Genomic DNA, 144,179 nt, shown 5'->3' with positions numbered 1-144,179 from the left:
AGATGAATAAGAATATACAATCAACAAATATAATTAAAAAACAGAATGCATGGCTAAAGTACAACTTTGTCAATTTTGATGTTAATACCTATCTAGTAATGACTACCACTCTTACTGCTACTACTACCACTGCTGCTATGCTACCATTTTTTGAGAGCCTACTATGTGCCAGGAACTATACTAAAGACTTCACATAGATGGTTCTACTTAATAATCAGATCAACTCAATATGATGGATATTAATTTTTTCCATTTTATAGATGATAAAACCAGTTCAGTTTAGACTCATTTTTGGCAAGGGGTGGAGATGCAGCTGGCCCCAAATGCATCTGACTCCAAAGTTTGAGCTCTTAGAGAGAAAAAAAGTTCAAACTCTGATATTTTCTATAGCATTCAAGTATAGACACATGGTGTTTCTAGGTGTGTGGAACATGATCCAATTTTATAAAGCTGTTTCTACTTTTCTGACCCAAATGTCAGTTAATAGTCATGGTCTAGAGCAAAGGGAAAGCAGGTCATGTGAATTAGTCAAGCAAGTCAGGTATGAGATGAGGCAATATGGAGCGGTGGCACCTGTAGTAAAATCAAAAGCACATGCCTATCCACAGGCATTACAATTCATCTGAAGATACTCTTATGGGTTGAATTGTATCTCCCCGCAAAATGTATTTTTTTTTTTTTTTTTTTTTTGTGGTACACGGACCTCTCACTGTTGTGTCCTCTTCCGTTGCGGAGCACAGGCTCTGGACGCGTAGGCTCAGCGGCCATGGCTCACGGGCCCAGCTGCTCCACGGCATGTGGGATCTTCCCGGACCGGGGCACGAACCCGTGTCCCCTGCATCGGCAGGTGGACTCTCAACCACTGCGCCACCAGGGAAGCCCAGCAAAATGTATTTTGAAGCTCTAACTCCTAGTACCTCAAACTGTGACTTTAGAAGAGACACAGGGATACAAGGAGGAGGCCACATGAAGACGGAGGATTGGAGTGATGCATCTACACACCAAGAAGCATCAAATATTGCTTGCAAACCACCCGAAGCTAGGAAGAGGAAAGAAAAGATTCTCTACAAGTTGCAGAGGGAGTATGGCCTGAATGACACCTTGATTTTGGACTTGTAGCCTCCAGAAATATGGGAAAATAAACTTCTGTCATTTCATGCCATCCAGTCGGTGGTGCTTTGTTAAAGCAGCCCTAAGAAACTAATGCAGATGTGCTGAAAGGACCATCCATTGTCTAGATGAGCATATCAAATATAGTTGATTTGAACCAACTTAAACCCTTGACACAATAATCTACAGGACAAATGTAGCCATTGGTTGTGAATAAATGAAAACAAACTGGGACATAGCTCTGAATTTCTCTGATTTTATCTAACAACTTATAGAGCATTTAGTATGTGCTACGTACTGTACTAAGTGCTTTGCAAATGTTAACTCATTCATTCCTCATAATAATCCTATACATCAGGAATTATTACTACCATCTCCATTTTATACAGGGGGAAATTTAGACACATGGAAGTTAAGTGATACCCATGGTCACGCAGCTCATATGTGGCAGAGCTGGGATCAAACCCAGGCAGTCTGGTTAGTGCTGGAGTCCATACTCCTGACCACTGTGCCATGTCAGGCTCCCTGGAGATGGATATCCTTCACCATCAATGCTCTAAGCCCACCCTTAGTTTTAGTGACTGGTACATGAATGTTACACTTCCCCTATATCCATCAAGTCTGTTACATCAGAGTATGGCTCTGATTGCCAGGCTCCCTTCAGGGATGCTCAATGCCTTTTGATTTGTTATTTGACATGGCGGGGGAGCAGCATCAGTTCAATGGGTACCTTTCTGTAATAGCCCTGACCTACTCAAAGATCTAAAGAAGGAATTCTGATGGCTGCCAACAACATCTATTCCAACTGTGTATTAAAAATCTGGGGAATTAACTCTTGGATATATTCAAGATCCTATTGAATCTACTGTCAGGCAGAATTCAGTCAAAATTCCCCCAAATATTTCCTTTTCCCAGGGCACAGTTACCTTGATACATGTGTGCAGGACCCTTCCTTGAAAGGCTACATGGAAAATATGCAATAAACATCAATAGTGAACAGCAGGCTTTCTCTTCCAGGGGTTCCATCTTTCTTTCATCTTTGGGACTCTGGGTTCATAACTGACTCAGGTCTGAGATCTAGCAAGGGGCTATGGGTCCCTAAGGTGATGGCTCAAGTTGGACTTCTAGTCACCAGACCTGGAGTGTTTTTAATTGTGTATTAAATAAATCAAGAAAGACTAAAGGATGGTTCCTTATTAATTTTAAGGCTTGCAAGCCTTGTTTAATTAAGAACATCCAGAGGGATCTGTGGATATCTTTGATGATGTCATCAGCCTTGATGCCTCTATAAGTTGACATCTTGTCTCTCTGCTGCCATGAGATGGTGCCCAGTGACGTTAAGGGGAGTCTCTAGTATACGCCTTTCCTTAAGTCTTGCCATCCTAGAGAGAAGAGCCAAGAGAGTTCTTTTCACGATTTTGTGCTCAAGGCCTTCCTGAATGAGAGAATCTTGTGGCCCTTCTAGAAGGGCATAGGTGGGGAGTACATGGACAGAAAGTACATGACAGAAACAAACCAGCATTTCAGCCTGCCTGTTTTTAAATTTATTCCCCTACATTTGAACATGCATCAGAATCTCCTGGAGGGCTTGTTGGAGCACAGTTTGTTGTGTCCTGTCCCTCGAGTTTCTGATTCTGCGGATCTGGGCTGGGGCCCGAGAGTCTGCCTTTCTAACAATTTCCCAAATGATACTGATACTGCTGGTCTGGGAACTGAGAACCATTGTTCTCCATTAAGTCATAGGATTTCTGGCCTTTTCTTCTCTTTCTGGGGAAAGTGTTAGATCTATGTTTGCGTTAACCAAACTTGAGAGCTTTTAGAGCCACAGCCAGGTGTCTGAGTGCACACACTGAGGACAAACATTCTACAAGCACCTTCACAATGTAGAATTCAGACCCCTCTGTGCTTTTGGATCGAGTACTTTCGAAATCCACCCCCACAAATAAACCACAGATTTTGCTGATATATGTTAGCAAGCCATGCAACCCTTTTTTGTCTCGGATTCCATATTTTCCCCACCCTGTCCATGCTGAAATCAGATGGGGGGGTGGGGGCAGAGAGGAGGTAGCTAGGGTCAGGCTCCTCTCTGCTTCCTCAGGCAGTAGAGGAAGTAGGGGGTATTTCATGGGAGTCTTTCAGAGGGTGTTTGTGATGTCAGTGTTTTGCAGGCACTCTGAATTCTCTCTGGATATCACCATTCCTATTGTCGGGAGTCAGGCCACTACCTAAGCTTCACATAACAGGCTTTGTGTGGCTGTGAATTCAACTGTCATTATTGTCCAGCAACTTTGTGAACATTACTCTGGGCTTTGTATTTTGGTGGTCTTAGCCCTTATCTATATGAGGCAAGAGATCCTTTCAGCACAGTCAGGACAGTCTCTAAAGTTCATTTAGGGCCTTGAGGCCAAAGAATTTATATCTTTCAATTTGCCATTCCCTTACCTTAAAGATATTCAATGCTAACTCCACTCCAGTGCCAGAATTTCTCATGCCTTTTAAGTTGTTATGTGGAGTTGAAACATATACCACAGATGTTTGTTTTCAGTGGGCATATGATGCCGCATACCCAGAGGCAGCAACTTAGTGCCTCAGTGTATTTCGCTTAATTTCTAATTCCATATATTACACATTTTCCTGACAGTGAGAGCTATCTCCCACTCCATGCTCCAGTTTTTGTATCAGGGTTCTTTGGTTGCTGATGAAAGATCCTAAGAAAAAAGAATGCATGGTCTTACTAAATGGATATCACATAGCCCCTAGGATTGGAGGAAAAGCTCAAACTCAAGCTTTGGAAAGTATTAGAAGCTGCATAGGTCTAGTTAACTTAACAAGAAGCCTTTTTAGGGGTGCATGGTCAAAATGAATGACGTGCAACTATTTTTGGTCTTTGAGGAATTGTGCTCACTAGTCACATTTTAGGAGGAAGGAGACCAACATCTCCTTAACCGCGTGCCCATCCATTTGCCAGGAGATGTCGTGTAACCTTGATTAACAGACTCACCAATATTGTATTTAGTTAGGGAGGAGCCGTTTCTCAAAATAAAATTAGGAAGTTATTCCCAGAAGAAAGAGAAAAAGATGCTGGACAAGTAAAAGCATGCAATGTCCACCCAATCACTGGTTACATTAAATACCTCTCTGGTATATGTGAACAGGTTTTGTAAGTTGTAACAATTGTACATATATTTGGGGTCTTTATTTTACCAAAATATTTGGCTTTGGGAGAGCCTAGTTTCTGGGTTGTCTTTGTTCTCATTTTGGCTACTCTGAGCACAAAATTCTAGGTACCTTCTTTATAAATCACAACATCTTTTAAGGACAGCGAAATGAAGGACGCAAGTGGGTTTTGATATCCAAGAGAGTAATAGTGTAAATCTCCCTTTCAACTTAAACCATATGGGTTTACAAAGCAGTCGAAAATAAGTCTGAAAGGCATTAATAGCCTTGACTAAATAGAAACAGACATCCCGCTAAGCACACAAACAGCCAGAAACCCAATGGGAAGTTAGAGCTGCACCATAAATACAATCAAAAAGACTCAATCGCAGGCAGGATGCAGCACATCAAAGGTAAAACCCTTACCTATTATTAATTGCTACAGTTATTTCTATCTCATAACGTTTCACATAGCAACTGTAGCCAAGAACATCTGCATTTTAAGCTGAAGGTGCCTCCTATGCTAAAGGGAAGCAGGATAAAAGCCCATCTCCTAGGAGCTAAGGAAAAGGGTTGTGCCACATCCAGGCTTTCATGCAAACCACCACACGCGTTATCTGTTGGTGGAAGAGTAACCTCTTCTGTATTACACAGTGGTACGCAATTCTACACAGAGTTTGGAGAAGAAGGGAGGGTAACGTAAGAGTCCTAAGTTTCTTTAGTTACCTAGTCTATGTCTTGTATTGCAACAAATGCCTTTCAAAAATAATACATTCTCTCCATAAGTGCCATTCAACCAAAGTATAAACAATCACAAAAATCTTTCATCTAGAAATAGGTGGACAAAAACAGTCACAAAAGGCCAAGCATTCTTTGATAAGCAGGATTTTATGTACCATCAAATCTCCTGATTCCTCTCATGTCAGTTCAATCCAGGGTCTGCTTCCCAGGATTGCCTTGTGTCTATTCACATGAATCTACAGAATCCTTGCACCTGCTTTCCCCGCCCTCAGCCCGATGACTAGGCTTGTGGTCTCCATATTCACTGGTGAAGGCCTTGTTCTTGACTTTTTTAAGTGAATATTGGGTTAGTTGTATGAGAGTTCCTAGTGGTTGAGCTAATTTTCCCTGACAAACGGTTAGTTGGTGCTCAGTTTTGGTATCCGGGTTATACCCAGCTTCATGTAACAACTATTAATAAAATCCAGGCTTTTGGGGTGTATTATGGGCTGAACATCTATTAAATGTTTTATGTGCATCACCTCACGTTCCCTACTCCAGTTACATCTGGCAGTACTGACAGTGGACACCTGTTTTTTTTTTTTTTTTTTAATTGAGGTATAGTTGATTTACAATGTCATGTTAGTTTCAAGTGTAAAGCACAGTGACTCAGTTATACATACATACATATATATATTCTTTTTCAGATTCTTTTCCCTTATAACTTATTACAAAATATTGAGTGTAGTTCCCTGTGCTATACAGTAGATCCTTATTGGTTATCTGTTTTATATATAGTAGTGTGTATCTGTTAATCCTGACCTCTTAAATTATCCCTCCCTCACCTTTCCCCTTTGGTAACCATAAATTTGTTTTCTATATCTGTAGTGGACACCTGTTGTTTTGATGATTCCCTGTATGAGTCCCACCTTCCCAAGATGCACACAAACATTTGCCTACCCCAGACTCCTTTGCAGCTAGGGTGGAGATGTATCATCACCTCTACCTGATGGAGTTTCCCCCACAAGACTTCATTCAGAATTGAGGGACCTGAGGTCAGAGGTTCTGCATGGCAGAGAGGGACGTTCATTTTCCTGGCACGGTGAAAGCAGAAATGGGTGACAGTGGTGAATCCAGGAGAGTTCCTGTCCACGTGGGTCCAGGCAGCAGCTGCTGTGGGAGCTTCCTCATTCATCTGATTCTTCCTCATGGTTTAGGGTGTTGCCCATTGTTCTGAAACTTTACGATTGAGCCTGTGACTACATTGCTGATTTTATGAGTTGCCTAATATCTTTAAAATTTTCAATTTCACCTTAAAACAGCCAAAGTGGATTCTGTTATTTGCAGCTAAGAAACCCTACCAATACGATACTGTTAATATTATCCTCCTTTTAAGTGTAGAATAAATGGACCTTAAATAATTTGTCTAATAGCACACAGAGATCGATGTGTTGGAGCTAGAATGAAAATCAGTGGCTTTTTAATACTTCATACCTTTAACTATCTCCCCAAAATAGGCAGCATTCTGGATGGTTAACAATCCCATATTCCTCAGGACATATTTGTGCCTGATCTGTTTTTAATGACAAGCTTTTAGACCATGAGAACATGGCATGCCATCAGAGGAGGAAAGAAGTCATAAAAGAGAAAGCTCTTTGTGGTCTCAAGAGTTACACTGCAGAAGCCAGAGAAAGAAGGGGAGAGCTGTAGTAGCCTGAGGAGGGCTAGAAAGAGCAGAATAAATGTGTAGAGCAAAGTTTTACATGTTAAACTCTTTTTCACAGAAACTTCCATTTGAGGCAAATGCATTCTGGTCATGTCTTTTGGTCTTCTGCAAAGCAGTCTGAAAATTAGAGCATACCTGAGTAGGTGACATCAAAACTCCTCAAGCTACTGTCTCTTCACCAAAGACAGGCAGGTCTATGTCTTATGGTATTCACTTCAGGTAAATTAAACTTTTAAAATTATGGGTTGTCTAATTTGTTTCCAATTTTCTAACAATACTGTCTCTCCTCTCTGCCATTGGCATTTGTGTCCCCTCTTGGAACACACAGCCCTATGTTTTGGTATCACAAGGGACTCAGCTTGCATTATTAGCGAAGCCTTCGAATCCCTTCTTGCTTATCTTCCCTGCATATTGTGTGGAGATACATAATTCTCTAGCAATGTTTTGTTCAGCGTCCTTTGGCTTTGAATTTAGCTTGTTCTCAAGGATCAGTAGAATGAGTTTCGAGCTGTCCACATCCTGTGAATAGGCAAACATCCTTGGTTTCTAAGAAAGCTGTTTTTGTTTGTGCTCTGGGTGAGTCGCTTTGTGTTGAGAACCTTCTATTGCCCTTCCTTGTGCTTTTATTAATTAGCTACTTAAATGGGTCTTTTAAAAACTGAAGTTCCCATTATTACATTTAAACCGTGCTTTCATTATTATTATGCATGAATGTTCCATCCTTCTTAAACTTCAATTACTTTCTTCCAATGGAGATTAAGCATGGCATAGAGTGCCTGAAAAGAATATGGTCCATGTTGATGGAGATGGGTTTTTTTTCTTTCTTAAAGCCTCTCCAAAGACCACAGGTTCAGAAATTTAAACACAAAGGTCCCAAACTGATGACTCCCAGGCTATTGTAACCGTCAGGATATACTTAGAATGAGAGAACTCTCACCAAATCTTTCAAAAGACGGAAGTTTATAACAGGAAGTAATAAGAAAGATACTGTAAAGAACAAAAGGGGAGAGAAGAAATGGTGAGACAGCCCAGATAATAACAGCAGGAAGCTGCCCTTCTCTCGGGCTGGAAGGATAGAAGGAAGAAGTGGTCTAACCAGAGCCAGGTGCCAGGGCTTATCTCCAGAGGCCAGGCAACCACTGCTGGAGGGCACAGTCCAAAGCAGCGAAACAGGAGAGAGACTCTGGGTTTTTCCCTCCTTCCAATCCAATTTCCTTCCAGAACCTTCCATTGCCGGAGTTCCAGCTGGCAAGGGAAACTGGGATGCACACATTTCAGTCCTTTGTGACACGTAGCAGAGCTGGGACAGTCCCCTGACTACCACAGCCACCTAAGGAAATGTTTGGGACTACAGCAGGATTATGGCTGAAACTGTTTCCACCTGCTCTTCTGCCTATAAGGTTTTTAATGGGGCTTTCGGGAGTCGAGTGTTCTTTGGAGGGCTGTCCTCCTGCCAAAAGCTGCCCTGATAATACACGAGAAATGCTCTCTGATGTCATCAGATTATGGTTATTTTTAAAATATTAGTTTATTTGCTTTGCCTGATGGTGAGCTATTGCTTTTTCTTTCTTCTATATATAGAACCCAAGATAAGATCGCTGCTAACAAAGTCTTTCAACAATCCTTATTAGCACACTTTTATTCCATAAACTGGCAAGTTTACTTGCAAGTTTCCAGCATGCTTTCAACGGCATTCCCATTATTCTAACCATGGAATGTCTAGCAATAGCATCACATTAAAATTTCAAAGAACTTTTCTCTGTTCCCTGACAAAATAAAATCTTTGCTTGTTTACAGATGACAATCCCTATTGTGAGTCATAAAATGGGGCGCATAGAAGGAATTTTCTGGTTGATTGTGTGAAGGTAGCAAAAGCTAAATGACGTTTCATGGAAGTGCTCAGTGATGGTCAGTAACCAAGGTGGGCCAAAGGCAAAGGGGGAGGAAGTGGTGAGGACCTAGTGGGAAGGGGCAGCAGGTGACAGGTGGTGAAGAGGGTGGAAAAGGGCACTGAAGTCATCCCACAAATATTTAACAAACCACCGTGTGCCAGGCACTGTTCCAGATGCTGGCAATAGAGGCAAAAGCAAGAGAGACACACTCTGTGCTTCCACAGAGCTTATATTCTAGTGGGAAAGGAAAACAAAACTAGTTTAAAATCCATAAGCATTTCAGTCAGTGGGCTTATAAGGAAGAGGCAATATTTGCTGAAGGGGTAACCCAGAGGGGGGTTGCTAGGAAATTCCTTTCTGAGGTGGTGACTTTGGTAATGACACCTGAATGAGGACTTCAGGAAAAAGCATTCCAGACAGGACATGTTTCCAGAAGCCACAACAGACTTGGCCTTTTTGAGGACTCGAAAGCAGCCTTATGGCTAGAACACAGTGAAGGAGGGAGAGAGAGAGAGATGAAATGGGTTGGCTGCTGTAGCAGCTGCATTTTATTAAACCCACAAATTAGGGTGGAACCATTATTCCAGGATGACTGTGAAACAAATAACACTGGGATTGTAAAGAAGGGATTCTGTTCTGCATGGCATGGTGTTAGGTGCTTAAAGGATATAAAGATGAATAAAGCACAGTTTCTGCCTCTCAGATGCCCAGCTAGAGAGAAAGAGGCCAGCATCAGAAATGTACATGTATAAAGTGCAACAGTTGTGCAGAAGAAAAACATTCCAATCAGGTAACAAACCATTAAAGAAGACATTATTTTCATGAAGAAATTTAAGATGGATTGCGAGGCTTCCAATGTGAAACAGAAGAGTTCAACTTCAGGCCGATGTGACAAGGGATCATTTCATGTACAAGAGTATCAGCAAAACCAGAATTTAGGTCATGGGGTTTTGGAGCCAGAAGGGACATTAGTTATCACTGAGTTCAAACCCTTCATTTTTTCTAAAGAGGAAATAAGAGAGGTTAAATGACGAGCTCAAGGTCACTAAACTGACACCTGCCCAGGAATCTTTCTAGAATATATCTTGCTTCTTTTTTCTATATAATAATAGCGTGGTCATAGGCATCAGCTTTAACCAATGCTCCACACATTCTGAAACACAACTTAAAAGTATGGTTCAACTGATTTCATTTGTTTATTCATTCGACAAATATTGATTGAAAATATGCCTATCATATGTCATGGAACATCTATCATATGCTATTGAACATTTTGTGCTAATCACTGCACTCCTGCACAGTGAATCAAAAAACCAAGTTAAAAACAAATAGCTGTGGGACTTCCCTGGTGGTGCAGTGGTTAAGAATCAGCTTGCCAATGCAGAGAACACGGGTTTGAGTCCTGGTCCAGGAAGATCTCCCATGCTGCAGAGCAACTAAGCCCGTGTGCCACAACTACTGAGCCTGCATGCCACAACTACTGAAGCTCGTGAGCCTAGAGCCCATGCTCTGCAACAAGAGAAGCCACCGCGATGAGAAGCCCATGCACCTCAATGAAGAGTAGCCCCCGCATGCTGCAACTAGAGAAAGCCCGCGCGCAGGAACTGAAGACCCAACACAGCCAAAAATAAATAAATAAATAATAAATTTATTTAAAAAAAAGAGAAACAGTTGTTATTCCCCTTTAGCTGAAGGTAATGGAAAGTTAGAAGTCATTATAAGTAGAACCATAATTTTCCCAACGCATGACAGTAATTCTGGGCTTCCTGTCTATAAATAGGTTGGTCCACTCTAAGTGTACCCCACTGCACTTCTTTAAATCAAAATTACTAAGTAACCGTCCACAGACAGCTGAAGTTGGAATTGCAAGATCAAGATGAGCAAACTTCATATTAGGGCATCTAAAGATATGTCTGTGGGATGACGAATAACCTCTATGGAGTGTAAATGCTCAGCTGCTCAGAATTCTTAGCAGGTCTCTGAATTCTGTCTAAAAATATTGGCAGTAACATCTGCCCCTATTGTCGACGCATACTGAGAAGCCTTTAATATTCACCCAGAACAGGTAGGCTCTTGGCTTTCAGGGGGTTGAATAAAGAGCCTCTCCCCAGCAATCTGTGTAGACTGCAGTTAAAATTCCTTAGAGATACTGAAAACTGCTGGAAATTTAAATTCTAGTATCAGGAAGATTGATATTTGTTAAAGAGCCAAGAGATAGGTTCTAACACATTCTGTGCTATGAACAAGTCCATGACTTTGAATGTCCTCCTCTCCACCCAGTGTGCTCTTCCCTATGCTCTAGGGGCCACGTATGGACCATAGATGGATGGTCTTCTGATCCCTCCTGTATTTTCTAACCCCAGTGCCTTTGCTCATGCTGTTTCCTCTGTCTGGAATCTCATTCCCTTATTTCTGTGCCTAAAACAAAACTAACTGAAGAAAACCCTGCTCTTCTTTTAAGGCCTAGCTCGAAATTTACTTCCAACTTCCAACAGGAGGAAAGGATCCCATCTTCCCCAGTAGTCTATAATTTTATTATGTACAAGGTCTTACTATGTGCTGCTTTATACTCATTTTTCCAACTTAATTCTCACAACTACTTTCCCCCATTTGTAAAGGAGGGAAATGAGAGCCATGGCAGTCAAGTCACTAGCAGGTAGCAGAGCTAAGATTCAAGCCTTGAACATTTGGCTTAACTACTTTATTTTCTAGGTATCTGGCCTCTACCAGCCAAACATATGGGAACTAGTTTTGTAGATCTCTACTTACACTATGGAATGTGAATCTCTGAATGGAAGACCAATATCAAGAGGACCAAGGACTTGAAAAAGATCAGCTCATCCGTAAACCTAACTTGATGTTCTGCCATGTTGGTGGTAAGCCTGAGATCTGTTAGAATAAAATAGTGATACATTGGGCAGGTTTGAATCTGGAAAGCACTATTTGTTATGGACCCAGAAATTTTGATACTTCTGTTCCTTCGTTTTTCTATCTCTTATCCATTTAAGACACATGTATGAGGTATCATTTTGCAACAGGTCTGTGAATGATTCTCTCCCATTTTTCTAGAATTATTCATTTATTCAGTTATATCTAGTGAGCATCTATTGTTTTTAAGGTACTATACAGGATTCATAGAGGTATAAGGTAAAAACCACGTCTGCAAAACCACACATAAGTGAGATGAGACACGTATGCATATAACTAAAATGGAATTTTGTATAACTATTCCATTTTAAGGGAAATACTATTGACATTTCATTAGACATTTGGTAAGTCAGTCTTCAGTGGTTACTTCTGCACCAATGGTTAAAAAGCGCTAGCTAAAAACTACACCTTTGTGTTTTTGAAAAAGGGATTTAGAGGTAAAGAATTGTCATTTCATGACAATTCACACTTTTAAGCAATCATCAGTTTGCAACATATTTTCACTCCCATGGCTAAGAGAAAACAAGTTGAAACTGGAGGGAAGGGAAGAGTACAGACAAAGCATAGAAGGGAAGCTAACATATATGAAACCAAAAGCAAACATAAAACACCAGGATAGTTCTGAATAACATCTCAAAAACTCATTTTCACTTTTGTTGCAAATGACATATTTTAAGTCAGAATAGTTATAGTCAGTATACCATCCAAAACATTGCCCCAAAGAGTCACGCTATAAGTACATAATGTTTGCTCCTACCATATCCATGCAGAATTTCAACTTACCTAGCATTGCGGTCATCAGTGTCTCACCCATCTGGGAGATTTTTCTGTTCCTATAGCTCTCACTCTCCTTCCTCTAGGCAAATTAGCAGAGTACCATCAAAATGCATTCTTAATTCATAAGCAGTAATACTTGGAGTTGGCAAGTCGCATAACTGTGTACGATGCTGGCATCCATTCCTTACCCAACACACCAGCAATGCTCTAGAGCCAGATCCCCTGTTAAGTCCTTCACCACACTGTTTATGTCTCCTGTGAGGCCTCTAGAAGAAACCATATTTTACTCACTAGTAAACTCCTTGCACCTCACACAAAGCTTCCAGAATGGGTGGTCGGTGCACTGGTGCTGAATCCAACTGAATTAAAAATTGTAGTTCCTTTTGTTTATGATGTGGACGGAAAACTGCTGATAACGTTACACAAGTTTAGGGGAACATTCTTGGATTTTAAGGAACCTAGGTAATGAGACAAACTGTATGTGGAAAGGTTGGGAGAGTTTTGCCCTGAGTTTCCAAATCCATGGGAAATCTTTAATCAAGCTATTCTGCTTTGCATTTGTGCTGTGGATTCTACCCAACACAAACATTTACCACATCAAGTTGACACTTGGATAAAAAGACAAGCAAGAGTGACTATATATATATATACACACACATACAGCGGAAACTGGAGCATTTGACCTTTGAACACACTCCTTCCATTGTCTTATGATTTAAACGCTGCTCCAAGCTAACCTGTTTTGTCAAGCACCTGATAACTGCGGGAAGATATGGCAGTTGCAGAGTGGAGAAGGGGTGATGCCGTGCTGTTCCTTTTTGTACTCGCTTCATCAGCGGGAGGAGCAAGCTTTCCCCTGCGGCTCCCTTCAGCTTGGTCATCATTTTTCAGCAGTGGAAGCTCCATCACCTGACAGCATGCTCTCCCATGGAAGAAAGAGGACCTGCCACTTTAAATTTCATCAGGCAACTGGCATTTTATTATTTACGTATTTCATGTCATTATGTTGGATAATATAACAAATGATGCAATCAGATCCACGGGAAATTTAAAGTGGTGTACACCTGTTCTCACCTGGGAGAGGAGCAGTAGCTCATACACAACTTCCCCAGCTGAAAGCCAGCAGCACACAAAGCCTTTGCACAGAACCCTGCTCCCAGACTGACAAACAGACCAAGTTGGAGGACACGAAGTAAATTCCTTTAACCGTCTTGGATGAGCTTCAGACTTGGCTTTTTTAGAAAATGGCCTTTCCTCTTATTGAAAAAAAATTTTGGTAACAAAGTTGGTCTCCTAAACTGCTGTTTGAGACAGGAATCTGAAAATCAAGTATGAATCACAACTGTTTTTCTGAGCTCCTGGTTGAATGTGGCTGCTGGTCCTAGAGACGGACCCATTGATCAGTAATGCTGTTACTTCTGTTTGGAAATCGTACTCAGAGGAAATGAGATGGTGTTTTCTGCTGTGAGTGAACCAGGAAAATATATTTCTCAAAAGAAATTAATCGTGGGTCATGACAAAGGACCATGCTCCCCCCACACTGCTCCCGCCACCTCTTTTTAACATACTTGAGAAATTTGAAATTATTCGAGGAAATAAAAGTGACTTAAATATATAGCCAGTCAGGTATATAGCCATTCTTTGTGAGTTGTATTGAGATGGTGTCAGGATGGGGTACAGGAACACTGGGGTACAGGAACACTGACACCCAAATTCACAGCAGCTTCTTGAAGGAGGGTAACATTCAGGCAAAAGTTTTGTTTTCCTCATAGGACTTTTGTCCCAAATCCTAATGGAGTCTCCTATCTAGACAAGTTTACCTAGGAGGGTTGCCAGACAAAATATAGGACACCCAGTTACATTTGAATTTTAGATACACAGATCATCTTTTACAGTAAGCGTGTCCCAAATATTGCATGCTAGAGATATACAGTATAATCCACAACCCCCAAAAGGTCCACAGAGTGAGAAAAGACATATAGACATACAATATAATGAAATATTAACTGTACTATAATAACATACTAAATATTATACATATTAAATATTTTATACAAAAATAATGCATACAATATACTATACAGTAAGTCTCAAATATTGCATAGAATATATTTATACTAAAAATTATTTGTTGTTTATCCAACATTCAAATTTAACTGGACACTGGGTGTTTTTGTTGGTTTTGTTTGGTTTTTGCTAAATCTGGCAACCCTACTAAGAAGAAAAGGACTCCCGGTACCTGGTCTACCTGTCAGTCTAAGGCAAGTGCCCTGCCTGGCCCCATTCACCTGGACCCACACCCATACCATATCCCCATCACATACATCATTACCAGCCCACTTGCCAGCAAAGGACCCCATAAGTAAGGAAGTGGAAGAAAGCTCTTTCCTAAAAGTCTACAGCAGATGTGTCAAATCCTCAGTCCAGCTTCCCCAGAAAGGTGACCCAGGACCCTCCATCATGTCAACCATGTATGGAAAGAAAGACTAGGAAGGGCCAGCCTGATTCCAGGTCTCTGAGCTCTAGGACATTCAGTCTTTACTCCCAAATTGTCACCACTATGCACTGTGGTCCAACAGATGACCTTAGACATGGCTCATCAACATCAGCACCTGACATCAGCATCCCCGGGGTGGAGAATTGGCAAATGATTTCCACCGAACCACAGTGTAGCCTATTTCTGGACCTCTGCTAATTCTCACATAATAATGGTGCACAAGTTAAACTGATGTGTTCACAAGAAGTTTATAGTACACACGATATTTTTATTTGTTATTTTCCACAATAAATAGATGTGGAACACCAGAGCCACAGAAGAAATAAGATCAAGTTCTCACTTTCCTATTTTTCAATCAGACTCTTGTGATAGATCATGTCTTCTGAACAGTTATCCAGCTGAGTATCAGAGACGCTTCTGCCTCTCAGAGTGCAGGGTTCTTCATGACCATACCTATAAAAGGCTTCTGTCTGTTTGATAATGCTCACTTCAAAGGACATTAATTAACGTCCATAGCTGTGACATTCAAATGTGTATATATCAGAATCATCTAGAGGGTTTCTCAAAACACAGGTTTGAATTGCTGATGCAGTGGGTCTAGCCCTGAGGGGAAGCTTGAGGATTTGCATTTGTAATATGAGCCCAAGTGATGCTGAGGCTGATGATCCAGGGACGACACTTTGAGAACCACTGGGCCATAGATTAATCTTCCTTATTGTCCTCTCATGGATGAAAGGTACCAGTATCCTATTAAAGTGGCCATCAGATACCTTCAATCAATTTTAGAAGACACACACACGTGTCTGTATGTGTGTGTGTGTGTATACACATGTATGTTGTAATATTTATATATCAATTACTTTGAAGGACAATAAATCCATACCTAATGAGTGCTACATTAAACATAGAACACTGTGGTTCTCACATATCTGCTATTAAGAGAAATTTTTTTCTATTCCTGAGAATACATTTCCCTTCCCACCCCAAAACCACTAAGTATATAATATTAATCCTTAAAGATAACACCTTTGTCAATAAATTAACTTGTAGTTATAAACTGCTAATTGAAAAACTGTTCTCCTTAGTTTAATAAGTAATACATATTTTAACAGAAAATTTTAAAATAAAGAAAACACCTTCAAAATAAAGCATAGAAGTTACCCAGAATTCTACTGTCTGGAGAACCTCTGTGAATGTTATATTATAGATCTTTCTTGTCTTTTGTTTTCCCTTTTTTGCTGTTATATGAAATTGGAATCACATTGTATATACTGCTTTGTAATTCCTTTTTGCTAATATAAATAGTACCAAGAGAAATTTCCAGGTTAAAATGCCATCCTGGATGGTCACCACAATAAAACTTCATCTAATTTTCAATGAAAATAATGGTAAAGACCAGAAAACAACAAAAATTCACAGCAATTCTAAAAACTTGGATTTATGAGCAATTTAATGCAAGAATATGAAAGGACTCAATGCTAACTATAAGACAAAAAGACTGAGGAAAAACAAAGCTATTTAAGTTTCATGTCATGAAATGCCTAACCGTCACCCCTGTGAAACAGAACCACTTGGGGGAAAAAAAGATACTGTATGTTCTCCCACTGTCTGTCTCCTCAGAATACAAGATCTTCCCCAAGCAGAAAATTAGAAGCTGTTTGTTGCACTAGAGATGTTGCCTCTGAAGGATGCTCAGTCTTTTTCTTCAATACCACATATTTTACACCACTACAGAGACAGCTATACCCAGAACGAAAACAGATAAAACAAACGGGGTGCTGATGGTAATGCCTCTAATCCTAGGAAAGGATGTAGCCCCCAAAACAAACTCTCTAAGTCAGGAACACAGAGATAAGCAGAATGCCTGGAAACGTGTATCAATGAGTATACATGTATATCTCAGGATTTCTGCCTGTTGACAGCATCATAAAGCCAGAGAGTAGCAATAGTAGATGCATCTCAATAAGGCAGAGCTGAAACAGATGGGTGCCTTCTAGAAGGTAGGTATTTTTTTTTTTGGTTTTTTTTTTTTTTTTTTACGTGGGCCTCTCACTGTTGTGGCCTCTCCCGTTGCGGAGCACAGACTCCGGACACGCAGGCTCAGCGGCCATGGCTCACGGGCCCAGCCGCTCTGTGGCATGTGGGATCCTCCCGGACCGGGGCACGAACCCGTGTCCCCTGCATCGGCAGGCGGACTCCCAACCACTGCGCCACCAGGGAAGCCCTAGAAGGTAGGTATTGAACTTGGAGTAAACTCATCAACTTACCCTCTAGTTGTCATAAGTAAAAAATGTCACCATTATGCAAGTGGACAGAACCAAGGGAAGCCACACATCTTGTTTGTTGACATATGCCAAGGTTATAACAAAAGTGAAAAGAAATGACTGTTAAGCCTATGAAGAAATAACGCTAATATGGAAAGTTCAGAGGAGGAGTCTAATTATGAAAATTATCAACAGCTAGTTGTAAGAAACTATTAGTTGGAAGAAATTTTCATGAAGAAAATTTCATGAAACTCTTTGGCATCTTCAATTGATACAAGGAAAAATTACTTCAATGAGGAGGAGCCGAAATGTGTATGGTGAGAATAACCGAGGAAGAAAGCCAACAAGTTGTCATGAAAAGGCAACGTTAAGAGCTAAAAATAGATGTGGACGGACTGAAGATAAATTAAGACAATAATAGTGAGACAGGCTGGGACCTGGGACCTGGGACCCTTTGCAGCAGGGCTTGCACCTGGACAAACGTCTCCTCAAGTAACAAAATACAAAGAAACTATAAGGGACTAAAATTAACTGCGTGCATATCCAGCTGGGGCAAATTATGGACAACAAGATACAAAAAGACCAAAACCCAACTGCAACTTCTGAAGAGCAGGGAGCAAAAACAGGGTGTTGGGAGCAAAAGCAGGATACTGCACATGCCCTCTGCACTCAGCACCACCAAAGGGGTGGGCAAACCACCTAAGCCACGCCTCCTGCCCGACCCCCCTGGGCACACCCCTCCCCTCACCCCATATGAGGAACCAGCTCTCTCCTCCTCAGGGAGCGAGCAAGATGGGAACCTGTTCTTTGTTCTTTTTTTTTTTTTTAACATCTTTATTGGAGTATAATTGCTTTACAATGGTGTGTTAGTTTCTGCTGTATAACAAAGTGAATCAGCTAATCAGCTATATGTATACATATATCCCCATATCCCCTCCCTCTTGCGTCTCCCTCCCACCCTCCCTATCCCACCCCTCTAGGTGGTCACACAGCAACAAGCTGATCTCCCTGTGCTATGTGGCTGCTTCCCACTAGCTATCTATTTGACATTTGGTAGTGTACATATGTCCACGCCACTCTTTCACTTTGTTCCATCTTACCCTTCCCCCTCCTCATGTCCTCAAGTCCATTCTCTACATCTGTGTCTTTATTTCTGTCCTGCCCCTAGGTTCTTCATAACCACTCTTTTTTTTTTTTTTAGATTCCGTATATATGTGTTAGCGCACGGTATTTGTTTTTCTCTTTCTGACTTACTTCACTCTGTATTACAGACTCTAGGTCCATCCACCTCCTTATGAATAACTCAGTTTCATTTCTTTTTATGGCTGAGTAATATTCCATTGTATATATATGCCACATCGTCTTTATCCATTCATCTGTTGACGGACACTTAGGTTGCTTCCATGTCCTGGCTATTGTAAATAGAGCTGCAATGAACATTGTGGTACATGACTCTTTTTGAATTATGGTTTTCTCAGGGTATATGCCCAGTAGTGGGATTGCTGGGTCATATGGTTCTAGTTTTAGTTTTTTAAGGAACCTCCATACTGTTCTCCATAGTGGCTGTATCAATTTACATTCCCACCAACAGTGCAAGAGGGTTCCCTTTTCTCCACACCCTCCTGCTTCAGCAGGGGTTCCAATAAAGCCTTGCCTGAATTTCTTGTCTGGTCTCTGATCAATTTCTATTGATTAAGGAGGCCAAGAACCCTGGTTGGTAACAAGAGCATGATTTAAAATGCTATTGGAGGTCAAAAGGAGCAGAATTTATGTCAAGTACAAACTTGGGATCCTTTACCAGAGTTCAAAGGAAAAAATCACAGATGTGAAAGTTACAAAAGAGATATAACTATACAGAATAGAAAGCTGAAAGAAATACTGTAGAGTAATTAGAATTCATGAAGAAAAGCTAAAGAAATATAATGGAAGAAAATGCCAAAGATATTAGTGGAAAAGAAAATTACAAACTAAATAAAACTCAGAAATCATAGGCTAATAATTTGCGGGGGGGGGGGGGAAAATCACTGAAACCATACCCACAAATGACTTATTCTGTGTGGTAATTTTTTTAAAAAATGTCTTCGAGTTCTCTTATAATCCTCCCTTCAAGAGGTGGATCTTACTTCCCTTTCCCTTCAGTGTGGACCAGATTTAGTGGCATGCTTCTAAAAAATAAATAAAATAAGGTGGAAATGACAGTGTGTGACTTAAGAGACTAGGATATAAAAGGCACCACAGTTTCTTGTTTTCTCTCTCTCTCCCAACCTGCCCCCCCATCACTTATTTTGGGGGAAGTCAGATGCCCTGCATGGAGGTTCCCATGGTAAGGAACTGAGGCATCCTGATGACACCCAGAAAGGAACTATGGCTTCCAGTCAACAACCAGCAGCCATGAGTGAGCTATCTTAGAAGCAAATCCTCCTGCCTCAGGCAAGCCTTCAGCTGCCTACAACCCTAGATGACAGCTAGGCTGCAACCTCACCAGTGACACTGAGTCAAAATTACCCAGCTAAGCGTCTACTGGATTCTGGCCCACAGAACTGATAACAAATGTTTGTTGTTTTAAACTTCTAAATTTGGGGGTAATTTTTTACACAGAAATAGATAGCTAACACACCCTGATGCCATTTTTGAATTATGAATTTATTACATGCTAACACAAAAATCATCATATATCATTTTATATATATATATATATATATAATAAATGAAAAACAGTTATGTGCTGATAATAAACAGGTACTCTACCTAAAAATTACTTGAGAACAAAAATAAAAACAGCCTTAGACTTCTCTTCTACAACACTATATGGAAGATATTAGTAAAGGAATATCTACTGAATTTGGAGAAAACATTCTGACTTGATGATTTTATCCAGAGCCAAGACAGTCTTAGAGATCCAAGAGTTCTTAAAATATACCAACCACATGTCCTTCTTGGAAAAAAATAATGATATTTTCCAAATCACTTAGTGAAGAAACAAAAAGCTCAAGGAAAGAGGGAAACGGATACAAGATATAGTCAGCACTGCCAATGACTGTATCAATAAATATAAAGCATTATGATATTATTAAAAACTAGCTATTAAATAATTATAATTGTCAAGAATTGTTTTCAAAATTGAAGATATATAGTAACTGAAAAAAAAGTAAATATAGTAATGGGCATCTAAAACCCCAGATTATATTAAGAAAAATTGAGAAGTGAGGTCTAGAGCAGGAGGTGTACTGAACTCTTTTACTTATGAAGGGGTGGGGAGAAACTCAAAATTTGCTGTTTCACTAAGATTTTTGAAGATTAGAGAAAAATAGATTAAATATTTATTTTGAAACTATTAAATATAACCAATGATATAATTAAAATCAGAACCTATCTTTACATACCTGGAAAATGATGAAATATGAAAACATAGCTTATATAACAAAAGTAAGAAAAGAGTGGAAAAATGAGAAAGCATAAAATAGATTGTACAAAATAAAGTGATAGATTTAAAAGTCAATAAGTAGTAACAAAGATTATAAATAAATTAAATCTCCACATGAAAAGCCAAGATTTTTTACTGGGCCAAAAACAAAATCCAGCTATATACCCACAATGATGCACATCAAAACCTGACACAAAGTGTGCCATTAAGCATGAAAGTACAGGTAAAAATATATTTAATGAATGCTAGTCAAAGGAAACAATGTTGAGGGGCCAATATTAGACAAAGTAGAATTCAGTGCTACAGATAAAGGAGTTGCTTGTCTTGAAAGGTCATTTTATATTAAAAAAAAGTTATATTTGACAGAGAAAATATAAAAATCATAAACTTTCCTCTACCAAATAAAATTACAGCTACACATATGAAGTGGACATTCTTATAAATAAAATGGAATTACAGATGTATTAAGTGCAAGTTTTAAACTTTTTCCCTAAAGTTGATAAAAAAAGAAAAAGGGACAAAAAGTAAGGAAAATATAGTATAATTTGGGACACCAAAATCATAAATAATAAAAGAAAGAATTAGAAGTTTTGACTTTTTAAAGTTTAATTTTTATATGACAAAATAACACAATAAAGAAATCATCTACTTGGAGAGAAGCTTGGAACATATTTCACAAAAGGATACTACTCCTACAAATTCAAATTTAAAAAAGAACATATAAAATAATGAAAACAGAAAAAAAGGAAAAATCATATACTGGTAATGATAAGAAGCAGATGTTGAAATTATCAAGCAGATCATAAAAACATTTTTGTTGACGAAAATAAAAAACTAAGAGTTCAGAGATTGAGTGCAGAGTGGAGAAATTTTACTGCCAAAGGTGAAATCCAGTTACAGAGTCTAGGCTCTGGGGAACAGGAGCCACGCTAGAACAATTGGGGAAGGTCTTCTGAAGACAGAACATTGCACATACCTGTTCTCATATTAAGAAAGCAGTATCTCTGAGTGTTGTCGATTAGCTGGTGATGAACTGGACTTGGTTAAATAAGCACCGGCTGGCTGCAAGCATGGGGCCCATCTTTGGATTATGGCATCCACCTGCCTCTGCTCCATATGTGAGGTGTCCAGATGGAAATTTCTACTTCCCAGCAGGTGAGGTGACCAGGTCAGGGCTTGTCAATTTCATACTGTTAATTTTTTTTTTTTTTTCAGTATGCGGGCCTCTCACTGTTGTGGTCTCTCCCGTTGTGGAGCACAGGCTCCGGACGCGCAGGCTCAGCGGCCATGGCTCATGGGCCCAGCCGCTCCACGGCATGTGGGATCTTCCCAGACTGGGGCACGAACCCGTGTCCCCTACATCGGCAGGTGGACTCTCAACCACTGCACCACCAGGGAAGCCCCTGTTAATTGTTTTTTTAAATGAGCAGCTATACTTTTATAATCAGAAAAGATAATAAATATGCAGTTGAGTCTTGAACAACATGGGGGTTAGGGGTGCCGGCTCTCTGAGCAATGGAAAAAACAAGTATAACTTACAGTGGGCCCTTCATATCCTGGGTTCTGCATCTGTGAATTCAACCAACAAGATCTTGTAGTATTGTAGTGTGTATCTACTGAAAAGTATCCGTGTAAACGTAGATCTCTGCAAACTCCTCTTGTTTTATTTGGTCAACTGTATTTCTATTTTGAAAACAAAAGGTAAATTTTGAATCAAATTGAAACATGAAACCATGAAGCAACTCAGAACGACCTTAAAGAAAAAAATGTAATGTGAAGGAAATACCTTTTTTTCATTCTAAAACCATCACTCATATTTCCTAATTTTGAGGGATAGGTTTAGGACTCAGTTAAGGAAAATACTGCAGTGCCTCAGTGGGAGCCCCTTTTTCATTGCAGGTAGACTATTCCAAGGCTGTTGCAGCAAAAGGCAAGAAGAGCATCATATCTTGATACATTTCAGTGTCCTCTGACTTGATGGACAGGTGCAGAAGTGGGGAATAAATTCCTAGGAGCTCCTGACTCAATTGAGATCTAATAACACCAAGTCAGCGTAACTATGTGGGTGTACTGGAGGGTAAGTTGATTAACCCAAAGAGCTTCTTTCTAAGGCAAGTTGTAAGCTCACTAAAAAGCCAAAAACTTAGCACCTGAAACACATGTTCTAAAGGGAATCCAAGTATGGCCCCAAGCCAGTGGAACTGGTTTTCCATGGAAGGTTTCAACACCTTTAATCATACATGGTAAATTGTATTTTTGTACAAAATATGTTCTGCTCCCTCCACCCCAACCTCAGGAAGATTACACTCATATCCTCGTGTTTCTATAGCCAAGAAGCAGGTCAAGAGAGCTTCTCAGCTCCCAAGGAGAACCAGTTCCCCAAGGTATGTACATGTAGTCAATGGGGACGATGGAAAGGAAAGGACCTCCCAGAGATAGAACCAAGAGCCATGGAGAATATTGGACTGGGCATCTACTGCAGGGGCAGAACCAGGACTTGCTCAAGGAATATTTTCTAGTGCCATGGGTCAGGATCCTGGCTAGCATGTCTAGTGGGCTTTCACCATTGTTATGGATGGACCAGTGGCTGCCGTGGACTTCCCACTCACTCCTTTTCCAAAAGGCTCTGCTTATTATGGTTATCCTGTCACTGATTCCTTTTTCGTTCATAATCTCCAGATCAGAAGAAGCCACATGCAGAATGGGGGTAGAGACTAGCACAAGAATTCTGGGGTTTTGAGTCTGATCCTTTGACTGGAGGAGACTTCCATGTTGTCTCCTTTAGGGAGTGACTGAGTGTATTTTGCATGCACAAGAGAAGGAAGAAAATATTTGTGACCAAGATAGAAGACCATGGTAAGATTGTATTATTGTTCAAAATATTTGCTGTCCTTTCCTGTGGTTGAATTACACATTCATGCTCTATTGAAGTCAGTTTCTGTCATGATACATGAGCAGAAGATCCATGCACCACCACTGAACAGAACTTTTAAGAACCACTGCATGGCTTCGGCCATGCTCTCTTTTTCCTGTGCCATGATCCATATCCTTAAGGTCTGCTTCACCACCTTGGAAATGGGAGTCAGGGCACAGACCTGCAGCCAACCCATGATGAGCATATACAATAATTTCAAAGTAAATCTCATTGGAAACCAATATGATTTTCTAGTCATAAAATGACAGATACAGGATACACATTATCTGATTAAAGTGAATGTTATCTGATTAAAGATATTTAGGGTCTCAGCGAACTTCCCTCGCCCTTGCATTAAACAGCTGTTTGTCTTTCTAAATTCCTTTTTATTTAAAAATGAAAATATATGAATTTTCCTCTGAGTATACCTTTGACCACAGTGCACAGTTACAAATACACAGTGTTGTCACCACTATTTTCTAAGTATTTTTGAAATTGTACTTTTTTTTCCTCTTTAGCACAAAAGTTGTTTTTAAATTTTTTGAGTAGGTGGGGCTTTAAATTTTTAACTTCAATGAATTTCTATTTTCTCTGCATTGAAATTCAGAGCCTGTATAAGTTTGGCTTTTTAGAAGTAGTAAAGATCCTCTGATTCATATATTTTATACGTGTTCTATAGTTGCCTAAAGTAATTGTATTTTCTGAAAGGTCTAAAGATTAATGCATATATAACATTAATTCTATTCGATTATAGAAATTATATTGCATGGATCCCATACATCATTATTTACTTTTTACTTGCATTGTCCGTTTAAGGCTGAATGGGTTAAGTCGTTTGGTAAAATAATGTTTTGTATATTATTCCTTGAATTTCCAAAAACTTATCTCTATTTATGTTGATGCACAGTTTTTCAATAATAATACTTCACACTAGTGACACCTAATATTTATTGGGCACTGACAAAGTACTAAGGATCTTACATTTTTGTTTCCTGTTATTTATAATATCTTTTTTATTCCTTTGTTTTCTGCATTTTTCTATATGAATTGGATTCTCTCTCTGTCGCTCCTCTTTTAAGAAAATATTCAATCTGATTTTAATTCAAGTAGAAATTCCCTTTACATTTTTAATTGAGATTTTTCTAATTTAACATGCAATATTCATATTGAAAAACATGAAATCACCAGGGTCAAGAAAATCCAAGAAGAGGAAACATGGGAGAGGGGACTCACAGCAATTAAGCTTTATTATAATGAAATTATCATTTAGAAATAGCAATAATAATAACAAAAAGCACAATTCACGGAGCACTTTTAACATGCTCAGCATTTTACATAATTATATTCCCTAATCATCATAACAACCCTCTAGTACCAATATGATTACCTGCAATTTCAGGTGAGGAAACTGAGGCTCAGAAAATTTAGGTAACTTTTTTCAAATCATACACTAGCAAGTGGTTGAGTCAGGATTTGTACCTAAGTCTGATTCATAGACGTGGGATTTTAATGTACTGAGCATCTATATTGAATACACTGTTACTGGGGGAAAAATTAAGCAGCTTTGTTTTCCAAGTAGTACATGATTGATTTATCTATCTAAGATGCCTCTAGAAGAAAATGTACAGCATTATAATTCATCTTTATATAAAATGCATGTTTCATAAGAATTATAGACTTTTGTGAATTAGAACGAATACGTTTATAGTGCTCTCCATCATTTGCTAAATATAAACCTTAAACATTCTTTCCTGAATTCTTTATCCAGCATTTTACCACCTGGTGGAACCGTCAGCTCCTGAGTGAATATTCCAAGTTTTCACACGTGTAAGAATACGTTAAAATGTTTGTGCAGTATTCTTGTTGCTCATCCTCCGCCCCACCTGCACACACTTATTTTCCAGAAATACATCTGAATAAAAAAGATGGTTATTTTTTTCCTTAATTTATTTGGTAAGCTGTTTTTGTACAAAGGTCCCACTTAAAACACATTGCCCCAAATCAATGTCCTCCAAGCTTCCCCCTAACCACCGAACTGCAGCCTTATATGCATGTGTGTCTCCATCAACTTGACCTTGCTAACAGGATAAACTAAGAGTCATTCTTCTGGGATTTGGGGTCCAAGGATAATAAATGTGAATCTCTGCCTACTCAACATTTCACTAGGAAAGAAGGCAAATCCCTTGTATTTTTTCATGTGGTGTTTGAGAAGAGGAAGGCAAATACAAGTCAGTCTGGCTGTATAAAGTACAATTGGTTCAGCTCCTCTAAGAGAAACACCTCCCCCCCAAAAAATGTAGCTTAAATACTCTTGGAGTTTTTTTTTTATGTATAGTAGTTGGAGCTCTTGTAGCAGCTCTGCTTCATGAAGTTGTCCATGGTGTTCTTCATGTTTGTTCAACCTTCATCCCTAGGTATTGGCTTCATGAGAATGGCTTACGGTCCACATTAATTTCAAGTGGAAAAGAGGGGAAAAAAAGGACATGTTCTTTCCTCTGACTTTCAGGTGAATCTAAACAATGCTTCTGGAAGCCAGAGCAGTCACTGATATGATGATAACACTCTCCCTCTCATTGACCGGAACCAGAAATCAGATAAGAAACCTTGTTGGAAAGAAATCCAGATGAGCAGTATGGGATCAAACATAAAATCATTAGATAACAGCTATTCCACACTGAATGAGAGTGGGGACCACAATAGAACACTGGATTGATCTGGGATCTAGGCGAAATGGAGCCATTGAAGGGAACACCCCCGATACAGAAGATTCAGTATCACTCTGCTACATCTGGGCTTATAATATATGTACTTTTGATTTTTGGTGGTGAAAAAAAAACTTTACAAGTTCATTTTTTGCTATAAACAAATGGATTTGAAGTCATTTCACACTCACTACACCCCAGGTTGCCTACCTTGGTAAATGGCACTACAACCCACCTTGCTTCCAAGGCATGGAAATTATGTTAACCTAGTTCTCTTCATGGTTACCCACATCCAACCAACCACCATGTCTTGTGGATTGAACCTCTGAGATATTTCCTGCACCCTCACTTGCTCTTAACCCACACTGTCAAGCCCTTGTCCTCTTCATAAAGGTGACTGGAGTTGGTGTCCAAATCAAACCAGAGAAACTGACCATTATTGTTACTTATAAAACAGTATGTTTTAGAGCTGCAATCACAACATATGCTTATACTGAAGAAAATTCCCAATAAAAATTAAAATTATTTACTGTATTACATGTGTTTTAACTTTTTGTGTATTTCTTTTAGCATGGTAACTTCAAAAAATCAGAGCAAAAGTCACATGAGATGTCATAGTTATGTGGATACATTGATTTAATATGTGAAATCAGTTTTAGATTATTACCATTTTTTAATCTTGGAGATATTCCAGCTCCACTGATTGAAACTTCATAACTTATTTGAAAGGCTGAATCATATCTGATTGTTTAAAGGAGCTTTTTGGAATAGAATTTGACCAACATCATTCAAGTTTTCCCCTGACCATGGCTGTCAGCACTCAGTGTTTTCATTCTTTTATAGAATCCATTGTTTTAAAACTGGAAATATCAAAGGTCACATTTTTCGTGGCAGCCCTAAGTCTGAAGGAATTATTCTGTGACTTAAATTACTGCCATTTAAAACAAAATTAAAAGATACCGATGCATTTTTTTTTCTATGTGGAGTTAAGAAGGAAGTCATTTCTCAGTACAGATAGAACAGTCTATGTTGTCAACAGGCAATGCTTTCATTAAATATCCAAGAAACAGCTATTTCAATGTAAATGCTCCAGATGGCTTCATCACAGCCTTCCCACCCCTCCACACTCTCCCTTGTTACTTATGCAAGTCTTTTTATATATACACCAATGTGCCCATTTATCCCCCCAAGGGCTGATGCTTTTTAATAAGTGTAAAGGGGTATTTTTCTGATTTGACTTGGGATCCAGGTGGCAACTGGTGAGAACAACACTCACGCCCAAGGCACCATGAGTCTCAGGTGGCAGCCACTGAAATTCACGGGCATCTTCATTTTGTGACTAGTTGAGAAGGGAAGAATTTAGATGATGATAGAGTCCAGAAAATGCAGAGAGGAGATGGTGCTCTGGAAGAGGTGATGACGCATTTAAGACTTATCCTGCTCTGGGGTCTGGGAGTGGGTTGGTCAGGTGAAGTGTCTGAGAGCTACAATCAGATCTTCATGTACTTTCATGAGGGACTTGGTGAAGCTCTGGGAAGAAGCAAGTCTGCTTCAGGTGTAGGTGACAGTGTGGCATGGAGTTCTCCATGGCAATGGCAAGAGCCGTTCTCCCTTCCTTTGCAGTCTGTTATGACACATGAAAGACCAGTAGTTCTGGGAGCATAGAAGACAGACTGTTTCAAGGTGTGAAAAAGTCACACCTTGGCAGAAGTGACATTTGGGAGTGGGTATTTGAGACACAGTTGTCCAGAGCACACTGCCTAGTTTGTCAGCACATACATGGGTATAAATACTTAACTTGACAGCAGCCAATTAGACCAGAAGCTTGCTGTAAATCGCTGGTGTACCAGTACCTGCCAGGTAAAGATCAGCCCTTTGGGGACTCCCGGAGATACTCAGAGGAGATTTTGAAAGAGGAAGAATGTTCCATTCTGGGCAGACAGGGCAAGAACAAGAACTTTGGGTTCCTGAAATTTCATTGGCCTCTACAAACCGAGGAGGTCTTGGTTATATTAGCATTACAAAGGGATCCAGTTTTAGTGAAAAGAAATACAAATTTACCTTCGGAATGTCAGCTGCCACCCTGAGAATGGGGGCGGGGATGCTTTTTTTTTTTTTAACAAGCAGAAGTAACCTTAACCATGTGATTTAGGGAGCAGTGTTTTGAACTAAGCTATTACTAATAGAGTAGCCTTCAAATAACTTTAGTATGTGAGCAAATAGAATGTTTAATAAAGAACTCTGTGTGATGCCAAGAATACATTCTTTCATAATATAGTGGGATTTCATCAATCAATTCTGGCAAGCAGACCGAATATTGTGTAGAATTTCAGAATCAAAATTAAAGCACTACAGGGCTAAGAAAAACCTGTTCTTTCACTAAGACAGTTCCTTTCCTTGTGAACTATGGTCTAGTGCAGAAATTTTTAATAGTTTTATTTTAGGACATTTAGAAATAACAGCAAAAAAAAGAGAAACTTTTTGCTCAAAAATTTCCTGGTGTAATTTCTCAACGACATTCTTTTGTTTCCCAACGTGCGGGACTTATGAACAATTTGCTCGGTTCTGTATGTATTTAGGCATAGATTTGCTTAATCCATCACTAGGTTCTAGGGCCCTGGGACACTCCTTCAATATCTACCCCCCAAGCTTCAACACCTTGTTTTGTTCTAAGGTGAAAAGGAGGGCTTCCATTTATACCAATGACCCAACAGGAGAACATTATGATAGAAAATATATTTGTGGAATTGTCAATAACTGAGAATCTTTGGTGGCAGTGTGGGAATATTTCAGTCAAAATAGTCAAGGAGATTTTGGTTGAAGTTTTATTTCTGGAAACTTATCTATAAATTCTGGTCTGCATTCTATCACAAATTAACTGCATAATGTAATTAATGTCTCTGGGCCTCAGTTTCCTGATAGAGAAATTGATTTAAATAATGTTTTGTAAAGAACAAATTATGGGAAACATAAATCCTATGTGTTGCTGCTTTTCAAAAGGGGCCTATAATCCAAACAGGTTTAAAAATATGTCATATCAACAGCCATTTCTCAAGTCTATGTGGCCATTATCAGAAGTCAGCCAACTTATTTAATCATGGAATACTTTTTCAGGTTACCACCTATTAAAATCCAGATAAAGCACATTAGGAAAGCCTAGATTAAATGATCCATATGCCTGTTTCCAGCTAAGAAAATCCTTTAAAAATAATATTTCTAGACTTCATGAAAATTATTGCTAAATGACAAAATCATAAAACAAAATTATAAGTAAGCTAGACTTTAATAAAAGAAAGACATCTTCATTCTTATGAATCAATAGTAAGGAAATGCACAAAATTGATAACAATCCTATTAAGGTGATAACATTAGGCTTTTATCTTTCAAAATCACTTTTTTTGTCAATATGTTTTTATAATTAAAAAATAATTTTTGCACAGAAATGAAAATGTTCTCTCTTTTGCTAGGAAATAGTATCCTTCTGCTAATGTCATCTGCTAGTGTCGTTCTGTCCTTTTTAGGTCATTCTTTGATTATCAGACTTTTGGCTCTTCTTAGTGGGGTGTAGCTACCATAAATAAATGGACATTTCCAGTCACATTTCAGTGACTGTTGCTTCAAGAAGTAGTCATTAGCCTGTGGGAGCAGGAAACAATCACACACACACTTGTATGTATCCCTTGTGCCTACTCCCTTGGGATGTTTAGCCAAACCATTCAACCACTATGTGGCTTTGTCCACTGAACTAGAAAAGAACACTCCTGACCTTATCATCATGACCCACATTCATAACCGGTCCTGTCTGTCAAGGCCAAATTGATTTGTGCATTCACCTGGATGTGCTGATACAATCTTACTGGTTCCTCTCTGCTACTGAATTTTAGATGGAGAAGTGGAGTTTAGAATGTTCCTTCAAATAAAACTTGTTGAAAAATGGAAAAAGTTTACATTAGTTAAATTTCTGTTTTTAGTGATGCCAAAAAGTTTCTTTGATTGCAGTTTTAGCTGTTACATGTATTGTCCTTTGGAAGTGTCCTGATATCTATGGTTAAAAAAAAATAAAGGAGGACTATTATCCTAATGAACCAGGCAGAGGTTTTCTTCTCTCAAGGAACAATTCCTCATTGATCTAAATAAAATTCATGTTAAGATAGAAATTAGATTTCAAACACTGGAACCATATAAAGCAAAAGCTAAAAAGTCATACTTACGGCCTTAGTGTCCCAGAAGAGAAATTCTCCCTCTCGTTTCCTTTCATCCTGGTGGTGAGGCCAAATCTGATATTAAGAGGAAGTGCTATCTTTCTTAGTTTTTTCTATTAGGATGGTTCAATCAGTATCATTGCCATAGGCAATAACTACCTTTGCCTCCAAAACATTCCTCTTCCCCTGCAGTCTTTGGATATTAAGAGCTTTGCCTTCTGCCAGCAGTATCACTGCTGGGAATCTCTCCACCATTTTTTAACTGAACTTGAGCTTGTTTTAGAAATACATGAACAGATCTGATTCATGATTTCAACCAGTTGACTGCATATGTTTTCATCATACCTGACTCCAAATAGTTGCAGCCAGCTGTCAGATCCTTTTCATATTCCAGGTGGGGCTTGTTGACCAGAGGGTATTGCTTTCTTTATTATTGCAAGATGAGTGGAACCACCTGCAGTTTGAGGGGGTTGTGAGTTGAAAAAAAGAGAAAAGAAAAAAGAGAGAGGAGGAAGAAAGGAAGGAAGGAAGAAAGAAAGAAGGAAAGAAAGGAGGAAAACCCTAAGATTTGTAGAAGACAGTAAAGAAAAGTGGTTGTCCATTTTCTTTTTAGTCAACAGTAATAAGATATAATTTACCTATGTTAAAAATCACCCATTTGAAGTAGATCAACTTCAATAAGTTTTCACAAAGTTATTTACCTAGCAAGCACAGTTGATAGAACACCTCCCTCACCCCTCATGCCCCATTATACTCAATCCCCCCAAACCCACTGCCTCAGGTAACCACTAATCTGTTTTCTGTCACTGTATATTGATTTTTCCTGTTGTAGAATTACATATAAATGGAATCAAACGGTATATACTCTTTTGTGTCTGGCTTCTTTCATTCAGTATGTTTTTGCAATTCATTCACCCTGTAGTATGTATCAGTAATTCATTCCTTCTTATTTCTGAGTAGTATTCCATAGTACGGATGTGCCATGATTTTTTTTGTCCGTTCACCAATTGACAGCCATTTAGGTTGTTTAAAGCTTAGGACAATTATGAATAAAACAGCTGTGAACATTTGTTCACAAGTCTTTATGTGAATAATGCTTTCATTTCTCTTGGGTGAATATCTAGGAGTGAGATAGCTGGACCATTTGGTACCAGCTTTTTTTTTTTTTTTTTTTTGCGGTACGCGGGCCTCTCACTGCTGTGGCCTCTCCCGTTGCGGAGCGCAGGCTCTGAACACACAGGCTCAGCGGCCATGGCTCACGGGCCCAGCTGCTCCATGGCATGTGGGATCTTCCTGGACCGGGGCACGAACCTGTGTCCCCAGTATCGGCAGGCAGACTTTCAACCACTGCACCACCAGGGAAGCCCTAGTACCAGCTTTTAAAAAGCCAGTGAAGGCTCTCTAAATCTTTGTTTCTTCTGTTTTACATTATTCACTGAGCTTTCTCAGCTCCCCCAAAAGTGTCTGCCTTCAAAGAACAGGTATAGAACTGTCTGAATAAAAGGAAAAAGGAAGCAAAGCAGTTTATCCCATCAATGTCTTCTGTTCAGATTGTGTCTGACTGTACTGGCCAAGAGAAAGTCCCAGATCACCTCATCTATTTAACACTGCTGTAAATGATCTTGCTTTCTAAAATTTCTTTTTCCAATATTGGATTGCTTGTTTACAGAAATTGGATTTTTATTTGTTCACCTTATTTCCTGTGGCCTTGCTAAACTCATTTATTATTTCTAGAAGGTTTTTGGTAGATTCCTTGTAATTTTCTACATTCAAATATTATGTTATTTGCAAGCAGGGACAGTTTAATATCTCTTTTTCTAAATTCTATGGCTTTTATTTCTTTTTCTTGCCTTATTGCAAAAAATAAGGGTGATGAGAAAGGACATCCTTGCTTTTTCCTGATAGTAGGGGGAAAGCATTCATCCTTTCAATATTAAGAATGATGTTAGTTTTAGATTTTTTGGTAGAGGCTCCTTATCAAATTGTGGAAGTTACTTTCTATTTAGTAGTTTGCTAAGAGTAGGATTTCTTCAAAATTTTTCTGCATATTGATAAGACCATGTGGGTTCCCTCTTTACTTTGTTAATGTAGTGGATTGCATTGATTGATTCCCACATTTTGAAGCAGTTTTGCAATCTCTGGATAAGCTCTGCTTCTTCATGATACATTATTCTTTCTACATAATGCTGGGCTCAATTTGCTATTTTTTGAGGATTTTTTTTTTGTCTATGTTCTTGGGAGATATTTGTGTGTAGTTTTCTTTTAATGTCTTCGTTTTGTATGAGATAATGCTAGCTTCATAAATTGAGTTGAGAAGTATCTCCCCCTCTACTATTTTGTGGAAGTGATTGTGCAAATTTAGTATTATTTAATGCTTGGTCAAATTTATCAGTGAAATCACCTGGGCCTGCAGATTTCTTTTTATAATTTTTTTAAACTCTGAATTCATTTTCTTTAATAATTATAGGACTATTTCTGTTATCTACTTCATCATGGGTGAGCTTTAGCAGTTTGTCAATTTTGAGGAATTGGTCCATTTCACCTTGGTTGTAGGATTTATGTGCACAGAGTTGTTCATAGTATTTCTTTATTATCCTTTTACCTGCTGTGTCTGTAGTGATATCATCTCCTTTATTCCTGATATGGGTAATTTGTGTCTTTTTTTCTTTGTCATTCTTGCTAGACTTAAAAATATTTTATTGATATTTTTAAAGATTCAGGTTTCGGTTTTATTTATTTCATCTATTGCTTTTCTGTTTTGCTTTCTGCTTCTTATTGTTTTCTTCCTTCTACTCAGTTGGGTTCATTTTTCTCTTCTTTTTTTAGTTTCTAAAGGTGGTAACTCAAGCTATTTCTTTCAGACTTTCTTTCTTTTAAAACATAAGCATTTCATGCTATAAATTTCCTTCTAAGCATTGCTTTAGCTGCTTCTACAAGTTTTGACATGTTATATTTGAATTTTTGTTCACTTCATAATATTTTCTAATATCCTTTGCTACTTCCTCATTGACCCATGGATTATTTAGAAGTATATTGTTTAATTTGTTAGTGTTTGGAGATTTTCCTATTATATTTCTGTTAGCAATTTCTAGTTTAATTCCATTACATCTGAAGATATACTTTGTATAATTTTGATTTTCTCAAATTTAGCTCTCCTTAGTTTCTTGCATTGTCATCTAATCAGCAATTTCTATTTGAGTGAAACAAATGTTCTAAATATGGAAATGTTCACTGGAATAGATTAAAATCAGATCAATATGATGCCTCAGTAACATTGGTAAAGATACTTTTCCAGCATATGTTTGTAATGAAAGTGAACTTGTTTTGTATATTTATCATCAGTTGAAAAATTTGAAAGAAATATTTCATTCATTAGAAGTTTATTGTTTGGGGAGTCATGCGGATAGTGTACTTTGGTTTTTGAATAGAATTTCCATTCCACCCTGCCTGTACCTTATCTGTTCCAGCCAGTAGGAAAGGGAACTTCATATTTGGGTAAGATTTTACAAACAGTTAAGCAACCACGAAACCTTCTCAGAAATAAAGGTTTGAGATGGGTTTCCTAGAGAGAAATATTTCTCTATGTTATGGTAGTATTTTCCTCATTTCAGGATTTTCTATTCATGATTTTTTTTTTCACATGTAATAAGATGTCCTGGAAGATATAATGGTATGCAGGGTTGGGGCTTTGATATGCATATTAGTAGCCTCTAATATGGAGTTTTCAAGAACGAAAAAAAAAATCTTTCTCGAATGTGCCATACTTTCCCTATTAACAGAATCTCATGTCAGGAGCTGGGGTATCCCAATCCATTGCTCTTAAATTTCACTGTGAATGACTCTCCTGAAAGCACCCAGAGCAGCATTCCTCTCTGGACCACGTTATGAAAGCCATGGCTGTAATCAATATGTGGTTTATTTATGTTCCCAGGTAAGTAGCTCTCTGGAATATGTTCAGTTAGCCTGTTACCCACCAAACACGTTACTAGTAGTCCTGGAATTTTCTGCTGTGTTTGAAGACACTTTGCCAATAAAACTATGTTAAGAATAGCTACCATAGTGATGGAGATTAAACAGACCCAAATGCAACTTAGCACCAGTGAGAGGTGGAAATCAGTGGATAACTACCTCAGCCTTCCCGTCACTCAGGGGACAATCCTGAGCTTCATTCTACATGGTTCCTCTGAGTCTCTAATGAGACTCATTCCTAGTTGTTCTCCTTGTAATCCACTGGTTAACACACACTCCACTGGGTTTTCCCCCTTCCGTGTCTCACTTTGACAGCTCCTTCTCCCAAAATACACTGCTGGAAACCAAGTCTAAGTCTTGGCATCTGTTTTCATGGGAATCCAAAATAAAACAGTAGTTATTCAATACATATTTGTTGGATAGATTTTAAAATGTCGTTTCATAAAAAGAAAACATGACAAATAGAACATTAAATAGAGAGAATGCACTAAGACTGCTTCCCTACTTGGCTTTTATGGACATTGAGGATGGGGAGTTCCAGCTCCCTAGTAGGACTCCAGGAATTTCTCCCTGGCTGGGAGAAGTAGGAGTACCTTGTTATTGTTCCTTAAGTGGCCTCCATGATGCCATTTTGGGGTATGGAATGGTCTTGTCACCATTGGGCAGTGATGAAATTCTTGACTGTCCTCTTGACCACCTCTGACACCACCCCCCTGGGGAGGCTGGGGCAATTGTTACAGTCTCTTGAGAGTGGAAATCTTGACTCTCTATTCAGCTTTGCTGGCCTGGGTAGGGGTAGGGCACAGTGTTTTCTGTGTTGTATGTCTGGAGTAAGTCAGTTATTGCCTAAAAGTTTTCTATCTTGTTAGACTGCCCCTTTTCTTTTTCTTTGTCTGGAGAAGGCAGGCTTTTAGGGATTTCTTTGGTTTGTGTCCATTGGCATTTCTGGGTTGCTGGCTTCTTCAACTCCAAGTTTGGGATGTATGAGGCAAAAAAGAAACTTGGGGAACTTGTCACTATGTTGTTCCTTGGATCGTGAGGTCTCTAGCTGGTCTGCCTTCCAGCCATCTTTTGGAGCCTTTCAGTGTTTGTTTTATATATAATGTCCAGGGGTTTTAGTTGTACACAGCAGGAGGAATAAGAAAAATTGTGTCTACTCTATTTTCATAGAAGTGGAAGTCTCAATAACTTTTACAAGTACAGAGAAATCCTGAGACCAAAAGATTTGAGAACTTCTGATTAAATTCAAAGGTTCTTAGGTTTTGGATTTCATGGATATGTAAAACAAAAGCAAATGAAGGATTTTAAAATGTAGTCTCAATAAGATTGCTTTCTATTCATTGCATGACACCAAGATGGTAAAAATCAAAGACAGTAAAAAAAAAGATGGGTCCTCTCATAATTTATCACCATTTTTTTCACCAAAGAGATGTTTTACCACCAAGAAGCAAAACATCTCAGAAGTTGCAGTTCTTTAAAATGTATAATATAGCATTATAAAAAATTTTACCTCCATTTTCTTTTTTTTTTTTCATTTTTCTCAATTCCCTCTGGTCCAATGGAAACTCAATTTTACATAAGTACCCATGGAGACACAAGCATGTGGAAACTCCTGCTCTAGTTTTCCTCTCTGGCAATGGTGATTTTAAACTCACACTATCTGGCCCATAGTAAGGAGAGTATAAAATTTTGTTAAACGAAATTCTATTCAGATTTTTTCTGTTGGTTTGCAGACAAAGGTGTCTTTTCACACTTGATCTGTGAAATCAAGTTGTTTGTTTCATTGTAGGACATTGAACTGCATATATGTAAGTTCTGGGGTAAATGTCTAATATAGTGTTGCAGTAAGGTTCATGAGGAACACTGTAATGGCAGGAGCTTGCTGCTGTTTTTGGATAAATGTTTAAGTTTTTCTTTCTTAAATTTCACCCCATTTTTTTTAACCCATAGGCTGTTGTGACAGGGTTTGTTTTTTTTTTTAGCAATAAATAAATAAATAAATAAATAAATTATTGGGTCCAGTCCAGACAGATTTGGACCTGAGGTTTCTTTCCTGTAGACACACTGACAGCATTACTCAGTTTCTGCAGGTTTCATGAGCCCAAGAGTTAAGAGGGATGAGGTCAGGGGCCTTTGTTCCTCCTGTGTTCTCCAGTGATGAGTAGAACATTTCTCCAAGACCTGGTACCCAACCACCAGATCTATAGAAATATGGGAGCTTTTCTGAAATAGGGGAGGTTCTCTATGTAAGCAGAAATCATTTAAACCCCTGTTGTATTGGTTTCCTTCAACAGAACTCTCTCTAGACAGAATGATTTCCCTAAGCGCCATCAAGCCAAGGGCAGTGCCAACTGAATCTCAGATTCCCAAAGGAAAAGTTTACGGTTGTCAGTGGTGTGCTTTTCTCAGGGTGGAAATAAGACAGGTCTAGCTTTCTGCGGGGCCAGGAAGCACGGACTGCAGGAGAGAGCAAATGTTCTCACAGTCTAATACATCTCACAGAGCAGATGGATACGGCAATTAGCACAAAAACAATTTTGCCAAGAATATTAACACTTCTTGAGTTTATCAAGAAGGGGTGAAATTTCTAGTCAATAATTTTCTAAATTTATAGAACAGTTACTGGTGAGTAACAGGGTGTAGCATCTCTGGTCTTGTGCTCTTGTGTAGCCCAATGAGATAATTAGTAGAAGGAAAGAATTAGGTTCTTCATACACATCAAGTGAAATGTGGAATTGAGAAAAAAAGAATTTTCTAGTTAATAGAGCCTCCAACTCTTCTGAAAAACACTAAAACGATTATTTTGTTTTGACACAAGTTGTCCAGAAAGTTGCTTTAATTCCTGACCTTTGTAAACCTAGGCACAGCTTAATGTCCTAGGGCAGAGGGTGAGAAACATTGTCCACAAAGGGCCAAAGAGTAAATATTTTAGGCTTGGGAGCCATGTGGTCTCTTTCCCAACCACTCTAATTCTACTGTTGAGCACAAAAGCAGCCAGAGATAATACATAAAAGAATGGGCCTTGTTATGTTCCAATAAAACTTTATTTACAATACAGGCAGCAGGACAAACTTGACCCACGTATCATAGTTTGCCAATCACTGATCTAGGGCATTGATTCTGTTGTTTGATTCCCTCTGATATTATATATAAAAATATTTTCTTTATCCAAAACTAGAGCACTTATTAGAAGCCCCAAACTTAAAAATAGGCAGTGTTTCTAGAATGACTAAAAGAGGTCAGTTTGCCATGTGGTTCCTGATTTTCTTTCTACTCATTACATGGAAATATGCAGAAGATATACTTTCCCTTTGAGTAATCTCACTTACCAGCCAAAGTCTTCCTATTTCCTCCCCAACATCTTTACCCTTCTCTTTCTGTGTCCCTCTTCCTTCTCCTAGATCTCCTTTTCTTCCCTTTGGGTTACTTTTTGGCATAATCCTTCTCCTACTCTTGTTCCACATGTCAACTTTACTTTGGTCAAATAGAATTTTGTGGGGCTTCCCTGGTGGCGCAGTGGTTGAGAGTCCGCCTGCCGATGCAGGGGACACGGGTTCGTGCCCCGGCCTGGGAAGATCCCACATGCCGCGGAGCAGCTGGGCCCGTGAGCCATGGCCGCTGAGCCTGCGCGTCTGGAGCCTGTGCTCCGCAACGGGAGAGGCCACAACAGTGAGAGGCCCGCGTACCGCAAAAAAAAAAAAAAGGTATTTTGGGGCCTAGCCTGACAACCTACTCAGGAGTTGAGTGTTGAAGCTATCACCCTTGTGGTAAGTAAGGATAAAACAGTGAATGCCAAGGCAAAAACTACAGCTACTACTGTCTTTATTTGTAGACAATAGTATGGTCTATGTAGAAAATCTGACAGAATCTATTAAAAAGCTATTGAGTTTAGGCTAGGTTGCAGGATAAAAGATCAATATACAAAAAATCAATTGTGTTTCTCTATACCAGGAATAAATAATTGGAAGTCAAAATTTTAAAGAACATCATACGCAATGAAATAAAAAATATAAAATTATTTGGGATAAATCTGACAAATGTGCTAGAACTATACAATGAAAACTATAAACATTGCTGAGAGAAATAAAAGAAGACCTGCATAAATGAACAGCTGTATCCTGTTTGTGGGTCTAAAGAGTCAATGTTGTTAAAATGCCAATTCTTCCCCAAATGATCTATAGAGCTAAAGCAATTCCAATCGAAATCCAGCATATGATTTTTTGTAGAAATTGACAAACTGAACCTAAAATTCACAGGAAAATGAAAAGGCCTGGAATCATCAAATTGACTTTGAAGAAGAATAAAGTTAGAAGATGTAGATTACCTGTAGACTATTGTAGAGCTATAGTAATAGAGACAGTGCGGTCTTGGTGGAAAGTTTGATAGAGCAACAAAACAAAATAGAAAGTCCAGAAGTGACACACACATATATGGCCAACTGATTTTTGACAAAGATGTAAAGGCAATTCAATGGAGAAAGAATAGTCTTTTCAACAAATGGTACTGTTGCAATTGGAAATACATCTTTAAAAAAAAAAAAGAAAAAATAGTTTTGCTGCATAACTTAATACTTTGTATCATATACAAAAATTAACTCAAAATAGATCATGGATTTAAATGTAAATCCTAAAACTACAAAACTTCTAAAAGAAAAGATAGGAGAAAAGTTTTGTGACCTTGTATTAGGCAAATATTACTTACATACAACACTGAAAGGAAGACCTATAAAAGAAAAAATTTGTTAAATTGGGCTTCACCAAATTCAAGAACTTCTTTATGTTGTTTAAAGGACACTGTTAAGAGAATGAAAATATAAGCCATAGACCGACAGGAAATACTTGCAAATCATATATCTGACAAATGACTTGTAACCATAATATATAAAGGTCTCTCAAAACTCAATAATAAGAAAACAAACAACCTGATAAGAATGGGTAAAAGAACAGACACTTCTTAAAGGAAGATATATGAATACCAAATCATATGAAAAGATATTCAATTAGAGGAATGCAATTCATTACAGAAATGCAATTTACAATCATGATGAGATATCACGACACACCTATGAGAATGTTTAAAATTAAAAACACTGACCATATCATGTGATGACAAGAATGTGAAGCAACAGGAACTCTCATGCACTGCTGTTGGGAATGTAAAACAGTAAAGTCCTTTGGAAAATAGTTTCTCAGTTTTTTATAAAGTTAAACTAATACCTATGATATGAGAAGTTACGTTACTCTTAGGAATTTCCCCAAGAGAAATGAAATATGTCTATACAAAGGTATGCATATAAATGCTCATAGCATCTTTATCCATAACAGTCAAAAACCGGCAACAACCCAAATATCCATCAAATACTTAACGGATGAACAAACTGCTACAGCTGAAAAAGGTTATATTTCACAATAATAAATGGAATGAACATGGATGAATCTTAAAATAATCATGCTTAGTGAAAGAAGCCAGAAAAAAGTGAGTCCATTCCAAATTATCTTATTTGTATAAAATTCTAGAATAGGCAAGCTGATCTATAGTGACAGAAAACAAATCAGTGGTTTCATGGGGACAGTGACAGATGAGGATGGGAGGGGTGAGGGGGAAGGAATATTACAAAAGCACACAAGGAAACTACTGGAATGTTGGGTGTGTTATGTTCTCAGTTGTGTGTGTATGCCTGTGTCATATTTGTATTTGACATACATGTCAAAACTATACATATGTATAGTTTATTGTATATCAATTATACCTCAATAAAGCTGTTACAATTTTAGTAGCCCACTCTAATAAATTGTATAGGCTCTCAGGATATGTAGTTCAGTGTGTCAAACGTACCTTTCATTTTGTGTTATTTTCTATCCAAATTTTGGATTAATTTTGTTCTCTTTTTTCTTTTTTATCCTATGTCAGTGTAGTATATATGAGAGTCTTAGCAAATTCTTTTTGTAATAAGATGGGGTATAAAAACACACACAAACAAATACAACAATGCCATATTTCATCAGGATCATGAGATGTTAAAGGCTAATAAATCCTCTGTACAAACATCAATTTAAATAAAATGCACCACCAAGAAACAGACTCACGGACACAGGTGGCTGCAGAGCGGGAGTGGGCTGGGGAAGGGATGGAGTGGGAGGCTGGGTTTAGCAGATATAAGCTTTTATATATAGAAAGGATAAACAACAAGGTCCTACTGTATAGCACAGGGAGCTATATTCAATATCCTATGATAAACCATAAGGGAAAAGAATATATATATATAAAATAATGTGTATATATATGTATATATGTATAACTGAATCACTTTGCTGTAAAGCAGAAATTAACACATTGTAAATCAACTATATTTCAATTAAAAAATATATTAATTAATTAAAAAAACCCACCACCAAGAGGATTGTCCATGGGATACGGGTCTCATTCCATACCAGACCCCAACACTTCTTCTAAATGGTCTGATCTCATTCATTCATTTATTTGCTCACAAGTGCATATTTCTTTGAGTAATAGAAACAAAAAATGTTGAATTTACTTGTTCATATATGGCTGACTGTAACTGTAGTTAAAGCATTGCACAAAAAACTGCCGATGTTAGGTAGAAAGTTCTCCTGGTGCTAGATGCAGAGTTTCACCTCTATGTTATTTTTTTTCTTAGATGTTCAGTAGAATAATTTATTTTCAGAATCATCTTGACACATTCTGACATTTGAGTGGTTTGATTTTATTTGATGTATTACCCTTTTTTAAAAATAGGATACATGCCAAACGCCTCTATGAACTTCAGTGTTTCTAGCAGAGAATTATTAATTAGATTCAGTTCTTCATTTGAAAAATAAGCTTACTGGACTGTATCAATTGGAGTGTGTGTTAATTTAATGTAGTTTGAAATATAGGAATTACCAAATGCAGTTAACTTTGTATGTTATTTCTATTTCTTGGAGCACATGCCCCTATTAAGAGATTTTTTTTTTCTCCCCAGGCTAAGAAGATTTTTCTGTCCTTTTTAATTTTGCCTTCATGGGCACATTGCAAATACTCTACCTCACTCTGTTTTTCAGGTCCATTGTAGTAAAGCCAATTCTTTGTTTCTCTGCCTCTCACCTGTTTCTAGCTATTTATTTGTGTATAAGATGTCAAAGGAAAATGAAAAGTAACATCTCAAAACACCACCTTGAAAAAGAAAATGCCAACAAATTCTTTTCTGCACCTGAAGCTTTTAATTCTTTAATCCACCATGGAATGTTGCTTAATTACATATTTTATTATGCATAACTGAAAATTATATACTTTAGTTTCAACAGTGATATGAAAGCATGTATTGTTTATAAATAAAGAGCGGCTGGTTTTCCTCTCTGTTTTTGTTACAAATATTTGTGGAATTCTCAAAAGTTCTCTAAAACTGGCTTTTTGAAAATTCTCAGAGTGCTCCGAGGAAAACTTCATTTTAATATTTTCTTTAGAAACCAGAAAATTCATTACTTTGCAAAAGCAAGATGATGTCAACGTCATTATGGGCAAAACCCATCAAATAGTTTCGATATTTTCATACGTTTCATCAAAATTTTAACAAGTTTCACAAAGTATTTATTAATGGAAAAATGTTACAATGGTTGAACTGGGTGATGAATCCTTGCGGGTGCATTATAAATACTATTCTCTCTACTTTTTTGGGTGTATTCGGAAATTCCTATAATAAAATGTGTTTTAAAAAATCGGTGTATATGGATTTTACAGCAGAGTTTTGGGGTTAATATTTCATACACTTGATTTCAATTACTTAGTGATGGACTTTTTCTTATTAGTAAAATACATTACACTCTATTTCTGACAATATCGAATTGCATTTAATTTTTTCTATATTTTCTGCATTTGAGAAAGCTTTTATTAAGCAGTAAACAGAGACAGAAATTTGTAGATAGAAGACTTGGGTTTGAAACAAATATAGCCACTTAACAGCTGAACAAATCAGTTTCCCTATTTGACTTTCCCCTCCCTTGTGACTGCCTTAAGTACTCATAATGGAACAGAGATGGTGTGGCAGTGCCTTGTAAAACGAAGCATTCTACCAATGTTGTTGCTATTATCATTTTAAGCATATTTGAGGGAAATGCTAGGGAGGGGCCTCAGAAGGTAGAAAGCCTTGGTATGAGATCTGGTAGAACAAATATTTGGAAATTAAAATTGGAAACAAAGGTGGAGTAGGTGAAAGAGGCTGTTGGACAGGTTTGTGAGCTGAACAAATGCTTATTTTGTATCACATTGCCACAGGCTCAGTGAATTAATGCACACAATTAAATAGTTGAACTTTCTCAGCGTTCTCATTTAACAGGTACTGATGGTTCTTCTGTGAGTGGAAAATCAAAGCAGCCCATGGGACATCCTTTCTTTGGGGGGGGGCGCATAAGGGCATGAAAAGAGACTGTCACTGTCATGAAAACTTATTTGAATACCATAAAATGCAAATATTCAATAACAGTAAAAAAAAAATGCAACTAAGAGTAAAAAAATAATGGGCAACATTTAACTCAGTGCAAAATGTCACTTTAGAGTTTCTCTGTATTTTCTTTGCAAGGCAACAAAAATAATGTACTGCTCTGTTTTTCCTCACCCACCACCTCATCAACTAGTATCAGAGAGAACAGGGCCCTAGTCATGTGCTTTTGATCACAAGAGAGATATTAGCAGTTGAAATAGTTGACAGAAGAAGGTGACTTAATATACAACCTTGATACAGGGCAAGAAACCAAAATGGGATTTTTGTAGAATTATTTTGATAAAATTAAACTTGGAAATACGTATGATCCACATAAGGGGGGTAATGTAAGGAAGGCTTAAAATGTTGTTCATCATTTAAACATGAATTCCAAACTATTTTTACTTAACACGTGGTATTGTTAAACAGGTGATACTATACTGGACATATACTTTCTATCACATTTCTTAAATGAGGGTACTTCATATTTCATCAAAAATGTGCACGTTAACAGATGTAGTTCAGCCTTTGTCGAAAGACATGCAAGTATTTAGTATTTACATTAAATGGATTGTCTCAGAAATGCTGAATCCATGATATGCTCCCTTAAAAAGTAAAAAATATTTATTTGTAAGGTTAACTACAGTATCAGTATCTTCTGATATTTTAGATAGGATTAGTATTTTTGGACCTCTATTAGTTTTCACACTATCATGCAAATTCTGGCTTGCTTTAGCACAATAGTCCAATTTCCATTGGCTATATAATAGCGTAGGTATACACATTTTAATTGCTCTTTTTGAAAATATCACCAGGCAGTGCAGAATATCTTTTATTGATAATATCGTGACAGTCAAGGACCTTAATATCAGCCAATGATAACAATACGGAATAGGGCAGAATTGAATAATGGAATGTATGAGATTGTCGTTTTCATTCAACCTTGAACAACTGGAAAATGTTTTCTACTCAAGCTATATATTTTAGATAAGCACAGTTAGATATAGATATCACTAATGCAGAAAAAAAAAACCACTTCTTTTAAGCTCAGAATTCCTTAGGACTAATTGTTAATCAATACACATTTTATATATAATATGTACAGGCTTTGTAACCTAGTGCCACGCAACTAGGGCACACATATCAGTTACCTTGGTTTTCAAATGTTATGTGTCAACTCTGCATATTATGTGCCAAGGAGATACTATCAACATTATTTTTTGCATAATGTGCAAGTATTATATGGCCACAGAGTGTAATACAAATTAGTGGCAAAGTGCTGAGGGAAGGAATCCACGACAGATTCAGATGCACAAGGTTGAATATTACCCGTAAACTACCTGACTCTGCTAAGGTCTTAACAGCACGAAGCGCTATGTCATGCCCATCTTTTAAAAGTCTCTGAAATACATGGACACAGTGAAGTTTGTTCAAGGAATTTTACCAGTCTCTGGCAACACTGGGGCTGGTATGAGCAATATATGACGTTGGGGGAGCCATGTGGAAGGTTACCCCGACAAACCTCTTGCAAAATGTGCCATCTTCCCTGAAAACAATTTTGCTCACTCCATCATGACCGTCATTGTTTATACACATGTGCTTTTCCTTTTTTTGGTTTAAAAAGTCATATTAGCAAGATCATGTTGCTTGAGTTAAGGGGCCTAAGTGAGAATTTTATTAGTATTGTCATGTTGATTTCTTATACACACTCAGCAACTCATTGAAAATGTTATTTCCAAAGAAGTTAGGAGGTTACTGGGAATGAGAAAATCTTATTTGCAACCCAAATTCTCCTTCTAAATGTTATTAAATCTGTGACACCTTATATTAGGTGTTGTGCTGGTGTAGAAAAAAAAAAAAAAACTACCCTCTGCTCTAGGTTTTCCCTTTAAACTCAGAGAAAAAAAAGAAGATAGGTTGTCTTTCTTTAAGCTTCCTGGCATATTACTCTATTTAATTATTATTTTTAATACACACTATCTACTCTCTATTTTAACTCAAATTTCTTTTGCTTAAATGATTTTCTGAACCCTAGTAATAAGCAAGAATATTTAAAAGTTGTTCTCTCATTTAATGAAAAGAACTGAAAACTTTTCCAATATAATTTTAAGTTTATAGCAAACCAGGTGCCTTTGAAGTAGTTCAGCTGTGCTTCAAAAGTAAATAGTAACTTTGAAAGCTGAATTGGGAGTTTTCAGCCATCCCATTTTATTTTCTTAAATTCAGCATTAAAGCAGTCCAGTTGCCCACCGATGGGCTCATCAGGGCTCAGGGAAAAGATGGGCAGGAACAGAGTGGGCGATTTTAGTAGCAAAGGAAAACAGACACCTGCTAACAAGTAGGAAATCTTAAAAAGAAGCAAAAGATAATGTGAATGTGAAAAAAAAAATAACCAAAAACTGCAACACTGGCCCCAATCCTTTTCATGACCATTAGCACACCTCACTTTATATCTTGGAGTTTACTGAGTTTCATGTTGCAAGAATTTTGAAGTGCGTGTTTCAGTTCCAGGCATGTTATTCTTATTTTCTTCACGGAGGTCTTATAGTTATGACATACACAACCAAATAAGCTCAGAGTTATTAAGTTATATTCCATTTACAACTTAAAAAAATACATGGCTTACTAAGGAGTTTTTAAACAGAAGGTCCATTTTTTCCCCTACTTATGTTACTATTAATGGCCTTTAAAAATATTCATACATCAGCTTAAAAAAAGTGTCGCCATGATGGAAGTATTGTGAAGTAAATGCAGATGAATCCATTCTAAGCACCTATCTGCTAGAGAGTGAATTGATGTCTTTGTTGGCGAGTCTTTTGACCATCCTCCTATCTCTGTTTAATATATTAACCAAAAACAGGTTATTGTCTTCATTGTTAAACTTAAAAAGTGAGCATGTATTTGTGATTTAAATATACAGCGTTTCAAGTGACTTTTCAATTGCTCTTTTTCAGATCTGCAAAATATCAAGAAAGTATTAACATGCATCTAACTTAGAGGGCCGTCTTGGACTCTGTAAGGTACTTCACATAAGCAGACAAACCCTACCATGTCATACCATACAAACAATTTTAATTGTGTAGTTACAGTCAATAACCACTCCTAATCAGAACATTTCTGCATAAAGAAAACTGTGATACACTTATAAAAACAGCCAGCTGTAACAAAATAGCTGGTGTTTTCATAGCCATAAACTCATAAAAAAGAAATAACACCTTTATACAGAAATTTTATACAGATGTAGCTTTAAAATTGATTGTAAACCAAAGGAAGACACATTGCAAACATCAATTATTTTCACATTAATTGCATAATTTTCTAAGGTGATCTATTAGTTTTATTTACCTAAGCTTATTTGCATGATAGTAAAAATTGCATACAACAATAAGAGTGAAGCTTATAGTATGAATTGCTTGGATAACATAGAGCACTTTTTATAGGCAACTGTGTAAAGCACATTTTATCTATTTAAAACTTTTAAGACACTTTGTTTTACTGCCCATCAAAATACATTTATAAATAGAAAAGAATCAGTATGGTAACAAGAGAAGCAATTTTACATTTAACGGAAACTTCCAAAAAATTAATTACAACATGATGCTGCAGGATCTACAAATAAATAATGAGGACTAAACTGTGTTTCACATTTTCTTTTCATTTTTTAAAAAATCATGTAACAATGAGAATGAAAAAAAGATTACAGTGAACTTTTATTTCCAAAATAAAAACAAATTTGAATTACGGCAGTGCCATATAATACAAGGCATTTGTTGGCATATGTCATCTTTAAACTGCATTCCACAGTCTATAGTTCTTTTGTAACATACAATAGAGTAACAAACTCTTTTTTTCTTTTTTTCTTTTAAATGAGGGGCGAGTTTCCAAAGATCAGTGTGAAGTGTTACAGAAATAATTAAAGGAAGGAAATAATAATCACAGAAGTTATAATGCTTGTTTGAGGCTCCAGAATAATAATTAAAAAAAAAAATCACTGGTATCATGCTTACGGGGTACACACCTGGGTGTGTTCCGTGAACACAAATTTTCATTTTTAATACCAAACAATCCGATGCTTCACCTGGGGCTGCCAAGCAGTTTGTAAAAGAGAGCAAAACGCTTAGTGCAGTCTGTATCATCCTTTCTCGACTTTCCTGTTTGTGCAAGTTTCTGAAGATTCATTGGCCAAACAATGGACAACAAGGTTTGCTGAGCGAGTACAGGGTGGACCTTCCGTGTCGTTAGTCAATTTCACTGGTGCTGATGGAGGAAAAGAAGACTTTCATCTCAGTCTTTGACGTCGGCGTTAATGTCTGTGTTCCCTTCCACCGCCAGCTCGTCTTCTAGTTTCACCGAGAAAAGGGTGTTAGCATTTTTGTCTTGGACACTGTCCTCCAAATCCTTAAGCAACTCCTCTTCCTTGTACTCGGCCACGTCCACCTCCAGGCCCGAGTTGTCCTTCAGCTTGCCGTGATGTTTGAGATAGTACCGCTGGTTCTGAAAGAATTTGATGATGGTGTACTTGGGCAGGTCCAGCTGAGCGGACAGAGTCTGGATGGCCTCCTCGTCCGGGTATAGGCCCACGTCCTGAATGAAACTCTGCAGGATGCCCAGCGCCTCCACCGAGATCTTGGTCCGCGGCCGCACCTTCTGCCGGCTCTCGTCCTCCGCCTCGGCGGGCGCGGCCACGGTGGGCTGCCGTGGGGGTAGCCGGGGCCCGGCTGGAGGCTGCTGCACCTGCGCCTGCGCGGGGGGCGGCGCCGGCTGCGGCTGCGCCTGCGGCTGCTGCAGAAAAGAAACAAGCACAGGGTCAGCGGCGTTCTTGGCCACCGCGCATGCAGGATCGGCCACTGCGCTGCGGCCTCTCCCACTGCGCATGCGGCCTCCCAACGAGCGAGCACATGGTCAGGGATCCCACATGCACCTGCCTGGACCGGGACGGGGACAGGGATCCTGGGCGGAAAGGCAAGCCAGCTAAATGGCCCACAGTACTAGGAAGAAAATCAAAATGATCACCAGAAAGGGTGGAATTAAGAGGGCTTGGGGCGGCTCCTGGGCTTCCTCATCAGAGGTTAGGCCAGCTCACGGTGGCTGGAACTCGGCGCTCTGAAAATGTGAGCCATAAACTTCACCAGAAGGATACGCATCAGAGGCGAAGACAGCAAAGTAAATTATGGTATCAATAATTGACAAAGATTTTAAATGAAGATTGGGAAGTAGGGATTTCCAAGGCATTTTCGAAAGGTGAGCTGTGGAGACGTGGGGAAGGAAATGAGTGTTTTGTCCCATTTCATTGGATGGGTAAAACGCTGAGCAAGCATACGCATACAAAGTCTTATTTTCGTTGCAAATACAATGGGTAAGCCTCTGCTCTTCTGCAGCACAGCCCTTATGAATCCAAAGGGTTTTTGAGATTCTCACGTGTGAATGTCCTACTAGACAGTTTCAATCTAACAGACACACAGATTTCTTACAAAATTGCACTGGGCTGACACTGCAAGTTTTTTTCTTACCAACAAATAAAGGTTCCATCCATCCCACAACGGCTAGCAAATTGTTTTGTCTATACTAAACTCAGATGTGATTAGGATTTAAATTTAGTGTATACAGACACTTTTTCATAATTAGTATCTGTGTATGTGCTGTAATTTCCATACACAATCATACATAACAAACGTGTGACACATGCACATAATATATACACTCCATATCCAAGATTCTTATCAGCAAAGCAAATCAACCCGAGGAAGCCCAAAATACTAGAACGTTTGTACTGTGCCCTAGGCATCTCCTTAATCCTCCTAAGAAGCAATTTTATTAAAAACAATTTACAGTTTCAAACAAGTACTATTTTTTTTAACTTAACACATATCTTTTTTGTTTTTGTTTTTGCTAAACAGTAAGTTTTTCAGGCTTTCACGATTATTTTAGTGCTTGATATCCTAAGGGATTCTCTTTTTCAATTTAACTTTTATAGTCAAAGGTTTTTTTCCCTTAGTGGATGCATAACGCTATTATTGTGTACATATGTGTGTGTGTATTCCTCCCCTTCCCGCGGCCCCTCCCCCCAATAGCAATACCAAGAAATAATATGTAGGTGATTCAACGAAGAGAGCATAGAATTTTAGGACTCTGGAAGGCAATGGCATTTTCCCTGAAAGGGGAAAGCTAAAAGCGTCCCCTTAGATTTAACACAAATAATTTGTACAGCTCAAGTTCAATTTCAACACACTTCCTAAGCAATGGAGGCCAACAACGACCTGGACCCAGAGCTTCCCAATCTGAATTCACTGGGGATGAATTTAGTGGATCCACTCAGTGGATGAGTGGAGACAGGTCGCGGGATGTGACAAGCTGAGCCCGAGGCTGACTCTGCCGGCACAGTGATCTTCGGCCAATGCCACGGTTAGCATGGCCTTTGCAAGGTTGAGCATCCTGACCAAGAGAGTAGGTATGGGCACCACCCTCTCCGTGTGTCCCTCTCTTGCTCGCATAGGTTAACTTGTGCCTGGCTCACCTGTGGAGCAGCACCGCGCCACGGTGCAGGCGTTGGCAGGCCTGGCAAGAAAATGCCTCTAGACTCTCCTTTCCCAGGGGTCTTGGGAGAGGGGCTCTAAAGGAAAGACAAATGTGACTCACCCCTAACCTGTGCTCCCTAAGGCTGTGAGGATAGAGCTACAAAGTGAAGGCAGGGCCAGGGAGTCAGAAGCCAGAAGCCAATTTAGTTTCCTCCCCTCCTCTCTTTTGGACAGAATCCAAGGTATACAGTTGTGATCCAATTAACTTCCTGTACAGAAACAGCAATCATGCCTTTCCTCAGGGACAGTATTGGTACTCATTGAAAAAGAGGTGGCGTTCTAAAAATTCTGATTTTTCAAAAGCAACAACAAAATTCTTAAGCTCTCATACAACAAAACCACCCAATTCTAACTAAGACAGACTTCCCAAATAAGTGTAGAAGGGGGTTCCACCGCTTTGGGGGAGGGGAGATGAGAGGAGAGGAACACAATACACATGTTGGAAAACGTGTGTTCATTTCCCTTTTCTCCCCCTGAGTGAGATGGCAGTGTATTGTTATTTCTTGCTCAGAAGCCTATGTTTAGACTGGCGGAAAGAAGAGAAATGCTCGTTTCCCTGCTAAGTTTAAACCTCTATTTACCGAGTGTTATATTGAATTGGCCAAGGTAAACGAACCTGAATCTGCTCTGCGGGCACGTGGATGATGTGGGGCGGCCGGTCGCCATGGTGATGCACCGCGTTGCTCTCCTGTTCATAAATGGCATCACGTTCAGGCTGAGGGAGACTGAGGAACCTTCGGATCATGGAGAGGTTCTCCCACAGGGTCCTGTTTTCTGGAGAAGGATCTTCTTTCCAGCGTAATAGCTCACACAGCCACCCCTTAGAGACAAGGGCATAACAGGTCAGTTCAGGCTGATGGCAGGGGGAGGTGAAAGGGGGTCGGCTGACATTTTCCATCAGGAGCTAAAAAGGAAGGACCCTGTGAAGTTAACTTTTTTCACGAACTAAAAACACTCCAGGACTTTCCCTGGTGGCGCAACGGTTAAGAATCCGCCTGCCAATGCAGGGGACACGGGTTAGAGCCCTGGAAGATTTCACATGCCACAGAGCAACTAAGCCCACGCGCCTAGAGCCCGTGCTCCACAACAAGAGAAGCCACCGCAATGAGAAGCCTGAGCACCGCAACGAAGAGTAGACCCTGCTCACCGCAACGAGAGAAAGCCCACGTGCAGCAACGAAGACCCAACGCAGCTAAAAATAAATAATTAATAAAAACAAAATAAAATAAAAACACCCCAATCTGCTAAAATTTTTTTTTTTAACCTGTTGAGAGAATAGCTGTGGCTATCGCAGAAGCAGGCTCTGTTTCTAATACACGTTCAGATTTGCATCTTAAAGGAGGGTCCTATTTTTCAGACTCCAAGGGCAAGACCCATTTACCATGGAGTCTGCAGAATGTGTCAGAGGAGAAAAGCAAGGCTGAGTGTGCTTCTTGTCTGCTGAGTGGCCATCTGAGGTTCTGAAGGTATTTAAGAAGGGTTAGGACAGGCTTTTAGAATAATTTTGTTTTCTAAAAGGATTCCCTAAGTTTATAATTTTTGTATTAGAAAGGCAACTCTGTGTGAACATGTGTGTGTGTGAGTGTGCAGGAAAGGGAGAGAAAGGACGTGTGCAGTTACGTGAGCAAGAATGTCGTCCAAGGTAAGGCACTGTATTTAGAATGAGCATTAGAAGAATTCTCCAAGACGGAACTTTCCAGAAAGACACCTCGGAGTCCTGCCTGCTGCTATGTACACACATGGTTCATCAAGTGAGCATTTTAATAGAATTCCTGGGCTAAGAGACAAGGAAACGTCCAACGAATGCCAAAACCTGAACCTCTCTGATGCCTCCTAAGGCCCAGTTTCTGATCCTCAGATTCTCAAGAACCGAGTGGTCCAAGAGAGTACGCTGTCTCACATTCTCATGTCTCACATTCTCTAATCATCATCTCAAACCTTCTTTATCTTGGCCGCCATGATGGACACTAAGCAATGGGGTGGACTGCAATGGGGTGGACAGGAAGAGGGAAGAGGTCCCACCCACACCCCCTTCACCAGCCAAGGCAACCAGCCCCAGCTGCCATGCTGCCTGTTGTCGGCCTACAACTATACTCTTTTCTGGACAAATGTCTTGGAGCCATCGCACCTGGAGATGCCCGGATGCTTACTCCACCCCTCACTAGCCCCTTCACCCTGGGGTGGCCCGCGACTGGCTGACCCACCCTCTTGCCCCACAGTGACGACTCACTCTACCCTTTGGCCAGAGATGGCCCACCCCAACCTTCTTATTGCCTTTCCCCATCAATACGGACTTTACCTGAGACCACATTCTTTCCTGACCCCTTCCACTTTCTTGTCCTCCTGAATGCCTGCCGGGTCCCTCACCACCAAACCATGAGCCCCTGATCCCTTATCTTAGCCTCTGTTTTAGGGAACTCGACCTAAGACAAAGGGGTTTCTTGGAAATTCTAAGTAAATTAGTTGGATGGGAATGGAAAGAGTACAGTTTAGTATCTGATTTTTAGAACTGGCCAAAGGGAGTTGCTTTTTTGTTGTTGTTACCTCTGGGTGACATCAGAAAATGGTGTGACTTTCCTTTCCTTCTCAAACTGAACCACTGGAGAAATTCTCTTCTAACTGTAATATACAGTGGGAAGAAGCAAGGCCTATTCTCCCTGAAATGGCCTATTTGAAACATTTTAAAAGGAAAGATGGAGACTGATAACACTAGCTTCCCAAGGCACACCTACCACCCAGTCAAGGGTGACAGCTGCTAAACTTCATGACATCTACTAGCCTTAACCCTAACTAAGAGGCCTTTGATTCTCCATTCAACACGTTGTTTAATTGAACAAATAATTAACCTACAGACGGTCATGTAATCATGCACTCATTTGATGCTACTGAATGCATAATTCCAGGCTAAGAGAACAGACAGTAAACTGAAGATTTACCTGAAAAAATATTAGCTCAATAAAAAATAAAAGTAATTGTGATGACAGTGTCACTGAACGTGCTTCTCTTTTAACCATGGCAGTTCTTTGCTTCTTTCTGGAATCATATGGTGACATGTCACATTTTAGCTCTATTTATGTGAATAGAACATTAACTACAAAACTGTATTTGAGTATTTGAAATATTTGAGACCCACTTGCATATGGTGCCCCAGAGATGTTTATTTAGCTCTTACTGACAAATATTTGCTCTCTCGATTAAGCCATGAAAATATTTTATATTTTCCTACATCTAAGCTATTTCTTTACACTTTACCTCTATGTTTTGATGCAGGGCAGGTTTTAGATCTGTCTTCCTGAAGGCTTGAGTATTAACTATGGTTAAGATTACCCCCCCCAACCCGTCTCCATTCTTCAGCTATGGCAATTGACAGGCCCCCATGCCTAAACACAGCAAATTGCTACAATTTTATTTACCGTTCAAGAGATGTTAGAAGGTTCATCAAGAACAGAACAGTTTTTTTTTCCTTTACTTAGCTAGAATTATACTATTGCAATAAGTGCTTAACATTGAGCATGTCTTTTTTTTTTTTAGCAATAAATGCTTGTAACTAAAAATTGCTAAAAGTTAAATTAAGAACGATTCATGTAAGAAAATCTTCTCAGAGAAAGCTGAAGAACTCCAATAATTTCTCGAATCCTTTTAGAAACTTTTAAAAGTAACACAGAGATCAGTTAGCACTTGCATATATGTGAAAAAAAACAAACAAACATGTGGATCACAGATGTTCTTTGGAAAAGAAAATCATTAGTTCTTTTAAAACGGCTAATAATGATAGTTAATTCCTAAACAATCACACTCATGCTGGTTTCACAAATATTTCAGAAAAAGAGCCCTGACTCATTCAACAAATATTTTGCTCATATTGTCACTTCTTTGTCTCTATACTTATGAGACGGATTCTTATTTTTATTAATTACGCATGACTAACATAACATTTCCAGTAGTTTGCTATTAACCTCTGCCCTTAAATAATACTTCTAATTCCTTATCTAAAAATAATGCGATGAATTATAAATCTGAAGCATGTCTCCGCTAGCCTTTCAAGAGACGTGATGATTTTAAGAGACTGAAATCAGATGCTTCTTAGAAAAATATTTAACGGTGCATGCAGCTGGGAACTGTTAGTTCTACAAGGGTATTCCAAAAAACAAAAATGGGGGGAGGAGCGGTATGCTGTGTGTCGCCCTCAACAAATAACGGAAGACAGATATTCTGACGGGCTAGTTCTTTGTCAGCAGAGAAATCAACTGGCTCATTCCCAATTCACACTGGCAGAAAGAAGATCAATTTATTATAATACCATTTAAACACGTCGGAATATTCTGACGCCCTCAAATCCTATCGATCGAGACTCTATTAATGATGACAGTAATCTGATCTATGTTTTGCAGAAAGTGACGAAAAAAACCAAATGCTCTCCAATTCCCCAGTACCTTTTCCTAGGTCGCTTCTCCATAAGCCATATTATTAGTGCAAATAAAGACAATGATATGTCAGAATACTGGTAATATGTAACAAATAAAAATAACGATTTCCCTATGTACTAGATTGGTTTTTTAAATGATACATGCGTAGATTTACTGGGTGGAGGAGGTGAATAAGGTGCTGCACTTTGTTGCAAAATGTGAACATAATTACCTTTTAAGCCAGGTCTCTGGGACTTAAAATATCATAAGACCCTAGGCGGGGGTAGGGAACTGCTCTGACAATTAAAATTAGATCACAACTGTTCTGAACAGTAGAAAAGACAGGAGACTAACAGCCTTAAAATAATGAGAATGATCTATTCTCAGAAAACTGAAATGGCACAAGGAACAACCTAAACTTTAAATGTAGTAAATTTGCCAAGCAACATTACGCTGAATATAAAGAGGGCAAAATATAAACAGTAGCCACATGTAAATAAATAAGTAAAACTTTCAGGATGTTCCTACTTTTCAAACTGACAAAGTTTGACACCTTCTGCTCTAAACCCTTTGTTTCTATTCAAAATCACGCCTTGAGCTGTTGCTATCAATCACAGCACTTCCCCTAATACTTAAAAAAACTGGCATGGACCCTGAACAAGCTGAAAATGCCATGCAGATGAATTCTGAGATAATATGTTCAAACCTGTTATATACAACACAAATCCTGTAAAGTTATGTATTGTAAACCTACATTTATTGAGAACTAAAAGTCTTGAATCCATCTGCCACAAAGGAAATACTGTTATGTACTTTATAGGAACCAAGAACCATCTGTAAATGTCTTGCCACTGTAAGCAAGAAAATGGTAAAGATGTTAAACCTCAGACTGTATGAAATCAATAACATTCTTCGGACTGGTTTTGGTTAGGGAATCTATGAAAGACATGGAAGATCAGAGGGGGAGAAAAAGGAAAAGAGAGAATGCAGAACGACTGCCAAACCAGTACTGAAAAAAAGCAAAACAAACTCAATGACAACACAATGGCAATTTATCATGCTCCATGAAACACATGACTGTATGCTCATTTTAAAGGAAAAATTAGCAGTTCTAAACTCAATATTCTAATGATGTGCTTTACCGACAGAATCTTGTTGTACCACATTGAAATAAAAATCCTGGCACCTTCATCTCTCAGCTGCTTAATTTCCACCCAAACTCAATCTCTGATTTCCACTCCACTCTTTTTAGAACAGTTAATTCAAGTCAATTTGCTGCTTCTATCATTTTAACAGATAAGGGGTGCACAGTGATTTTTAACTGAGTCAGGAAAGCAACCTCGTTTCACGAATGAATTTATTGTACCTAGGAAGCCTCACACACATAAAAGGAGAACCCTTACAAGGCCTGGTCTGTGACAGAGCTGGGAGCACGAAACACAACTAGTTTTCCAGGGGAAAAGAGACTTCAGTGTTCTCTGAGAGAAAAAACAAAGTCACTTAATACAATATACAGATATGCATATATGATTGTTATGTACATATGCATTTTAAACCCAAGAGTTATAAAAAGAGAAAGAAAAATGACAAATAATTCTCCCTGCAACTAAGAAGGAAAAAACATTAAAAAAAACAAACAAACCGGAATGGGTAATTTGAGTTCTAAAAAGCAAAACATTTCACAGTCTGTATTTATTCTCCCACCCCTTACCCTCATCTTTCATGTGTTATTTGCAGGAGTATTTTGTTCCAATCTCTGGGGCATATAGTATAATAATATATGATATTAAAAGAAATCAATCTAAATAGGGAGGTATTTGATACAAACATTCTAGTGGAAAGCATGAATTACAGTTTAGCAAGTAGTAGGAACAGGATTAAGTACATAAGCCATTAAATAGTACTTCTCACACAAAAAAATTTCAGTATTGTAGACTAAACTACACCAGGCATTTTGAATGAGTACATTTTCAACAACAACTAACTAGAGAGCTAGCAATTTATCATTCAGCAAATAATTTTCTACTTTTAAAAGAATCTGTTACTTATGCTAATGAAGACAGTTTTTAATTTGCCCACAAACATGCTAAGAGAGGGCAATTTTTTTTTTTTTAATTTACAAAGCTATCTGTGCTCGTGGGTAATTTCATATCAATGTTCTATAAGCTGGGGTGGGGGGGGGAAATGGGTTCTAATTGTCAGAACTACTGAATCTTTTACCCCAACATAAAGGTTGTAAGATATCACAAAAGATGCAAAGTGACTAATGATGTTTTAAGCCACCCCTTGAATGTTCCAGACAGGTTCCATTTCCACCCTTTTTGTGCTTTATATACACCCTGCCTCAAATATAGTATTAAAACATATTACTTCTTCCATGCCCCTAATGCAGAGACACACAAGGCCTGATGAGGGTACAATCCCACTTCTGGGTGTTGAGGCCTGCCTCCTTCCTTCACACACCAACTTTAAACCTTTTTTTTCAAGAACAATCCTAACACTTCGAACAGTGAGAAACAAAACAGCGGCAAAGCACTACTGAAAGCATTTTCAATTATTTACTAGGTTAAAAGGGTGAAATGATACTTTAAATACATCAGATTTCATCATCTGGGCCATTTTTTGGTGGCAAAGTGGTATTGATCTTTCCAAATGCTGAAAATTAACTATTTTCCAGAAGGTCATTATTTGATTAAAGGCATTAAAGTTGAGGGCAAAGAAGCGATGCACTTTTTTCTCCCCATTCAAATCATCATATAATTTAATAAAAACCATCCCATCATGTCCTGTAATAAAAACGCTTATCTTAAGATATTGTTCTTTACCTAACATATTAACCTTTAAATGTTATGAAGTTCTTGAGGAGAAAAACCTTTGCTAAAGCAGATTATTCTATAACATAATGAGAGGTCCCCACCATTAACATTAATAAAGATACATGTTCTGTATGGAATTAGCAGGAAATACATGGATCTTCCTTCCCAGTTTACTAATTTCTACTTTGTGTAAAGAGAATTTCAGCAGGCACTACAAGTAACTTTTTCCTGCTAAGTTAACATTGGTTGGATTCAAGAAAACATGGGAAATAAATCTGAACAGAGGCGCAGCAATAAATGCATCTGCCATTCGAAAAGTAGCACATTATACTCACTTTATTCAAAGATGGGTTTTAAAAAGAAACCTACTTAAACGGAATATATGTATATGTGTGTGTATCCCCAAATATATTTTATTTTCAAGGTGTGGTTTCTGATGCTTGTATTTTTGCTGGGGGAAAAGAACCCCAATCATACTAGTTTTTTAAATTATTACTATTTTAAATGTCTAAACTGTTACTGTTTTAAACTCTCTCCAGACTCTATAGTTTATTTAAGGGACTCAATATCTTAGCCAAAAATCCGTGGGTTTCCATACTGCGGTAGTAATAGGACATAAAATGGCTACCCATAAATTTCCCACTTGAGTAAATTTTTGCCACTTTGTCTTTAAGAGGTTAAGAGCATCTAGCAGAGTTTCTGGAGGTTTGGCATTTGCGAAAAGAAATGTTTCTACAATCTAGGGGAAGCTCACATTAAAAGTCAGTGAATTTAGAAGGAATATTCAGAACCACTGGTAAATGATTTTTATTTTTTAATTTTGCTTAAAATTTAACCAAGCCAAAAAAAAAAAAAAAAGACATCATTTGTTTTCTGTGGTTTGATCGTTCACCTCTTTTTTACCTTCTCAAAGCCACTGACTTGAGGGAACACGTAAATATGGTGTTTTGTTTCTTTTCCTATAGATTGTTTGGTGCGTAACAAGATTATCAGATGGCCAGGGTAGATAAAAACATAAAGATCGTTCTCACTTAAGACTGTCAGGAAAGTTTTAAAGAATATTTTCAAGAAGAATCTGAGAAGGAGAAAAAGGAGGACTGAAGGTAAAACTATGAAATTCTATACGACATATTAAACTAGCTGGCAAGAAGATAATCTCTTAATTCGACTGAAACAGAGAATTTCCAAAGAAAGCCTTCATTTTACTTTTAAAAAAGTATATTTGGAAGATATCTAATTTAAAGATTATTTTTTCATAGGCTTCAAAGCTGCTTTCAGGATGGTTTCTTCGAAGTTTAAATGAAACAAATAAAAATCTGGCTTACCTGTCCGATACTTGAATACAGACTTTGAAAAGAATTTGTTTTTCCCTCTCAATCCAGGATGTATTTTTGACATTACATAAGTTTCAGTGATATGGTTTGGCTCTTGTTTAACATTTATACTCTCTGTCTTAAAAATCTTAAGGGAGGGGAGGGGTAAATTAGGAGTTTGAGGTTAACATGCACACACTACTATATACAAAATAGATAACCAACAAGGACCTACTGCATAGCACAGGGAACTATACTTAGTATCTTGTAATAACCTATAATGGAAAAAAATCTGAAAAAAGAATAGATATATTGATATGAAACTGAACACTCTGCTGTACACCTGAAACACAACATTGTAAATTAACTATACTTCAGTTTTAAAAAATCCAAAAAAATAAAATACCGCATCTGTTTAAAAAAAAAAATCTTAAGTTCTTATTCTCTCCTCACTCTTCATAGCAAGTGTCATTAAAAGACAGAAAACACCATATCCCTAAGGTTCATGCTGTAACACTTGCATCAATTTTCACCTCTGTTTCTACCATAAAGAATCGTCTTCTCCTTTCCATTCTGCCCACCACTGACTTGTCAGCGCTGGGGTACATTTTCCTTGAATGATGCTCTTAGGTACCAAACACTCTTTTTAATTATGTCCAATGGACAATTATCTTAATTTCTGAACAAAACAGCCTTTAAGTAATCACTCCTTTTCCTCTCTTAACTTAGGGGAAAGTGTATACCAATGATGACTAGAGCTTTGGGGAAGAATGAGAAAACAAGGGTTATCATAGAGAGTTGTGATCCCTACAAGAAGCAAATAAATACGATGCTTGACTTGGCCTGTGGAACTTCCTGATAGGTAAATACACAGGTTTAATTACGCTTTCTTCAATCCCCTTAGTCCTCTTTGAGATGCCCTTGGAAAGGGAGGCTGGGATGAAAACCACTGCTCTGGTCTTTGCTTTCAAACTACCCAAGGTTATCCCACTGCTCAAAACGACCTTCAAAGCTTCCCAAGACAGAGAAAAAGGTCATCCTCCCTAGAGGTCACTGAAGGTTCCTTCAATCACACCTAGGTCCTAATTCATCGGACCATTTATTAACTGTTGCCCATTTCCCCACATTCTACTCTCATTTCCTATACTGTTCTCTCGAACAGGAAAGCGCTCTCCCCATTTTTTCTGCCCACCCGAATACTAACGGTCCTTCCAGTTACTCTCAACTACCTCAGTATACCAGTTAAGGGTTACATCCTGTTACAGGCATTTACGTATGCAACCTTGAGCAAATTACCTCTCTGAGCCCCAGATCTTCCTCTACAAAGTGAAGATAATAATGGTACTCATCTCACAAGACTGTGGCTGGTACAAATGAAATAGTATATGTTTAGCCCAGTGCCTGGTCCGTGATAACTACAAAAAGGTCTGATGGACTTAACCAAAAGCATTTCCCTTAAATGGCTCACAGTACATTCGGGAAGAGGCGACATTCAAAAATAACTACTAGAGCAAAGCAGTATGCGGTGAAGGTCAGTGAGGGGCAGACATCCAGTGGGAACCAAGAGGAGAGGAAGAAGAGATCCACTGGGGTGGTCAAGGAAGTCTTTGCTGATGTAGAGTCATGTTGGTTTGGCTTTTAAGAATGGGCAATATTTAGAGTGGGAAGAATAATGAAAAAAAAAAGAGATGAATTAGCAATATGCTAGGAAAAATAGGTAGACTACTAGTTGCTTTGGAATCCATTCTTTCGTCATTGCTTTTTACCATACTTTCTTGAGGATGCAACTTAATTACTGTGACTTCGTCTCGTCTTTATAATGTGCTTCTAAGATCTATTTGTTAAGAAAGCCTGGATTTTCATTTTAACACCTATTCTACTACTGACTAGCCCTGTAACCTTGGTCAAGTTCCTTGAGTTCTCTAGACCTCAATTTTCTCCTCTATAAAATGGGGGTAATGTTACCACCACTCACAGTGTTGTAAGAATTAGTGAGAGAATTCACGCAAGGGGCTTGGCGCACAGTAACAGTATGATGAATGTCAGCTGTTATTATTTTTATTATTTTGTCATTATCACAAAGATAATGCAAAGGAATGTGAAATATCTAGGGAGTTAATGAAAATACTTCAGCTACCACATCCCAACCTGAACCCACTATCTTCCTCCCACAAACGAGGCTCCTCCTATATATCCTCGATTAACAGCATCACCACTCACCCAGTCACCTGGGCTGAAAGGCTGTGATTTGAAGTATAAATTGGTATATACTTTCTGAAGCGCAAGGTGGAAATGTTCGAATGTAGAAATGACTAGCAATTACCTTTAAGACACAAATGCCTTTTTTGATCCAATAATTCTACTTCTGAGAATTAATCATAAGGAAATAATAAAGATGTATACAAATATTTAACCATAATGATGTTCACATTAGCATTATCTGTGATAGCAAAAGTTGAATACAACTTAAATATACCTCAATAGGGAATTAAAAGGTGGGTATAGCATATGAATGAATGAAAGGCATATATATGCACACACACATGTGCACGCACGTATGTGTGTATGCAAAGAACATAAATCAGGTTATCGCTAGTTAATTAGGATTATGGTTATTTCTTATGTTCTTTCCTCCTTTATGCTTGCATTAAAATTTTTTTTTCTAGTTTGGCTAGTACTGTTTTTTAATTAAAAAAACACAGCAAACGGCTTCTATTTAAAAATATGATTTTTCTTCTTTGCTTCCTCCATAAGCGAACAATCATGAATTCCTGTCAATTCTACTCCTTCAGAAGGCGTCTTGAATTTGTTCCTTCTTTTCCATTCCTACTGCTCTGGTTCAGGCCCTCAGCATTTCTTCCACGAACTAAGGCTGATGGGTTTCTTTATACCAATCCACCCCCATCTCTGTTACCTGAGTTACATTTATCATAAACAAATGTCAATGCAAAGAGCCCCCTGAACAGCATACTCCACACTTTCCTTCACCCAAGGGGCTTGGAGATGCTTTAAGGCTCACACTTGAATGAGTGAGTGTAAAAATATAGCAAAAGATTTCCAGCAACACTGAAGCAGCAGTAAGCTGGGGGATCAGAGGAAAATACAAAAACAGCACAGTCTGGGACATTTAGTTAGTGGCAAAAAACTGTACACACCTCTACAGTTCCTGAGGGCATTGTGTATTGTAGCAAAGTCCAACAACTTACATTCATAATAACGTTGCATTTCAAAGGAATAAGATTCAAAGCGAGCTGAGCCTAGTAGGTGTAAGAGGCAGAGAAGCACTATTAAAGGCTTCTATCAAAGGCAAATACATTAGACTGTTTAAAGCAGAAGCTTCCTGGGAAACTTACCTTTTCCCAAATCCCTTGACCCCAATAAATATGTGCTCTTATACTGTAATATTATGAAGCAAATTTCTTACCATGTTGTATTCTTAAGTCACTATGAAAAATTTACAATATTTATTCTTCTCTTCAAAGTTATGATGATCACTAAGAAAAACTGAATATCTGTATATGCCATGTGCAAAAAAAAAAACCTATAAAAGTACGAACATATAAAATGAATAATTTTTAGGTTATGATTGACTCGATACACTGGTGTGTCTGCTGACAAAAATAATCTATTGTCAGGTTAATTTAAACAAATATTTCTGCCACTGCATTTTTAATTGATTTATATAAAACTTTTCAATATTGCAGATATCTCCTCAGATGAGCTATACTTTCCACTATGCATATTGACGGGCTGGGAATTAAAAATTTAAATCTTCCCTCTATGATATTCTAGGAGAGATAACAAAAGAATTTTTAAAACCAGGGGAAGGCAATTCGGGATTGTAAAAGTTATGGGACTCATATCTTAGAGGAACAATCAAGCGGGCAGGGTCATTACAAGCTCCCAAGTTGCTTATGATTTTGCTGGTAAAGTAACACCCATTTTGTGGCCCAAAACCACATCATTTTACCCATTATACAAACCGACTCATCAGAAGTCGGCTTAATTGAGGGACTCAAATTTTGGGATTCACAAGTAGGCTTTAAAAAAAGAAAGCGTAAATATCTCTAGAAGCACCGTGGGGGTCCCAGTGATCATGGCCAGGTTAGACATTTACCAATGAAAGGAGACAAGGGAGGCTGGGGCCACTCAGGCCAGCAGCTGCACCTCACAACCACTGGTCCTGTGTTACACTGGGGAGAGCAAGTCCAGAGAGGGGCTCGGGGCAGAAGGACAGGGTGGAGACTGGCCCTATCCTGTCTTTCTGAGCACAGGGTCCCCCGCTGGGACTACCTGAGGAATATGCCCACTTTTGTGAGGGCAAAATTGTGATCAGATGAATTTGCTTCTGAATCATTCCACCCTTCTACAAAAAAACTAGAAAGCGCCATCTACGTGCCATCTACTGTGAGGCTAAGAGATGCGGGGACAGACGTAAGAGGGAATTATTTCTCCCAGCCACTTACTGTCCAGTGAGGTAAGAACAGATTGAACTTCATGTGCAAGCTGATAGCAAAGGTGTAGCTTAACTAGCAAAAAGTTTCTAGCCTAAGGGCAAAGGTACTCTCTCCTCGAATTCCAGCACTATATGTGGGCATCAGAACGCTGGAGCAAGGTTGCCTGTAAGGTTTTTGTTGTTGCTTGCAATGTCATTGCAATGATCTGATCATAAACCCTGCTTACATGCTCTGGAGTGAAGGGCACTTGAAAAATAAGCATCGAAAATGTAATAAACAAATAACAATTCTTTCCCGGGCAAATTCAAGAATTCCTCAGCTAGCATGTTAAAAAAACATATAATTTTTTTCTTCCAACACACAACTTATCTAATCATTGGTCTCATCTCTTTTGCGCCATGGACCCTCCTGGCAGTCTGGTAAAGCCCACTGTTTTCAGAACAATGTTTTTATGTGCCTGAAATAAAATGCATAAAATTACGAAGAAAACCAACTGTACTGAAATACAGTCATCCAAATTGTATCATAATGTATGCGCTCCTTTATTAACGTACCAAATAGCAAGATCTAGGAAGAGATCTAATAACTACCGTAATTTCAGAGGGATGAGCAAAAATAGTATTTTGAGATATCTGCAATAAAAATGTGATATGAAAATATTTGTGATTTTTTTTTGTGTGTGTGGTACGCGGGCCTCTCACTGCCGTGGCCTCTCCCGTTGTGGAGCACAGGCTCCGGATGCGCAGGCTCAGCGGCCACGGCCCACGGGCCCAGCCGCTCCGCGCCACGCGGGATCCTCCTGGACCGGGGCACGAACCCGTGTCCCCTGCATCAGCAGGCGGACTCTCAACCACTGCGCCACCAGGGAAGCCCAATATTTGTGATTTTTATTGGTGACAAATTCATAGGTATTGCTAATACTACTGTGACTTGTTGCCTATGTTGATAATCAAATAAAATGTCAAATTTCAGTAAAGACATTAGTGAAAATAAAGTTTTTTTATTCTATTCAAGTTCATGCATGGACCCCCTGGGGGAAGATGGGACAGAGGTTAAGAACTCCTGAAGAGGGTGCCCCCTCCAATATATATGTGTCTGTATACATACATAGATACATACACGTATATATTTCAAATATTATTCCAGAACTATCTTATATAAGCTCCTAGTAGATTACAAAACTTTGGTATTTATAAGTTCTTGGAACAGATCTGCTTATCATGTTTGTTTGTTTGTTTGTTTTTTGCCACTAAAGGACCATGCCTCTTAGAGATGGGTTGGAGGGAAAGAGTTAATCACGAGTTAATGGTTCCCAGACTGCGTCCTGAGGAGGCCCAGCTTTCCACCAGGGGTGTTTCAGCAGTGCCCTGGTTGTGTGTGTACGTAGGATGGGGTGTTCATGAGAACACTCCGCCCCCAACCAATCCTCAAGTCAATCAGAACGGGGGAAGACTTTTATCCCATTTACGTATTTCAGTTCTGGATGAGCTTTTGTTCATAAAACAGTAGTTTTACAGCTTGAAATTTCTTGATTGACAATTGCACTAGCACATATATATACCTCACTGTTTTTCCCTGGTCCTGTTACAAGCTCAGTAAATGGGTTTACCACCTCTGAATAAAGAAAGCATCCATACCCTGACTTAGTTAACTAACGTCCTACCACCCCAAGAACTATAAAGGTAAGCAAGATCAGTAGAGTATCCTTTGAGAAATGTCTGGATGTGCCAGGATAGGAACACTATCAATTTTCCAAAGACACCTGGGTTTCCCAAATAGAAGAGGATAAAGTAGCAGGGCAGGTACAGGATGGAGGCGGGGAAAGGAATGGAATTAAGGCAGGTGCTTGCTGTTGGGGGGTGGAGGTAGAGGGGGGAAGGCTTACAAATCAAACAATGGTTGGTCTTTCCTCTCATCACCTCTTCAAAGAGCAAACGGTCACAAAGGACACGCCTTTAAGATTTGAAAACAGGGCAGAAGGAAGCTAGTCAAAGGATTAAAGAAAGAAAAGAAAGTGAGTAGGAAAGAGGGTAAAGGAAGTGGGGATAGGTAGAAAATGAGCACATAGCCATCTCATCACTTTATATTATATATAACGCGATGCTAAGTTTATCCAAAAATATAAACACAATTTTCTGCCTAGAAATTAAGCTTGATGGATAAGGCTTTAGTCCTCATGGCTACCCAGGATCCAAGTTATTTAGTCTCTTTAATCAAAATACTAAAATAAAATCATTACCCATTAGGCTATTACCCTTCCCCCAATCTCCAAACACACAAGCAAAAATTAATTGCAAGCCCGGAAGAAAGAAGGCAATTTAGACAGTAACAGCTTGGCATGGACTGAGCTGGATTTCCTAATAGCATTTGTCTGTTTGTGAATGTATATTTTATTTATAGCCTTCACTTTCTTGACTGTACTGAAAGTAATTTATTTTTACCTAATCTGCATTGCATTTAAACCACCAAATACTCCATCAATGAACGAACCAGCCAAGTAACACCCTGACAAGTAGCCTAGTGTTGGTACCAGGAGTAAAATGGGTAAACATTTAAAGGACACACTTGGGGATGGGCACTCCTCAGCAGCTATTAAACGCTTGCTACAGGTACCAAGTTACAAACTGCAAATATGGGCTTCAAGACGTTCCTTCACATCAGCAGCCATTCCCTGCTTCCTCCTCCTGGTTTACTCTCCATTTCACGAACCTCTTCCAAACCTGTGATTTCTCACGGACTGAGTCTATTTTTTCCTCTTTGATGTGCTATCCTGCCCCTGAAGAACTTGCATTAATCCCCCAAAATGAGAAGTTAAAGGTGGACTTTCAGGCATCAGTTAAAAACCCAAAAAAGACATGTTAAAGGGGGAAACTCTTTAGCAATCTGTAAGTCATATGGTGTTGGCAACCACTACCTCACCACATAGTAAACCAAGCCCACACCCAACTGAATGAAGCTCACCTCCTCTCTACAGTGTCCTGACTTTGCTAGGTCCCTGATGAGAGAGGGGGATCTTCCAGTTTTCTAGCAACAAGTCGCAGATGAGATCATTATCAATCTTGAGCTCATCTCACACTGTATAACATGGAGTTCATACCCTGGATTGCAAACAATCAGTTCTCCTCACTATATGCCACTCATAAATAACCCTTTTGGGCTACAGACCTCAAAATAGCACCTTGTCCCCACAAACTAAGCCCTTCCATTATTCAAAACCTAGCCTCCTTTGTGACTCATTCCCAGACTAACACACCTGTCAGCAGGACCTTCAGTCAAAATAGCATCCTTTTTCACACTTCTGCACCTGTTTCAGCAACAAACTCACAGAACCTGGAATTGCCCGGGACATTACAGAGTCCGACCCAATCTATGTCACCTTCCTGAAGGGAAAGTTAGAAGCCTGAAAGGTCAAGCAACTTGCCCAGGGAAATCCACAACATGGTAGACAGGAAACTGGGACCCCCACCCCCCACTCTTTGCCAATCCTCAATGCTTTCTCTGAAAGATGCAGTTTATGTACAAGTTGTTATATAAACCACGTGTGACTTTATGGACAATCCTATTTCTCATGTAGATAATCAGGAACCATGCCCTCCCCTTCCTTTCAGCTTGGAATGAAAATGTGAGCTACACTAGCAGACGATATTGATGACTTCGACAATGCTGATGAAAAATGCAGACAGTGGGTCCAAAAGAAAAGAGCAGAAAGTATTCAAAGAAACTAATTCTCCTTCCTGTACATTTTCCTAAGGATCTGAGGGCAGTGGAGAAGAGCGACTGCAGAGTGGCTGAAAAAGGTGGACTGAGCTGAAAGGCAGGATCAAGTTTATAAATTCCTTTTCAACCGAATCTTCACCGGCACTTGCTAACAGATACATGAAAACTGTCCTTTCGTTAGACGGGGTCCCAGCAGGGTCCATAAAGAAAATTACAATATTTTCCTTGAATAATGAGATTCTTGTAGTCTCATTAAATTTAATGGAAAGACATGTTCTTCCCTCATACTCAAAATATTGAATATTCTCAAACTTCACACATACCCCAGCATCCCTAAACAGCAATTCTTTTTTTTTTTTTTGGTTCTCTTTCATCTTTCCTTTTGTATCTACAGGTGTGCTTAGACACAAAGATAATCCTAACACATGAAAACTAAAGTTTGCAAATGTGGAAAGCTAGGGATGATTTTTCAGGTTATAAATGAAATCTTTCACTTGCAAAAAAAACAAGGCAAGTTTCCTTTAAGTGGCGAGTGTTACCAATGACTGCAAAATGTGATTCAATTTGCATGCTGACTAACCTATCTTAAAGTAGCTATGCAAAATCTTCAGGGTCATTAAAGCAAGGGCAGGAGCAATGAAGTCATAAGCTGTACTTTTTTTAACCTCTACTTTCCTTATTTCTTGGACTCATCCCCATACAACTCTATGTATCAAACCTCTTCTTGGGAATCCTAAATAAAAAGTGACAGCAAGCCATTGTGCGTGGATCTCACTGATTAGTAAGGGGTGCTTTCACTTCTGTGCTAAGAAGGATTCTGAGGTTATATCTGTACGCAACAGTGATGTGACAGGTAATGTGAGGCTTGAATCAAATCTTCCACAATAACTGTATCTTGCAAAATGATTATAAAGGTAGATTAAGACTGTTCGAAGAAACTGACCTAATAATTTGGTATTAACCATGTAAACTGCTTGGCAGCTGAGATGAAAGAGGATTCTAACTAAAAAGAAAATACCTTCTTTTCCGTTAAAGCGATATTAGGCCAGAAGAAAATATGAATAGGCATAAAAACGCTAAATTTCAAAGTTGGAAGATATTATGGAGCAAACACTAAGCAAACAGGGAAAAACTGGGAAGTTTTTTTTTAATGTGAGGAAATAAGGAAGAGGGAAAAATGGTTAAGGAAAGGAAATAAAGGGGAAAAATCTGCTATTCTATGGGGAATGGTACCTCTTATCAGTAATAGGAATCACCATAGAACTTTAGGAAGCTTCCAAATGAGGCTCATAACTTTAGTAGTAAAACAAAAATAAAGATAAAAAGAGAGAGTGTATTTTATTTGGCATTAAAAGACACTTAATTATCTTGATCTATGTTTTAAATGTTCTCTAAAGTGGATGGTTGCAAGCTTTCTTTAGAGGTACGATTCTAAATCACCAATGATCCTGTTCCTTTCTCCTCTCTTAATTTTAGTTTTCCACCAGCTTATTTGCCTTCTTATGGCTCCAATACTTTAATTTTCTTATGGCTGAATTCTTCAGACTGGTGATAACTTTGGCCTTATATGGTTACCCCACACCTGCACTTTCTGCCAGGTCATCTCCACTATTTCTGCAGCAACAGAATTCACTGGTTTTCAACTCTACCTTTCAAATTTATTCTGCAAATTAACACAACTCTCTAGGAAATAAATTTTTTGATTGGGTCCACTTTTGTTTTGGGATTGTCTGGGATATGACCAGCACGCCTAAACTAACAACTTTTCATTAACAAAAATAAGGGAAACCGTCCATTAAAAAACTGCATATGCCCACTGTAGAAATTCGTTCAAAATTTATGTTCAAATAAAAGGCTTAACACTGACAAAATAAAAAAGGCAGAGACTCCAAGGATATTATCCCTCCCATACAAAAAAAAAAAAAAGAGAGAGAGAGAGAAAAGAAAAATTGTACCAAAAAAAGGAAACAGAGAGTACCATCTTTTTCCCATTCGAGTTTTGGCAAAAGTGAAAACATGGAATTTGATGATGGTTTTGATAAAATCACCTGGAAAAAAACTAGGCAACTTCTCCATTTTTCTAGACACTTCATTCCATTGCATTTTATTTTTATTTAAGCACATCTCCAACACACACACATACAGACCCCAACTCTGAAAAAAAAAAAAAAGGGGCCTGAAATTTTAGTTACACCACATGTGGTTTTCATTTGTGAAAAATGAACAAGCTGTTTGTGGTTAAACTGTCTAATCGCCTGTTATCAATCTAGCACTGCATTCAAGATTTACAGGACCCATCAGCTTCTGTGCTACATTAGCTGTAAATTGGGGGCGGGGGGGGGGGGAGGAAGGAAAAGAGGAGGAGGAGAGAGTTTATCCTGAGGAATAATATTTCCAATGCAGCCACACTCGCACTACATCTGGTTGTGCTGGTAGCGGCAGTTAAATTGAAATATTTCACAGCGTGTGTCAGAAACATGCAGAATGGTAATTATGACAGATCTGATTAAGCCCGAGTGCCACAAGCTCCCTGGCCAGCGCCGGTTGTGCAGGTGTGACCTTGTGCGTGCCTGCGTGTGTAAATAAAATTAATTACAAGCGAGAGGGTGAAGGCTTCGGTGACATCACAAAGCGGAGGAACTCCCAAGGGGGAGACCTAATGGAATATTTTCCCTCAGTCTAATAATACAGTTCATATTGACTTGAGGTAATTAGTGGGATCATTAAAGCAGTTTTCCCGGCGTATTTGGCTGCCTGATCAGATTAGTGAAAATGTTCTTCAGAACAAGCCCTGTGTGGTCTGCCAGAGAAGAGGAAATAAAAAGCAACAAAGCATATTTTGGAATGATAAGCAGCGCTGGACTTGTACTCTAGCAAAAAAAAAAAAAAAAATCTCCACTTCTCTCCGGAGCCTACAGATCTAACTTCCTGTCCATCTTCATTCTGCTATTCAACTTGGTATTCCTAGACACACTCTCAACTATTCCTTTCGTTTCCCTCTCTCTGCTAAATCTGACTGCTCCATCATGACCAGCCAGCCCAACTCCCTAACAAATCTCTTTTAAACAAGGCAATTTGAAAATTGGGGGAAAGGCTCTTCCAGGACTACCTTACTGACTATATGGGGCCACTGGGAGAGGCCGAAAAAAAAAAAAAGCCCAAGGGAAGGAACGCCACTTAAAATTCACCTGCTAAACAAAAGAGTCCTCTCTTTTGTAACATATAACAGAGGTTTAAATATTTTTTCCCCTTTGGATCGCAAAATGGGTTTTGGCGTAGGCTGAAGTTGGGGCAAACATTCTTGACTTGAACAGAACACAGAGCCCTCGTCAAGAAAAGGGCCATTTGTTTGAAACTAGTCTATTGAGCATGCTCTACCTTGCCACCGGAATACGCCAAGCGCTGTCACAGATGGCAGGCTCTGACAGTTCCCATCCGTAGCATCAAGACTCGACAGTTCAGCACAAGATCAGTGACATTCTGTCTCATTAGAACCACGCTAATTATCACAGCTAGTTTCAGGGGAAACCATGTGTTGCAATGGTCAATTTGAAGGAGGCTGTGCATCAACAAACTGGTAATAAGGATCAGACACCTTATTACACGACAGCATGCTGCCTATGATCTGATTTACAGAATCAGAGGCACCGAGGCAGCCGAGGAGGCTGGCGGTTTATGAAACAGTGTGTTTCAACCCAATTCCTGAGGCATACGGGTTGAAAAGGGGATTGTTTAAAAAAAAAAAAAAATTACACAAAAGGCCACTGCAATGGTTGAAGCAAGAAATCAGAGGAGAACAGATTCTCTATGACCGGACAACAGAAGTAGGTTAGGTCTTAGAAAAAGGACACCTTCATCAATTTAGCAATTGTATGGCGACGCCATCAGCAGACTGGAGCTTATATATTTTTAAGGTATTTAATGACAAATTATAAAGTGGCTATATTTCTATTCTTAATCTCTAAAATACATATATATTATATATATATAATATACATATACATCTTATATTTATATGATATATAAATTATTTATTTATGTTTATTTGTTTTATGTATTTATATTTATATAAATATATATATTTATAAATATGTTTTTATATAAAACATTTTTAATATGTATATTTTATATATATAAATGGGTGGTCTATGATTTAGTTGTGTCATTTTGTCACACAAAAGAACTGCATGTGCAAAAGCATAACAACTATAGTTACAAAAATGAACAATCTCAAAGGTTACTTTTTAAGGTGCAGGTCTTGCAAGGCTAAAAAATTCTACATCAGATCCCTATTACCAACATAAGTTCTTCCATCCCTCTTTTCGTACCTTTCACTGATGTGAAAGTTCAACAGTGCAGTTTCTTCCAGAGCTATTTTTCTACTGTCATTTTGCATAAATGCATTTTTAGAGCTCATTCATTTCATGGGGCTTTTATTTTCATTTCTCATATGAGGGAAAAAGAAGATAAAGCTAAAATAAAACCTACCTTTACTACCCAAACCATAAAAGACAACTGTTGAGACTTCTGAGAAACACTTTGTCTTTTCACTTGGTAGTTTGTGAAAGGACGAAATCAGTGTTATAATTATGTGTGAAGTTTAACTGAATGACATTCCGTTTTGAAATTCATTCCTACTTAAGAGTTAAAACCAGAAAGAGAAAGACAAATACCGTATGCTAACACATATATATGGAATTTAAGAAAAAAAAAATGTTATGAAGAACCTAGGAGTAAGACGGGAATAAAGACACAGACCTACTAGAGAACAGACTTGAGGATATGGGGAGGGGGAAGGGTAAGCTGGGACAAAGCAAAAGAGAGGCATGGACATACATACACTAACAAAGGCAAGGTAGATAGCTAGTGGGAAGCAGCCGCATAGCACAGGGAGATCAGCTCGGTGCTTTGTGACCGCCTGGAGGGGTGGGATAGGGAGGGTGGGAGGCAGGGAGACGCAAGAGGGAAGAGATATGGGAACATATGTATATGTATAACTGATTCACTTTGTTATAAAGCAGAAACTAACACACCATTGTAAACCAATTATACTCCAATAAAGATGTAAAAATAAAACAAACCCCATGGATTTGGTCTCTTCCCTACTCCCATTCTGTAGATACCAGATCCTGTCCGGAAGAACTGTAACCCTTCAATTGTCAAAGACGATTACAGAAGGGCTTCCAAAGAGAGGGACTTTCATAGGGTATTATGAGTCCACACTTTTCAACTTATACTACATTTTAGGACAAAAGGTGGCCTTAGATTAAAGCAGATTCTACGAATATGTACTTGCTATACTCATGCTTTAGAATGCATTACACTGGTCTGCTTCAAAGTGGACCACTCCTGTGGTCACCTTCCCGGAACTTCCTCACGTGATAATTCTCTTTAGAGAGTTGGCTCAATATTCACGAACTGCTTCTTTTCAAATCTTGACTAATATTTTCCTATGACATTTTTTGAAAGTTGGAGAAACTGGGCTTAATGAGTTATGACTATACTTGTTACAGTGAACTTATTAAACGGGAGAATGAGGAAGATGCATTTATATCACTCTAGTTACCGAATTTTAAATTTTAGAGGAAAACAAATTTTTAAATAATTTGAAGGTGGCAATAAGATAACCAAGAAGTTTCGGTTCGACTTGCTGCAATAGACAATATCAAGTGCCTGGGGGAAAAACACCCCATTACGTGATTTTTTTTTAGCCAAAAATATGATCGGCAAGTACGTGTTCTATTTAATAATTCTGAACCTCCTTGATCAAACCCTAGATTAATTAAAACATATGCTTGTTTTTATAACATAGAAATGTGGAAAGGGCTCAGATTCACAAATTTAGTGCTTAAAACATCGTATAACACAATCATGTACCTTTAAACCGCTAGATTATGTCAATGTTTATGTATTTAAAGCCATTAATTTCAAAAGTCCTGTTGAGCAACCCCTAGAGACATAAAGATAGGTCTACACTGCAGAAAACTAAATCCAACATGGATTCCCAATATTTAGACAGAAGGGATTTTTAGAGATAGCTCCCACAGAACACCTTAAATAGGAGATGGACGGGTCTCCACGTCTTTATCAAGAAGGCAGCACCGGGCCCTCCCCAAATGTAGGTAAACCTGAATACAGGCAGTCCTGAGATGCTATACGCTGGGCTGTCTTACTTCTCTTCTCCCTTCAAGCATTCCTTTGGCCTCTTCCTTCTTCCCGGAAGCTGATCCAGGGAAACCTAACCTGTATCTCCACAGGATCTGCTCCCACCCAGTAAAACATAAATAAATAAATGGATAAAGTAAAATAAAATAAGGCACTAGATGGAAAATGTACGAAGAGGCAGTTCTCGCCTTAGATGCTGGCTGAAGGCAACTCTATTAGCCCAAGAGAAGGGGCTCTGAGGACACGATGTAAAGATCTTCCCACAGGCTGCTAGAAAAGCATGTGACACCAGAAATAACCGGAACCGTGACTCGCAAATCTGCAGGGGCCTCCTGTGGATCTGAAACAGGAGGCTACACAGGTGAAATCGTGTTGCAGTGAAGTCTGTTATGTGAACATTCCAAAAAACTGAATCAGCACAGGGCTTCAAAGTGTAGTTTCCGTGAAGTGTAATTTGATGCTAACAAAATAAAAGATGGCTTCGCTGACATGCTAGAATACAGAATGCAGTCATGGTGCCGTGATTTCTTTTTCCTGGATTTTATCACTGTAGATTCCTATAACCAGCAATGAAAATGACATTCTTAGCCCTATTTCTACCTCTAATGATTTGTGACATATCATGTCTTACTCGTATTTAAGGCATTCCCATCACCATCTAAGAATTACCAAATCTGAAGATGCTTTTTTCTTTTTTTTACCTACAAGCCCAAAGAGCACTAAAGCTTTCTTCTTTCTCCTTCATTCTCCCCTCTCTCTCTCATCCTAGAGGTCTTGAATCTCAATGACAAAATTGTCTGAAAAGTAGATGGAAGAAAGCAAAAGGCTTCGAATCATTTGGTCTCTTCTACTGGTCGTGCCATCTTCACAGAGGCAGAAATTCTTTTTTTAGTGCAAAAAACCACACCTATCAGGCAGTCGAAGTTGTTGCAGCCAAAGAGTCCAGTAACTACAGGACTGGTAGGTAGAGACTGCAAAAGATTCTATTGAAAAGCATGTTCAGTCAAATAGAATTTCCATCATCTAGCTGCTTTAACTAAAAGAAATACCCTGTTCAATAACGCACTAGAGAGAAATCATTTTCTAAACACAAGTAGGGATGCAGCCGCTCTGGAAAAGCCCTTTATTCTGACTGCATTACTGTATCTGCAAGCTCCACCTCTGCAAACATGAAAATCAATGTAACAATTCGATGTACAAGGCAAGGCCTACGGCACTGCTAATGTCCCCTTGCTGGACATACACCTTAAGTCTCAGAGCTCTCAGGAGGTTTGCTGTGGAATAAAATTAGATTCCAACATCTGCCACCATTAAGGAAAAAATTCCATTTCTGTCTCACATATGAAAACACTATAACCACTGAACAGTAACTGAACCTTGATACCGTAATGGCTATTACCCAAATCAACTATTTTTTTTTAAACAGTAAAATTAGCGAATTCTGCTCTCATAATTATTGGAATGTTATCAGACTAAATGTTTGATAAAATTCTAATATGATTCACTTGGAAAAAAGACTGCTTGTTTGAATACCCACAGTATACAGTGTATCCATTTGTAGCGATTCACATTATGTTCAAAGCATATCATCTTTTTAAAGTCTGCATTAGCCTGCTTTCCTACCCAAGCACAAAAAGTAGCCTACCTTCAGTTTGCAGTTGCATACTTCACCCAGACATTTCTATTAACGTGAAAAACAATCTCATTTCTGTTACTCATCGAAGAGAAAGTATAATACATGTGAAATGGTGGGATCTGAAAAGTTGGTTTCTTTTCCTGAAAATACTTTGTGCATTAGTCATTGCAGACCACAGCTACACACGTCTGGTTCCACCACATTCTGGGGCTGTACTATCTTTTCAAAATAATTCTGCTCTCTGCCATTCAGGGGATTTACCTAAAGCTTTACTTTGTAAAATAAAAAGTATCTGAGATACAAAAATAGATAATAAATAAGTTACTCTGTGTGCGGGTCCGAGTCTTTTGCTTAGCACATCGTAAGACATTATCTATTTGTGTTACAGTGTTGTAAATCTAAAAGCTCTTCTGCATGCATGACAGCATGGGAGCTCCTCCCATGTTAAAAGAAATCTTGGGTTCAAAAAGGTTAAATCATTTCCCAATACCAGAACAGCAGTGACTCAGCCTGGACCGTAGCGTCCTTTGAGTCCTCCACCATGTACCCTTCCCTCCACCCCCAACCCCAAACAGACGTGAAAAAGCTTGGCTTCGAAGGGCCCTATGTTGGCAAGAACCCATATTCCATGAATATGTCAGTGAAGAAAGGAAAGTCCCTCCCATTCCACTATCAATTAGTCCAGCATCCTTAATTCCTCTTTCCTTAGGTCCTGATGCTGCCTGGAACCCTGAGGAGACACTGAAATAGTGATGCTGAGATGCAGAATTTGGGGTTGGCTCTCCTACTTTTTAGTCAAGTACCCCTCGTGTAAAATGAGGAAATCAATGTTACAGCCCACAGGGTTACTGAGAACTAAATGCAGATAATATATAACGCAGGACGGGGTCTAGCACAAAAAAGGTAGTGAATGTTAGGCCAACACAGAGAATCAGGGCGAGATACAGAAGCAGATGGGGCTGGACCAGTTGAGATAAAATGGCTCCAGCACACTGTACACATGTTTCATTTGGGAGGACCTCTGCCCATGCTGACAAGCCTTGGCACCTATCTCCAAGGCATAAACAACTCTTGCACAAGTTAAGAATGCTGACCATGAGAAAGGTACGTCGGATTTGAAGATTTTTTTTTTTTTTTTTGGTTTTGGTTTGTTTTCTAGTTTTTCTATTTCCTTCACAAAAAATCATGGCAGGTGAACAGAACTTAAGTCAATGGACTACCTGCCCTTGTTAAGTTAGATCTCTTCTCTTAGGGATATATACAGTTTTTGGACTTATTTTTCAGTAATCATCAACTTTTAGATTTTCATAAAGAGGGCAGTGCTAACATCTAAACTGAACAGCTAAGAGAAAGCTACAGAAATGCTTTTTAACGAAGTTCCAGTGAATTAGTAGTTAGGAATAACCATGTGGGGTCTGCTGGACCCCAGTAGTCTATAATTGGCCCCTTGGAATCTCTTTCAACCAGTAATGAGGAGATGAGCTAGCAGCTTTGGGGGTTCTGGGGAACACACCATCATGGCAGATACACAGAAGTTGGCAACTGACATCTTTGAAAGTGACTCATGGGGATCTTCGTAGGACAGGAGTCCAAAGAGCAAAGATGTTAAAAAAAAACCCCTAGAACATCACTCACATGACATTACCAACCCATTGCTACCACTGTCTGAGTAGCTCCAAAATCAGTACTCAGCCCAGGAGGGGAGAATTGGGGATATCATTTAAAAGAAAGAAAGAATGAAGGTAGCAAAAACGCTGCTAGCCAGAAGGAGCTATGCTCTCGTCAGAAAGGAAAGGGAGGGTGGTGGTGATTATATGACAGATGCCAACTTACCCAAAAGTTTTAATATTCTATTTTTGTTTGTTGGTTTTAAGGCTGCCCCTTATCACAATAATGCATGTTTAGTTTCTCTGTTTATCTGTTCTGGAGATTGGGGGAAAGTGTTTGGCCTTGTAAGAAGACAGTCTGTTATTCTTGATAATTTAATTGGAAAGGTCAGAAGAGATGCAGAATCAGAAAGAAAAGCAGGATAAACTATGTTGAAATATGAGATCCTCATCCTAATTAGACTAAACAGCCAAAAGAAGAAGGTGCAGGGTGGGTGGGTGAGGGGCGATGTGCGAACAGGACATTTCTCCTTAATGCCTAGTCTTGGCATGTAAATGAAGACATCTGAAGAAGCACACAGGTTTGAAGCGGCTCTGACATTCTATCATAATTAGAAACATTTCAAGAGCCCTGTAATTTCCAATCAAAATTACAGTAATTTCCGATATACAAGCCATGATTCATGACAGAATTTTACATTCCATGAGAGATTACGGTGGCCTGATGTATGACACGCCGAGTATGGCACTAACATAAACAATTCAGTTTAATGTTTAAACAGCACTTGATGTTTAGAATCTCACAATAAAAGAAACATATTATTGTAGAAATTATCACTTTGACAGTGATTGAAGGGTACGCAGGCATGTGGCCTATAAAGCTATAATTTTTACAGTCCACAGCTTGAGTTTAATCATTTTTATATAACATTTCCAAGATATCCCTTACGTATTTCCAGCCAGCCTACAACTTAAACAAGAACAACCTTTTCTCAAGCAAAACTCCCATCAAGGACCACTATTAATGTTGCTAGAGTGAAATTTCAGAAAAACCTAATAATGAAAGTACTGTATTGTAAATACATCATATTGTAAATAGTCTCAGGACTGTATAATTTTATCAGAGGCTGACAGCAGCCAGGCTGTTTTACAAAGGAGAGTTCATTAACAATAATGAAATATATTTGTCTAAAATTTCCTTGATTGCCTCTCAATCTCACTTTGATAGTGTTATCAAATCTTTCTGCAAAGGGGACAAGACTTATACTGGACAAGACCGGTATTCTTCTGGTCCTTTAAAAAGTATTCCTGGCCTTGAACAAGGGTTTGTAGATAACTGTGAGCTTGTTCATGTAGATGACTCTACTTTTGATGAACATAAATTATCAATATATGACAAAAAGACTGCATTATCTATCCTTCGTTATGTCTTGTAGTGATCTGTCACTTTTCCCATTCAATTCGATTCATTTATAATTCAAAAGATATAGACAATTTTTCTAATTATAATTAAATTTGTGTGTCATATATACATATATATATATATAAAACTAAAATCATTATTTTACAAAGATGTATGTGTGTGTGTGTGTGTGTCACTTGGTTTTAATAAGCACACCTAACAGTTGTAGATGCCTGAGTTGGAACAGAAAAAAACTACAATGCTCGTAGTATTTTAGGATAGAAATCAAGGTCACCTAAGTACTAATGAAATAATAATAATTCAAGTTATTTGTTCCATTACAATAGACCAGATGGAGAAACCTCCTATACATTACTCTTCTGGAAACAACTATTAACTGACTCAGGGATTTCCTGAGAAATCTGTGGTCTGGACAGTAGATGTTGGAGGAAACACAACCAAGCGTCTCTGTTCCCTGAATCTGAACACTCTGTTTCATCATGAGCTCTGTCAATAATCCTGGAAACCGTGACCTCTCAGGGATGCAAGTTCAACTTGCAAATAGATACCCCTTCGAAGGAACTTTCACAGGCATCGCAGATAAACATTCTCCATGCCTAACAGAGGTTCTTACCTGGCTTTTGGTTGCTGCCACCTTTGCAAACAGAGCTTGGGAAACTTTAGCACGCTTCATTTCCTGCTGAATCTCGTCGTAAATGGAAGCATTAATGTTCATGGTATTGTTCTCTGGTTTCCCATTCCTCTCAGTGGCAATGGTAGCTGTTTTCACCTACAAAACATTTTGAACATGCCTGTCATTTTCCACTGGCCAAGCTGTTTTGAAGCTTCTCAGGCTCGGCATCCAAACTGGATCCTGTTGCTCCTTTTACGATCAAGGTGATCAACAATGCGGTCATTCAACATGAGTTCTTAGCTGGATATCAGATTGCTTAAGTTAAGGAAGTCATAGTGTCACAGGTGACTGCAGCTGTAATACGACAGCAACTACCAGCTGACAACCAGGAATTATAATGCCATAAAGTAAGTTTTCTGGAAAATGGAATAGTTTCAAAGACTTGAAAACCCTAAACTCATTGTTTCCCAATTACCTTCCACGGCAATTCTAACAAAGGAAATTCACAATTAAAATCATAATGCACAGTGCTGTATCTTCTATCTTCGCTGGGTACCCGATGCCTAAGAGACAACTGCATCACTAATAGCTATTACATACTACGGCCTTTTTAATTTTAGACTCTTTTTTTTTTTTAATGCCTTTGCCTCTTATGTTTCATTTAAAAAATCTTCCATAACAAAGCCATTTGCAGAGCTGCACATTTAAATCTTCTATCCATCCATGAAACAGGTAGAGTGCCTTGCTTAATTATCATAAAGGCTGGTTGCATTTTACACATGCATGTCCAAGCTGTCCTGTATAATCATTTCATCATTTCCTGGCACCGCTGTATATAACTCTTTCCTTTTGACTGGTGGAACCAGACAATAAGAAAAAGTTTCACAATATTTAATAGAACATGAATGCAAGTTACACAAAATATATAAACAGTGACTTACAAATATATTCAAAATGTATAATCTTGAGTGAGAAATTAATATAAATGCCTTTGGTAATAATGATAAGCAGAGAGCTGCAGAAAAATGCCACAAAATTTAGGGGGAAAATCAACCTCAGAATTTATTGATACCATGATTAATCTTCAAAACTTAAAAACAATCTTTAAAACTTTAAATCTTTAAAGTAAAAATCTGATCTTTATTGAGCATTTATAGGAACCAACCAGCCTGGGAAATTCACATATGAACCATGTAGCTGCTTTTTACTGGGAAACTGATGAAAACATAAATGAAAAGTTGTCCAGATGCAGGACCACATTTCTCCTGGCAAAGTGATTCATCAAGGACCACGTTTCTTAGGGTCCTTTACAGAATCCAGGTTTTCCTTCTCAAGAAACTTACCATCTTGGACCATTTCTCTCATCCACTAGGAACAACAGAAAATGAAGCTCATTTTAAGATAAACAAATGATTTTGGGGCACTAAATGACACACCTTCCTAGTCATACAGTAAGTCTTCTAATGTTTATTTCACCCTGCCCCCAAATATTTGGTATCAAAAGAGGGGCAGAGGTTATCCTAAGCCATTTAATTCCCTGCACTTAGAGAGTAAAGCTGAGTCTCCTTGACAACGTGCTTTCTGACTCGTAACTTCTACCTGGTGAGCAAAGTAACTTCTACCTGGTGAGCAAAATAACTCACCTCTGGAGGATGCAGCTAGACTCTCCCACCTGGACACTACGCTTGGGAGCACGGAAAGGATAATGCTGGGAAATGGTTGGACCACAGGCCCCCAGTGAGGACACAAAAGGTGAGGCAGGACAAGGGACCCACTGGCTGGCCTCACTGGCCTCTCCTAAAGCATAATCCGCAGACAGAAACAGCAAGAGCAGAGGCTGGATTTCAGCCTTCCCCTGCCAGCTCTGCACTCCAGTAAGCAAGGGCACTAACTCACGGAGGCATCTTAAGGACTGGGGACCAGTAGGCACAGACACAGGGCTTTGAAGCAGTAATCTGCTAAACACCACTTTAGGAGCCAGAAGAGTTAATGCATTACCATAAATTGCCTACAAAGTTGCTTTGCTGAGATTTGCAACTTTGCTCTGGGGTGGTCTTGCTTTGAGGCAGAAGGATAGATTTGATCACCACATGGGGTCCCTTTTAATACCTATTTTTTTTCACTGCTTAAATGAAAGAGAAAAGAAAAGCCATTTCAATCGCTTTGAACATTGAATGTTATGGAAATGGAGGCATGAAGTTCAGGGCATTGGAAGAAACAGTTCCTTGGTATCATCTGCTTAGCAACAGTTAAGAGGGCAGGCTTTGGAAACTTGGTGTTTCAGTGTGTTTTGAAAATCATTTTCATTCTTTTGTAAAAATGATGTTTAAGAATTTATCTTCGAGGTGGGTTATAATCATTTGTTTCAACCCTGTGATTTTGTTTCTAAAAATTTCTTTGGTTTAATTTTTCTTTTTTTAATAAAGCAATTACAACTTGAACCAAAAAGCAAACATTTTAAATCATAAAAAAGAAACATCTCCTAGTAGCCAACACAATGAAAAGTACTTTTTTGTTTTTTAAAGTACTTTTTAAAAGTTCTTTCAAAAAAAAAAACAAAAAAAAGAAGTGAGAGGGCTTCCCTGGTGGCACAGTGGTTGAGAGTCCGTCTGCCGATGCAGGGGACGTGGGTGTGCCCCGGTCCGGGAAGATCCCACATGCCGCGGAGCAGCTGGGCCCGTGAGCCATGGCCGCTGAGCCTGCACGTCCGGAGCCTGTGCTCCGCAACAGGAGAGGCCACAACAGTGAGAGGCCCGCGTACCACAAAAAAAAAAAAAAAAAAAAAAAAAGTGAGAGCAACAACTTTTAAAAATTTTAAGAAACTGTATTACTCATTTAAAAAATATTTAGAAAAGTTCTTCCTCATCATCTTGTTGGCTCAGGTATGCATCTTATTAGAGATAAGCTATTAGAATTCTGGAACCACATTTTTCTCTAAACACAAGGTATTGCTTAAGGGGAACTGACTTGGACAGCTTTTCAAAAATATGAAAGCTGAAAATTTTCCCCAGGTAAAAATGGAAACAAAAATCTTTTATACCTCACTCTACTAAGTACTATTTTAGCTTAGCTCAAAAAAAATCTTCTTTAATCCTGGTTTAGCTTTTAATATTATATCACACATTAAAATTCATAAAGTAGTTCATTCCAGGCAAAACAAACTACTCTTCAGCTCTTCTCTGCAAATAGCACAGGAGGTAAAATAAATGCAGTTGCTTTCTGAATAGCATTTATCAAGGTAGCGTGTACCACTCCATCATTACGGTGGCGCCAGGGAAATAGTTAAGAATTGGAGCTTCTGATATTTACCCTCCCACATGGGGAGAGGGTGTAGCACTAGGGTGTGCTTTTTATTTCACTACAATTGTTCAGAAGAACACAGATTTTCCATGAGAATTTTTTGCTCCTTTACCGCTGCTGAATTCATCAACCCATACTACAAAATGAACTATATACACTACATACGTACTATATATGTACTACATACAGGCTACACAAAATGGACTCTACTGTGGTCCTGACTGGCGTCTGTGCTCTTCCTTGATGCAAGTGGAATTGCCTGCAAGCTCATACTGCACACATGCATGAGGGCATGCCCATATGCAATTAAAGTTTGATGTAGTTTTAATAATAATTATGATAATAAGAGAGACTCACATTTATCAGTTGTTTATTATGAGCTGGGCCTTGTGTTAGCATACATTAACCTGCATAATAGCCCTGAGTAGGTAATGTCACATTACTGCCCCATTTTTAAATTGAGAAGCTAACAAAGAGGTTAAGTAATTTGTCCATGGGGCAAGGCTGAGAACTGAACTTAAGTCTAACACCAATGCTTATCTTAGGAATCACTGCAATACACTGAGGGTATGATGTTATATAGGACTTCTTTATTTGGGAAAATTCTTATTATTTTTTAAGACATGCTGCACCTGCTTTTTGGTGGCCCTTTGCTAAATCTAGCTCATGAATGTCTAATTTTTAGTAGGGAATGGTCTTATCATTAGTTTAAAAAATCCATGCTATTTTGAGGAATTCCTATTGGTGATAGAAAACAGTTCACATTTTCATACTTTTATATATTAACACTGTTTTGAGTATCATGGTTCTATCTTTTTACACTTTTCTTCCTTTTGTAGAAACCATATTAGTTATTTTCCAGATCTAGACTTTCAAAAGTCCTCTAGCTTTTAAAAGATGACCATTAATGAGAAGTGTTTTCCAAGCACATATGTGATCTTAAAATAAAGCTGGTCAAGGGATTCATAACAAATAAAACTTTTATCAAGTGTGAAGTTCCTGCCCACAACTGAACCTATGTTTTATTATACTACAGAAGAATGTGTTGTAAAGAGACAGAAGTGTGCAACTACCAGATTAAATTAATTATATATCGCTTCTATTGATATAAACTTTGTACATTTTCTAAAACATTGTTATAAAATGTCCCATCTTCAGAAGAAACCAAAGAATGCCATAACGAGATGTTAAAAAAAGAAAAAATATTATATAATTCATGTAAAAGTTATAACTTGATAATTATAGGCTTTCAAATGGTCCTTATGAAGACAGAAATTGCTAATTTAACTCCAAAAGTCACACATCTTAAAACACACAAATAAACCCATAAGTGCACACCTAAATAGAAACCATCAACTTAAAATGGATATGTTTAGTGCAACAGACAACTTCCAGAAAATAATAATTAATTACTATTAATAAGACTCATCTTGTAAACTCATCTGGAAAATTTGCTAAGCGATAGTCAGAAAAGAAATCTTTAAGGCCATGGAGCTTTGGAGGGATTGGTTTCTCCCAGATACACTTACCACCAAAGTTTGGAAAGGGCTCTTTTCTCTACAATCTCAGAAATGCCCAACTGTCTAAAGTCCTCCAAAGTGGACCATTTGTCAAATATTCAATGTATTCTATCAGAAGAATATTTCACATGTGTTCCTTTTTCTAATCTAACAAGAAAACTTCTCATCCTCTCTGACAAACAGAAAGAGTCCCTGAGTTTCATTTTCTCCTTTCTAAAATGTCTGTCTTCTGAGGACGTGGCTTGAGGTAGGGGAAAGAGCATCCGACTGAATAGGGGATTTGAAAACTAAGTATTTGACTTTTCTCATTTTTCTCATACCAAAAGGTTGGTATAATGATTCCATGAATTCATGCATGTGAAGGTGCTGAGAAAACTGTGAATCATTGTCAAGTGCAAGGTATTCATATTTCTTGAATCAGAGCATGTGCATTGTGAAAATATGCTTTCAACCAACAGCTCTGGCCCAGAGCCTACTGCCCCAGCCAGAAGACAAAGCTCCTGGTGTGGCTACCCCTACCGAAGCCTGAGGGACAGGAGTGCACAGGAGCCATCTCGCCAAGGCAGAGCCAGCCAAGAGCTTCCTGAGGCTGGTCTAGGTTTTCCCTGGTGAGGTTCTCCTAAGAATAACACCCAGGGCCTGAAGGAAGCCCCTTCTTGAAGATGATTTATAACCTGAGCTCCTCAATGGTTTAGGTCCTTGGTCTGGCAGGACCCAGGGACATCCAATCATCTTCCATATGACCTAAACTCTTCAGAGAAGCTGGAAGATAATCCAGTCTCTCAGGCCTTAAGGTGTCCTGGGTCTTCAGTGAGCCACAAGGGACCTCTGCCTTCAACAAGCATTAGAAAGAAATCCTGTTCCGGTCCAACCCAAGCCAAAGACTAGTCTCAAAACAGATTTCGAATATCTTCATTGTGGGGGGGCAGGGATGGGGGGGAATGAAATGCACAGTGATTTCACACAGATTCCTCTCTGGCAAAATATAAAAAGACAAAATCCTGCAGTCCTTTTCTATACCTGTGGTCTCCTCCTTTACTAAACCCCTTCGATTTTAGTCATTTGTAAATAAGCACATGAAAACCTTATGTGTGGTATATTGGTTCCAGGTTAAGCACTGGATTTCAACTGCTGCAAAACAGTACTAACTCAACTCCTCTATAACCCGTTTTTCCAAATCCTAAGTACTCATTTTACATTGATAATACATTTAATACATTAAAAATTCCCTAAAATTTAATTCATTGAATCACTGTCAAAGGGTAAAAGGTGAACAAACTGGTTGTGAGCTCTGTTATGATAAAATTAAGGAATGCAAAGGGATTCTCTATGAAGCAGTGAAATAAAATTATTCACACATATCAGATAATCATTTCAGAATGTGGTTAGATGGCCAATAATATTGTGTTAATAGAAACTTTTTTTCTTTGAAAGAGCTTCACTAAGAATCTACAGTATCTAAGTACATTCATCATTGGCTAAATATCCCAGCCAAAGGCTTGGTCTCAACCCCCTCTTGAGAACAAACACATACAGCTGAGGGTGGCTCAACCAGTTTCTCAGTAATTCAGGCCAAAATAAATTATAGTTTCTATCCCAACTTATCAGCAGGTATAGTCTTTAGACATACATATAGGAAAGCAACCCAGAGTATCTTAATAGTATACAAAAATAAATATCACAATTAAGAATTAATGTAATTTTGGCTAAAAAAACAAAAAACGATGAGTAAGGAAAGCAGAATCATATCTCGAAAACAAATAAAAGCATTAAAGTCCTAGAAAAATTAGAAAACAAAAGCTGTATTAAGGAACTACTAAGTCAAATATTTGGATAGATTAAAACAAAACAAAAGAAGAAGCTCAACGCTTAAATTCACACTGGTCTTAAGTAAGCCCTTCTTTTGTTAGTATTGCAAGATTAAGTGATAAGTAAAATAACTCTGCCCAGAGGCCTTCCAATGATGGCTGCAACAGCAAAATTAACTATTGATGGTATATATGATAACTCTAAACACCACAAACTCAGTGTTCAATCAAGTCCAAGTATTTTTTGTTTAATCACTCTTACAAAAGTCATATATGTATATAAAGAATTCCTCATTCTTTTTGGTAAGAAATATTGTATTGAAGGCTTAACAGATCAAATTCAGTAAGTGTGTGTGTCGGCAGATGGATATGTATGCATGTATTTGGGTGCCATTCTTTTCTGCTTAGAGAAACGTATCTTTCTTAAAATTACAGCAATGTCTTCTTTATCGTCTGCTCCTATAGACATTAAGACTTAATTGATTTTCATTGAATAAAATGGAGAAAATGGACCTTTGGGATGGTTCCAAACAACAATCATTTCAGAACGTTACAATATGCAGTTTAAGACCCTCCACAAGTGGCTGTATATTATGTCTATTTCTTATTTATGGAGTATCTATGGCAGTTTCACTTTTAGTGTTGAGTGAGTTTTATCTCTATACTTGGAAATGGATGACCATTTTTTACTATTGATGAAATTAACATTAAGAGATAATTTCATTATGACATTATGTTACATAAGCACTTTTAATTAGTACTCCATATTTACTTTCCATCGTTTTAGCTGACCTCATTGTTAAGAGTTGCACAGGCCACAAATTAAATGTGTAAGAAATATATTTGCTTGTGGATCTTACATCTAATCCACTCTCAAATTTGTTTCTAATAGTTGTACTGAAAATTAACTTCTCAATTCTCATAATAGTTTTGAGGCTACCTTTTAAACTTGATTAAAAAAAATACAGATGCGCATACACAAAATTACCTGGCAGGTGACTTCTGTCCTTTCTAAAAAGTGCAAAAATTTGGAAAATAGAAAATGTGCCCATTTCTGGGAATATGGATGGAATTCCTTATCAGCCCCATTTAAAGCTGCCTTCAAGGATTGTATTAAACTTAATTATGAAAGATTACAAACGAGATGATGCGTAATTGGTACCAGCTGCAGTTGGTATTGGAAAGCATAAATACAAATGGAATTATTTATTTTTATTTATTTACTATTCAAATGGTGGTTCTAAAACGCGCAGGGATAAAATGGACTTCATTACTTTTTTTTTTCCTATTGAGTTTAAAATACCTTTTTACTTAATAGTAGTAGGGCCAAATATCCCATTTCAAGATGACTTTTCACCCCCAAAGAACTCCCCAAATGAAGCAACACAAAGTAATTTTTTTTCCCTCTATCTAATTAGTAGCTACTTGTTTTTATATCAGAATTAGTGAGCTGGGACCAAATTCTCCTCAAGCAAGTCTATGAATTACTATTAAAAAAAAAAATCCCTATCCATCTACCTTTCTCATGCTTGTTGAGATTCTTCCTTCGACTTTTTCTTTCTTTTAAACAAAAACAAAAAGCAGAAAGGTGAGGAGGAAAAAGAGAGTTCACCTGGGGAGGGCGGCTGGGCGGTGTGCTTATCAGGGGGGCAGGACCCATCGCTGAGGCTGCATTCAAGCTCCTTTCCCTTTCATCCTGGTAAATTCGATCTCTCTCAGCTTCCGGTAACTGCAAGAAATTCTGCATAGCCCGAAGGTTTACCAGCAAAGACTGGGATGCAGTCTTGGGGTCCTCTTCCTTTCGTAGGATTTCTGAAAGCAAGCCCTGCAGGGAATGAAAGGCACAGGGTGAGCTTGCCCCCATGCTCTGCCCAGCCCGCGGTGAACCTTTCCTTTTCTTCTTCACTGTTCAGAAAATGAACAGTCAGAAGCATTAATTCCACATAGGAATATATTAGTTACAATTGAAGTGGTAGAGAAGAGAGCCTCAATTGTATTCTTAATTTTATTAAGCGTCTGCTTTACATATAACATAAACTGCAACTGCCTAATTGGTCTCCTTCTTTTGAGTAGCTTAACTTGCCATGAAATCTTTCACAGAGACAGGATTGAGGCAAGTTAAGAATAAATGAAATGCTCATAATACGACAGCACTGAACTGTATAGTTCTCAAGCTGCCAACACAAAGGCAGTGGAATGCCAACAGCCCAATATGTAAAGATACAAAGCCATTTCGAGAGAAGTAGGATTTACAAAGAAAATACTCGAAAATGAATTGTAACATACTAGGAAAAAGAATATCACTAAAGCATCATCTAAGATTTATGCTATGTTTTTGCAGGCAATATTTTACATTATTCCTTGGTTTTCAAATTATTGGAGTCAATGACAAGTGATTCTTTCTATTTACCGCTTAAGGAAACTATACTGCTTACTATACAATATACCTGAGTAACAGGTTGAAAATTTGAACTTCAGAAACCATCCTTTAAATTTGAAATACATAACCCCCTTTCCACACTGCAAAAATCCATCATAGCATGCCAAGAAAAAGAATATTACCAAATTCTGTAAAAATCAAATTTCTTGAGGAATAAACATTTTTAATAGTGCTAGAAGAAATTCACAAACCATTAGTAAACTTCTTTATGGTATTCCTCCCCAAATAACAGAGAATTGTTAACTACTTCTTTAATTTTTGGAAGAATGCATTTTAAAAATGGGTGTTTCTCCACAATTTTGTTTAAGGGCTTATATGAAATACAAGGATTAGAAACATTTTCTGCCCATTTGATAAGGACTGGGCAGGCCTTACCTCTTCAACCTTCCGCATGAAAAAATGCCTGGAATGCCAAGACGTGTTTGCTTTCTACATTTCAGTTTATCACAATATGGCTCAGAATAAAATGTTGTGGAGATCTCTATATCATTTGCAAATTTCACTTTCTAATAACCCTGCAGAAATGGCAACAGGGTACATTTGGGAAAGGGAGGTAAAGTGTCATGTCAAAACAACCAAGCCCCAACGTTGTAACATTGGGGTTTTTTCATGGTTTCCTAGAAGCGCAAACCTGGCTTTGTTCCCAATTCCTCAAGGAAAATGTAGCATATTACCCCAAGATAACAGTTGGGTACAGACAATATAAAAGCAGTGTCCACTTCAAAAACGATCTATATAGGCTGCTATTAAAAAAGATCCTCCAATAGGCTCGGGGGCTTAAGAGTACATTTTAGTTTCTCATTTGGTCTATGCAAGGGAAGCCAGTTTCACCCTAAGAAATGTGACTGAAGAATGAAGGGTACTTGTCCTTTCATTTATAATACTGACAAGTAATGTTGCAACTGTGTTTATACATGAACAAAACATCCAGTCAATTTAACTAAAATTCAGTCAAACAGGCAGTCAATCACCCAGCTATTTAATTTGCGCAAGGCCGACTAATTAGATTGACTGTGTTTTTGATGTGTCACGTTGAAACCAAGAAATACAGGTCTCAGAAACAATGTTTGAAAATAGGTGTAAAAAAAACAGCCCTTGCTCTAAACTCTTCCCTACCAAATGGGGATAAAAAAATTTTAAAGATATTAAAAGATGTATTTCACAAAGCAATATATCTTAACTCTACAGAAAGAGAAACATACAGTACACATAAATACATTATAAATTCCTTGAGTTCAATAGCCTAATACTCTTTTTTTGTCATCCCAGCACAATGCCTGCCACGTAAGTGTTTGATAAATATTTACTAAATGGATTATGTGTATTCAGACCATAGAAGGAAAAAATTCCAAATGGGTGACAGAAACTTAACAAGATATGCTCCCCATGGGAAAATTCTAATGGTCATTAATAATGTACTCAAGGTGAGCCTTCAGTGGAAAGTTATGTGGCACTTTGTAAGACGTTTATCTACACTAATTGTCCAGTAATTAAAAAAAATTTTTTTGCAGCAACATGGATGGACCTAGAGATTATCAAACTAAGTGAAGTAAGTCTGACAAAGACAAGTATCATGTATCACTTATATTCGGAATCTAAGAAAAATGATACAAATGAACTTATTTACAAAACAGAAACACAACAGAAAACAAACTTACGGTTACCAAAGAGGAAGGGAGAAAGGATAAAACAGGAGTGTGGGATTAACACATACACACTACTATCAACATACATAAAATAATCAACAAGGACCTACTGTATAGCACAGGGAACTATACTCAATATTTTGTAATAACCTATAAGGGAAAAGAATCTGAAAAAAAATATATAAGAATATATAAACTGAATTACTGTGCTGTACACCTGAAGCTAACATAACATTGTAAATCAACTATACTTCAATAAAAAAAAAAAACACTTTAGGTCAAAAGAGATCCTATAAACAGATGTTATTATATTTGGGAAATTTGAAATTAGACATTCAGAGATCTCAGATAACAAAATGTCATCTCTTTCCATTACAAATGTTTCCCGAGACAGCAGAGAACTACAGTGAGAAAGCCAACACATGAAAAAATACATAATGATATCAAGTCTTGCTAACATGAGACTGAGTCATTCCTGTATGGCTTAAAGTAACAGATAGAAGGTCACCTGGGAGAGAATTTAGCAATTTCTCTACTCATATTTTGACATTAGCATGACGTCCCATTTGAGCATATGAAATGTTTTCCGGGCAAAGCATTTTATTTCCACTTAATTATTCTAACTAGAGCGAGTGAAGGTTTTCTGCCTGGGATGTGTTGAAGGTCTAGACTGATATTTTAAATCCTGGGACATTTACAGAGCTCAAAAGCAGACAGTGTAGACAATCTCAGGTACTTTACAAACCTTCGGGTTTTTGTGTTTTTTTTTTTTTTTTTTGGCCCAGGCTTTCAATGAGGGGAGTGCCCCCTGGTGGAAATGCTTGAAAATATTATTAGAAAATGTTTTGATTAGAATGTGTTAATTACTTTTTTAAAGAGAATGATGTCACTTGAGAAAATTCTGAATGTGAAACGACTGGCATTAGAATCCGGATATGGGAATGCACGTTTTGGTCCTGTTTGGGTTGTTGTTATTTGAGTAGCTACATTTATGGATTCAAGATGTATGTGGCCCTTGTTTCCCATTTCCCATGACTGAAAATCCAGTTAAGACTTGCCAAGTTAGGTCAAGGTCATTTGTAATAATGCCTCATGGTGGATAGTAAGAGAGACCTCTTACCAAAAACTTTTCTTCATGCTAAAAAATAACATGTCATGGTCATCATGTACCATACTTGCTATTGCTGAAATACCAGGACTAAAATATTTACCAATATTATGCCCCACAGGTGTTCAATAAATGTGCTGAATGAAATTAAACAAAATCATTAGTCATTTTTGTTTCCAAAAAGAACTTGCAATTTTGTGTATTATGTAGTATGTTACCAGCATCTCATGGATATCAATTTTATGGGAAACGAGAAGCTGCTTTTCATGGCACTTCACATCTTCAAATTGTTCAATATGTGCTCTATACATGAAAACGTAAAATTATTCTGCATCGCCATTCCATAGTGGTTGTGAGATTTCTAATGTTTTCAATTAAAGAGTGAACTTGCTGATGAATACCTAAACCTTTTTTACATCCAGAAAGAGTTTACAAGTAAAATTCATTAGTACTGGAAAAGAAAGAAAAACCTTCAATAAATATTATCAGTACTTCCAAAAGCTAATTATGAATTCTTTAAAACAGCAGATAAGCGAAAGAGACTGCCAATATGAACAAAAAGCCTGTCTGGCCTCCCGTTTGTCTCCTCTTTGAACATAATCACTGATTCAAATAGATTTTTATCAGCTTCGTGGAACTTCAAAGCCCTCAGAAGGAAAATATGATTTGATGAAACCTCCCTCTAAAAATAAAACACCTAGAAGATTCTTCAAGGCTACCTGCCTCTTGTTTGGTGAATTTTTAATCACATGTCCAGGTGAAAGACTACTTTCAAACTCCACCTCCTACCTTGGACTCAGGCCAAGCAAGTTATAAGCAGACACATTTATCTCTGTCGGTTGGGAGGCCAAACAAGAGCTGTCACGTTGGGGTAATAGCACCTTTTTACCTTTTATTCAATAGTGATATGGAGAGTGGACTTTTCTTAAATTACACTGTGAAGAATTATAGGAACACAGTAGCAATTTCTGTTATACTTAAGCAGGCAAATTTCTCTCCACCACATAATTTACAGAACTCAAATTCAATAAAACATTACATGATGGTCCATTACTGTTATCAGTTTTGAATAATCCATCTTCATTCTTTATTTTACTGGAAAATAAAGTGTGCCAAAGACAAGAGGAGGGGGGAGAAAAAAGGGGAAAAGCCACAGAATGGGATCAGAGTTAAACTATGGGATTTATTTTAAAAAGCGGGGGGAGCACTAAAGAATATATTTTCTTCTATCACGACCTTTAAGTAGCAGTAATACAGAGAAGTGAATTGAAAAGTATAAATCTAGAAGCTTCAGCAATTAATTTTAGCCATGGGTTTCCATTAAAAAGACATCAAGTAGGCATAACTGAATGAATGACAGATGCTAAAAGCTGGTACCTTCCGTAGCAATTAAAGAACATATGCCCATCAATTCAGAAGGCGGAAACATCCTTAAAACAAGGAATTATATAAATTTCATCACAAGCTTTCAGAAAAGGTAGACATTTTTTTCATCTTTTTGTTTTCTTTTGTTTCGACTTTAAAAAATAGTGATACAGGAATGTCTTAAAAGAGAGGGGTATGTTTTAATTCAGGAGACCCAATTAAGCTGATGAGAAAATTCTCCAATGAAGAGTTGAAAGATGAGACCCAGGATTTTAAAGTTATACAGAGCTGTCGATATTCTCAACTCACAACAGCATTATCTATAAAATGAATGTTTTAACATACTGTTTATAGGATGCCAGTGTCTTTATCCGATCACATCAGAGAACTTTGCATGTGTATGTACATATTTTACATTAACTTTTTTAAAACCTGGAGCCGGAATTGCACACTGTAATAAGTACACACAAATGTGTCTGTGCGGTTTAACTCTGCAGAGCTCCTGCTCTATACATATGCATTAGCATGTGTATTTTCATCCTCCACACTCACACCATACACTCTCACGATGCACCTGCTTTTATTGAAATGCATACAGTTTGAAATAAACATACACTCATATGAATATATAATCATTAAAATAAATGCAGCTGTGTGTGTACGCGTGAGTGTGCGTGGTGTTTTGGTATGACCACCGAAAAGACATGCATGCTTGCGTGTTCCAAAGCGAATTCCCCAAAAGTGAACTCTTAAATATACATAGACAATGACTCTCATTGAAATCTGACGGCTTCAAACATGGCCCATCATCCACTTCGACGGAAGAGTCCCAATTACCTCTATACAGGTTTAAAACCAAACCCCTCTGTCATCCGGGGCTCCAGACAATTTTTTGGTAATGACGCTTTCTCAACTGGCTATTATTAATAAAGAGATGGATATCAAGCTGCACCCGGGTTTCATTCTCTTCTCTCCCTTGAAAACATTAAGTCACTGTTTTCAATGTTAACCACAGAGAAAACCATCTTTTCGAAGAGATTGATAGGGTATAAAATAGAGAACTCTGTCTTTTTTCCAGTGACAAATCCTATTGATATCTGTGGAATCCGTCCACATGAAAACCCAAGGAGGACAAATGGTCACTCTCCAGGGTGATGATGCCTGGGACATTACAGCCCCACAGAAGAAAAAACACACTAATGGGTGGTGACCTTACCCTTTTCACCTTCAGCTAGACTCTCTTTACTACATAAAACACACTTTCCTTGGTCCTTTAAGAAATAACAATTTGCTCAATTTCCAAAATGCTTTCCACTGAATCTGTGAGTCATTTGTGTCCATGTCAGTGCTGTCTTTGTGGGCTTTCAATTCAGTTCAACAAGCAACTTTTATGCAGAGACCTGCCTGGTTTTTGCCCAGTACTAAGAAGTACCGGTAGTTACCGCTATTTACAAAAATAAAGGATGCTGCCAGAAACAGGAGTAGCTAGAAGGCTGACTTGATCCTTTCATCCATTCATTTAAAACATTTTTTAAAAATAATGACCCTCCAACTGAATAGAGGTGTCATATTAAATTTACCACCTAATAATGAACACATTTTTAAGTTGTAAAGATATATTAATAAAACTAGGTAAAACCATACAATTTTAACCTGAGAAATAACTTTGCAACCACCCTTTTAAACACAGACAGATGATGTACAAAAAACAGTTAAAGAAACTGAAAACAAACACTGAGTTAAAGGTTTTGTAAGGCCTCCTAAGTTTCAATCCAGTGAAGGCAAGCCAAAAATAAGTCACAGCTGGGATTCTCCTAGGTATGGAAACTGCCAGCAAGGAATTAATACTAGATATTTTTGTACCCGGATTTTATTTTTTATTTTAATTTTTTTTGCGGTACGCGGGCCTCTCACTGTTGTGGCCTCTCCCGTTGCGGAGCACAGGCTCCGGACGCGCAGGCCCAGTGGCCATGGCTCCGCGGCATGTGGGATCCTCCCGGACCGGGACACGAACCCGTGTCCTCTGCATCGGCAGGCGTACTCTCAACCACAGCGCCACCAGGGAAGCCCCCGGATTTTATTCTTATAATCACGTAATAAACAAAATAACTTAAATACAAAAGGAAAGTATGAGTCAGGCCAAAAAAAAAAAAATTGACGAAAGAACAGTGGCAAAACAAGAAAAGTTAAAAGGACATAATGTCCTCATTCTAATCAAAGTTACATGTTCTTCTGGGGTTTTTCTGGGGAGGGTGTGTGTGTGTGTAATAAACACCATGTATATATCATACTAGTTTCAAAAAATAAAGACATTTAAAAAAATCCTCTCATTCAGTGTTTAATGGAATCAATTTTTTTTTTTTTTTTTTTTTGTGTCCCCTGCATCGGCAGGCGGACTCTCAACCACTGCACCACCAGGGAAGCCCAATGGAATCAATTTTTTTAGTGCTTTTCAGATGTCTTTTATCTTAGGTCTTCTCCTGTATATCACCCTTTCTCCACATCCTGCTAAACATCTTCCTTCCTGATAATATCTTCACAGGAATTTGCCCAGGAGGACAAAGGTGAGAACACAAGGGGTATATGCAAATCTTGGCCTCCAAGGCCAAGCTTACCCCAGGGCCTGTTTTGTAAATAGTTTTATGCATTTCTGTCTATGGCTGCTATGGCCCTCAAAGACTAAAATACTTACTATCTGGCCTATTACTGAAAAGGTCTGCTGATCCCTGGTCTAGGAAAGGCGGATAGTGGGCTAGAAGCCTGGAGCCCTACCAATGAAATGGCCTTGACCAAGTCCTCAAACCTTTCTCAATCTGCTACTAACAGTCTATAATTCCATTACATAAAAGCATAGGTAATGTCAGTTTGAAATATTTTCGATATTTATTCTTTCAAGCCCCCTGAATGAGGATCGATTTGTACACAGCTTTCTCTTGGTAGAAGAGGTTTACGATAAGCAGAGAAATGATAAAATGTAGGCACCCCCAGGTACAGACAATATGACCACAGGGAGAGAAGGAAAAAAATGTTAGTACAAAGTAAGAGCATAAACATTAGTATAGATGGGATTAAAGAAGGAAGAGAAAAAGAGAGAGAGGAACCATTTACACATAAAACAAAACTGACCTGAGTTCTGTTAAAAGCCACACGTGCAAATACTGCCTGGGAGATTCCTGCCCGTTTCAGTTCATCACGTACCCACTGGTAGATTTCGGAAGACACCTCTGTGTTGGTGGAAACCTGTTGCTCCAAAGGCTTATTCATAGATCTACTAACAGGGGGAGGGTGGTTCAAGTACTGTTGGTTTAAGGACTGCTGGGCTAGAAGTCTGTTCACTGCATACTGCTGGTTCAGCAGCTGAGCCATCACCAGCTGCTGGTTGACCAACTGAGGACTGATGGGCGTTGACACGAGCCCAGGGTGCAGGTTGGGAAGAGGGGTCCGGACAGAGGGCTGGCTGCCGTGGGAGAGCTGCGCGGGGGATGGGGGTTGCTCCGCGGTGTTCCCTGGGACCGGCTGCTGGCCAAAGTTGACGTGGTTGGCACCTTGCTGGGATAGTTCAGAGAGACTATCCATTTCAACTGAAGTGGACAAGAAGGAAAATCACATTGAGCCAACAATGATCTGCATTGATAAGGATCTCTGGTCATTCCCTAATACAGACAGAAGGCACAGGGCACACCCAAGGTCCAAGGAAACTAAGAACATCTCAAGATGGAATGCAACTGGCTATGCTTTTACTTTTGTCCTCTGCACCATGGCACAAACTTTGAAAGGGGGATAACGCTTTCTAGTTTTATAATGTGGTTTAGATTTAAGGCCAGAAATCAATTATTTTCAAAGTCTATGTGACTAGTCTGGGGGTCAAACGATTATTCACTCTTACTTCTTATAAGACAACATTTATTTTAAAATAGCTTCTAGGGAATGCCCCGGCAGTCCAGTGGTTAGGACTTGGGCGCTTTCACGGCTGAGGACCTGGGTTTGATCCCTGGTTGGGGACCTAAGATCCTGCAAGCCACGTGCTGCATGCGGCCCCCCAAAAACCAAATAGCTTCTAGAAGAACACTATTTCCTTAACGGCAACTAGAAAGAGTGAGTGGAGCTAGAAAAAGATCACATGCAACTGTAGAAAAAAGAAATATGCAAGTATTTTCTCATAACATATACATTAACTGTTACTACTCCAGGCAAAAAGTTTGCAAGAAAAGAAGTACACAAATGTTACTTACGTTCAATTTGAACCTAGCTGTTAATATAGAAAACTAATCAATATAATAAATAATAAAAGTGGTCATAATGATCAGTAATGATAACTGAGTGCATGTTGAACCCTGGGCTGGGTATCTTACATGTCCTGTTTTGCTGAATTCTAACTATCATGTTAGATGATGGGTATAGCTGCAAATATTTCTTAGAATGAAGCAAAGGACTTAATGTATCGCAAGCCAGCATACCCAGTGTTGCTAAGACCCAAATGCTTCTTGAAGAAGCTGTGACCATCACCAGATGCTATGACAATCTTTCAAGGAAGGGGTAGGGAGTCACTCTGATGCAATGGTGATACTGTCACCATCTTGCAATTTATTACCACCCACACAGGACGAATGTTTCTCCCTTGGCTAGATCCCTCACATGGACTGGCTGAGAGTGAATAGTGAGTGTGTCAACTGCTTTCCTGCTACAGGGAAGAGACTGCTTGGATGCTCTTGACCTGAAAGGCTGAGGATGGTCAGTGGGGGAGTCTTTCTAAATAGTACACCACGGGAATTCCCTGGCGGTCCAGTGGTTAAGACTCCGCACTTTCACTGCTGCGGGGTCCGGGTTTGATCCCTGGTTGGGGAACTAAGATCCCACAAGCTGTGCAGTGCAGCCAATAAATAAATAAATAGTACACCATGCTTCCCATGTGTGGACTCTGGGTTGATTTTAATCATCATTTCTCTTTTTATTAAATATTCAGGCTTTATATTTAGAGTAACTTATCATATTGCTATAGTCACTGATATATGCAAAATATAACTAAGCATTGGGGAAGAAACCTTCCATTTCTACCAGTGATATCAGCCCAAGTGGGCCATTCACAGGGAATAGTAATTCAAGCAATTATTCCAAAAAATGATGCATTGTCTTCATTACAGCTCTAAGCTATAAACGGCAAAGAATCTGTTTTGGTAGATGGATGGTTTTGCTTCAAATATTAAAAGCTAAAACAGGCTCAAAATTCAGGTTCTCTTGCCTCTTAAAATCTTCAGGAGAAGTTATTATTGTTTTACTGAATGAATGTAATGGAAGTAAACAGAAATAGACTTAAAACACAACGTAATGCTATGCATATTAAACATCCCATTCCTATATTATTTTAAAACATTGTATTTGGTAGGTACAAGAAAGAAAACCTTAATAGAAATTAAAACATTAACCTTAATCACAGTGTTTGCTTTAACGAACACTAACAAACTCAACAGGGAGAAATGACATAATCTAAATGCTAGGTAGGGTACAACACACAACTTTTATCTGTCACTTCACACTGCAGATAATTTTAATGTATTTCCTGCGTAACAAATATTGACCTAAAGTTACATGTTAAGATAGGATGCCATGGCATTGAGAGTCTAGAAATGATGCAATGGTTCTTTGGTTACGGATGGTAAAGCAATAGGCTCACCAAAGTGCCTATCTGGGGGGGCTGGAGACAATAGCTGTAAATATCACTTGATCTCAACTGTGGAGACTATAAATACAATTGAATATCCTCAAAAATTGGGTGTAAAAACTGGCACTTTCCCTTTCTCTCAAAGAAAACTCAAAAAAAACATAAAAGCATGATTTATCTCTGAGAGAACCCACAGCCAATATTAGTTATTCAAGGCCTGGTTAGGTCTTCACTGAGATGTTAAAAAATGACAGCTCCCCACCCCCCACCCCACCTCGCCTCCATCTCCTGCATGTCTGACAACCAAGTCAGTTGGGCTGATTTAAACACAAACATTTATTGAATTTAATTATCTCATTATACTCAGACCCACTCCCCACCCTCCAAGAAACATTCTAAATTGATCTCTAATTGGGCAATCACAAGACCTGGCTTTACATGCAACTTGGATAAACCCCCAAATGACACGTAATGGTATGTAGCCACCGCTGCAACGGTTTTCTGCTTACCCATCATATCTTTTGTCTTCTTGAAATGTTTGTACCACCTTCCAAATTCTTGACATTTTGCTGCTGAGACATTTGCATAGTAAGTGCTGTTCACAATGGAAGAAATCATACTCTGCATGAAGAGGGGGATGGAAACAGTTGTAATACACAGCGGCACAAGACAGAACACGGACATGATTTCAATTGTGGAAACTGTAACTTTTTTTCATCAACTGAGTACCAATACATTTTTGTTTCACACTGTAGCCTAAAGCCATGACTTCTTCAAAGTCAATAAGTAGAGCATCAAATGCTTTATTTAAGTAGAAAGCAACAGTCCACTGAGACTGGTATAAAATGATCACACCCACAGACTTTGCTCTAGTATGTATGGGACCTCCACCAATGTCACGTGTTCCTGGGAGGACAAACTTCAAACTTCCACCGATCCCAATAAATCCAAATACTTGGAGATGACTTTCTGATTGTAATTCATAAATAAATGCCACTTTGTGGTTTGGTGACTAAATTCTCCATCCTTGCAACTCCCAGGATGGCCCAGGGACCATAAGATCAGCATCATCTGGAAGCTTATTAGAAATGCAGAATATTGGGCCCTACTCCAGACCTGGTCAAGCAACACCTGCATTTTAATCAGATCCCCGGGGATTTGCGTGCCCACTAAAGTTTGGGAAACACCCCTTGCACTTTCCAGTCATGGTATTTGGGTTTCACTTGGAGGTAAATTAACACTGCTGCAAGGCTGACTGACCACATTTAAGAAGAGAAAAACTATTCACAAAGATCCTCTAACAGAAGAAAAACATATGCTGCAATCTTATTGCTAGCTTCATATATAGTAAGGCTTGGGTTTTGAATTTCAAACTAACCATATCATTTTTTAAAATATGCATTTCATGGTGACTCATCTCTCAAGGATACCACAAAAAAGAAAACGCCCTATTTTGTCACTTGTCTTCATCCTGCTTCTAATAACAAAAGCTTGGAAAATGGAGTCAACAGTTTAACATAGAAAAATGAAGAAAGACAATGATTTTGATGTATTACTAGTTTTGTCTTTTTTTTTTAAACTCATTTTCAACAAAGAAAAGTATTTTCTTCCCAGGAAATTTTGGTTCTGGTCATTTCAGTGACTTGGTCATGGTTATTTCCAGCCACAACACTCATATTCTCTAGTAGTGGCTAAATTAATTTCCCATTGAGTCGTAGGAATAATTAGACTTTGCAGAGCCAATCTGTCCTCCACTCCTATGTGTAGAAACATGAGAACTTACATTTCAGACTTCAGGTGGTCTGTGGTGAAAACGGTTTACAGAAGGCGGGGAACAAGCAGAAAAGCCAGTTTGGGGACAAAAGTATTTTTACATCGTTACCTTCTTTAAGCTACTTCTAACGTAGAGCTCTTTTGATTATCATTGTTTCTCCTGACATCCGTCATCAGTGTTAATTTTGTAGCATGCACACATTCCTGTAATATGTAAACCGTGGGGACCTTTGAAGAGCTTCCAGTGAAGGATAAGCTGGAGTTACATTATTGATGTAAAACATGGCTATCTTTCCTAAGAGGCACTATGATATCTTTCTTTTTTTTTTTTTTTGACACTTTCTACTGGATAGTCATTTTTACATTTCTCTAAAAAGACATTCTTAATGGGCTCACGATACTCTGCCATTAATCCAGACTAAGAGAGTCCCTCAGTCCAAGGTACAAAAAGATACTTAGCAAGGTTGCCAAAACCGGACCCAGAAGATTACCTGATCCAGTTAACAATCCGTCAGCTTCAATCACACTTCCTCTATTAATGATCGATCAATAAAGTCAGACACTAACAAAACCACTGAGACGGCTGATGGATCACTGTGATTCTGCAAATGGGTGAGAGCCCATGTTCTTCTACTTTGGTCCAATTTTTAAAAAATTATTACTATTCAACTTAGACATGCTGGCAGATTCTTAAATGTTAACATAATAGTACATGTAAATTTTAGATGTAGCTTATGTCTTAGTTTTCAGAAAAGTCTGAAATATCAAAGTTTTGCTGAGGTTTTTGACAAATGTCCAGGCTACCTGACTTTGCCAATGGTTCCATCTATGAGATTTGCTCTTTGCTGTGCACCTACTACGTCCCTGGCTGGTACTAGGGATACAAGGGCAGATAAGATACAGCCTCTGCCTACAAGAAGTTTACCGTCTATTAGGAAGAGACATGTAAACAGATCATTTCAATTTAATGTGATTCAGTAGAGCAAGAGTGGAAAATATATGGGGGTGGGGGAGGAAGAAAAATATACAATGTGTGAGAAAAAGAAAAAAAAAACATCTGAAATATTTTTATAAAACTAGAGCCCATATGTAACAGTGCTATGTAGTTCATTATTACCCATATGTGGAAAATAATATCCATATGTGCGTGTTCATCAAAGCTTCCCCCTGCCCTCGTTTAACCCTAAATTGGTAGGCTCTGTCCTTAAGTGACTTTCTGGATGCTTTCTACTCTGTCAAGTGGTGCGGGCTTAGGGAAACGCTGAATAACGTAAATATTAGCCTAAGTGAGACATAAGTCAAAAGGCTAATCCACAGGTTATGACACATGCCGAAGCAACTTTCTAGATTCTCTATCTTTCTGTGCTTTTAGGGGGCCGGGAAATAGTCCATAATTCAGGTAACTTGGGTTCACCTCTATTTTTACTGGAACAATATGCAGTGATATGTCCAACTAAACTGTGCAGGCAGCCACTGCACGAGACATTTTTTTTCCCTGTGGTAAAATCCCCATTGAAGGCTTAGGCATGGCATCTAACTAGGTCTATGAGTTTTAAAGGCAGGGAAGAGAGATTTCAGAATCTTGGCGGGGCACATGGTATTTGAAAGATCACATTCAGTCCTCTATCTTAAATTTGGAAAACTCATAAAGAAACACCTCTTGTTTTGATAATACAAAGAAGAGAAAGGCAAGATTGATAATACTTTCCTACGGGCTGAGGATGGATAAGGGGTAGGTAAACGAAGATCCATGTTTCTGAGAAAGAGGCTTGGGATTCTTCTGTCAATCAAAAGGATGTAGTTTAAAAAGATCACTAACTAAAAAGATTACTCACTAAGCTATGAGTCCATGGGGGTCCTGGGGCTCTGTATTCCTTTCCAGCCCAAATGCCTGGCATGTATTAAATACACACTAAATGTTCATTTGATGAAGCAGAATGAGCTAAACCTGCATTCAAGTCCAACATGTATCACACACTGGTAGTGTGACCTCGGTCAGATTAACTGACCACTACGACAATTCCCAGTACTAAACGGGAATGTCAGCAGCAGTCACCTCTTGGGGCTGTTCTGAGAACCTATTCATATGGACATTTTTTTTTTTCATTCATCCAGGAACTATCTATGGAACTCCTGCTATGTGCCTAGAACTGAACAAGTCACTAGAAAAATAATGACTTGAAGAGACATACTATCTCCACTTGGACTGACAATAAATAAAACAATGAATGTGATACAATTAGCACAGAGCCTGGAACATACGGAGTATGGACTTAAGAGAAGTTAATTACTATGACAACCCTCTGCCTCCCTCTTCATTGGCTTTTATTATGTGATCACATTTCAGATCAGTCGAAAGACTATGCTTTAAATAACATATGAGTCTTAGATACAATTTTCAAATGATGTATTTTAAGTCAAAGAAATTTTCTTATGAAAGAACAAAGAGGATACAAATTAAATGATTCAATGACAAGTCGGGTCAAGGGGTAACAAGGGAAAACATCAATGAAAAAGACCATTTCCATTTGTTTCGATATTCCAATTTGGTGGTATCTTCCAAAGCTGGCCAGTAGGTACCAGGTGGTAGCTGACATCAGGAAGATACACACCACTCCTCTGACTTATTTGATCCATGCCCTCTTCCATCTCTAGCTAACAGCTGCTCACCTAGGATACAATTTCAGCGCGGACTCCTGCAAGGCTCTTCCTGATGGCCCAAACATCCCGTACATAGAACCTCTATGGCACCCATCACGCTGTTTGTTTCCTACTAGGTGGGTGAGCCTTGGGGCTTATCTCCATATAGCCTGGACCTATCACAGGGCTGGGCAACCTATTTGGTGATGGATAAAAGGTCACTGAAATAAGTCATTACTGCAGGCTACCAGAAAGTCCTCTTCTCTCTTTGTTTTCTTAAAGGTCAAAGGTAATGTTAGTTTAATTGTCACAGGGAATCTTTTCGATCCATCAGTTTTAGCTGTCAAGCTCAAACTCAAAGAGTTTGAAGAACCTTTGTTCTTGAATTTGCAAGAGCTCCCTTCCAGGTTTTTGAAGCTACTTCCTCACAGATGTCTTGGAAGTCACCGAGCTCAGTGCTCGTGTTCTCCCAGATCTCTGGGTGTCTATTTATACGAGCTTCTCCAAAGCACTGGGAAAAGGGCACGGCTTGCCTGACAAGTCTTCTTATTTGGTGGCCAGTCTGTGGAAAGCATCCACGTTCAGGGACTAAAATAACCAGGCTGATAAAACTCCTTCTGTGTAAATCCCAAGTTCAAACACTACCCAGGAACACAAACCAAGGAAGAGGCCCCAGCTTCCAGCGTCAGGAAATACAGTTTGGAAGTCGGCAGAAATTGGCTGTGGGTCTCCTAACCCCAGTGTGACACAATATTCTCATCCTAGGAGCCAAGTTGTAAGCTTTTCTAAGATCCATAAAGCACATGTCTGCGCCCTATGAGGAGCTCCGGCTCTTTCTGAGAGTCTGCTCGAGTTCCGATCTGAAAGAATGCCATCTTCACAGAAACCCTGGTTCTCTAGAATGATACCATCTGCCACAGGCTGAGCTTCCTTTTCAGCCAAATACATTATTTATAACCTTTCTAATTGTGAAAAGGTAAGGGTGGAATTTTTCTACAGCCTGACTTCGATATGGTTAGAACATTCTGAACCTTTGCTCTCAAATACTGCAGGTCTCTGCATTTGAAAAGCAAAAAACAACCCCCAAACCCATAAGGAATTGGTGGAAGTTACATAATTTTTTCAAAATATTCTATCTTGTCAACCCCCCGCTAGAATAGGACGTACACTGTTAAGTATGTATTTATAACACATTTAGAAAACCGAAGGAAGAGAGTTTTTGATTTTTCTCCTTGGTCATCTTAGGAGCCAAGGAAGAGGTTGGGGGGAGAGGTGAGGCCTTCTGAAAAAACGGTTCATCAACTGGGGAAAGGCAGTGATCTGATTACCCTTAAAATTGCTTTGCTGTGCCTTTAACATCAACAAAAAAACCCACCCCCAAACAATGCTAATCAGGTTATTCAATCATTTAAACCAAAACTGTTCATGCTTTTCTGCCAAATCAACCAACCACAGCAAAATCTGTTATCTCTGATTGCTCAGCTTCCAGTCAAAAAACCAGTTAACCCCGACTATACCAAAAGTTTTCCAAAATACCCTCAAAGCGCTGCGTGCTCATGGAGAAGAAAGAGAAAGCCATGCCATCTTTAAAGGGTAATTGGAGCGCTGGACCCTATTTGCATATTACAGTTCACTCTAATAAACTACACAGCCTGTACCGGAAGCCAGCAGGTCCCTAGCATTCATGGGATCTCCATACAGGCTTTCCGTGCACAATTTTTTTTTTTTTTTTTTTAACAGGACTGTGATATCATGATCAAAACTTACTAAAGACTTGTGGATGGTCTGACTGAGGTGGGAAGAGGTGCCAGAACCTCTACAAAATGGTGGTTCACCCAAGTTTAAAGCTTTCAGGCTCCATCAGCAGAGAGGGCAAAAGCTACAACATCTTATTTACACAATTATCTAAATACGATTAAACAGCTGATGGACAAATATTAAACTGGAAAATGTATAGTCATTTCAGCTTAATGTAATCCTCTTTCTGTAAACACCCAAGATGATTTTTTTTCAACCAGAACAGTCCTGACATCTCATAAGCCTAAGGGTGAATAGCAAGAGATTGTTTTTGATAGTTATAAATATTCAAAAGACATGCAGACCATCTGCTTTCATAATACAGGTAAAGCAAGACTGAAATGGGGACTGCTGTATAAAAATGATTCTTTTAACAAAGTCTTCCTCTCCTCGAAAACTATAAAGACAGATGTCAAAAACTGTTTACACAGAGCAATCAGGAGCGTGCAAAATGTAATATTCCTTTTACACACAGTGCTTGCTAAAGAGATTTTTTTTTTCCTTTTTCTTCCCATCTGTGTGTTGCAACACATTTCTACAAGTTAAAAACATTTTTTTTTCAAACAGAGATCTCATGAATACCCAAAAACATGCTATCTGGTTTCTGAATGCTAATTAATTTCAACTAAGGAATCTGAATATCTTGTTCTGTAGGAAGGAATGTATGTTTTGAATTGGAATACTCCAGAGACACAAGGGAAATCATCTTGCACAGGTTTAATTCTGTAAGGCGATTTTTCATGGTTCTACCTTGTCTGTAATATATATCTGGTACATCCATGTCTTAAATGAAAGCACATAACTGCTAATGTCTTTGGCATAAAGTCTAAAATAATTGTTTTCTGAAATAAATATCCGTGCGTGCAGAATGTATATACAGAAACCTTTAACTTCTCAGGCGATACACAGTGATGCTTTATAAAGCCCCGCAGTTAATTTTCAGGGTCGGAACACTAATCTTGACAGTAACCTTTTTATGTATTGTATTAATGGCACAGAGACATTAAGCACCTTTTTATAATTTTCAATAAAATGAGCATTTACTGAACAATCTGTCAAACTGCTGGCTCTCTATTATTTTACATTTTTATTTTTTGACAAGTGTAACTTCACACACTCGGCTGGCCCTCCCCTTTCTCTAGGTCCGGCCTGCCTATGGCCTGAATTTTCACAGCAGGTTTTTAGATGCGCGTGGGAAACTTAAGGGTCAAATTTTAACTTCAGATCAAATGGAATCAACTCCACATTCAAACACTGTTTTAATAGGGATTCTCAGTAAATGGGGTTTTCTTTTCATCCCACAGGATATCAAATACTACAAACAAGGCATCATAGGAGATGGTGACATGGAACGAATTTGTTGAAAATTCACAGGTAGTCCCCATCTGGTATTGAGGGAGGGGAGGAAGGGAATTGGGTTTCAATTTATGGGAAGCAAATGGCAGGATTTCTAAGGGTCATTCTCTTTGTGATGTTAGCTTAGGTTCCCCAAATCTTTCCCTCTGGATCCTTTATTGCTTTCTAAGCTATTCTCTTGGGAGATACAACTGGGGCATACTCGGCATCTCAATTTGTTGAGAAGAGACTAATCACTTCTAAATTTTACTTAAACTCCAGTTGCCATCGTTAACGCTCTTGCCATCTTGATCAATCCCGGTGCCTTGAAAATGGCATCGTCACACAGAGTCACCCTTGTATCGTGCTAAATATAGAAACTCGGTACAAAGCTCCAAAGGAGTACAAAAGGAAGCACAAAGAGAACCTGGGCAATTCTGTTTTAATTCTCTTACTACATTTCCTAAAGATGAAAATGTGACCGTTTCGAAGCACAGGAATTTTATGTAATGGTTTAAATAGCCAATTCATCATGTTTAAAGGAAATGCTGGCTCACAGTTCGTATGGCTTTTCCGCATAATTAAAGTAATTTTACGTAAGGCCCAGATAATATCTTCTGACCAGATTCTCTATTCTATCTTTTTGTATAAGTATCATCTAGATCGTTCTTAATGCTACTGAAACCTTCTTATTCAAACGAATTGAATACATTGGTAAAGAGCTTAAATTAGAAAATATTTGCTAAAAAGCGTACTGTTACTAAGGGCATGTAATATTTCAAACTAACTGCAGGCTTAGGTTTGCTCATCTGCAATATGAAGGGAAATGAACTAGATAATCTGCAGGGTCCCTTCTAACAGTTTGAAGATTCTATGAGATCTGTAGGCATTCCCAGACACAGGTCCTACAGGGTCTTCTTTAGTGACTAAAGAAGATGTGATTGTTATACCCATCATGCATTCACTGTGCAGACATTACCAACTACAGTTTTATTTTTTAGGAAGGTTGGAGTCCCTCGGTATCTTGCTTATAATATGATTATTAAAAATATACTCACTATCATTAAACATTACGCTACTCCAAACAGAATTTTCGTAAGTTTTTCATTAGATAAATCTAATGAGTTTTATTTGATTTTATAGCAAAAATCATTTCCTAAGATTCTAAATCCTGAGCGCTGGGAGTGCTTGCTTCTTCTTTCTCTGATGGCCCTTGTGTGGTTAAATCTCCCATTCTCTATGGAGATTAAAATTTCTCATATCTGTACTTAGAAATAGCAGAAAAAGATACCAAATTTGTATTAAATTCCAGAGGTCCTAAATAAAGCATTTTGAGAAACTTCAAGCCACAGAGTGAAAAAAAAACTAAAGTAGTCTGAACAATCCATTTTTCCAAAAGTAAATACTAGAATTAGACTCTGTAACTCTCCACAGATTTTATATCCCTTCCTTCCTTGTATGAACGCTATTAGATTTTTAAGCCACACTGCCTAAAAACTGGGGAGAAAAGTAAGACTGCTTTTTAGCTTTTTATGGGGCCAAAGACTTTCTTTGGGAGTCTCATGAAACCGATGGAAGCTCTCCCCACATATATACTCCCCAAAAGAGGCTTGGAACTTCTGGGTCTGCACAAACCCTTGGGAGCCCACTGCGTGGGCAGTGGATCACACCCAGATCTGATCCAAGATTTCACAGGAGACTGAGGGCTAAGTCATGTCCTTGATTTCTGTGTTTTATTAATTGTTAGTTGTTAGCCAAGATTTCCCACGTCTACTAAATAAACATAAACCAATGTCACCTCTGGATGAGGTCATAGAGAAAAATCAAATTAACCTAGCTCACCTCTATCAGTATTATGAAAGTGCTTTACAGTTTAGGAAAATGCCATATACTGGTAATCACCTCTTTGGGAGTTATGGTGAAATGGTAAAAAAAAAAATGTGCTGGACGGGCTGTCCGTCATGAAGTAAGGAGCTCAGTCCATCACCGGGTGCGTGAGAGCCAGGCTGAGCTGGTGCCTCCTGCAGAAGGGTGGACAGACCAAGCCCCTGAGGCCTATTCTGCAATGGCTCAACACTTATCTCCACCTGCAGCTCTTTCTAAATTCAGGTGATTCTGGACCTTCACACCGCTGACTTTTACACACTAGATGTTTATAGCCCCAAACGGAGTCTCCAATGCCAAATGTGGCCTCTGGAACCTCAGCTGAGGGAGAGACATTGTGAGCTAACAGGGGGTGGTACTTAACTGCTGGCATTTCCAGCTTGGCAGTGTCAGCATCTTGGTCTATAAATCATTTGATTCTGCTATTGGTATTCCCCCCGCTTTATATTTTTTTTTTTAAATATGAGAAATAGACAAACATAAATAAATAGACTAATATTAGAAAAGCATGGATCTCAAATATAACGCAATTGAGACAAAATGAAACCTATCAGCCAAGCTGAAATACATAGTCGATTATAAAAGAAAAATTTAAAATGTGCACGGAAATATGTCGTTAGAGTGTGCTTAACAGTGACGTATAATTAGGTCTTTTATAGCAGTTTTTAGATCTCTGGGTCCCTTGTACCTCCCAAGACTATTGTTCTGCTTATAAACATAGAAGTTTTGTACATACACTCAAGAACAGTGACAATATAAGCAAAAATATGGGACAGCTTGGAATATCAGTAGGTTTTCTTAGAGGAAAATGTAGAAGTAATTTGCTCTTGGTAAGGTAAATTAAAAGTTCAGAATTAAGTGTAATAGGAAATATATTTTGTAAAGTAGGATATTATAGATAAGACTACATATAAAATACTAGTAATAAAACTACTGACATAGTTTATAAGCTCACGAAATAAACATGATGAAAATTCTATGAGTCTGTTTAGGTTTGACAAATATTCCTGAGATCCTACTATGCGTCAGATCTCTGAATGTGATGATGAATAAAACTTAGTCCCTTTGTGACCATCAATTACAGTGTACTCAGAGAACGGAGTTAGCCCACAGATAATTACAAAACAAAGTACAAAGTGCTATTGGTGGGGGGCATAAAGGAGGGACAGAGACTTGGATGTAGGGAGTGGGGGGTGGAGGGTAGTTAAAGGAAGGAACACTGGAAAAACTCACATCCAGAGGACAGTCCACACCAGGCATCTTTGACACTGTCCAGTCTAAGATACCACATCTGCTTAACTTTCAAATGTGCTTATTTAAAGCATCATGCTTGAGTCTTCCCCCACTTGCATTTTAAGATGCATCAGACCTTTATACTGATTCTAAGGAGGGCGCTAAAAGCATTCCTTACAGGTGAGAATGAGTTAGTTATAAAACGGCCCTTTAATTTTTTCACAAACGAAAAGTTCTTGGTTGTTTCCATAAAAAGTGACACTTGTACCAAAATCTTCTATGTTAGCAACAAAGTTTCTTAGACCCACAAGTGACCTTTCAAACTCTCAATCCCCAGGCTGTAGAAAAACAAGTATACTGTACTTTAGAACTGAGCGCTGTTCTAAATGCTTTACAAGTATTAACTCATGTAATTCTCTTAACAATCCTGAAAAATTGGTACTATTATCTTGCTACTTTATAGATTTAAAAAATGAGGCGTGGAGAGTCACTTGCCTGAATTTACAGAGCGGTAACGACAGAGCTCACATTCTTGACTCCCGTGGAACGAGTGCTATTAGCTTACTAATTATGTGATGGCAAAGAGCAGTGGCTGATGAAATATATCACTTCCAAAGATAGTTCCATTAAGAAATAAAAAGAAAATGAGATCCAGCTCTGCCCTATGTTAACATAATCGAGGAGATTCAACACATTTGGGGAAATATTTATTGTGACGTTTCATAAAGTTAATACTCGTTTTGGTTTGCTCCACGTTTTTCAGTTGCATAGGAATAAGCGCTGGATTGATAGTAAAATGGGACAAGCCTAGGACAGTCGGGTGGTACCCAATGAGGAAATACCCTGTCTTGTCATCTAGATAAGAATATGATTTCAAACGGTGCTAACAATTAAAGCTTTAATCGTTCTTAACTTTCAACATCATTTGCCTCTTTAACCTCTTTGAGTAAACTAAATTAGATTAGCATTTTCATGGGGAAATATTGCCATACAAGAGAATAGTCTTTTGAAAAGGAGAAAGAAAAAGACGACTAAAGAGGATGAAGTTTTAGAGTAAGAATGAGAGAAAAGAAAAAGATTCTTAAGTCAGCCACCTTCTCTACAATGCGGAATTCTGCAGCCTCCTGAATTGTCCATAATGGAACTCCAGCACCCCATAATAATACTGCATATTAGAACCCACTACAATCTTACATTTCTGTAGCGCCCTTCATGCAAGGATCCCAGGGTGCTTTACAATCATTATGAGTTAAAATTAAAACTAAAGCACATACAGTTCCTAACAGAACCATTTTAAAAATGCTAATCAGAACAAATAACTTTTAAGTCTAGATTTAAAAGTCCCAACAGCAAGAGCGTTCCTTATTTCAATTGGCAATGAACTGCGGAGGCTGGCTGACGCTCTCTCCTGTTACGTTAAAGGCTCTGTTATGCTTTTTAATACACAGAGCACCTTACAATCAAGCAGTTTCCAAAGAAAGAGGAAAAAATCTGGTGCGTGTAGTATCTGTTTTGATTATTCTGAATTTAGGGTTTTCTGTTTGTTTGTTTATGAGTTTTTTGGGGACCAAAATCTGACATGAAATAAAACAGGTTTAAAAAGCAAATCCAGAGAAAGCCCAACTTGAAATTTACGCAGTCATTCCGACAAAAGACACTCCAAAAGCACTTTAAAACTAGCTCTGTTTGAGCAAGAAAATCTGATTGATTAGCATGATTTGGTTAACTTTTTAAAAAAATTAGAAACTAGCATTTAATAGGCTTTCTCTCAGGCCATGTCTACTCCTAAGCCTTGGCAGTATTTATTATTCTGCAAATCAGAAAAAAATAGGGGAAATGCACTCATGATATGGTAATTTTCCTTGCATTAGTGATTTTGAGGTCAGAGGAAACCTGTTCAGATCTAAAACAAAGCATAGGTAAAAATCTATTAAGTGAAAATGAAGTGCTTACACATTGTCAAAGCACCCTCTAAACTGTCATGGCTTAAACTCTTTTATGTTTTATTCTTGTGAAAAGATAGTGGCCATAAAATATCTGAGATCAATCCATTTGAAGTTAATGCTTTATTAAGTTTGGCTTTTTTGAAAGGTTACAGGGAACTAATATCAAGCTACAGTAAAACCCTTATGTATATAAACCGGCTAAAAATGAGCCTGATAGATGAGACACAAAAAAGCAAATTTGCAATTTGGAGGACACGTCTATTGTAGATGCTACGTATTACATTATTAACACAGAACAGATATCTCACTGTCTAATTTGAAAGAGGTACTAGAGTGAAGTAATAACTGGTTCAAAAAAGGTGACAGAAAAAGTAATCTGATGTAAGTTTAGTAATTCACACAACTGCCCATTTAAGACTGGTGTACCATTTCCTTTATGGATCTCGCCATTAATTGCTGAAAGTAGTAATAAAATCCAATTAGGATCAAGTACTTCCATGCCTGGCAAAGCAGATATTCATAACCTCGGACTCCCTTGGGCAGTAAGGTAAAAACTGGGAAAAGTTTTGCCATTTAAAAGAGGAAAGAAAAGCTCCTACGTGGAGCTTTTCCTCAAAATATATGATATCTAATGAAAGATTTACAATAGATTTACAATATTATGGTAGGAAGGGGCAGGTACAAAATCCTACAAGCACATCTCAAACAGGAAACTTTAAATAGAGCTGCCAGTTATACCCTTGGTCATCACACTGAGCCAGTGAATGACTAAGGTCTATATTTTCACATAGACTCGAGAAATTGCCCACTGTTTCCCATGCAAATATCTAAGGTTGTCTTGGGGGTCAAAACAAAGGGCTATTAGCGCAATTATACCTACTGATCCGGACAGGATGTAAAGACGGGGAGAAGTGACTGCCAACAGAGTTCTTACAGTCAAACTTTTTGGAACCTCCCAAATACCAGACTATCCCAGGAATCAGTCCCCGTGGTCTAAATCACCCTCGAATACTCTAAATTAGGGGCATGATGGTATTTTTAAAGTGAGTCAAGGTAAGAATGACAAAATCAAAGATACAAAAACAAAACATACGTTAAAGAAAACTTTCAGCAGTAAGAATAAATACAGTTGGAAAACTGTAAGTAGTTATCAGTACTACAGAGAAATGTATTTTATAAAACATCAAATTAGTTGGAGAAATGTTTTTAAAAAGGCCTCTGTCTCTATCTATCTATCTATCTATCTATCTATCTATCTATCTTTCCTTCCATCCATCCATCCATCCATCCATCCAAGAATACTTGATTAAGCTCACAGGGTCTGGGTATGAATTCTCGCCCCTCTGCTTCACCTGCTCCGTAATCATGAGACTTGCTTAAACATTCCATGGCTCGGGTTCCTTAACTGAAAATGGGGATATAAAACCATATACCACTTAGGGTGACAGACACACTCTTGATACTGTAAAAGTACTAAATGAAAGTTACTATTATTTCAACTACTAAGATGTGTCACCCTCATTACTCCATAGGAAATAGAATGCCTGTCACACAGCAGACTGTCAATACATATTTTTGAATGAACAAATATATGAATATGTGAATAAATTTCATAGGTTAGACTCTCATCTGAAATACAATATTTGAATACTGATGTTGGATATTCTCTGGAGAAAATGTGATTATTAATGTTTACTGGAATTTTTTTACAGACGTCATTTTGGCCCAAAAATTATGAAAACAATAATATAAAGTGCAGTTAAAATATATATATATATCTACATCCTAAAAGATAGGGATTTTTTAAATTGGTGCTTTGTATAATACAGACTGAAAACCAGCTGAACACAGGGGTTTATTAATGTCTATGGAAATGACTGTCAAGTTTCAGAGAATGGGCATGGTTAAACGCCAAGCTTCAGCAGGGCAAGGTGGCTTCTTTTTTCGCCTGTTTTGCCAGTACCTCATGAAAAGTCTGACACATTCTACACCCCTAGATGCTGTCAGAAAAAGGAAAACCAAAATATCATTTTTCTCCACGTTACTTCTAAATGGAACGTTCGAATTTAAATTCATTTTATATATCTTTTGCTACTTGAAAATAAAAATGACAGTTCTCACTTTATGGAGGACTCGGGCTTGGAGCTACTTTTCCCAGGTGAGAAATGAAACAGAAAGAACCGGCACCTTAAAAATATGAAAGTGGTGATGTGTGAGCGTGTGTGTGTTTGTGTACACAAATGTGAACGTGTGTGTGGTGGGGAAGGGTGGTAAAAATGCACATATATCAGATTAAAATCCCTTAGGAATATGTGACCTAAACATTTTTAGAAGGAAGACGCTAGTCTGGCAGAAGTAATAACTGACCTTTTACTTACGATACTTTTAACAAAACGAATCTATCCTTGTACTGAATGTATACATATTTATCTAACGTTCAATTTCTAAAACTTCAGGGGAAACTTAAATCAAAATGAAATGTATTTTTATCGTACATCAAAATATTTACTTTTTCAGATCCCAATTGACCTTCCAAATCCATACCCTCCAAGTTCCCATGACCATAAGCTTTCTTATCCCCACGTCAGACTTTATTCTCCCTTCCTTACTTGCAGGTCAGAATACAACACCCACCTTACCTAACCACATCCACTGAAAAAAGCAAGAGTAACAAAACAGCGCCCAACCTCAGATCCATAATGAGCTAAGGGTTTCTTATGCCTTAGAACAGTTTACAAAAATAAACAAACACGTGGTAGAAAAAACAATAAATGGATGTCAATCTATTTGGGCAGATTTATGATAGGAAATCAGTCACAGAAATAAAGGTCTGAGTTATAAATCAAACCCCACGCACACTTAATGGAATTTCTGCGGCTAGAGAAAACCTTGCAAAGATTATCCAAGAAAACATTACTGCAGGAAAACCTAAGTCTTCATTTTAAAATCAACATGCTAAAACGCATCCTTGGGAAAGGACTTTGGGGGTCAGTCACTAACCAGCATTTTGACTTTAATCTCTGGGAAAGATAACATCTTCTAGTTCTAAGATTGGAAGTGCAAACTGGACTTGCTCTTTGCAAGTAGGGGACAATCCTCCTGGGAGCACTGGAGGCATGGCCTGCCGGACACCACAGGCAAATTCCTGGGGCTGCCCCTCCCCTTCCCTCCTGGCCACTCCTCAGTAAAGGGAATCTCCTTGCCCACAGGGTGGACATTCTGCTCAGCATATCATTAGGGACCCAATGGCCATATTCAAGACTGGGCTATTTTACCATATTAAACAAAACCAAATCCTTAATGTACAGCAAAATGGGCATGCTGAATTGTATGCTAAGAGTTCTCACGTGAATGAATCACAACTCCACAGGAGGGGAAAAAGTCTTAAGCTGTAGCATTTCTTGGTGTTAGGTCCCATTTTGTACAGGACTGAGGCTGTATTTATTATTTGCCAGGCATTTTTCACCACAGCATCTTCATCACCAAATCTCACCAGGGAGGAAAAAAAGAGCAGTTTTACCAAGCTCAGCATATATTTGGGGCTGAGGCCTTAGCGTGTCTGCATTTCCTCTAACTAATAACTTCTGACAGAAGAGAAAATAAAGAGGCAAATGGAAAATAGTCCATAATTAAAACATTCCGAATTGAGCATCAGATTCACAAATTCATTCTAGAGAAATAGAAGATGATGCAGCAGAATATAAAATAACCCCCTCATTTAGAGAACAAGTTGCACTTTTTCATAATATTAAATATTAAATTAATTTCAAATATTTGCTGCCACTGCTGAACGATGTATACTTTTACAAATTTTTTTTTCTTTTTTTTTTTTAAGAAAGGAAGATTGTAATTACAACTGATGTTGAAGTTACAGCCTAGTTTCACCACTTAAGGATGACAGCAGGGTCCCCAGCTACCCAGGCATACATGTTCCTCTCGAGGCCTCTCTATAGGAATTCACCCATGTCTGACTCCAAAACCAAGTCCTGAATTTCATTTTGTTAATTCTGTTTAACATTATAATAGTTTGTATTTAATTCATTTCCCATGATAACATTAAGTAAACTCACAATTGTATTTATAAGCTATAGTGAGGTAGAGTTTATTGGCTGAATGTTGATGTCATTTAACAATTAGTTCTCACTGCCTGTTTCAATAAATACTTATACTAGCATCCTCTTCTCTGGCTCACAGTAAATGCCTTAAATCTCTGCCTTTCCAAATCAATGGGACACTTAGTAACATGAAGATACATGAGTTTCCTATACTGGGTATTTATATGTATTTTAACGCTGAGTTAACAAACAAATAAACCAGCCTTTAATTCTAGGACATTTCAAATTTTCAAATGCTGAAACTAAGTGACAAACTAGCTGGAGTTGTCTGCAAAATCCAAAGCCCCAGAGGTAAGTCACCTGCTTCATTATATCATCCTATTGATTTAACTGTGTTTAATTAATTTAAATTACTTTTATTCGATGGTTATAAATTCACATCCTGCCTACTCCAAGGGTGAGAGAGAGAGAAAGAGAAGATCAGCTAAAATGACAAAAAGACTTTGCTCTGATTTTCAAGAAACAGACACTTAACACCAGAGAATATTTCACCTGTGGCCATAGCGTACCTTAAAAGCATATAAAAAGCCATCATTAACTGTAAACTTAATTCATTTGCTTCATTCCTAGAATTGCTAACAAATAACAAAGTAAAGCTGATGGACTGTAACGCAGCAAACCTGCAATACATGGAGGTTCCATGAAACGGCAGCACAAAAGGCCACAACCTTCCTTCCAAAGGTACCCACGTATCTTCACGGCCATCACATTAGAAACACATTTTGAGAATATCTCAGTTGCAGAAATGTTTACAGCACTCATACAGTTCAAGTCCAAATGACTGACAGACTAACATGCACACTTACATTTAAAACTTGCATTGAAAGAAAAACTTTAAAAATTTAGTAAAAATCTAGTTAGACCAGCACTTCAACTATACTCTATGGCGGCATGACCTTCACTGGTGTGGGCACTGAGAGATGACAGTACGACACAGTTACGTCGTGACCACATGAGCAGCCCATGAAGAGCAGGTTCACAGCATCCTTTCTTTTTTATTTGAAATCAGCTCTGCATCATCAAAAGTGATGTTTGGCTTTACATTTAGAAACAGAGGCAATCTCTCAGTAGAGTTTTAATTGCCTCTACCAAAATTCACTCTAAAAACTCGAGTACAATAATAAAAAAATCTTTGTCTCATTTCAAAAATTCCTGATGGTATGACAGACATCTCAGAGGAAAACATATGATCCCACTAAAAAAAAAAAAAAAAAAAGCTGGGGTGTGGGGGGGTAAACCAATGCCATAAAACTGGTGACAAAATCCTGATAAATAATAACTATTTAATCTTTAGTTACAGGGAAGAGATTTCTGTTTTCTGTTCTTACTTAAAAAAATTTTTTTTTACTAAATGCTATTTCTTCTTCTTTTTTTTTTTTGGTAATGAACAAAGTATCCAAAAACTATACTATACTCTTGTTTTACTGAGGTAGCATGGTGCAGTTTTGAACATTAACACTTCCAATGCCCTTCCCACTCACCTAGGGGTGCCTGGAAGTCATACCACCTTTATTCCCTTAAATAAAGGCTCTCAGGACAATGTAGCTTCCAAGCTCAGAGCACTCAAGAGGAGGAATCTACAACCGAGCTAGTGTAGAGTTCCGCTGAGCTGTTTTTCCTCCGCTCTTTTCCCCAAGGGAGAAAAAGTGTAAAGGCTCTGGTTCAGGACAAATAGGGCATATTTTTGAAAGTCACCAGCGGTCAAGTCACTTTGCCTTTTGGGGAGATTCTTGCTTCCGATGCCAGTTGCTTTAGACTAGGGAACCCTATTACACCTCCAACTAGGGCTGCCCACAATGTCCTATCATTTAGGACAGGCAATGCCAAGTACCTGTGAGAGGGGGCACTCCTTGGCCAAGGAACTCTGATTCATATCCTTCAGTAAGTCCTTCAGCGCGTTCCTGACGGTGGTGTGGGACCACTGTTCTGGAGGCAGGTCTTCTAGTTTGGGGCAACTATTGGAGACACAGATTAGAAAGGGGATTATGACCAGATCGCATCCTGCTGCAGAACGTTCCTTTAAGACAGACAGATTTCATTTTGCGCATCAAACAGATGCATCTGGAGATTGCTCTCGGTCTCCTGATTGTTCCGATTAGTTAATTACTTTATACAACACATCTGCTGTATCGATGCATGAATTATACATCAGCTGCCTGTGGTGGCTATTTTTTCACGTTACTTCTACCTTCCTGCTCTGATGTGCTTGGGAAGACAATTTAAGGTGTGCTGCTTTCTCACGAGCCATGGTGAAACACGGGAACGTGGGAACACTTTCCTTTCAGGACTCTGTTCATACGAGTTAAAATGGTAAAAAATATATGTATACATAAACGAAGAAGAGCTCGGCAATAGCGAATAAGGCATTCTTTCACAAAATGTACACAGATGGCACTGTTCATGATATGCAAAAATATTTTTCTCTTAAGTAAACTTTATGTAAAATGCCTTCTTGTAATGCATCATTTAATCCACTGCACATACAAAGTCTCGTCGTCTGATAACCTGCACAGATCGATGCATTTGGGGGGAAGGTTGCTTTTTAATGACAGATTGAAGTTAGGAAAATAAAGCAGAAGGGGTAAAGTAACAAAATCAATTTGGGTTAACCTTTCTGAAACACAGAGTAAATCACAACTGAAGGGTGACCAGAGATGCTTTATTTCAGATGATCAGGTAAGTAGAATGTTCTGCCCTAGAGTTGCTGTCCTGACTCACCTGTGTAACTGAATTTTCAATGTGACCACATGATACACGTCTTGAAGCATATCCGCTACTGTAGCATCAGGGGCATCAGTCACATAAGACAGTGGGACTGGATTCCACTTTCCAACCTGGATTAGCCCTATTCCAGATAAAGAGAATATGTCACTAACTATTTTACCCTTCAGATAACATATCTAGTAGAAGGTTTGTTCTTTTTCTTCTTTAATTGCCCCCCACCACAAGCAATATTGTTATTTGTTTGAATGATTCCCTTCCCTCTAAAAGGCAGGTCAATGAAAATATTCACAGCTTAGCTTTCTAAATTGTGAAATTATGTAAATGACGGTGGGGTTGTTTATTATTTTGGAAATAAAACCCCATCAATAAAACCTAGGCAGAGGCCACATTTTCCTAACTTGCAGGAAGTTCTAATAAGACATAGCTGAACCAGTTCTAAATGGCTTTACGATTTAGATAAGATTCTCTACTGCAACGGGAATCAGCATTGAAAAATACTTTACAGCCCATAAAACCATCAGAAACAGAATAAAAGAAACAGAACTAGATATTCAGTCATAAATGCAAATTGACTCTCAACAGTCCATCTGCTCAAATACGTTCCTCACTTCCTTGTGGGTCCTCAGTGGAGCAGATTATTAAGGTCAATAAGCATACTAATGATTCAGCTGAAGTAATTTAAAAAAAAAAAAAAACTACCTCAACATTCCACATGAGCAAAATGTGTGTTAACTAAACCAAACTGAATTAAGCCAATTTTTTAAAGCCACAGTCTAGAAGGAACCCATGTAACACACAGGCTACAGTTTTTTGAATGGAAATATTCAGTTGCTTTCTCTGCAAGGTAAACAAAGGATGCCAAGCAATTTTTCCAACCCCACGTCTGCATTATTTACCTTTGGCCTGGGCAGCAGAGCTATGCGAATAACCCAGAGACAGCAAGGCCATTTCAATCAGCTGGTTGAAAAGCATATCCTTCCTCACCAACACAAATTCTGCATGTTCCTCCTTGCAATCGTACTCAATGGCATTTTCATAATGTTCCACCACGCAGAAAACCGGTAGCATGGTTCCTATCAAGGACACAGAGGAAAAAGAGACGCAAACCAACGATCTTCAGAAATACAGTCTGGGGGGAGGAAAAACGAAGCCGTGAAAATAAATCTTCAACACAGTGAGAGAAGGGGCGGCTGTGTTTCCAAGGCAGACAGGGCACAGAGATCCAGGCGCGCACACACACACATACACCTGCCTTTATTTTTATTTTTTTAAGTTGTAAGAGAAATACTGAAACAGAATGTGAACTTGGCCCTGAGGTAACTTGGGCTCTGCTTTAATTTTAACAGTGCGTTTCCCCACCTCAATTAATGCAGAACTACCTTTTTGATCAAATCATAAGGCTGATGAGAGAGGAGCCAGGGTCTCGTCTGATCTGCTGTGAGTGGCACCCGGTGTGCAAACGCAATTCGCTACACTTGTCCTCGAAAGAACCCACCTTTGGGCTTCCTACACACTTTTGTTAACATTAAACGTTCATTGTCTGTATCCAAACAAATTATATTTGACGATAAAATTATTAGCATTTTCCTCCTTTTTTAAGACCTTGACTTTAACGAGTCCATAGAAGAAACACAAAACTTAACCAAACTGATGTTGAAAATACACGATTTCAATATGTGCATACTGTAGATGAATGAGATTTTACTCTGATGGCTACTCCTTTAATCTATCTGACTAAGAAGATAGCACAGTAACCACATGTCTTTAAAATGAACAATCTTTGCTATAGCAAATGGGATAAAAATGAGAGGAGAGGAAACTGGCCTCATCAGGGCATCTTAGGATACAGTAATCTGCATAGACTTGAGGTGTTCTCTCTTTATTTTACTGTAATCCCACGTAATAACTCAGTAGCCAGATGATTAACAAACACAGGCCACGCCACTGTTAGCAAAGAGGTTTCTAGAAACAGAAATCACGGAACGTGGTAGTACTCGAGGTGTTTACGCAGCGTACTGTCAGACTTCCGGAGATACACGGAAAAGGGTTAAAAGCAGATGCATCTAAACTATACTGTGGCAAGCTGCCAGGAGGGTATCAGCTTTAGCATAAATGATGACTAGGGTTACTTTAACAGGGCACCCAGGATCCCCTATTAGTCCTATCACATTAATGCCTCTATAAGCTCTGCCCTCTGGACTCACAGAATCCAACCAACTTCTGAAGGTGTCGAGTGCCTGCCAAGCACAGATAAAAATCAGGATTTCCTCCTGACACTAGGGATGCCCTTTAAAAACGCCCTCTTTGCTTGTTGCTGCTGAACAAAGCCGGCAGTAAAAGCAGCTACATTTTTCTACGTATGCACCTACCCCACAGCTTCAGTGAACTGTTCACAAGAGATTCTAGCTCTGACAAATAAACCCCTTTAGGTTTACTTAGAAAGGCTCGCAGACTCATTTGGAGGGACCCAACAGGCTAGGGATGAAAAACAAGCTGCGGAGCTTGCCAATATTCATGTCACTCGTTCGGCTGTTTTATACCAGAGAGGGAACCCGTCAGGGATCAGAAAGAGACTGGGGGAGGCCACAGCAAAAACAGCAGTATGCAAACGGGTGATTTCTTCCTTGGCTGGAAGGTACTTTGGCAAAACCTTCTAAACAAATAAACAAAAACCTCCAACCCCTTTTCTTAAGGTGTGCTTTCTCAGCCCGGCCCCACTTTTTATCTAGCGCCTGTCAAACAGAAACCCTGCACTTGAAAAAGAAGATTAAAAAAAAAAACTACCACCACCACCAAAAGGCTGTAGGAATTTTGTTGCTTGAAGTAAGCAGAGAAACTTCTACAATTAAACTGCATTTTTAAAATGTCACTATGAATGCAATGCTTAAAAAAAAAAGCACTCGAGCAGGAAGTGAAATTACTGTACTTTGGTTTCTCCTCCCCCTGTCCTGAAGTCTTCAAAGAATTGGGTTACTAATACAACAAAAACATACACATTGATTTCTCCTCTTATAGAATGATACAGACCTGTTCTGCTCTTTGCTTCTCCTGAGACCTATGAAATAACTGTAGGTTTTTCAAACTGTTGAAATATATGAGGGTTGTTTTGGACTTTATTTAGAGGGACCCTGTAAGATCATTAAGGTGGCTACTGATAAAGCGACAACAGTAGCCTTTAATTCCCAATCTAGCTACTAAACCTTCCAGCAAACTGTCACATTGTCCTCCAGATGCTGGGAGTCAAGCTGAACAGGGGACTTCTCTGAACTGATTATTTGTGTAAGCGCTGGACGAGGCTTCCAACTCCACCAACTTCATAACCTTCCAGCATGGAAAGGGGAGTGCGCTGGTCACTGCTGACTGCTAAAAATACCCCATGATTTAAACCTGAAGGCAGTCTTAGGAGCTTTTGCTGAAGGTTTATGAGCCTGTGTAAACAGCACGTCTGCCATAAGGAGCAGTGAAGTCTGTAGAATCCTTGTCTAAAACTGTCCTGGCATTAAAGTTTGCTGTGCAAATATCACATAATACCAGAGACAGCTGAAATCTCCTATTTAGGAATTTATGGAACTTACATGTTTGCAGGCGTCAGAAAGTCTTTTTTATAGAGCCCCAGTGCTTCGCAGTACAATATTAATGCACTGTTTGAAAAAGCCGTAATAAATTATATTTTTAATGCTCTTACCCTGGCTTTCTTAAGATGCATACATTCTTGGCAAACAATCAATAAATAGGGTAATCATGAGGAGAGGCCAAAGAATTTGCTGAAGTGCTGTTTTTCCATTTTTAATAGATAAAGATCTAACAATACGGACTGCTGTGTCTGTTCATTTCAGGATCAATATATTCTTTGTTTTCGCCAAACCAAGGAAAAAATAAATGATTGTATGATAAATGTTATGCATCAAACACAATGAAATTCCTCTGCCTGCTAACTTTATCTACTTAATATTCTTGGTTGCTACAAGATGGCATTTTTATCCTCTGCTTTAGCAAATGTAAGAAAAATCTGAATCCTATACACAGTTATTCGGAGACAAATAAAGACCTTCTAAGGCCCACACATTATGCCCAGGAGAGGCAATGATTTATAGAAACAACAGTGCTGAATGCGAAGTTATTCAACTGCATCAATGGAATATAAAATTGGTAGAAAGGAATCACACAGTGACATACCCTCTCCTTATAAACTTGCCTAGATCTGCCCTTCTCTTATCAAAAATACCCAATTACAGCAAGAGGGAGACACTAGAATCTTCAGGTTTTTCGCTACTAAATAATGAGTTTGCTCTGAAGAAAACAAACCACCAAAAAAACCCAACATCACAAAACTTTTACATCATATTGCAGAAGACTTCCATTATCTGTGAAACTGCCTTACAACCAGTAATCCTATGAAAAAGCTAGGTTGGCTCTCAAACAATGGAAATGTCTTATTCTTTTTTTTTTTTTTTAGTATTTATTTATTTATTTAGCTGTGTCGGGTCTTAGTTGCAGCATGTGGGATCTAGCTCCCTGACCAGGGATCGAACCTGGGCCCCCTGCACTGGGAGCGTGAGTCTTAGCCACTGGACCACTAGGGAAGTCCCACATGTCTTCTTCTTACTCAGGGTTAGTTTCAGCAATTGCCACCTCTGTATGCTCTACTACAATAACATCTTCTCAATGGAAGTCTCGTGTAACTGCGACAATGACATTTAATTCAGTTCTTATTGTCCACAACATCCGAAGACTCCAGTCTATAGGGGAGTAAGATGCTCTGCTCAGGCACGGAGCCTACACTTTCAAACGTGGCTGAACCTACAGCCATAAATGTAACTAACTTCAGATCAGAAAGAGAATCAAGGAAAAGAACATAACAAAGAAGCCTTCTGCCTCTCCACCCGGACACCAAGTGGCCTTGGGTGCAGGGCTTGCAGCCTTCCAGGATTTGTATTGAAAGTATTTACCTTTCCTAAGGTTGCTTTTCATCAGATGGCCCGAGTGTTTTAAAGGCACTCCCTGCATTTTTGCACCTGTGCTCCCAAGCCTTCCTCTTCCTAGTGGGCTCCCGTTCTGCTCCAGGCGGGCAATCTTGGCTGGTGGACCCTTCGGATCACTCACATTGTTAGACATTTCTGAATGTTCTTTCCCCTGAGTTGCTTCGTTCAAATGATCCATACTCAGTTACTCTCTAAAGATCACCTGCCAGAATTTAAAAAGAAGACATGTTATAATTGGGTGGGGGTCTCCACATCTCTCTCTCTCTCTGTATATATAACACCATGTATATGTTTTATCCCTGGATGCTTCTCTCTTATTTGTAAAATTGCTTAACTGGACATATAATATAATGCAGACGTTACTCTATTTCTAGATCACAGTATTATATTTCCATTCAAGGTAACAGAATAATTTGCGGAAATTGTACCAACACACATGAACGAAAAGGTAATCTGTCACCTACCAGCAAAACTAACTGGGGAGGTGGGTGCGGGTGGAATGGGCTTACTTTTAGAACAAGAATTTACAAGTATAGCTAAAGAGAAAATAAATTGTATTTATGTAGTCCCAATTTTAAAAAATTAGAAACTTAATACAGAACACAATAACAACACTTTAATCAAAGATGGAAAGATTATCACAGTCCAAAATATTAGTTTGATCTGATGTCTTTGCTTATATTTTTATATGCAGTTTAATTCTCATTAAGAAAATATATCTACATACGTATACACCACCTCAAAAGAAGGTAGCAAACTTCTGCTTTTGAAACTCTCTATTGGCTTTACAGTTAATTTGTAGAAAAACTTTTCTACTGTCAAAGTATCAAGAGTTACATGACCTGTTTTAAAGATTTAGTCAAGTCTTGTCTCAAACATGTGACTGAATCATTCCACCCCTAAGCAAATGGATAGAAGTGGAGGATTTCTTCAAATAGCCCCGGTACTGAAGTGTTACAACTCACATGTCTTAGGGTTAATATTTCGGGGTCCTTTAGTAATAGAATGCTGTTAACAATTTAAATAGCAAAAATTTTGAAAATATTTCATAATACACACATTAGATTGAAGCGCTAAACTCGCTTTGAAAAAAATCTTGATAATTTCGGTAAAACACAATTGCCAGTGTTCAAAAATAATCTCAGCATGCAAAGAAGTCAACATCTCAATTAACTTCAGAAAAAATTAACAATTATTTTCAGTTGTATTATACACTGGACATCAATTTCATACTGCTTATAATAAAGTAAGTAGTACATTATCAAACTCACTTTTAAAATACAGTTTTAACTAGCATTAATACGAACAGATGAGTAGAATTCTTTTATGAACTTTCATGGTACTTGAAGTACTGAGTTCACCGACACTAAGGGAGAGGGGAGCATATATAGAAAAACCAGAGACAATATGAGAATTATCACTTTTCTCCAGCTGTCTGGTAATTCGACATATCTTTCCCTTAAAAAAATATACATATACATACACACACACACACACACACACACACACACACACACACACTATACGGAAGAAGCTACTCAGATCCAGATTTGAAAGTGAGCTTGTGTTACTAGCATGGCCTTTCTGTAAGCATTTATTTTTCCCCCTCTGTTAACTGTAGATTACTTTGTCCATTATAATCAAGGAAAGAGGTGATGGGGAGGGGAGAGCAATGATAATCTGTAGGTTTAAAAGCAACCTTAAGAATGTCAATTGAAGAACTATAAAGTTAGAGAAATAATGGCTATTTATCCTTGTACTCCAGGGTCGCACACTGAGACCAAAGGTCTACCGTTGATCGAGGTCCCATCTGTTTTTGGTTATGAGGTTCATTAACAATAAATGTGCCTCTTTTAACCACTTTTTATCAAGATTACTCTTTTCCACTAATATTAAACTGTAGTCTAAAGCCAAAATTAGTGGTGATTATTAACTTATTCAAAACACGCTTTATAATGCTTCATATGGGTTACAGTACAGAGCTGCTTCTCCTGAAATTGGCTGCCTTACCCTAGAGCGGAAGATGAATTTTAAAACATATGACTTGAAAATACTTAACCCATGGGGCAATTTAAGAGCAAAAAAAAAAAAAAAAAAAAGAGGGGGGAGTAGATAAAAGCATCAAAGTTAATGCTACAAAACATATTAAGTAGTCATGAGACTTAACAGCGTTATAAACTGTAAAGTGTTAGATGATAATTTAGTTAATGTATTGACAATCAAAACGTCATATAGGTCATGCAAAATTGTCCTTCGAATGAATACCCACCTATAAGCAGCTATCAAACTCAGTCATCTTATAAAAAGCTCTAATTATAAAGCAAAATTACATGCACATAAAACGCCCAATTTACTCATTTAAACTCTACGCCCAAGGCTGAAGTTCACCAAACCTGAGTTTGGGATTGCAAAGAGCAACCTCCACGGGGCCCGCTGGACTGACAGCACGGGAACTAACTACAGTCTCACCAGATGCCAGGCTGAAGAGTTTCTTTTAAGTTACACATTTAAACAACCCATTTTACTGCAACGTCTGGCTGGCGCATTGAAAGCAGGCTACTTTCTCAAAACCCCATTTCCCTGTCCATAAACGAAGTCCATATACGATAATCAACGAAATAAACAGTGAACTCAGACACAGCAATTATTTCCTTTGAAAAGAGAAAGCCAAGCCCGAAATTCCGGTTTCAAGAATCTATTTTTTGCAGCGTGGGAGCCTTTTCAATGAGTTCCGTGCTGGATCGCCTCCCTCGGCCCACAGAACCTCAAAATCACATTTTAAGAGATTGTGCCCTTATCCATTCCATATGGCCAGCACGATCCAGGCCAAGCTTTCACTGTGACCTTTTAAAGAGACAAAGAAGCAAAGTACTATCTAGAAACAGAAACACTGCAGTTTTACTTAGTGAAATTAGCAAAACCGACCTGAAACTCACCACTTCAAAACTTGACAGCATATAAATAACAAAAACAAAGGTTTCCTTTGCAGCCTGGGTTCTTGAAGAGAAGTTCAAGAATGATGTTTTCTACGTCCTTTTTTTTTTTAATTAAAAAAAAAAAAAAAAGCAGCAGACCTGAAGGCGACTTCCCCTGAAATTGTATTATTTTCTCTTCCCTTACCCCCGCCCCCCTAAGCGGGGGAAGGGCCGATAAACGTCTGGAAGAGTAGCCATGGGAGAAAGGGGTTAAAAAAAAAAAAATCACAATTCGAAAAACAACATATATGGTTTGTAAAATGTCTAACCTCAGAGAACGGGGTTTTCGATGGGGGAGGAGGGGAGAGTGGGAGGAGAGAGAAGATAAAATTGATCTGACAAGTGATTCGTTCGGGGGGGTGGGTAGAAATCGTAAAAACAAAGCAAAACCCCTTAAGAGCAGTACACTGTGGTGGTGCTGGGGAGACGAGGTGGTGACTGGGGATTCTCTTAAAAAAAAAAAAAAAAAAAAAAAATCACTGCGGACAAGGTCTCCAGAAAGGCAAGAAAGGTTCCCCTCGCTTCCCTCCCTCCCTCCTGCTCGCTGGGGTTCTTCGGTGTGAGGACAGAAAGTCTACTTCTGGCTGTCACTTGTAATCTTATTCTCCAGGCACCCCGGAGAACGCAGGGAGGGGAAGGCCGGCTCGCCTCCCCTCCGATCGCCCCCCGCCCCTCCCCCTCCCCAACAATTGGGCCTGATAGTAACAAACCTTCAACTTTCTTCCCACAGCCTCGCGCCCCCGACCAGGGCATCTACCGGGGGGCCGCGAGGGTGGGGGGCAGGAGGTCGCGGAAAAAGCCCCGGCAAGGCATTAAAATGCCACTTTTGATTCGGCCCTCGCTGACGACAGCCCCGAGGACCCCCTCCCTGCCCATGGACGCGGGGCTGCGAGCGTCTGGGGAGCCGAGAGAGTGAGGCCGAGGAAGAGGGCTGGGGGAGGGGAGGGGGGATCGGAAGGCACCCCAGCCGCCTCCGCCGCCACCGACTCCCCACCCCCTCCCCCCAAAAAGTCGCCGAGCTCTCACTCAGCCGGAGTCCGAGGTAAATAAACAACGAGCTCCACAATGGCTCTAGGACTTGGGGGAAAAGGAAGCCAGAAACCCCGACACAACTGAGCAGGAGTTTCCCGAAAGCGAAGGGGGGGGGTTGGGGGTGGGTGGGAGGCGCCCCCCCGGAGTCGCCTGGGCCCCCGGGCGGGCTAGAGGGCGGCCACGGCTAATGCGGTGGCGACGAGGCCAGCGGTCGCCGGGTGGCCCCGGGAGCGGCGCGCGCGCGGCGGTGTGTGTGCGTGCGGGCGGGTGCGGGTCCCCGGACGGGGCCGCTCCGCTCTTCCCCTCGCCGCCGGCGCTGCCCCCATCAAATTCGGAGCGGACTCCTCCCGGGCGCGGTGGCCGCCGCCGCGCCCCGCTCGGCTCCGCGCGTCCGGCCGCGCTGCAGCCCTCCGCGCCGCTGCTGCCGCCGCCGCTGCTGCTGCTGCCGCCGCCGCCGCCGCTGTGGCTGCCTCTTCTTCCTCCTCCTCATTTTAATACACAGTCACCCCGCTCGCAGCCCCAGCCCCGAGCACGCAGCCTCCTCCGGGCCGCCCGCCGCCGCCGCCGCCCCGAGCCCTTCCCCAGCGGGGCCGGCTCCGCCGCCGCCGCGTCCGGGGAGCGGGAGCGAGCGAGCGAGCGAGTGTCGGCGGCAGTGGCGGCGGCGGCGGCGGCGGCGGCGGCGGCGGTGGCGGCGGCGGCGGGGGAGGGGGAGGGGGCGGGAGAGGAGGAGGAAGGCGGCGCGGGGGGGGCAGGGTGCACGGAGCAGGCGGAAAAGGGATGGGGATTAAAACCCGGGCTGGAGGGCCGGGATTGGGGGAGGGGGCGGGGGCGGCGAGTTAAAAAAGCAGCGAGACAAGTAACTAGTGAATGAGTGCGGGGATGGGGGAGCGCACGATTTCCGGCCCCGGGCGCGCAAGAATTTGTAATGAGCTTGATTAGAGTGAGGCGGCCCGACGTTTATTACACACAATACCCAGAATAACAGGGCGCCGCGCGCGGGCCGGCGCCGGCCGCCGGGCGCGCGGGGAGGGCGCGCGGGGAGGAGGAGCCGGGGTGGGGGGGCGCTGCCCGGGCCGCGGCCGCTGGGCGCGCAGGCGGCGGGGGCAGGTGTGCGCGGGTGCGGGGCGGGAGGAGGAACAGGGCCGGCGGGGGGTGTCGGGGGAGGAAAGTGATGGGGAGAAGAGGGGTAGGGCCGGGGGAAACTAACCACCCCACCCGCGCGCCACAAAAGCCACCGAAAGGAATACGTCGGGAGCGTAGCGGGCGGGCACCCTGGGGACTGGCGAGGCAGGGAGGGCGCACCGGCCCGCGGGAGAGCGGCCCGGGCGGGCAGGTGACGGGCGCCGAGCACCGAGGCAGGGGGACTTCAAGGAAGTGGCCGAAGGGGACCATCGGGAGGTGCAGCTCTCCGGAGAAGCGCGGAGGGTGCATAAAGCGTTTGCAGAGAAATAAAGGCCAGGGTTCCTGAAACGCTCTGGCGACTATTTATCCTCAAAGGCGGGGGAATCCTAAACTATTAAGAGACAGTGATCAAAAAAGATGAGTAAGAGCCTTTCTATACTAGTCAGAGGTAGATTCAAAACTCCGTCCCTTCTGAGCCAGGGAACACGTTGGAGGAAGAAGTACGTGGCCCACGGTGGCCGAGTGAAACAAAATTTGGGTTACTTGAAAGAGACCTGACCAGTTAGTTACTACAAAAGAACACATGCCACCATTCTTAATTTACCTCGGGCGAAAGACAAGAAAGTTGGGGTGGGTAAGAACCTCTGTTGTAGCAATAAATACTTCTGTAATCTACGGTGAATTACCCAGGTAGATAAATGGTCATTAGCACATAAGTATGATCCTCTTATTTAGATAATCTATTAAATCTAGTTCCTAAAAAAATGAAGAACATTACAGTCATGCCCAAAATAGAGAGGTTTTAGTACTAACATCTTAGAACCCTGAAGGCAGTTAATCATTAAACAAAAACAAAAATGTTATAAGAATCATTTTTCAGAATAGACTAGGAGGGAAAAAAGAAAAATCAGAGAAACATTTTGTTACACATAAAAAAAGCAACAAGTTAGCACAAGTACCGAGATAAGAGGAAAATATGCAAATGAAGCTCTTTAAAACTACCAATACACTCTTAGTGTGTACATGAGAAATCTAAGAAAAGCAGAAGGTAAAGCAGAAGATAAAGTATAGGAAATAATGGCCTCCCAGGGAGGATAAGTTTAGGAGAAACACAATGAAAATATATCATTCTAATGGCACCCACGTTTCACCCACAAAACCAGAAAGGTTAGTGAAAATTGAGGAAGGCAACAGTGAAATCTTGGCGCATAGAAACCCAAGCCTAGGGCAAAAGAATGTGATAATAAAACACAAAACCCAGCATCCTAAACAAGAAAATAAACATAAGGCAATCGTTACTAAAAAGCTCAAATGATAACATATTTTCAAAAGTTGAAATGTGGGGAAGTATGGAGGCGGGTATTTTAATTAAAGTATAAGAAATACAGTCAGTAAGGAAATATATAAACATGGCAAAACACAGCACTGCTGTCAGAGTTGGTATTGTGGATGGATGGATGTAAACTTTTTTTTTAATGTTTGATATTCAAAAAGAAAAACATGGATAACACTCAATTATCCTTAGAATGACAATGATTTTTGCAATATGGTAGGTCAAATTAGGAATTTCCAAGATGTGTATTTTAATAGTTGCTTCAAGCTGGTGATGCCTGACATGTTCCCCTGAAACCTGCCTGATTTTCTTTCAGTAGGGACAGTGCATTCTAGCATCACAAGTGTACAAATTTACAAACAATAGCAAAATTTAAAAATAGAGAAAAAGTATAGTGGACTGCAAAAAATCATTTATCCATGCAAGTGCAACTCAAGTTGAACGTTTAAAAAAAGAAAGAAAGAGAAGGAAGACAGCTGTTGGGCAAAACAAAATTTGAGCAAAGAGAAAAGGAAACTAAAAAGGGTGACTGAAAATATCAATATTAAGACACATTGGCATAAAATATTGTAAATGATGGTTATCCCATTATTTACACAAATAAACAAGACAAAAAGTTTCCTGATTGCCTTAGCCTCCTAATGATGTGGGGATTCAAATATTAATCTTTAAATTTGAATAGCACCTTCTATCCAGGAATTATAAGCTAATTCTCAAACACAAAACATAAAAATGTGTAGTAAGGACGGATGTGGCCTTGGAAAATGATAAACAGAATAAATGAGGATAAAGACATCTAATAATGACTTTACTGTTTTTAAAAAAACAATATAGTACAATTACAAATCTGTTAATCACATATACATAACTAATTTTCCCCAAGCAATAATTTCTTTATTTAGGAACTATATAAGAAATGACATAAGTAAAATGGCACCGAGGTTTATGTCCTCCAAGTGATACAGTACACTGATGAACTTCCTATATATTATCTACCCCTTTAGAATACTCATTCTAAAATAAAGAAGAAGAAAAGAAAGGTAATTAGGAAAATACCACCTTTCCAGGCATATGTGAAAATAAACTATCATAATAGCGGGGCATCAATTTTATTCTACACAGGCATCTTAAATTTGGCAGCAAAGATGCAAGAGAGTATTGAATAAAGTTAAACTTAATAAATCTAGCTATGAAAATAGAAAACCTCAAGAACATGAAATATTGCAAGTCAAATACATGAACTATTTAACTTGTGGGTGTACGGTTAAAACAGTGCATCAGTTTTTTATCACAGAAGAAGGCACTCAGACTGGCTACACAAAGGTAGCAGAGATAAAATATTTTAACAGATGACAAGATTTTTTTTTAAAGTTGAATAATAAAAGGACTACTGCATGTTTCAGATGGCAACATATTAAGATAAATGTACAGGCAGATATCCGAAAGCATTAAAACACATTCGGAGTTCTGAATAGCACATACATTTGTAATAAACAGAGAAAGTATTTAGAATTTGAACGTTTTTAAGATATGACAGCTCCGCCAGTGACTGTGTTAGCAAAGCAGTGCTTACCACCATTAGCACTTTCTAAGGACATGGTGGGTTTTTTTTTTTTCAAATTTTTAAATTCAAATACTGTTGGCTATCTCTCCACACTCTTAAAACAGCACATTTTACGTGGCATATTGCTCTTTTTGTCGTGTCAACTCTTTGTTTTTTGGCTTTAGCTGCAGGTGGTGTTTTCCATATATGAATTTCTGGGAATACGGTCTGTGTTGGCCATATAAGGATGTCTCTTTGAGCCATATGTTCTGCTGTCATGTGTCTCATTTTGTCTGTCTGGGATGTCAGGACTGATTTCCACATCGTTTCTTGAATGGACCAAATATAAATTTGTAAGAGCAGAGAGGAAAAAAGAACTGGGGCTGGAGCCCAAACAACTTTGTCAAAACATACATAGGAGAGGAAATGCAATATCCTGTAAACATCTGCACCCTTCTTCTCACATCTTATCTGTGACTGACATCATCACAACTGCATAGCTTGGGGAGAGGATCTATTTGATCAAGTTCAGAAGTTTGCAGTGTGTGTGTGTGTGTGTGTGTGTGCGTGTGTGTATGCAGCTGAATCAGATAGACCCCGCATCTCTGGAGGTCATGGCGTGGCACATGGTAGCAGCCCTACTCTGAGAGCTCTGGGTCCTGCAGTCAGCCTGACCTAGCCTTGAACCTGGGGAAGGGAAGCCGGCTCACGCGTTTAGTGAATAAACAGAACTCTTGATTAAACTTTCTGACTAATTTTACAAGAAGGTCTGGTCCCCATTTTACACTCTCATAGCCTCTGGCAATTCTCCTTTGTCACAGTTATCATCAATGAACAATGTGGATAATTACTGGCTTAATAAATATCTCTCACACTAGACTGTAAACCCTATGAGAGCAGTGGCTGCATCTTGCTCACTGCCCTATCACCAGGGATTTGTACAGCGTCCTTGCAATATTTACATTCTGAATAAATAAATGAGAGCCAAACGCTCACAGTGTCACTTGCAACCAAATTCCACTGCTAATTGCAAGGACAATTCCTTTTAGAGATTGCGGAAGTGAGATGGAGTTAGCAGAGGGAAAAGTGGCTATATCATTGAAATGTGAATTAACTGAAATTACGTAACATTTACAATTTAGTTCCTCAGTCACATATCAAGTGTCCAATAGCCCCATGTGACTAGTGGCTATCCTATGGGACAGTGTAGATTATAGAACACTTCCACCATCACACAAAGTTCTATTGGACAGCATTTATCTGGAGAACTTCTATCAAAGATGACTGAGTATATCCAGGACCTAGCCAGGAGGAGTCTTAGAGGTGCTGAATGGCTTTCAGACATTCTAATCATGTCCAAATTGAAGTCATTTTCCATTTTTGTTTTTGTTTTTGTTTTGCGCTACGCGGGCCTCTCACTGTTGTGGCCTCTCCCGTTGTGGAGCACAGGCTCCGGACGCACAGGCTCAGCGGCCATGGCTCACGGGCCCAGCCGCTCCGCGGCATGTGGGATCTTGCTGGACTGGGGCACGAACCCGTGTCCCCTGCATCGGCAGGCGGACTCTCAACCACTGCGCCACCAGGGAGGCCCCATTTTCCATTTTAGAATGAGCCCATAGATCTGTAAGGTTGCATGGAATGAGAATTGGGTACCGCTGCACACAGATTTAAGACAACCTTCTAGACCTGTCTGTATGTGAAAGGATCCTTGAGTACATTTGGAATAATATGCATTTACCCCAAATTCTGCTTTCCATGAACATTTAAATAGCTCATAGGTGAAGCTAAAAACCACAGAATCACTTGCCATCCTCTCTCCCACCCCCACGTTAAATAAGCATAGTTGCCATTAGAAATGGCTTTTTTGGAAGCTTTAATGTAGATACCTACTCAAACCGGGAGGGTATCCAAACACCAAACAAATAATGGTGTACTGCAGAAAATCATAGCAAAAGGCTTGAATATATTTCCAGAGAGATAAAGGAGAAATAATAAAGAACTCTAAATAGGGGGCCTAAGGTTTTTTGTTTTTGTTTTTTCCCTAATACATGGGGTTTCAGTTACAGTCAGACTGAGAGTGATAAAAAGTTGTTTACCTAATTAAGGTGGATGTAAACACCCACTGGTCATTTGGATTATGGTTTTAATAGACAAAGGTCAGCATTAAAGCTAAGCAAAGAAAGGCCAATGTTTAAGCTAGTTTGGAGAGAGTGGGCTAAGGGAAGTGAGCAGCCATTATAGTTGGATTCTAGAACCTGATGGGCTATCGGGTCCTTTCACCCAGAAATATTACCTTTTTTAAAGCAAGAATTGATTGGACAAATTTCTTTAAAAAGCTACCTTTCCTTCCATAGATGTCAGTGTGGAGCATAACCTTGACAGTGGTAATAATTCCATGAATTATTCCATGAAAACTGGCGTCTCTATCTAGAACTAGCTCCAAAATTGAGTAGGGAGGGGGCCAGGTTCCAAAAGCAATGCTCTTTAGACCTTCACATAGTTATGTAGCTATCGCCAAATTACCAAATTACTTAAGAGTTTCAGGTTGCCTTGTCTTCTCCCCATTGCTTCTGAGTGCCCGCCCTCCCGCTTCTCCCTCTGCCACATCCTTTAACATACAGCTGGATTGTACCTCTTCTGTCCAAAGCCTCCTCCAGCTATTAGCTACTTCCTTCTCGATGCCCCATCCCAGCCCCTGTCCTCCAGTGTGGCATTTCATATTTACATGTCTGCCCCTCCCAAGTGTAAGTCTGTCAACATCTTGAGGGTGGACTCCTGTCTGTATTCCAGGAGTGTCTCACGGTGCCTGCCCGCTCAGGGAAAGGAATCCAGGAACTGCTCTTACAAGTGAATGCTGGTGAGCATCTTAGAAAGATTCTTGCAATCTTGGGCAGTAAAGCCAGGTGCAAGATCAGAAGTTAGTTCGGTGGCTCCTCAAATCTGTTGCATGTTATCACCTGCGAGCTACTTCAACAACCCAGATGTCCAGGCTGCACCCCACTGCCACAGGTAGGAGCCAGGTATGCGGTGGTTGAGAGTTACCAAGGCGATTCCAGTGTACAGCCAAGTTTGGCATCTATTGGATTAGGTAATGTTTTGAAGACAGGAAATCAAATATACCTGCTAGGACATCCTCAAGTGAGATGAAGATCCTGGGGTCACTTGGGAAAGTTAAGGCTTTTCTAGGAACCAGCACTCACCCCCAAATTTAAGAAATATATGTGCAGGCAAGCTACTTGCTTCAAACAAACAAAAAAAAGGTAGGGGGCAAGCTATTAGATCATTGATTTGGTGAATAAAAGTCTGCTGTTTGAGGAACCATGACAAATTAGCATTTGCGCACTTGCGAGAGACTTAACGGGGGGTGCCAGAAATTCTGTGCAAGTATATGATTTATCACCACAGACATAAGCGACTAAACACAAAATTACACGTGGAAGTAAAGTTCCAAAATCAGTCTATTATTTACTGCAGCCAGAACCATCCCAGTTTTCTCTAATTCTTTTTTTTTTTTTTCTTCAACATAGTCCAGCAGGCTTTTTCTCCCAGAAAATTTCAACCTGGAGTGGGACTCCCTTTGCAACAGTTGAAAACTGTTCAACTCATTTCTAGACTTAGTCATTGCACTTAAGCAGAAGTGAAGTGTTCACATTGTCTGTGCCCAAGAGCTAGTGGCAGGGCACCTAGCTGCTGTGTGGTACTCTCAGGAAGCTCAGGGGATTTGAATTCCAATGAAGTCAAACAGGAACTGTTCCCAATCAACATTTAGCCAAGACATATCAACCAAATCTTAGTGATGTGAATGCTATTTTAATCTTTCTCGGCTTACTTAAAGGGAAAAAGAGTTTGAGGTTAAAATAGACCTGAATCCGGGTTCAGATTGTTTTGGGGGAGAGTACCAGCCACGGGCAACATCTGATTTTGTACCGCTGTGCCCATCGCCACAAAGCAGTGGACAGGGGTTGTTCATTGGGAAGAAAAGCCACCACCAGAAACAAGTGCAACACACCTGGACAGTGATTAAATACCCCTATAATGCTTGAAATTTGTTGAAGCGAAGGAGAAGTGTAATTCAAAACTAAAGCACATTCTCTTTGGGATGACGGCAAAGATTTGGAAGAGACTGTGGCACTGGGTGCAAAACAGTGTGAGTGTAATTAAGGCCACTGAATTGTCCACTTACAAACTGCCCAAGTGGCATCTGTTATGGTATATATCTTTTACCTCAATTAAAAAAATGTAAAAACAACAAAACTAAGTAAAACAATCTTTCATCTATTCCTAAGATTGGCAGACGTATATTATCATGCCACACAGAAAAACAATAAGCTACAACACACTGACAACTGCCTCCTTGATGCCAACACGCCACTGCTTTGTCCTTACCCGCCGACAGCACAGTGCAGTCTATGCTGGATAATTAATTCATATGATGATTACCTGACCCAGGGATAAGTAACATAGATTGATAATGAGAGACCAAGATCTCACCCAAAGTAGGTAATCTGATGGTCCTCTGAGGCAAGAAAATGGTTCTCTTTTCAGATGTTCTTCTATATTCTTGTATCTTAGCAAAAGAGGAAGGATAGACAAAAACCAAACACTCCAAATATCCAACATTCAAATATCCAAACATTCTTTCTGGATATTTTTCAAATGAGTAAAAATTAACTATACTCATGAAACAGTAGACCGTCCCAGGGGAACATCTGCAGGACGCTTTTATGCAGTCTAGCCACAGAGGTAAAACAACCGTATAAATGTAGTCAATGTAATAATTTATAAACTATCTCTATATAAAGATTCTAGATCCTATTTATTAATAAAACAGTATATTTTTTGTTATAAAAAGTCCAAAAGGCGCTCAGATTTATTTTTATCAGTCACTTTTTTGTGATAGTAATTACAATTGAAGTATTTATTTCTGCATGCAATAATTTGTAATATCATCTTTTTTTTTTCCAGTATATTGTCTGATATTCTGTTTCCTATCATCTATTCTTACTGATTTTATATTAGGGACTTTTATATTAATGATGGAGTTTTATTTTTAATGTACTGGAAATTCATATATAAATTGTATCTCATTGAAGTTCATTCCTATATATATATGTATTTTTCTGATGCATGACTAAGGAATATGATTACATAGTAAAGCCAAAGTAAAATTACATACTTATTGGGTATAAAAGCCTAAATAAAATACTAAAAAATAGTTTCACAGCATAACTGTAGCTAGAGCATATCCAGTTACCTATTTTGCAGGTGTGGCCTTCTTTATTAGTGTGTTTATTGTGGAATTTAATTCATTAGATAACTAACGTGGACTATAAATACACGTGCAACTTCCCAGCTGATATGAAGCAAAAAGTTGATAAATAATGCTGCAGTATAATTTTAAAAACAGAACTAGTGAGCCTTCAGGCTATTTTTTAATCATTTATTTTTGTTTATTCTGTAAAGACTATTTTCATTTGTATTTTTTTATCTATATATAAATACACTTGGAAGAGAAACAAACAGCATATTTATGAAAATTTTTGATGGGGACCAGCTTGTAACTGTTTTGAGACTGTAATTGCTCTAAAGATGGACAATACCCACTGTTTCATTACTTGTGCAACTGAAAAAAATACTACACATTCATATCATATTTAATGAAAATTAAACTTATCTCTCTGTGGAGGTAACAAGACTCTCAAAACTAACTTTTAGGTTCACTTTGCACAAAGGGGTTTTGTCACTAAGAATTTACAACACCGCAAGCTAGGGTAAAGGCATCTTTGTGGCTGGCATATGCTGTAGTTTCAGATAAAAGCCAAGTCTTGGGGCATTCTCAATAGATTTGAAAAATCCAACTGTTTGGCCAACAACCTAGTATGAATAAATGTACGTATGATATACATATAGCATAACATGATATACATGTTCACAGATACTATTTGCATGTCATACAAGAGAATGTCACACAACTTAAAACTAGACAACCACAATTTTCATCAGAAATTCTTTAAAACCCAGAGTTAGTGTAATAGTGTTCTATCATTAGGCAACTCCTACAAAAAAGGATAAATGACATAGTGGGAAAAGAAGCGGAGAAAAGGTAGGAACCCTAGATTCAGGTCTTGCTTCTTCCTCTACCAAGTAGAAGAGTTACCCTTCATAAGCCAAGCAGAACCCAGTTCTGTACCTACAAAGTGTTGGAAAAGAATCTGATCATCTTTAAGACCACAAAAAAAAAAAAAAAAGAAATTCTCTGCCCTTAAATTCAATTTTAAAAATCAAATTCACTTTAAAGAGAATATAGAGATATATAAGGAAATTTCTCACATGCACATTAGATGTTTATCTATATAGGAGACAGGTGTCAAACAAACAAATTAAAAAAAAAAAAAAAAACCACTAAGGCAAAGGGAAACTTTAACTCACCAGATTCCATCTGTTACATCTGAATTCATGCATAATTGATTATCCATGACTGGTAAGTTCTTTTCTCACTAGCCGACCACAGTTTTCTAAACATTATGTATTAAATCACCAGTAAAGTAGACTACATTTCAGAAACAGCAAGGGCAGAATAAGAATATTTTAAATGAAAAATTACATGCCAGTTAATAATAATACAGCTGACCTATGTTTAAGGGAGAGAAATTTTAATCATGTGCATATTAAATATTAATAACCTATTCTGTTATTGTTATAATAAGGTTAAGTAGGCTTCTCCATGCTTAAGGAAAGAGGGACAACTAGGAATGCACAATAGTGCAAAAAGATACAGAGACGGGAGACAGACATAAGGACAATGTGTCAACAATAAACAAGAGGAAATGAAAAAGAAGGAAAAGATGAAGGTGGAAACTAATCTCTATGTGTCATTATGACTGCCAGAGTACTGGCAAAGAAGCAGCATCCTTTTATTTCAATTTTAATCATTTCTGAATTTTAATACCCGGCTCCTTTTGTAATTCTCCTGGCATTCCCCATATGCCTCCATCCCAGCCAAAACACCAGTGTAAATGAAATGGCAGGCAACCACACCACTGATGTAGCCTCCCCAAAGAACCTACCAGGTGACCAAAAGCAAAAAAAGGTATGTCTACCTTACATCCCTGAGGACCTCCAGCCAATTAACGGGCTGAATGTTCTCTATGTTCTTTAATTTTGCAAAGAAGGACAGCAGTTAGGTAATCTACAGATAGAGAATCATTAAAAAAAAAAAAAAACAACAAGCCGGTAGTAATACAATAATCAGTGACCATCAGGGCCTGGAAAAATGAGTTTGCTCTCACTGGCACTAAAGGAGCATCACATGATTATTTAATTACAGCTCTAATTTTTGTCTCGTGGATGGCAACATATCAACAATTAATAGGGCAAATAGAGGAGACTGTTTTTAAAGAGACAGAATGTGCATGATAATGGAATAGGTCACACAGCAGTGTACTGCTTCAGGAATACTTTTCTTTGTGTAACTAACACTGTCTTGTAAAGAGCCACACACATGAAAATCAATTTAAAGAGGAAGTGTCTTTTTTAAAGATAACTTTCATAGCATGGCCAGAACTTTTCAGAATGTTTTAGATGCATCTAACACAACCCTTAAGGAATGGAGTGAAATCTTCATTAATATAAATACCCTAACTCTCAAAACATTTTAAAATAATGGATACAGCTACAATTAAAAATATATCTATTTATGCAATTAATCATGGCTGATATTTATCCAGTGGGGTCCTGAAAAAAATCATTATTGTAGAAAAGAACAGATAGAGGTCAATCAGACTTGGGCCACATGGTATTTTTGGCCCCAGAATATCAGAAAAACCATTACATGGTAGCCTAACTGCAAGGACCTCCAGGGAGTGCTCTGTGCTTATACCAGAATAGGTTGTTGTTACCACAGCTGAACACCAAAGGACCATGAACCTAATCAGACAGACTTTGCCTCATCCTCAAGGTCAGTGAGGATAAAACAAACCCCAGTGCTACTGTCCAAAATGACAGAGCACAGGGAGAAAAAAACACTCAATTATCCAGAACACGGGCATGTGTAGATTAAGTGTGCAGATAACCCGAGTAAAAACAGAAAATTAGAAAGTCTTTTCCCATTAAACCATATCAGCACAAGCTAAATTCACTATTTTATTATTAATTTAGCAAATCTTTAACGAGTGCTCTCCACGCAAGACAGAACGCTAACTGCGAAGCTTCTACTGTTTTCTATAACACAGACATGTACCTTACGTTGAATTTTTTTCTTGTAGTTGAATACCTTGTAGAAATAAATAAGGGCAGCACCTAAAAATTTGTAAAGTGGGAATCCTAGTGCATTTTTAAGTGCTGTATTGGTTACAAGGTTAACATATCCAGATTCACCAAGGGAGTTCAAATAGTTAACCAATTTGATATAACTGTCTAAGGCAGGCTCAGTCCAGCTTTAAACCTCACTAGTTTCAGTCACGCATTGTTCTGCCATACCAGAAGCCAAAGCAAAAACCTAGGCTTTAGATTTGGAAAATAAAATATTCTTAGAACTACTGCTATGATCAATTGCTCAAACGTATCTTAAATATCAGGTTACAGAGAATTGTAAGAAAACATAGCTTGGCTCAAGAAACAGTGACTAAAACGATTCCACAAAGAGTAGTACTAAGAGGTGCTAAATCAACTCAATAAGCTTTTAATGGCTTATGTTGGCCAAAGTCATCACAAAACAAAAATGTAGACATCTCAAAATACAATGTGGGAAGGCTAAAACTACTGAGGGACTCTGATTTTTAAAGCCACTGGCAAAAGTGATCAAGCCAATGCTAATTACAAAGAAAGAAAGAAAGAGAAAAAAAAAAGAAGAAAATTGAAAAGCTTACATCCCAGTGAAAAGTTTTAAAATAAAGTTGCTTTAGTAGAAAACATTCTGATAATTCTGGACCCAAAATCTGACTCCATACATTCTAAAAGACTATTTTGAAAAGAGTCTAGCAAGCAGCAGCTTGTATGTAAGAGTATACATCATGCTTTTTTAACATGACTGTTAGTATACAGTTAACATGTCTCAGAAAAGGCTGTAATTAACTGTCTACTGCTCCAATAACACTAATATGTGTACAGTATTATTAAAATACAATGACTCCTTACAAAGTAAGACTGTCATTTTTAAACTTTTAAGATAATGTTCTAAATTGTTTTTGAGTCCTCTTAAACCACCCCAAAGAGAGCCCACCTCTAAAAAAAGAATTTTAGAGCACAGTTATTAAACTATTGTTCCAACCTCTCACAGCCTGGAGAAATCTGTCTACTATTAGAACATCTAGGTATCATTTATTTCAGTTGGTGAAAATATAGTGAGAAACACTTGGATTATTTTATTAATTCTAGATATTCTTTTAAAATTTAAAACTGTAAGCATTTGAACTGAGTGCTTTCTTTACTGATAAAATATTTTTATCAGTGAACAGGAAAAAAAGGTCTGCTATATCAAGAATGATCACATAGCCCTGTTGTTAATCCCCAGTGATTTCCATTGTCTGGTTCACTGGAAAAGGAAAACTCAATTGCATTCAACATCAAACAGCTAATTATGGACACACTATATTCAAGACTATCTCAAGTTTAAAAGATATCTGCATATACTAGGTTCTATTTTATTTATAGTATTTATTACAATAAAGTATTTACAACAGAAAACCTCTTTTACCTTAAAGTCCTTAACATTATAAACATTAAAAGGCCAAACTGTCTTTTGCTTGCTCTTAACAGCATATCAGAAGCCACGGAGTAAGACTAGAAAAGAACCTCTAGCAATCAACTCTACTATATGCCCAGCTTCCTGGAAAACTGCATCTAAAGAGTTCCCCCTCTCACAGATTACTGACTACCTTTTCCTTAAATATCTCAGGGAAAGAAGATCTAGTAATTTCTCCTGGGAGCTTTCTACCACATTTCACCACCCAGAGTAGAATTCACACTGCAGAATTTCTGTTGGTATCTGGTCCCAAATCATCTCTCGCTGAGAAAAAGCAACATCCCAACACAGAAACCTCCCCTGGACACTAAATGCTGGTCTCTCCCTGTGGCTACTATAGCCCTGATTCCCCATATGGAACTTTTCTGCCACTTACCCTCCAAATATCAGAGGCTGCTCTCCGAATCTAGCCCTACAAGAGAGCTCTCAAGAAGTAGTCTTTGACGAGGTGACAATGACGAAGTTCTCTCTGGCACTGCTAGCAAGGCAGAAGCATCACCAAATGAGGTGGTTACCAGTTGCCTGTGAAGCAGCTGGACCATTACTGCAGTTCTGAGGGTACGTCACAAATCAGGTCATAGCTCTGGGTAGAGTCCACCCACTTCACCGGGTACAACGCCCTCCATTTCCTGCACACCTGGGGGGAAGGGGTGCCAAGGAAGGGGTGGAGGGAAATGCAGGTCCACAGACATCCGAGCAAAGGCAGGACCAAGTGCAGCCTGACGTCTGTTTCTTCTGCAAGCATCTCAGCTTCATGTGGGGGACCTGCACCCCTAAGATGCAGCCACAACTCGTGCCACAATACGCAGGCTCTCAAGGGAGTGATGAGTGTAATAAAACATTGCACAGTTAAACGTCTTATCCAGCAAGATCGTTTCTCCACTGGAAACTGAACCAACTCTTAATGTTTGATTACAAGACACTTCACTACCAAATATCAAATAACTGGACTGAATAAACTGCAGCTGAATCTAGGGACATAAATGCTGGCGTACCGGTTAACTAATTTTCATCTCTCATAACTAAACTGGATCACCGCATAAGCTAAATTACATCCTTGAGAGTCCACTGAAAGAGGTGATGAGAATTTCTATTTACGAACCTTCAGACAGCAACAACTGTGGAAGTGATACAGAATAACTTGAAAGAATAAAAATAGGCCAATATGCTGGAGAAATGCTACGCTACTAAATCTCACCCTGAATATATATACACACAATCTGTATCTATTTACTCTGAAATGAAATATCTGATCTTAAAAAAGACTTAAAAAAAATAAACAGCAAAAGGTACCGTTGGCATAAGTTCAAAAGTACTAAATAATGTGTGTTGATCACACTCTATGAAGACATCAAGTTGAAATAGACTTACCATTGAGAATAACACTTAGGAATGATATATAAATTACCACAGTAGACACTTTTTCTTTGGGAGAGAAAGAGAAGAACCTTGTGTAACAGATTTGATTTACATGCTGTATTAAGACCACATTCTGCTCTGATGTCAATGGAACATGTGATTAGAGATTAACAACCGTGTGTACAGGATGAGCGTAAGAGCTACTTACAGAGCATACTCAAAAACAAGCACTTTCTCAAGTTAATAATAAGTTTTGGGATTCAACGTTAACAGTATTTTGAAGTTTCCAGGGGTCTCCAAAGAGAACGGGCTTTCAACTTAAGAAGAAAAACAACAAATGCATTTAGTATTGTCAAAAATTTGAAATTCAAGGTTGGCAGATTAAACAAAAAGACAAAGGAGGCAAGAATATTTTCAGAGGAAAGTTAACAGTATTAATCAATCAATCAATGTGTCCCACTTTATACTCATATTTGCAGACCTCCCTTAAAACCTGAAGCATTCCATCTACGGCTGGGAATAGAAGACACTTTATCAAAGTTATTATCTAAGAAATCAAATAGTTGAAGTTATCTCTTTGGAATTTTGTAGAGAGTTTAATTTAGCAAACGTACACTTGAATGTGTCTGAACATATTTGTCTTGAGGTTGCTCTAAGATGACTATTTTAAGTGGCATGTGGATTCTTTGGGGATTTGGATATTATAGTTGAAGTATGCAAAGGAAAAATGTATAATATTTCTTTCAACTGATTCTGGCAGGACAAAAAAATGAGAAGATAAAATGACTCTTTTTAAAACTTTAGCCACTGGGAAATGATAAGAAAACTCCTCTCGACCCCTACCCCCAACCAGGAAGAGTCTAAAGCCCTGGATTATAGTACAGGTAGATGTTAAAGTGGAGACAGAGCCGTTATTTAGTGGTGACAGGAATATAAGTACGTGCACTAACCTATAAACTGGTATTTACTTCAGGAAGGTAAGTAATATTTTTCCTCTGATTGCTGAGCTGTCAGTTTAATGCAGCGTAAATAAACAGTAGGTGCCTGCTAGCTTGAAGTAGGAAGTGTTCATTCCACACGAGGAACAGATTACTGAAGCCTGATGCTCATCGTGCTGAAACACAACTTTCATTTTACCAGAAAATACACCCTACCGTGGAGGATGTTCGTGCCTGATCTATTAATTAACTTAACTCTGTTCTGTCAAAATGTAAACCAATTTGTTAAAAGCATCCCGGAGTTTTGGAGTTTGAAAACCAACTGGAAACGCAAGAAGGATGACTGTTCTGTAATCTGATCACAAATGCTAAAAATGACTACTTAGTATAATAAGCAGAAACTATACCAAACCAAAAGAGACAAAGAACATATTTAAATAGAGAATTCAATCATCTCAGTTACCGAATTTACTCAAAATCCTCCTCCTTTGCTAATTAAAAGCAACTGGCAACTTTCATATTTTGCAGCCTTGTGCGCTACTTAGGCCTGTTCAATATGTATGCTTCTTCTGCTCTCTGAGATATCTAAAGGTAAACCATTCATAAAAATCCGATCACATTCTTTAATTCTAATCAAAAGATTACTGAACTCCCCTGAGAGAAGTGGCAAGTATGAAGAGCAAATGATGATACCCTTCCTAACAGCATTCATGTAAAATGTGGTTTTCTTCCCATTTTCTATATACCACAAAGCTCTGACAGTATAGAGCAGCTCAGGTTCTCCTTATACATAAGCACAAAGCCAAATATCTCCTGGCATCATTTAAGATGAGAACTTACCTTATCTAAAAAGTATAAAAGGTAATTTGGGGAGGTTTCTATTTAAAACCTGAACAAATTCTGATCATTAATCAGTGGACTGTAAAAGTCAAATGCAAAAAACCCCAATATTTTTGCATCTGACTACAACAGGTCCAGACAGAGTCTGAAGATCGATTCCGTCATATGCATTTATTTTATATACTTCATCAGTCCCAGGTACGAATATGACACAAGAGTCATCCGAGACAACACGTCTTAGAAGAAAAGACGTGTTTGTGTAAAGGGCATATCTGTGTATGGCCCTTTTGGAAATTTACAGAGCAGATGAAAAACCACCAGAGTGCTTTATAGAGTCCCTGCTGTATATCCATGTTGTATTTAGCTTAACAGTGTTTGTAACCAAAAGGTTTTAACAATAATGAGGAACAGGTGCCTGTCACCTGACCTTTTAGGCCTAATTTACAATCCGCAACCTGTCACATGAAAAAAATCATTGAAATTCTCTCCCAGAGATTTCAGTCTTTGCTAATTTAATGCAGACTTGCCTAACCATCACTCAGCACATCATCTTATTCAATCGCAGGTTCATATAGCTTGGCAACAGGCTTCTTTGCAGAAATAAACCATTATTCATTTTGTTGTTGTTCTTGTTTAAGATGCTGAGAGACAAAAGAACTCCTTTTGTAGATTATCAACCAAAGAATATATTAATTTATTAGAACAACTGAACAAAAGGCATTCCTTTGGAATACTTTTACATACAAAGAACTATTATTTATTACATATTTCAGCTTGTGGGAAAATGAAGAATGCATTGATTCTGGAAATAACTATTCAGACTTTTGGAAGTTCTTTAAGTCTTCTTTCTCTGCTGATCTTTTTTTTTTTTCTGCTTCCTCCCTTCATTCCCCCCCCTTGTCCCCCCATACCCACACCCCCCACATTTTAGGACACTAGTACTTTAGGAAGGAAATCCCTATTTGTTCTTTTTTCATCCATCATTTGTATTCATTATTTAGAAAGGAATACAAAATTGTGCAGTGATTCTTATTTCTCTTGTATAATCTTGTTACATGCAGCCATACTCAAATTTAACAATGCTTTGTATTTTATAGCTACTGTTTACATATTATGTATTACATATGACTGAACGACTCTACATTTAAAATATTGTTTCCATTAGGAAAAATATGAAGTAATAAGTGTCAAATGGAGATGAAGAATAAACATGCCTGGTATATTTATAAAATGTATAGTCATTTAAAATGTGCACAAATAGGATACATATTTTGCTACTGTTACATTTTATATAGAATACACATTGTCTAAAGTGTATTTAATAATGTGCCTAACCGAGTTAGTTAAAGTATTTATGTCTGGTGATTGTGTTAAACACTTGGAGAGGTAGTGAAAGATACAGCCAGTTACTCCTGCTAACTAAAGTTGAGATTATGCGCTTATTATAACCTTTTCTAACAATGTGAGAAAAACAGAGTAAATATATTAAAATTGTTTCACAACAGATGCTTAGGTTGTTAATATTTAAGATGCCTATTCATGCTATTCCTGTCTGCACATTTGTCAAAAATGTAAGCCTGAATGCTAATGTTTGCCAGCAGACTGGAGCAGCCAGTATACGAATGTACTACTGTTCTACTAAAATAATATGCAATAGAAATAAAGGACCACTGCTAAATCATAGCACGAGTACCACACAGCAGATTAAAGGTCTTTAGAGCAAACACCTCAACCTTGGCTTTCTCCAGTCTTAGTTTTTTTTTTTTTTTCCCCCCAGCTACTTTGGACGACAGAATAAATCTTAATTCCTGACATCTCAGAAAAATCCACTTTAGATTGGGTGTAAATTTCAAGAAAGTTTCAGCGGGATGAGTTACTCTGTCAGCAGTACAAACACTGTAGATTTCAGGGACTGCTTAGGACAAATCCTGACACCCAGCAAGTCGCATTTTACTCATTCTTACCCCCTCTTCTGTCCTTTTGGGAAACTCAGGTCCCCTGGCCTCCCAGGATGGACCCCCAGCCAGTCGGGGCAGAAAGGTTCTCTCCTGAGAACAGGACGTCTTTAGCTTTTCTGTCTCTTTACAACCATGTGGAGTCCAAGTCTTAACAGCATTTGCCTGGAAATCCGGAATGCTGCTGAGAAAGTTCGCCCAGGAAAGGCGCAGAGGTCCAAGCTGCCAACCAGGGCACTTTTGAGGGGCGATCCGGTGGTTGACGCTTGTAAGTGAAATTTGCTACGCTCTAATTAAGGTCAGGGCCAAAATCTCCAGCAAGAGCCCTAAGCCCCTCTCCGTCTTCTGGGGTCGCCCCCAAGAGTCCAGCTCGGTGGACTTCCCCGGTACGCGCCTGTCACTCTCCGGACCTGCCACCCGCCTGCTTTGTCCTTCTCATCGTGGTGGTCCAAACCCACGCTCCGCCGCCTCGGGAGCCTCGGTAGTGGAGCGCTCAAAGAAGGCCGCCACGCTCGGGTCGGGGCCGCAGGAGGGAGACACGGCGCGGACCCCGAGGCCGCACCTGTGATGTCTCTGTCCC

At 38.8% G+C, this 144,179-nt stretch overlaps 1 protein-coding gene across 3 annotated transcripts; it reads right to left on the bottom strand.

Moving 5' to 3' along the window:
• Positions 1-45,624: 45,624 nt before the first annotated feature.
• On the bottom strand, positions 45,625-139,027 carry SATB1 (SATB homeobox 1). 3 transcript variants are annotated; one of them, XM_065875712.1, is made up of 11 exons: positions 138,884-139,027; positions 120,728-120,962; positions 116,675-116,851; positions 115,773-115,899; positions 114,886-115,009; positions 96,841-96,952; positions 93,799-94,253; positions 85,726-85,938; positions 77,486-77,641; positions 49,949-50,152; positions 45,625-47,539 (listed from the first exon to the last, which is right to left on the bottom strand). In XM_065875712.1, the coding sequence occupies exons 2-11, from the start codon at positions 120,936-120,938 to the stop codon at positions 47,042-47,044; spliced, it is 2,277 nt and encodes a 758-aa protein (XP_065731784.1). In that variant the 5' UTR covers positions 120,939-120,962; positions 138,884-139,027; the 3' UTR covers positions 45,625-47,041. The 3 variants fall into 3 exon arrangements, with proteins under 3 accessions (XP_065731784.1, XP_065731782.1, XP_065731783.1); XM_065875710.1 differs by lacking the exon at positions 138,884-139,027 and adding an exon at positions 49,257-49,367 and having other exon boundaries at positions 47,042-47,539; positions 120,728-120,938; XM_065875711.1 differs by lacking the exon at positions 138,884-139,027 and adding an exon at positions 48,623-48,646 and having other exon boundaries at positions 47,042-47,539; positions 120,728-120,938.
• Between the last annotated feature and the right edge of the window lie 5,152 nt (positions 139,028-144,179).

The sequence above is a fragment of the Phocoena phocoena genome, chromosome 4 (assembly GCF_963924675.1).
Source record: "Phocoena phocoena chromosome 4, mPhoPho1.1, whole genome shotgun sequence".
Taxonomy (NCBI): Eukaryota; Metazoa; Chordata; class Mammalia; order Artiodactyla; family Phocoenidae; genus Phocoena; species Phocoena phocoena.
This window is presented reverse-complemented; position numbering and strand designations above follow the sequence as displayed.

What these genes read in the sequence shown, in the direction of transcription:
- SATB1 (XM_065875710.1), bottom strand. Translation starts at nt 120,938, where the DNA reads ATGGATCATTTGAACGAAGCAACTCAGGGGAAAGAACATTCAGAAATG. An exon ending in TGGCTTTTAACAGAACTCAG is followed by an intron (nt 85,939 to 93,798) that starts GTCAGTTTTGTT and finishes CATTCCCTGCAG; the next exon opens with GGCTTGCTTTCAGAAATCCT. An exon ending in TGGCAGCAACCAAAAGCCAG is followed by an intron (nt 50,153 to 77,485) that starts GTAAGAACCTCT and finishes CTTGTCTCTAAG; the next exon opens with GGGTGGCTGTGTGAGCTATT.